Genomic DNA, 144,179 nt, shown 5'->3' with positions numbered 1-144,179 from the left:
GTCTGTACTTAACCTGAAACTGTTCTTAACCTGAAGCACCACTTTAGCTAATGGGGCCTCCTGCTGCTGCTGCACCGCCGGAACCCGATTTCTGTTCTCATCCTGAAGCAAAGTTCTTAACCTGAAGCACTATTTCTGAGTTAGCCGAGTCTGTAACCTGAAGCGTCTGTAACCTGAAGCGCATGTAACCTGAGGTACCACTGTATATATAATTGTATATATATAATTGTATAGAAATTTTGTGTGTGTGTGTGTGTGTGTGTGTGTGTGTGTGTGTATAAAATTGTGTAGAAACTTATTCATGTATGCAACTACAGTGGCAAGAATGTTACTTGCCCAAAAATGAAAATAAGAAGATGTCTGAGATGTTTTTGGTTGGGATGTGAGTGGGGAGAGGAAAAGTATTTGGTTCAGTTCACATTCCAAGGTGAACCTACCTAACAGACCGTTTCTGAAACAACACAATCTGAAGCACAGCCGTCCTTCAATGTTTGCTCTTCCCTGGATTTGCAGTGCAGTTCTCAACCCAAGTAACGGGTGCAACAATGCATCTACTGGGGTAAATTGTGCCTAAAAAGGCATATATTCATGACAATAACATACAAAAACGTGCTGTGTTAGGGGGGATTGCGTGCAAACAGGAGATTATTGGGGGAAATTCGCCTAAAAATGCTGATTAATTTTCATGAGGACCTTTTTAAAAAAAAAGCAGACTGATGTGGAAATGTGGAGAATCGCAGATCGCAGACATCCTGCCTCCGGCCCAGCCCTTGCAGACAGAGGTTATTATGTGCAAGCAATAAATAAATCTGTATTTAGGCAAGGAGCCTAAATACATGCCTTGCGGCAAAGTATTTCAGAGGAGGCCTGTGACATACCCTCCAACATTTCTCTGATGAAAATAGGGGCATCCTATTTAATAATAATAATAATAATAATAATGGTAATAATAATGGTAATAATAATGGTAATAACAATAATATTTATACCCCGCCCATCTGACTGGGTTGCCCCAGCCACTCTGGGCAGCTTCCAATATATATAAAACATAATACAGGGCGGCCATATGTCCAGAATTTCCTGGACATAGCCGGTATTTGTCCGTCGAAAATAGTGTCTGGGCGGAATTTTCAAAAATCCAGGCGTAAGGCAGCCCATATCGGAAGTGTTGATTTTTTTGGTGAATTTCCCAGAAAAATAGCTTTAAAAAAACTCAACAAGTTTGCGCGCACACACACAAACCCGTAAAAAAAATATATATTTGGTGTCCGGCTTTTCACTTTTTGAAGCATGGCAACCCATTACAAAACATTAAGCATTAAAAAACTTCCCTAAACTGGGCTGCCTTCAAATATCTTCTCAAGGTTGTATAGTTACTTATCCCCTTGGCTTGGGAGTCGGATATTTCCACACCCCCGATATTTCTCTGATGAAAATAGGGACATCCTAAGGAAAAAACGGACACGGGTGGCGCTGTGGGTTAAACCACAGAGCCTAGGGCTTGCCGATCAGAATGTCGGCGGTTCGAATCCCCACAACGAGGTGAGCTCCCATTGCTCGGTCCCTGCTCCTGCCAACCTAGCAGTTCGAAAGCACGTCAAAGTGCAAGTAGATAAATAGGTACCACTCTGGCGGGAAGGTAAACGGCGTTTCTGTGCGCTGCTCTGGTTCGCCAGAAGTGGCTTAGTCGTGCTGGCCACATGACCCAGAAGCTATACGCCGGCTCCCTCGGCCAATAAAGCGAGATGAGCACCACAATTCCAGAGTTGGCCACGACTGGACCTAATGGTCAGAGGTCCCTTTACCTTTAAGGAAAAAACAGGACATTCCAAGAACAAATCAGAATACTGTTGTGGACAGAAGAATGCAATGGAATTTGCAGCCCCCCACTCTGCAATGTTTTGTTGTGAGTCTCACTTGTAAGAATGCAAGAGCAGCCCCGACGGATCAGGCCAACGACCCATCTAGTCCAGCATCTGTTCTCACAGTGGCCAGTTAGATGCTTATGGGATGCCTGAAAGCAGGACCTGGCTGCTACAGCAACTCTTCCCACGTTGCTGGGAATTGCGAGGCATACTGCCTCCGACAGTGCACAGCTACGTTATCCCGTTTCTGTGGGGCAAGTGCGGGAGTGGGCTGTTGCCTCCACGCTCTGCTTGCCAGTTTCCCAGGAGCATCTGGCTTTCCACTGTGGGAAACAGGATGCGGGACTTAATGGCAACTTGGCGTGATCCAGCCAGGCTCGTCGAATATTCAAAATTCCTAATGCAAGCTGAGTTGCATGAGAAAGCGAGCTCACCACAGCCTCAAGAGCCCCTCAAGAGTCAGCACGTGAATCAATCTTTTCACATCGAGAGAGTGTGGGTGTGAGGATGCATCGGTTTAACACATTTATATCCTGTCGTTCTCCCGTCACAAGTGGGCTCTGCAACAAAATGTTGCAGCACGACAAAAATGAAAACAAACAAACAACAAACACAACAGCAGCAAACAAACAAACAAAACTGTAAATAAAAACAATATCAAATCCATAAAATGGGATTCTCCGAATCCCGTGACTTTCCTCCCCTGGTTCCTTAATTTTCTTTTTCAACTGCATATCATTTCTACACCAAGTTATTTTTCTCCCTCACATTTCTTGCATTATTTCTAAAATTACAAGTGTTCTTAAAATCCTGCCAGCGTATTAACCTGTTTACAATACTTTTGTAAGTACATAACAAACATTTCCCATTCTTTTAAAAACTTCTTGTCCTCTTCATTTCTGAGCTTTCCAGTTAATTTATCCATCTCAGCGTAGAGTTTGGATTTGATTTGATATCCCGCCTTTCACTCCCCTTCAGGAGTCTCAAAGCGGCTAACATTCTCCTTTCCCTTCCTCCCTCACAACAAACACTCTGTGAGGTGAGTGGGGCTGAGAGACTTCACAGAAGTGTGACTAGCGCAAGGTCACCCAGCAGCTGCATGTGGAAGAGCGGAGACGCGAACCCGGTTCCCCAGATTAGGAGTCTACCGCTCTTAACCACTACACCACACTGGCTCTCACAGCGTAGGTCCATTTAAAAATAAAAATAAAATGTTGCAGCATGAAGTGTTGCAGTTCTGCATTCTAGGCCCTGCATCTATTCCCATACCTCCATTTTAAACTTTTACTTTCTCCTCCTGCTTAAGCCCCATGAAATCCGCGCTTCCATCTCCATTCCCCCAACAAACACCTCTCGAGGCCCCAAAATATATGATCTGACTGGCATCAAGAGCATGAACAAAGTCTGCATGCAACTCTGGAAACTCAGAAGTCAAATTTTCTTTAGGTGCGGGAAATTGTCAACAGAGCAGAAGGGAAACATAAGCGCTTGCGCACTTTCCAAAGATCTCATGTTGCGCAACTTATTTTACCCGTTTTTGCCAAGGAAGAAAAAGAGACCTTTCAGAACGTCTCTCGGTCTGCCTGCTATAATTATTACTTTAATCTGGTTCAGCAAGACCAGTGAAGTTCATAGCTCCCGGGTTCGGAATACAAATCTGTCCAGCTTGAAACACCCGGTTACATCCAGTGTGAACAGAGTGCCATTTTCCTGAAACAGTTCTCCAGTGTCGTGAACTGGCTGGACACAGAGGGATGGTGGAGACACTAGCTGGGCCACCCCCCAAGGGACGAAGGCTCAGAGCCCAGGGATTGGTGGTGCGACAAGGATGAGTGGTCAGAGGGAGAAGAGGGAAGGAGCAGACTGGGAGGAAGAGGTATCAGAAGTGGCAACAAGCTTTAGTGAGCAGGAAGCAGCTGTGGCAGAGAGACCTCCAGAATCAGAGGCAGAAGTGGAAGCAGAAGAAAAAGAGGGAGGCCAAGAAACAGAGAGGAGTCAGGCTGGTGAAGAAGCCAGGGGGTCTCCCCCTTCTGCTGCGATCAGCTCCCTTTCCACCAGTCTGCCAGAACCAGAAGAGGTATGAAGAAGGAGGAGCAGTGGCAGGCGCTCTGGCAGAGTCTCAGATTGCTTGGGAAGGACCTAGGAGATGAAGAGGCTTAGGCAGCTGTGGGAAGCTGTGGACCTTCATGTCATGAAATTCTACTTAGTATTGATCCAGAGTAGATTCCAATGTATATTTAGCAGAGTAACAACTTAAACAAGTTGCAGGATTCCCATGTATTTCATCCAGCAGAACTTTACCGCTACTGAAGGCAAATGAGCATAATGGTCACAAGTCCAATACATTCAGGATTGGCACTGCCCATAAGAAATCCAGTTGCAGCAGACTTAACTTAAACTTACAATAACTTACAATAAGTATAAACCTTAACACTAAGCATATTGTGTACAGAACACCACAGCAGAAGGAAAAGAGATAGAAAGAGAACGTGAAACCCAGGCTCCTTCTGGTCCTACTTTTATAGGCAGCATGACCTTGATTAAAAGAGATAACAGAACCAGTTTAAATCAGCTGCACTTGGCTTCTCTGAAGGAATAACCAAAAAATCTTGAACCTTCTGCTTGCTTCTTTCACACAGAGAAGCTTCCAGAAACTTCCAGAACCCTCTTGAAATCAGAATAGGAAAGATCTCTACACATCAGATCAATACTTTCTGCACTAAGAAATGCAAACTGACACTTCAGTCCACACAACTGCCTCATAGGCGCAAGATCTTCCGGGAAGAGTGGCACTGCTGAGCAGCTTTGTTTTGCCTAATAAAGAGTTAACATCACTTACTCTGTGTGATTTATTGCTGGCTGGCTCCTGGCATCCAGCTCAGAACCTCAAAAAAGAATTCATGCCCTCTCCATGCTCAGCAGACACAATGCCCTTTGTAGGCGAAAGTGGGAAAACATTTGTTAATGCTACCCTCAACTCTCAGTGATCACTGTGTAGACTACAGGAGATGGCTACTTCAGCATTGTCCTCCCCCAAAAAGAAAATGCATCACCAAACAAGAGAGAGCACAGATTTGCCTGTGCTAATGGGGGGAGGGAGATGGACATTTAGAAATAACCAGTGTGATTTATGCAAAATTGCAAAACCTCTTTCAATAGTGGGGAAGACTATGGCCAGGTGACTTGCTCAGTCTGCTGACCAGGTGCAGCTTTGGTTAGGGGCCCTCTGGGCTTTTTTGGTCCTCTGGGCTTTTTTTCAGCCAGAACCCACCAGAACTCGGTTCTGGCACCTCTCAGGGGGCCCAAATTGCCATTACAGTCGTACCTTGAATCCCAAACGCCTTGCGAGTCAAACCTTTTGGCTCCCAGACGCCGCAAGCCCGGAAGTGAGTGTTCTGGTTTGCGAACAGTCTTTGGAACCAGAACATCTGATGCGGCTTACGCGGCTTCTGATTGGCTCCAGGAGCTTCCTGCAGCCAATCGGAAGCCGTGCCTTGGTTTCCGAACGTTTTGGAAGTCAAAGGGACTTCCGGAATGGATTCCTTTTGACTTCTGAGGTACCAATGTATAAGAGAACAAGGGAGGTGTCCATGGTGAATTCTAGCACCCTCTTTTTCTATAAAAACAGCACTGCGAGTCCTTTATCTTGGATCCACTAGTTGCTAGAAACAACACAATTCTTTGGTTCTTTTACCAGTGTCACACCTTGCCTGAACTCCCTGCGATATTGACCTTGGACTGTCGCCTGACTTTGACTGTGGACCACATTTCAACAAGCATATTGTCAAGGCAGGGATACGGGTGACGCTGTGGGTTAAACCACAGAGCCTAGGGCTTGCCGATCAGAAGGTCAGCAGTTTGAATCCCCGTGACGGGGTGAACTCTCGTTGCTCGGTCCCTGCTCCTGCCAACCTAGCAGTTCGAAAGCACTCAAAGTGCAAGTAGATAAATAGGTACCGCTCCGGCGGGAAGGTAAACAGCGTTTCCGTGCGCTGCTCTGGTTCACCAGAAGCGGCTTAGTCATACTGGCCACATGACTCGGAAGCTGTACGCCGGTTCCCTCGGCCAATAAAGCGAGATGAGCACCGCAACCCCAGAGTCAGCCACGACTGGACCTAATGGTCAGGGGTCCCTTTACCTTTACCTTTACCTTTACCTTTATTGTCAAGGCAGCTACGGCAACAGCTCACCTCTCCAAAACAGTATAGGAGAATGTGATGCTAATGGCCAATACCAATATGAAGGTCAACCAGGTTTGCGTGCTGAGCATGCTACTTTATGGTAGTGAGACGCAGGCAACTTACACCCCCAGGAGCAATGCCCCCAGCAGCATGACCAGTGGCTGAGGATCATGGGAATCGGAGTCCAACAACATCTTGGAGGGCCACAGATAAGTCACATCAGAAGAGGAAACAGCAGAGTTCGTGGAAGGGTCATCTTTGAAATAATTGATTTTGATTTCCCAAAAAATCTGAAGAAAGACGTTTAACTCGCAGCCCGGGAGGCGAGGCGGCGATTGCATGGCAGAAAAAGGATATGACAGCCACAAAAGACAAAGGCAAAAGCCACATCCAGAATGAGAGATAGAGAAAGAGAGAGGGTGAGACGCAGTCGAAGAAAACGGTGTGTGCCAGATTATGTTTTGCTAAATGGCAACCCTGATGGAGAAGAGGGAAAGATTCAGAAGTCAGCACACTGCTGGAAGGAACAGCCCCGTAAGTGTGCTTAATTAGGGAAAGATCTCTCCATGGCACCTGCGTCAGAGAGACGGTTGTATCCGAAGCGACAGAATCAGGCTAGCTAGGAGGAAATAAAAAGGGCGTCAATCACGGCATGTCAGTTTGGGGCACAATTCTGAAGTGGTTGAGGGCTTTTTTGCTAACAGGGTGCAAATCACCATTAAGGTTTTTCTTAAAGTTTCTTCATGGTACAATATAGGAAACTGATGTAAGTAAAAAAAAACCAAAAAACAGCTTCAAAAAGTAAAAAATAATAATAACAGAGTAAGGAGTCCTCTCTTAATGGCAGCTCTCGCCACCCACAGAAGGTTGTATCCCCTCACAGGTCTTATCTGGGATGTTTCCTTTCTCCTCTCAGTCTCTCACCATGGGGGACCAGCATTTTCCTGCCTCCCACCAAGGCCCCTCCATCAATCACTTACCACCTCTATGAGTGTACAATCCCTAGACCCTAATACAGTGGTACCTGAGGTTAAGAACTTAATTCATTCCGGAGGTCCGTTCTTAACCTGAAACTGTTCTTACCCTGAAGCACCACTTTAGCTAATGGGGCCTCCTGCAGCCGCCGCACCGCCAGCGTGCAATTTCTGTTCCCATCCTGAAGCAAAGTTCTTAACCCGAGGTAATATTTCTGGGTTAGCGGAGTCTGTAACCTGAAACGTATGTGACCTGAAGCATATGTAACCCGAGGTACCACTGTAAAGGCCCTGAGCAGAGGTCACCAAAGAAAGAAAAGAAGAAGAGGGAAAAGAAAGAAGAAAAAGAAAGAAGCAAGAAATCAGAGAAACGAAAAGAAAAATAAAATTCAAAGCACAATTCAAAGTGTTGGTGCTGATCTTTAAAGCCCTAAACAGCCCAGTATACCTGAAGGAGCATCTCCACCCCCATCATTCAGCCCGGACACTGAGGTCCAGCTCTGAGGGCCTCCTGGCAGTTCCAGGCAGAGGGCCTTCTCGGTAGTGGCGCCTGCCCTGTGGAACGCCCTCTCATCAGATGTCAAGGAAATGAACAACGATCTGACTCTTAGAAGACATCTGACGTTTTATTTATTTAGGGAAGTTTTTAATGTTTGAAGTTTTATTCTGTTTAATATTCTGTTGGGAGCCACCCAGTGTGGCTGGGGGAACCCAGTCAGATGGGCGGGGTTTAAATAAATTATTATTATTATTATTATTATTATTATTATTATTATTATTAACGATAAAGAAAAAAGCGAAATCTGGGAGTTATAGCTCTGGTAGAGGAACTGGGGATCTCCTAATAACTCTTGGGCCCTTTAACCAACTACAGCTTTGGGTCTTTTCAAGTGCATTGCCACATTTCCAAAAATGAAAATCCAGACAAAGTTGTTGGGGGGGGGGGTTGCAGGGGGAGGAGTTGTTGAGCTGGAGAGGCCCGGCCAGATGGGCAGTGTATAAGTAATAAATTATTATTTTATTATTTTTATTTTTTTATTATTATTATTTTATTATTATTATTTTTGGTTTTTTGCAGGGAGGGTTGATGAGATTTTTTGTTTTGCAGGGGGGAAACATCTCCCAGGGGGAAAAAACATGTTTTGGGGCTTTGGGGGATTTATAATGCATTTTCAAAAAGAAAAAATCACACTACTTGCCATGCGTTCAGGTTTTTCTGGACATTTTGCCGAATCAGCAAAAACCCGCCCAGATGCCATTTTGCAGCCCAGATGTGTCTGGCAAGACCCAGATGTATAGCAGCCCTAGGTATGAGCCCACTTTAAATGTCCAGTGCAGATGAGTCTGTGGGCTGCAGGTTCCCAACTTCATCTTAAACCACCCCTGAGAGATGGAAAATGAAACCAGCCACACTCCCCCCTTCTCCCTTCCTCCCGCCTGCCACAAGAAGTCCGGAAACAAACACCTCGAAGTCCAAAATGCACATGGCACAACACAGTTTGAGGCCAAACATGCCTGTTCTGAGTCTGTCCAAAGTTTTCCCTGGCTGAGTAACAGAGAAGCCGTGTAATGGCTGATGGGTCTTGAGTTTGAGCCTTCTTGGCAAGTGTCAAAACACACACGCCCCTTTGCTATATATTTTGGCTCTCCCCCTGCCCGGGACGTAAATGGCTGCGTTCAGATTCAAGTCCACACCCTGGCTGCTGGAACATCTTAAAAAGCATTCAGTTTGCCTTCCTTATTGGAAAAACAAAGTTAGCAAGGTGCTGCAGACTCTTCATTGAAAGAGTCTTTTCTGTGCCTTTTCCAGCTTTTGTTGATGGATTGACCAAAACTGTACCAGTATTCCCCATAAGGCTGCACCATAGCTTGTCTCTCCGGCTAAGAGGGAGCCCTGAAGAGACTGGAGGTGCAGAGGTACTTTGTTTACGTTGCTCAGGCTCCCTGCTTAACAACTGACGCATGCAATAGCGCATTAGCCACCACTTTTCTACACAGCCAGCCCCAGAGCTTCAACTCTAGTTGAGAAGAGAGTTGCATGGAAAGAGATCAGGAGAGAGAGCTGGAGAGCTGGGGACGGGTGTTTAGAGGCTTTCTACAGAGTGCTTCCCACTCACACAATTTTCACTTATGGTCATGGGGTCCCGAAACATAACCCCTGTGTAAGTTGGGGGGATGCCTATAATTTGCAGCCAGCTCCTGCCAGGATGATGCCTGCAAGCTGCATGCATAGTCTTTAATATAAGGAATAATAATAAAGAATAATAATTTATTACTTATACCCTGCCCATTTGGCCGGGCCTCCTCAGCCACTCTGGGCGGCTCCCAACAGAATATTAAAAACACGATAAAACATTAAACATTAAAAACTTCCCAATACAGGGCTGCCTTCAGATGTCTTCCAAAAGTCAAAACAAAAAAAATTCCTTCCAGTAGCACCTTAAAGACCAACTAAGTTAGTTCTTGGTATGAGCTTTCGTGTGCATGCACACTTCTTCAGATGTGTGTATCTGAAGAAGTGTGCATGCACACGAAAGCTCATACCAAGAACTAACTTAGTTGGTCTTTAAGGTGCTACTGGAAGGAATTTTTTTTGTTTTGACTATGGCAGACCAACACGGCTACCCATCTGTTCCAAAAGTCAGTTAGTTGTTTATTTCCTTGACATCTGATGGGAGGGCGTGCCACAGGGTGGGCGCCACCACCAAGAAGGCCCTCTGCCTGGTTCCCTGCAACATCACTTATCACAGTGAGGGAACCGCCAGGAGGCCCTCGGAGCTGGACCTCAGTGTCTGGGCTGAACGATGGGAGTGGAGATGCTCCTCCAGGTATACTGGGCCAAGGCTGTTTAGGGCTTTAAATGTCAGCACCAACACTTTGAATTGTGTTCGGAAAGCTACTGGGAGCCAATGTAGGTCTTTCAAGACTGGTGTTATGTGGTCTCCCTGCCTCTGGGACTGGCAGTCCTAATCACTTAGCTATTTGCCCATCCCTAAGTGGGAATATGTGCCGCCACCCGTAGAGTCTTTTATTCCTCCCATCTATACACAAAGACTAAAAGGAAAAAACAACAGCGCCTGGGCCCACCGCTATAGTTGTTTACCAAGTAAACGATCCCGCTATGTCCTGACATCTCCCCTCGATGGAGCAGCCAGAAAGCATCAGGGGGGAGCGAGGTTTGGAGGAGAGAAAGAGAGAGAGCCCATCAGCAATTCAAATCGAGCCTCGCAATTAAAAGTCCTGGTACTGGCTGGAGCCTGCAAGCAGCTGCCCAAAAGGACAAGGCCTCCAGCCTTAAAACAGGAAAGCCTTTCACTCACCGCCAGTGTGGGACGGCTTAAAATAATACTGCCACACAGCATCTCGATGGCATGCAGCCCTGCTCAGTCACACACACCGAGCAAAGGGGGGAGGCACTGGAAAAGACAGCCGAAGAGATGAGGAAAGCTGGGATCTTTCTTTTTTCCTTTTTCTTTTTCCCCTACTGGGCTTTGTTTATTTAAACAGTTTTTATATGCGGAGTCAAAGCTCGGGAGCTTTCCCAGAGCCTGAGTGCGCATGGCGGAAGGGCGGAGGTTTCATCAAAGCTGCAGAAGGAGGGAGGCTTGTTTTCAAAAGATGACAACATCCCCACCAGTCTTCCGAAGGCAAAAACAGAGACACGCTCAGAACGCCCTGATCCTCATACTGAGCGTCGCTGCTCAAGCCTCACCCTTCGCTGTCATACATTGCTGAGGGCTCTAGCCTGCATTTGTTTAGGGTTCCTTAAGCTATGGCTCCTCCTCTTAAATACAAAAAAGGATGAGGATGCTATTCCTCAGAGTTCTAAATAAAGGGTAAAATAAATAAACAAAAAGGGGCGTGGGTGGCGCTGTGGTCTAAAACACATAGCCTAGGGCTTGTCGATCAGAAGGTCGGCGGTTCGAATCCCCGCAACGGTGTGAGCTCCTGTTGCTCTGTCCCTGCTCCTGCCAACCTAGCAGTTCGAAAGCACGTCAAAGTGCAAGTAGATAAATAGGTACCACTCTGGCGGGAAGGTAAATGGCGTTTCCATGCACTGCTCTGGTTTGCCAGAAGCGGCTTAGTCATGCTGGCCACGTGACCTGGAAGCTGTCTGCAGACAAACACCGGCTCCCTGGGCCTATAGAGCAAGATTCCTTTCCTTTCATACCATGCCTATCAGATACAAAGGTTGCCTTAACTTTTAGCATATGTGCAGCACTTGGAAAAATTTAGGGGCTATGTGTTAAGCACTTAGGAGTGCCTATCGCCAGCTACCACTGTCCCTGGATCAAGTCAGCATGGGCACTGTTTTCCATGCTGATGTAACTTCCCATCTTGACTACTGCAATGAGTTCTGCATGGGGCTGCCCTTGAAAGCAGTCCTGGAACTGCAGGTAAGGCAAAATGCTGCCACCAGAGTATTGGCTGGCATCTTGGTGTGGTGTTACAAAGCACTTATTTTACAGTGTCAGAACTGGCTACCTGCATGCTCCTGGGCCCAGTTCAGGGTATTGATGCCCTGAACAATTTAGGACCCAGATACCTGTGGGTGGGCCTTTCCCCGTATCAGCCAATCCAGGCTTTTAGATCTGCAGAGGGAGTCCTTATTTTTGACCCACTGCTTTGTTTAGCGTATTTTTCGCTCTATAGGACGCACTTCCCCCCTCCAAAAATTAAGGGGAATCCAGGCTTCAGGGATGGCCGCCTGAAGCCTTTGGAGCGCAGCAGGAACTCACGCTGCGCTCCGAAGGCTTCAGGTTCCTTTTGCTGAAGCCGGGAGAGCAAGACTCTCTTGGCTTCAGCAGAGGGGGAGAGCTGTGCAGCGTCCCTTCAGCGAAGCGGGAGGAGAAATGGAAGGGGCTCCATTTCTCCTGCCGCTTCACTGAAGGGGCGCTGAGCAGAGAGGGGGAGAATTTTTTTTTCTTGTTCTCCCTCTCTAAAACAAGGTGCGTCCTATGGTCGGGTGCGTCCTATAGAGCAAAAAATACGGTACTTGCTCAAGTTGTCCCTGAGCAGTTTGAGCATTCCTTCCAGATCTGTTTGCACAAAGCTTACATGGAGGTTCGATTATATCCGGTCTCTACTGAGCATTCGATCTCATTTTCTTCTGGGGCGTTTGTAAGACAATGAGCATGGCTCCTGATTTTGACTGCGAGGTGTTTATAAAACTTCCCACTTGTCATTTGTTCACCCAGCATTACTCAATGCATTTTCCCGTTGCTTTCCAAACTGAATATTTTCTTAAGAAGTGGATGTGTTGGGAGAGATCTCTGCTTTGCTCTTGAATTCCTTCCGCCAGATAGTGACAGTTTGGAGACAACTCAAACATTGCTTCCTGGGTGGGAGGACACAGGATTCCCGATACTCTGGAGATGCTCACAGATGCTTACATTACTGATGAGCTTCCGTCGCTTAATTAAAGCACATCTGTTCTCTCAGGCTTTTGGAGGGCTTAGCTTTCCGAGGGTGGCTTGTGTGATTTATTGGTGCTGCCGATTTGTGTCTCAGCTGCCATTTTGTTTTAAACGCTGTGTTTTATTTCCGGGATGGAGACACAGCCCTCTGGTTCTCTATCTGCAGTGAACGGCAGCCTACAAAATTTATAACTGCAAGGACATTATAAAAAGGAAGGACATTAAAGTCCGCAGGACGCACAGCCCCTCCAAGTGTCCCTATTTTCCAGGGACAGTCCCAGATTTACAGAAGACATCCCAGTTTCTCATTTGATCCTGGAATGTCCCGCTTTTCCTTAGGACATCCGTATTTTCATCAGAGAAATGTTGGAGGGTAGGGAGTTATGCGACCCCTGAGCCAAGGCGATAAGTAACTACACAACCTTTAGAAGACAACTGAAGGCAGCCCTTTATTGGGAAGTTTTATAATGTTAAATGTTTTAATATATGTTGGAAGCTGCCCAGAGTGGCTGGGGCAACCCAGTCAGATGGATGGGGAATTATTATTATTATTATTATTATTATTATTATTATTATTATTATTATTGAACAGGGTGTCCCTCGAAGCTACCAACAAGAGTTTGACCAAACTGCGGGAGGCAATGGAAGACAGGAGTGCCTGGCATGCTCTGCTCCATGGGGTCACGAAGAGTCGGACACGACTAAACGACTAAACAAATGTTAATCAGAGAAATGTTAGAGGGTATGCATTTACTCTAAGGTAATTGTGTAGTGAAGGCTATAGCAGGACTCTGTACCGAACTTAAAAATGGAAAGCGTAATGCAGATGGTCAACAAAAAAGGTTTAAAGACTCTCTCAAGGCAAATCTAAAAAAAGTAGTATAAACACTGACAACTGGGAAACTCTGGTCTGCAAGCGCTTCAATCGGAGAACAGCCTTTAACAAAGGTGTCGTGGGCTTTGAAGACGCTCCAACTCAGGACAAAAGGGAGAAACGTGCTACGAGGAAGGTACGTTTGGCAAATCCACACCGTGATCAACTCCTGTCCGGAAACCTATGTCCCCACTGTGGAAGGACGTGTGGATCTAGAATTGGCCTCCACAGTCACTTATGGACTCACTGCTAAGACTGTGTTCATTGAAGACAATCTTACTTGACTACTAAAGGTAAAGGTAAAGGTACCCCTGCCCGTACGGGCCAGTCTTGACAGACTCTGGGGTTGTGCGCCCATCTCACTCAAGAGGCCGGGGGCCAGCGCTGTCCGGAGACACTTCCGGGTCACGTGGCCAGCGTGACAAAGCTGCATCTGGCGAGCCAGCGCAGCACACGGAAACGCCGTTTACCTTCCCACCAGTAAGCGGTCCCTATTTATCTACTTGCACCCGGGGGTGCTTTCGAACTGCTAGGTTGGCAGGCGCTGGGACCGAGCAGCGGGAGCGCACCCCGCCGCGGGGATTCGAACCGCCGACCTTTCGATCGGCAAGCCCTAGGCGCTGAGGCTTTTACCCACAGTGCCACCCGCGTCCCTCCTTGACTACTAGTGATCGCCAAAGAGGAATAGCAGGAATGGGCCTAAAGTCCATCTGTGGCCCTCCATATATTTCTATCTGGCCCTCAAGACTCCCCCCAGCCACATCCCTCTTTGCACCCTTCTTGGGTGCTTCTGCCCAGTCAGGATGTGTCCCCAAACTCTGATAATGTGGGATGCTGTGCAGAAACTCACCAAGCATCCAAAGGCAAAATTTTCACTTGATTTCCCTCCCGTTGGTATGTGGCCCCTGCAAGGCTGCCCAGATGGTTGTGTGGACCTCAGACTGAAAAAGGTTTGCCTCCCTCAGAGTAGAGGCTTAATCCATTTGGACTGTTGAATCCATTTGACAGTTTGGGAGGAATACTTCTATACCTGCTTACTTGGGAGTACAACAGCAGGCACCGGGGCTTACTTCTGAGTAGACATACCTAGGGTTGTACTGTGCCTCTTTCTGAAGGCATTTTGAAGTAATAATATTAATTCTCACCCAGGTTATATTCCAACCAGCCCCGAGCCGTTGTAATAGGGCGGGTAGACACTCTCAGAGGCACTACATTTCATTCTCAAATTTTCTGCTTGGAAAAACTGGAATATAATTGCCTGCCTTACCAGTAGAACTGAGTGAGGATTAGCACTCAGTGCTTTAATAACTGCTGATGAAAAGAGGACGTATTATAGTCACCGTCTTCAGAGGCATCATCTCCACCTGTCATCACAAACTTGCCTAAAGCGTGAGCAAGATTAAAATTAAGAGTCGCAGCTGATTCAGTGAATCTGTCCATTTTCATGCCTCACTTTTCCTGTCTTAAATTCAGTTTCTGCATCAGGTTTTTTTAAAGCCCACATGAACATTTCTCTGAATTTTAGGGTGCATTTTCCCTAATATATCCAGTTTTTTCTGCAAGCAACTCCTCTCTCTCTCTCTCTCTCTCTCTCTCTCTCTGCTTTTACATTTCTATCCCACCTTTCCAAGGAGCTCAGGGTGGCATCCATGGTTTTCCTCCTCACCATTTTTATATGCACAACAACCTTGTGAGGTAAGCTTAGGCTGGGAGTCTGTGACTGACCCAAGGTCACCAAGCCACTTTTATGGCTGAGTGGAGATTCGAACCCTGGTCTCCCACGCCCTAGTCCAGCACTTTAAATGCTGCACCACACATAATGCATATCTGTACATTATTTGCACTAGTATGTGCATTTGTGTGTACACTTTCTCCCAAACAGGGGTGGCAACTGAAATAAAGGATTGTGGGGGTCCAGGTAAGCCCCACCCTCCTTAATCGATCACATGATGCAGTGCACACACATCCATTGAATGGCAACACCCATCAACTTTGGGGTGGGGCCTCAAATACTTTATTGTGGGGGACAAAGCCAGAGTTCTCTGATAGGGCTGAGCAATATCTGGTTTTCAACATCACAGTAAATCACCAGCTAAACATTGTGATATACTGTTATATCAAAATGTCTGAAATCAGGATGGAGCTCTGTAGAGGCACAGGCTGGATTCAAGGTTTTTCCCACGTTGCGATTTTATGCATAGAACCAGTGTCGGATTTACGTATAAGCTAAACAAGCTATAGCTTAGAGCCTCACTCTCTTGGGGGGGCCCCAAAAATTTAAAGGGGGAAAAACTGGATGTACATTTCCAAAATATAGGATAAAAAACAAATAAAATAAAACCTACATACAGCAACAGTGTTTTGTGTTGTGTAGGCTCCTATTTGTTATGTGCAAATGGCTTTAGATACCTATTAGGTCCATAAATTACTATACAGTGGTACCTCGGGTAACAAACGCTTCAGGTTACAGACTCCGCTAACCCAGAAATAGTACCTCGGGTTAAGAACTTTGCTTCAGGATGAGAACAGAAATCGTGCTCCGGCGGCACAGCAGCAGCAGGAGGCCCCATTAGCTAAAGTGGTGCTTCAGGTTAAGAACAGTTTCAGGTTAAGAACGGACCTCCAGAACAAATTAAGTACTTAACCCGAGGTACCACTGTATAGCATATATTCAACACAAAAAACAGCAACAATTTGTTGTTGACAAAGTACAGCCGGACCTATAAAGAGCCCCATTACGCACCTTCAGTACCTTAGGGCCTCATGAAACCTAAATCCGGCCCTGCATAGAATACACACACACCCATGATTCGCGATACAGCGCCGGGTCGATAATTATGACACCAATATCCCGATATGGATTTCAAACCGGTTTGGGGTGATATATTGCGCAGCCCTGGGATGCAGGTGGAGCTGTGGGTAAAAGCCTCAGCGCCTAGGGCTTGCCGATCGTCAGGTCGGCAGTTCGAATCCCCGCGGCGGGGTGCGCTCCCGTTGCTCGGTCCCTGCTCCTGCCCACCTAGCAGTTTGAAAGCACCCTCGGGTGCAAGTAGATAAATAGGGACCGCTTACTGGCGGGAAGGTAAACGGCATTTCCGTGTGCTGTGCTGGCTCGCCAGATGCAGCTTTGTCATGCTGGCCACGTGACCCGGAAATGTCTGCGGACAGCGCTGGCCCCCGGCCTCTTGAGTGAGATGGGCGCACAACCCTAGAGTCTGTCAAGACTGGCCCGTACGGGCAGGGGTACCTTTACCTTTACCTTTACCTTTATTGCGCAGCCCTATTCCCTGGAGAGAAGGATTGCTAAACCACTGTGAGGATTGGAGAAAACAGTTTCCCTTGGAGTTCAGCAGCACGAAACAGAACTCGCCCGCCATTCTCTTGAAACAGAAACTCCTTATGGTTCCTACATGCTTAGCTTTGGAGCATGCAGAATTCCTCCTCTGTGTCCTTCTGCAGAGTGACCTTAGGAGCCAATCCTCAGTGGATGATTCACCTCCTTTCATGCTTATTGGCTCCAATCAGGGCAAAGGGGAGGGAGAGACTTTTCAGTGGCTAAAGTGCTCCCCTTTTGTGCTGACTTCTGGTTCTAGGGTGCTGGACACAGGACCCCTGCTACAGAAATAGTAAGAGGTCTTCAGGCCACTAGAACCCCAAAGCACTACACCTTTGATTCCCAGGCCTGACCTAAAGGTAAAGGGACCCCTGACTGTTATTTGGCAGAAACAGTAGCTCTGGTTAATGCTGCTGGCATCAAATCAATATTTAGTGTGGTGGTATCTACGCTTTGTAGGGGGACACGGGTGGCGCTGTGGGTAAAAGCCTCAGCGCCTAGGACTTGCCGATCGAAAGGTCGGCGGTTCGAATCCCCGCGGCGGGGTGCGCTCCCGCTGCTCGGTCCCAGCGCCTGCCAACCTAGCAGTTCGAAAGCACCCCTGGGTGCAAGTAGATAAATAGGGACCGCTTTCTAGCGGGAAGGTAAACGGCGTTCCGTGTGCTGCGCTGGCTCGCCAGAGCAGCTTCGTCACGCTGGCCACGTGACTCGGAAGTGTCTCCGGACAGCGCTGGCCCCCGGCCTCTTGAGTGATATGGGTGCACAACCCCAGAGTCTGTCAAGACTGGCCCGTAGGGGCAGGGGTACTTTTACCTTTTTATCTACACTTTGTAACTCCCTGCCAATTTCTCTATTCAATCAGTTTGAATACCGCTTTATATTTATATTGACATCAGGCTTTTGAGGCACCTGCTTAAAACATTTCTGTTCACACAAGCTTCTCCAAACACATGGTTGTTGACACATTTCAATCCATTATTGTTAGATTTTTTTAAATGTTTTTAATGTTTTTAATTGTTTTACTGATCATTTTAATATTTCTTGTAATATTGTAGCAAAACCTCCAAGTGAAATATAGGTACAGGTAAAGGGACCCCTGACCATTAGGTCCAGTCGCGGACGACTCTGGGGTTGCGGCGCTCATCTTGCTGTACTGGCCGAGGGAGCTGGCGTACAGCTTCTGGGTCATGTGGCCAGCATGACTAAGCCGCTTCTGGCAAAGCAGAGCAGCGGACAGAAACGCCATTTACCTTCCCGCTGGAGCGGTACCTATTTATCAACTTGCACTTTGACATGCTTTTGAACTGCTAGGTTGGTAGGAGCAGGGACCGAGCAACGGGAGCTCACACCGTCGCAGGGATTCGAACCGCCAACCTTCTGATCAGCAAGCCCTAGGCTCTGTGGTTTAGACCACAGCGCCACCCGCCCTTAGGCCTGACCTATTATATGTTATTGTGTGAAACCAAACCTTCGCCTCTGGGAAAACTAACCAGTGGAAGAGAAACCAGGAGGACCTCTCTGAACCAAGATTTCGCTGGAATTGTATTTCCACTCCTTTGCCTTAAATTTCTCTTCTCTTGCTTGTTCAGTTCACGCCTTACCTGTTCTACCAGACCTAGAAACTCAGAACAATACTCTTTCAGGCTACAATCACACCCTTCACTTTGTTACTCCCACAAAGTTTCAGGTCACCTCCACACCCAAAATCCATCCCCAAAACAAAGTTTCCTTCAAGTTGGGCAAACAGAGTTTCATCTGCTCTAAGGCACCATCTAACCCTTATATAGTTCACTCCACTCAACAACCATATATCATTGATTCATTTGGTTTATCCGTCTGCAGTCAGGTTCTCACCCTGGCCAATCAAATCCTTCAGCTTCCAGCTACCCTCTAAGACAGGGATGGGGAAACTGTTCTGGCATCTCATGACTGACAGGTCAAAACCCAGGCAGGCAGCTGTCAGGCGCTTGGGAATCGCAGCACAAGAAGCATTTCCTCCCCCCACCCCATTGCCCATCACAAAAGGATATTCCAAACATTGATCAAGCATATCCCCCTGGTTATCAGCTGGCCTTTAGCAAAGACAGAGCCTTTAGTGTGGCAGGCCCTGCCCCGTGGAACTCCTTGCCACTAGAAATTTGTCAGGAGTCCTCCCCGTTTTCTCTGAGCTATCTTCTAAGGATTGTTCTGCGACAAGAACTTTTGTAATAGTGCACCAAACACTGTTGCAGACCTTACTCTCATGTACTTTGACTGCATAGTTCTGTATCCACTACATGCTTTCTATAACTCAATAAAAAAATCATTTACAGTGGTACCTCGGGTTAAGTACTTAATTCGTTCCGGAGGTCCGTTCTTAACCTGAAACTGTTCTTAACCTGAAGCACCACTTTAGCTAATGGAGCCTCCTGCTGCTGCCGCGCCGTTGGGAGTACGATTTCTGTTCTCATCCTGAAGCAAAGTTCTTAACCTGAAGCACTATTTCTGGGTTAGCGGCGTCTGTAACCTGAAGCGTATGTAACCTGAGGTACCACTGTACCAAGCAAAAATTGTCCTGCCCACACAGGCCTTTGGATTGTGAATTTTTATCAACTGGTTTTTACTGCTGTTATTGTTGTCGTGTTCTGTTTTTCAGTTACACACACACACACGAAAAATGTCGTTTATCAATACAGTCAAATCTTGCTTCTCGAACACCTTGGCACGCGTACATTTCGGCTCGACATTTCGCCGCAAACCCGGAAGTGAGTGTTCCAGTTTGCGAACGTTTTTTGGACACTGAATGTCCAACACGGCTTCCGGTTGACTGCAGGAAGCTCCTGCAGCCAATTGGAAGCCGCGCCTTGGTTTTTGAATGGTTTCGTGAGTCGAACGGACTCCCAGAACGGATTAAGTTCGAGAACCAAGGTACCACTGTATTTAAATAAATAAAAAGATTTCAAACTCGTTTATTTATTTATTATATTTCTACACTGCCCTTCATCCAAGAATCACAGGGCCATTCACAGTATAATAACACAGAAATACATACCACAGTAACAAACAGAAAGAACACCTCTCCCCACCAACAGTATAAAAGGCCACAGATTGTTTAATTAGCCCAAGGCCTGGTTGTAGAGGAATATTTTTGCCTGACACCTAAAGATATGTAGTGAAGGTGCCAGGTGAGCCTCCCTGGGGAGAGCATTCCACAAACAGGGAGCCACCACAGAAAAGGCCCCGCTCTCGTGCTGCCACACTCCAGACTTCTCACAGAGGAGGCACGGGCCCTGAAGAAGGGCCTCAGTTGATGATTGCAGGGCCTGGGTTGGTTTATATGGGGAGAGGCTGCCCTTGAGGTATTGCGGCTCTGAGCTGCTTCATATTTCAAGCCTGAGGGCAGGCAATGGTCATTATTCCTGGTATTTGCAACTGGTGTCTTTTCTTAGCTGCAGGAGCAGGCTAAGTGCTTTAGAGACATTAAAATGTGCCCCAGTTCTATGCAGAGCACAACCCTGAGATCAGCAAAGATAAAATCTATCCTCAGACCCTGAAAATAGCAGAGCCGTCGCAGAGACTATGGTTGGGAAGTTATCAGGAAGCAAGTTAGAGAACCTGATCAGAGGCTTTCAGCTCTCGACGTGTTGAATCTTGCTCTCGCGCCATTAAGATGACAAGCCATGTGAATCGCATTAGGACATCTTTGACAGTTGAGGGACATTTGCAAAAACCACCCTTCCAAGAAGAATGTGCAACAGTAAACAGGCAGCGCTTTTTTCCCCTTTCTTTTTCTCTCCCTCCCTTTGCTTCGAGGCTAAACATAGTGCTGACATTTTAAAAAAAGCAAGGAACACACAGACCACATTACTGACCACAGGGGAATTACTCTGTGTACTGAGGAACTCCCTGTCAACATGAACACACACACACACACACATGCACATATGCTGATGGGTTTTGAATTGTAGATGTTGGGAGGGACCCCATGGGTCATCTAGTCCAACCCCCCGCAATGCAGATAAACATAAGTTTCTATTTGTTCTTTTACAAATTTATAATCCGCACTTAGTACAACGTATAACTATAAAGCCAACAAAAGATTCCCCAAACCTCACCCAGCTGTCAAGTGACTGAGGTCACTGATGTTTTCAACTGACAGGTGGGAGGACAGGGTTCAATCCTGCACCTGCTGTGCGATCTTGATCCCAGCGAAGAACAGGATCCTGAAGCCAAGGCAGCAAGGTTTAATCGCCACTCATCATCTGAGAAGGGATTAAAGCCCTGTGCAAAAGCACCCTTTGAAGCCACTCTCGTGAGAGAGCTACTTCGAAAAAGCTTCAGCAAAGGGTTTCAGACAGCGCCTCTGCTCCCATTTGCTCAAACAGGACTGCGGAAACTGTCTTAAAGCTGATTGCCAAACCGCTCTCAGAAACAACCTTTCCCCACCCCACCCGCTTTAAAAATTGGGAGGGGGGGAGTCTCAAGATTTAGAGAAGTCTCATTTTACAGATATGTATTTGGTATTGTAATAAATTTATACTTGTAAAATCAAATAAAAATGCTTTTTTGAAAAAAGGAATAAATGTATAAACGGACAAAAAAACTTGCTGGAGCAAAGTTTACAGGAGGGAGGGTGCTGCTCCAGAGAGCATTTTACCTGGACCCACCCCCTTTGAAAGGATGTTTACAAAAGGCTACTTGAAAGTGACCTTTCAGGTCCCTGCTCCTGCCAACCTAGCAGTTCAAAAGCATGTCAAAGTGCAAGTAGATAAATAGGTACCGCTCCAGCGGGAAGGTAAACGGTGTTTCCGTGCGCTGCTCTGGTTCACCAGAAGCGGCTTAGTCATGCTGGCCACATGACCCGGAAGCTGTACACCGGCTCCCTCGGCCAATAAAGCGAGATGAGCGCTGCAACCCCAGAGTCGGTCACAACTGGACCTAATGGTCAGGGATCCCTTTACCTTTACCTTTACTTGAAAGTGACACCAATCACAGCTTCAAAGAGATGAATCACTTGACATCACTATGACATCAAGTGACTGACAATTGAGCAGCCCCGCCCACTTGCCCATTTTGGCCCAATAGGGGTGGGGAAGATAAAGATCTCACCCTCCAGCCTGGAAACAATCCCCACCTCTTAATGTAGACCATACTTTGCTGAATGGACCAATGGTCTGACTCAAAATAAGGCAGAATTCTACATTCCCCCCAAATGTATGCATCTGAGATTGCTGGAGTGGACAGAACGAGGAGAGGCAAATAATGGAAAATCCAATTAGGGTAAGAAGTACTTAGAGTTTATATTCTGCAAACGGTTGGGTCCCATGTCAACAACACAGGGCATGGACGGAAAGCTTCTTCCCCCTCCCTGTGGGCCGTTTTATCCATTTGTCGGATTAATAATTCAAGGGAGAAGAGCCCAGCAGTGGCTCCACGATGCTGTTGGCAAAGGCTTTGATGAGCAGGCCTCCAGCCGCTGGGACATGCATTTCCTGACCTCCTTTTTGCCACCGGCTCAAAGGCAGCAGAGGACAGATATTGTTGATGTGCATTTTCCACTGGGGGGGGGGGAAGCCTTCCCATGTGCCTTGAACAGGCCATCTGGCCAACGACAGGGGCTTCTGCCGCAGAGCCGCTTGGACAGATGTGCAGAAGGAGGTGAAGGTGGCCGAGGTTGAAAACCTTCTGACCTACACCTGACCCAGCCTGGCTAATATCCCAACTGTTGTCTTGTTCTGAGAGGCAGGCTGCATTTGGGCACAAGGAAGCCAAACAAGCAGTTTTCCAAGAGAGAAGAAAGATGCATTATTTTTTTTCATAGAATCATAGAATAGAATCATAGAGTTGGAATAGACCACAAGGGCCATCGAGTCCAACCCCCTGCCAAGCAGGAAACACCACCAGAGCACTCCTGACAGATGGTTGTCAAGCCTCTGCTTAAAGACCTCCAAAGAAGGAGACTCCACCACACTCCTTGGCAGCAAATTCCACTGTCGAACAGCTCTTACTGTCAGGAAGTTCTTCCTAATATTTAGGTGGAATCTTCTTTCTTGTAGTTTGGATCCATTGCTCCGTGTCCGCTTCTCTGGAGCAGCAGAAAACAACCTTTCTCCCTCCTCTATGTGACATCCTTTTATATACTTGAACATGGCTATCATATCACCCCTTAACCTCCTCTTCTCCTCTTTTCTTTTTCATGTTCCTCTCTGACCTAGAAGCAGATGAAGAAGCAGCAGCAGTAGCTTTGAGCTTTGGGAAGGGCCGATAGCCAAATCGTCTGACCGAGTAGAAGGCAGATTCTTGTGACAGGCTTTCCCCCAGAGCTTTGCAGAGCTAACAGATGACTTCTCTGTGGCCAGAGTCCAAAGACCTACTTTGTACAAATATTCAGGAGTTTTCACAGGCCTGAGCCAAGCAGGGGCTGGAGAGGGCATATGCCCCAAGTAGGTTATGGGGGCAGCAAAACAGCATGTAATATCAAAAGCTGCTAGGAGACCAGACACCTCAAAGTGTCCCTATTTTCCAGGGACAGCCCCAGATTTCTGATTTAATCCCAGAATGTCCCGCTGTTGCTTAGGTCATGCATATTTTCGTCAGAGAAATGTTGGAGGGTATGGAGTTATGTGAGACACACCTCCAAGCCAAGGAGATGAGTAACTATGCAACCTTTAGAAGACATCTGAAGGCAATCCTGTATAGGGAAGTTTATAATGTTTAATGTTTTATTGAAGACAGGCGTGCCTGGTGTGCTCTGGTCCATGGGGTCACGAAGAGTCGGAGACGACTAAACGACTAAACAACAAACAACAATGTTTTATTATGTTTTTATATATGTTGGAAGTTGCCCAGAGTGGCTGGGGCTACTCAGTCAGATGGGTGGGGTATACATGGAATAAGAAGAAGAAGAAGAAGAAGAAGAAGAAGAAGAAGAAGAAGAAGAAGAAGAAGAAGAAGAAGAAGAAGAAGAAGACATCCCTATTTCTATTCAGTGCTGGATTTACGTATAAGCTAAACAAGCTATAGCTTAGGGCCCCGCTCTCTTGGGGCCCCCCCCAAAAAATTAAAGGGAAAAAACTGGTTGTACATTTCTAAAATATAAGATAAAAAACGTTGTAATGCTATAAAGGAATATGAAAAAATGGATTATTAATAGGTAAAAATTTAATGCGATAACATTTTAAGATTATAGATTAAGTTAAATAAAGAGGGAAAGGATTTGCTGAACTAATAAAATGAACTGGAATACAAAAAGGGAGGTGTGAGGAGGTCCGGGAAATAAGTAAAAGAAAGTTAAGTAATGGAAAGAATGGATTGTTTTTAAACATTTTTATTTTGTATTTTTCTTTTTTCTGTTTTCATTTTGTATTAATTGGAAAATTTTAATAAATATATTTTTTAAAAAATAAGATAAAAAACGAATAAAAGAAATCCTACATACAGCAACAGTGTTTTGTGTTGTGTAGGCTCCTATGATGTAAGTAATCATGAAAAATAAATACAGTAAATGGACAAAAGTATAAAGATTCACAAAATGTTTAGGGGTATGCGTATCCCTGCGTACCCCCAGAAAAAAGCACTGGATAGATAGATAGATAAGACTATATATATATATATATATATATATATATATATATATATATGCGATGGGAAAATATGGAATGGCACACTGACGCAACATCATCCAAGCTCCCCACAAACAATTCAGAATGGATGCTCCTTAAACAGTCAACATTGTCTAATCTCGTTGCAAACAAATCAGAATAAATGCCCAAGGCACAGGTTATCTGGAAGCACCAGTGAAATCAGACGACTTTAACTTCCAGCCTCTACCTCTTCAACCAGCTGCTTCCAACCCTCTAGTCAGCTTCTCCTCTGCTTGCTGCAAAGGCAGCAGAAAAAAATTGTCCATCTGAGACCTTGTGAAGCCACTGGCTTTCAGTGCACACAGTATCCTCCAAGGTAGTCCAATGGCCTGGCTTAGTATAAGGCAAATTTTTGAGGTTCCTAAATATTGCCACTAATAATAAATCAAGTTCCTTTGTCTAGTATAAGGGGGCGGGGCAGTTTTCAGTCTCCTTGCATTTAAAGGTTTGTTCCAAGCTGACTTCTGACACCTAAACACAACCGTAATCTTTGCCCACTGAAAAGGGAGCAATGTATTTATCACATTACTCTGGGGAATCCTGAGGTAAACAGCTGGAAGCACAGCACATCTGTTGTGGCTTTCTGTCTCTCACATCTGCTGCTTCTAAGCCAGTCACTTGAAGAATGCAGAGTCCAGAGAGAAAAGAAATCCTAATAAATACTTGCCTCTGAGGGGAAGGAATTCACCACTTGGGGCTCCACAGAGAAGACCCTCTTCCCTGGAATACTCTCACCTGCTGTCCAACTTCTGAGGACAACCAAGTGGGTCTCCCCTCTGCTGATGTTTACACCCAAGAGGATCTGTAGGGAAGCAGGGGATGTTGCAAATATTTGAGGCTTAAGTCATTTAAGGCTTTAAACACTAGTGCAGGGGTCTGCAACCCACGGCTCCAGAGCCGCATGTGGCTCTTTTACACCTTTGCCACGGCTGCGGGGCGGATACTAGCGAGGGGAGGAGGCGCATTGTGCGCCCCGACACTCCCCACTGTGGCGGGCGCTGTACTGGCTGTGACGTCGCATGGGGGCGGTGCGGGCATTAGTCACACACCGTCCCGACGTCACCTTCCCGCCCGCCCACTACATTGTAAGGGGCATGTACACTGGTCACTGCATTGAAAGGGGGCATGTATGCTGGTCACTGTTTTGAAGGGGAGTGAAGAACACACACACACAAAAAGGTAACTTGTTAATTTAACGTTTATTTCTATGAGGAGGAGTAATTCTGAGGGGTCAAACAAAGAAATAATAAAAAGTGACAAAAAAGTTATTTTTATAATGATGAGTTTTGCGGCTCCCAGTTTTTTCTCTCTCCCGGTAACGGGTCCAAGTGGCTCTTTTTGTCTTAAAGGTTGCAGACCCCTGCACTAGTGTGAGTACCTTTAAAAGGTAAAGGGACCCCTGACCATTAGGTCCAGTCATGGACGACTCTGGGGTTGCGGCGCTCATCTCGCTTTATCGGCCGAGGGAGCCGGAGTTTGTCCACAGACAGCTTCTGGGGTCGTGCGGCCAGCATGACCAAGCCGCTTCTGGCGAACCAGAGCAGCACACGGAAATGCCGTTTACCTTCCTGCCAGAGCGGTACCTATTTATCTACTTACGTTTCGTGCTTTCGAACTGCTAGGTTGGCAGGAGCAGGGACTGAGCAACGAAAGCTCACCCCGTCATGGGGATTCGAACCGCCAACCTTCTGATCGGCAAGCCCTATGCTCTGTGGTTTAACCCACAGCGTCATCCGCGTCCCTTGTGAGTTCCTTTAGGGCTGCCATATTTTGAAAAGTAAAAACCAGGACACCCCAAAAGTTACAGATGGGTAGCCGTGTTGGTCTGCCATAGTCAAAACAAAAAAAATTCCTTCCAGTAGCACCTTAAAGACCAACTAAGTTAGTTCTTGGTATGAGCTTTCGTGTGCATGCACACTTCTTCAGATACACTGAAACAGAAGTTGCCAGATCCTTCTATATAGTGAGAAGGTGGGGAGGGGTATTACTCAGAGGAGGGTGGGGATGGGTGATTGGCAGATAGCTGTGATGAGCCTGTTGACGACTATTAACGACTGCAGTAGGTCTTACAGGAAAAAGCAAGGGGTGAGAAGGTGAAAAATGGCTTTGTCATGTATAGTGAGATAAGAATCCAATGTCTTTATTCAGGCCTGGTGTCTCCATGGTTTTAAGTTTGGTAATGATTTGCAATTCAGCAGCTTCTCTTTCCAGTCTATTTCTGAAATTCCTTTGTAGTAAAACAGCTACTTTGAGATCTTGTATAGAATGTCCTGGGAGATTGAAGTGTTCTCCTACTGGTTTCTCTGTCTTGTGATTCTTGATGTCAGATTTATGTCCGTTTATTCTTTGGCGTAAGGTTTGGCCTGTTTGTCCAATATAGAGAGCTGAAGGACACTGTTGGCATTTGATGGCATACACAATGTTAGACGATGAGCAATTAAATAGTCCAGAGATGGTGTGTGTGATGTTGTTGGGGCCAGTAATGGTGTTGTCCGGGTGTATGTGGCAGCAAAGTTGGCATCTGGGTTTATTGCAGGCTCTGGTGCCAGTGTCCGTGTTAAGTCTGGTTGTAGTATTATTGTGGGTTAGGAGTTGTTTAAGATTGGGTGGCTGTCCCGGACAACACCATTACTGGCCCCAACAACATCATACACACCATCTCTGGACTATTTAATTGCTCATCGTCTAACATTGTGTATGCCATCAAATGCCAACAGTGTCCTTCAGCTCTCTATATTGGACAAACAGGCCAAACCTTACGCCAAAGAATAAACGGACATAAATCTGACATCAAGAATCACAAGACAGAGAAACCAGTAGGAGAACACTTCAATCTCCCAGGACATTCTATACAAGATCTCAAAGTAGCTGTTTTACTACAAAGGAATTTCAGAAATAGACTGGAAAGAGAAGCTGCTGAATTGCAAATCATTACCAAACTTAAAACCATGGAGACACCAGGCCTGAATAAAGACATTGGATTCTTATCTCACTATACATGACAAAGCCATTTTTCACCTTCTCACCCCTTGCTTTTTCCTGTAAGACCTACTGCAGTCGTTAATAGTCGTCAACAGGCTCATCACAGCTATCTGCCAATCACCCATCCCCACCCTCCTCTGAGTAATACCCCTCCCCACCTTCTCACTATATAGAAGGATCTGGCAACTTCTGTTTCAGTGTATCTGAAGAAGTGTGCATGCACACGAAAGCTCATACCAAGAACTAACTTAGTTGGTCTTTAAGGTGCTACTGGAAGGAATTTTTTTTGTTTTGACCCCAAAAGTTGTGAGCTTTCCCCCCCCCCCCAAAGACCCCAATGTTGTTGAGCCTTTCACAACACAACCAGCCTTTGAAATCCACGCTCCTCTTAATTTTTCAAATAATGTGTACTCTAAGTAATGCATACAAAAATACATATATTGAAGGAAAGTGCTTTGCGAAAATGTGTATATTGGGCAAAAATTGCACCAAACGTGTTTATATATCAGCAGAAATTAACAGAAATATATTAGCACTAAAGTGCTGGTGAATTTTCACAATAACTTTCTCTTTAGAAAAAAAAAGAAAAATGCAAACTCAGAGGTGCCTTAAAATGTTCTCCCACCTAATCCTAAATCAAATCCCACTGGGAGTAAAACTAGGACAGCAATAATGTTTAATGACCTTAAAAAAAATAAAAAAGGTGGTACTTCACTACTCATTCATCATTTTTATAAGTTTTCTCCATAAGTCTAATTGTTCAAAAGTGTTAATTTAATTTAGCAAGAGATAAAGTATTTCAATGCTCCGGCCATGATCCACTGATGATATCATTAAATAAAATAAAAAGCAGAATATAACTACGCTAATATTTACATTAACAGTCCTACAATCCATAAAAACCCAAGGATCGACCCCTGCATTTCTTTAGCCTATAATACCGTTCTTGAGATAAGCCATCTCACAGACGGTTCCCCAGATGGTCTGTGCAAAAGGCAATCCTTTGATGGCATGAGTCATCGTTACAAAGAGTGGGTAGATCTTGCAAAAAGGGGTGGAAAAGAAGCCTCTCCAAATATAGAGACAGCCCTGTGTCTAATCAGGAGGCGCAGGAAAGTGGGACACACCGATAGTCAGAAGTTCAAGGCTAATTGGGAAAACAAGATCTACTGCATATTTCAGATGCCCACAAAAGACAACAAAGCTTGTACGGCAGAGTTTGTGGAAGCAGACATCGCCTCCCCACCTTCTCCTGACAACTCCGAAATCTAAATACATGTTACTCTCCTTGACATTATTTTCAAAGTCATTTTTTATACAGTCATACCTCATGTTACGTCCGCTTCATGTTATGTTCTTTCAGGATACGTCCCGCGGCGACCCGGAAGTACCGGAAAGGGTTACTTCTGGGTTTTGCCGCTCGCGCATGTGCAGACACGCAAAATGACATCACGCACATGCGCAGAAGTGGCGAATCGCAACCCACGTGTGCGCCGACGTGTCGCTGCAGGTTGCGCTCTTTTCATGTTGCGAACGAGCCTTCGGAACAGATCCCGTTCGCAACCAGAGGTACCACTGTAGTGTCACATGCTTCTCCGCCGAAACACAACGGACTAGCTGCCCGTTCAAAAAGGAGTGGTGCCCTCTCTGGGCATACCAAGGCCTCATCTGCACTATACATTTAAAGCAGTATCATACCACTCTAAGTAGCCCACCCAAGGAATCCTGGGAAGTGTAGTTTCTTAAGGGCACTGAGAGGTGTTAAGAGACCCCAATGACCCTTCAGAGAGCGAAAATTCTCAGAGCGGTTTCACAGACAATCCCTCTTCCCAGAGAAATCTGGGTATTATGGCTCTGTGAGGGGAAGAGGGGGTCTCCTAATGACTCTCAGCACCTGTAACAGTTACCAGGATTCTCCGGGGGAAGTCAAGTGGCGGGGTGGTATGGATGAGGCCTTTCTCCAATGCTGTTGATGGGACAGCGTCTTCTGTGGCACTTGAGGGCAAGTCAGCCCATGGAGGGCAGGGCAGGTGGGACACACAGCTTGGTACGTCCAACACATTGCCAAATCTATCTAGATTTATGTCTGTAAGATCAGTGGTGCTTCTTTCAAAGAAAAGGCTTTTAATACTGCAGTGCAGTATCTGAATTTTAATAGACCAGTGGTTTAAAAAAAATATTTTATATGGTTTTAATTCTCTTCTATTTCAACAGTGGCATTTTCAGCTATTGTCTTCTATGTGTTTCCAGCATTCTGTGTTTTAGCCAGGTTGTCTTAACTTTGGTAAGCCACCTTGAGTTCCAGACTGGGGAAAAGGCAAAATATTATTGATAATAATAATAGGATGGTTGTTATTCCAGCCCTTTCAATATCCAGGCACCATGCAGATTAGATAGACAGATGATGATAGATAGATATAGTTAGTTAGTTAGTTAGATAGATAGATAGATAGATAGATAGATAGATAGATAGATAGATAGATATAGATAGATAGATGATAGATAGATAGATAGATGATAGATAGATAGATAGATAGATAGATAGATAGATAGATAGATAGATAGATAGATGATAGATAGATAGATAGATAGATAGATAGATAGATAGATAGATGATAGATAGATAGATGATAGATAGATAGATAGATAGATAGATAGATAGATAGATAGATGATAGATAGATAGATAGATAGATAGATAGATAGATAGATAGATGATAGATAGATAGATAGATAGATAGATAGATAGATAGATAGATAGATGATAGATAGATAGATGATAGATAGATAGATGATAGATGGTATAGATTTGCCTTTAAATGCAAACTGAATCTAATTTCTTCCTCATCCCAGAGGCACCAACTTGCTCCCAAGACTGAGGCTATGAATACAATCCAGTTTGGGCAAAATGAGCATTATTATTATTATTTATTATTATTGTGTGGGTCTGCCCTCCATTTACAGTCCTATTGCACTGCGTGTCCTAAGTCCTCTCTGTCTATTTTCTTCGCACACCTCTGCCACTCTCTTCTGGTACTAATTGGTCATCCTTTTCCTAAATTATAAACCTGCAATGCTTTGGGTCCCATACCTTTACTTCTTGCAATGACTCCTTTAGCTACTGTTTTTTCCAGGCTACAGGAAGGGGCATAACATGACTCTAATTGATGGGGACCACAGAGTGGCCTTATGGGTTTCAATAAGGCCTCTCCCTGAACACTGGCGGAGGAAGGGGGTGCGGTGGGGGCGGACCGCCCCAGGTGCCATCAATGGGGGGGGGGTGACAAAAAGCAACTCAACGCTGCCTGTGGAACCAAGCATGGTTGAGTCCCATCACGATGCGTCCCCTTCCCAGCGATCAGCCAGGCTCTCCCTGCCCATCCCGTCCATATCCCACCCTTGGGGTGGGGACCCTGCCTTGCCTCATGAGCAGCAGCACAGCTTTGAGTGCGGCTGCACACACACACACACACACACACACACACAGGGGGGTGACATTCGGCGCACCGCCCGCCTGCCTGCGACTCCCAAGTCTACCCCGAGCCGTCGGGGAAAGGCAAGGAGCTGTGCTGCTTTGCCAGTGGCCTTCCCCCTTCTTTTGACAGCTTGGGGGAGGGTTGGGAGTCGCGGGCAGGCAGCGCACCATTGCCCAGTGCGCTCCCAGGCTGCTGGAGGAGGGCAGGGCACAGCTCTCTTTGACAGGGGGGTGGAGAGAGGAAGGGGGAATTTCAATGTGGGGTGGAGGTGACAAGGAAATTCTGCCCCGGGTACCACCTGCTATGCCACTGCCCCTGACTTTTGCCTATGCAATGTGAGCATGGCACATAAATCTGCCCAGCAATTCTGCACAATCTCAGGGTGTGTTCCTATTGCCACTTACTCTGCTTCCAGTCCGACTGGAAAACTGAACGCAGAGGAAGCCCTAATTTGAACATACTCTTTAACAGTCACCGCACATGCGCAGATGAGCACACATGCGCAGGTGACAGCTCAGTGAATAGGAGCTGGGAAACCCAGTATGCATGACATTTCAGGGCACCCCTGCCCTCTCTCAGATATGAACAACACCATGCAAATTTAGCTTGAAAAGCATCAGGGGAGAAATGACCTCGCAGCATTTCGAGCTGCTAATATTAACGTGCCATCATGCTCCCTAATTGCCACACAGACAGGTAGTCACACTTATTATTGTGCACTGTTTCTTCCTTGAAGTGCATCTTGAAAGAGTACAGATGCCGGGTGTTGCCTAGCTACAAGACTGGATGCAGATGCAGAAAAATGCCTTCTGTCTCCAGCAACGCTGCTAAACCTATTCTTATCCCACCAAGGCTTCGTGTTTCCCTGTGACTTACTAGCTCAACCCCATTGTCCGTGCCTAGTTGACAGAGGGCCAGTTCTCAAGTTACACCTGTGTAAGCAGAATTAGTGGTGACCTTTCTTTTCCCCCCGAAGGCACACAGGACGGAGGCACACAGGACGGCAGTTCTGAAAAATGCAAGGTCTCCATATTGGTCTGAAAAACAACAGATCTCCCAGCAAAACATTCTGGGGTAATATTGGCATTTGATGTGCTGACCTTTATGGCAGAGTCAGGGAACCTTTCTTCTGTGTAGGACCATTGAGCCAATGGTGCGCAGACATCACAAGATTGCACAGATCTCTGCGAGCCACACAGTCTCTGTGGGTTTCATGAAACTAGGGTTCTTGTGCAGCCTGTGGGTTGCAGGTTCCTTACCCCATTGGTCAAATCCAACATGGCAGACATATTGAGGGTGTGCCTAACTGAACATTAGTTGCAAACATAGGTTTCATTTTTTCCCCAGACATTTGAGGAGGGGGGATTTAGAGCAGCAGAGGTCCCAACCCTTTCCCATCCACTGTTAACTCTAAGTTGCCCCATCTCAAGAAGTCTCCTTCGCAAAGTTCCTGAAGTGCATTTAGCAAGATACATATGCTTTTGGAAGAAGAAGAAGAAGAGTTTGGATTTGATATCCCTCCTTTCACTCCCTTTAAGGAGTCTCAAAGCGGCTAACGTTCTCCTTTCCCTTCCTCCCCCACCACGAACACTCTGTGAGGTGAGTGAGGCTGAGAGACTTCAGAGAAGTGTGACTAGCCCAAGGTCACCCAGCAGCTGCATGTGGAGGAGCGGAGACGCGAACCCGGTTCCCCAGATTACGAGTCCACCGCTCTTAACCACTACACCACACTGACTCTCCACTACACCACACTGGAATTCTAATGGAGGGCAGGAGAGAGATTTATGTAGAAGAAGCAGTACCGATAGCATCATCAATTGGTTCGTCTGACTCAGAATTGTTTATTCCATGGGTGGCCAACATTATCCCCTTGAGATGTTGATAGACTACAGCTCCCATCAACCTCACCCAACATGCCAATGGTGAGGGGCGAAGGAAACTGTAGTCCAGCAACACCTGGAGGACCACAGGTTCCCCATTCCTGCTCTAAAGCAACCTTCTCCATCCTAGTGTCCTCCATTGACCATGGAGTCCAATGACATCTGAAGGATATCATGTTTGCTACTCCTGGTATGTAGGATAGCTATCTATCTTGGTTGTGCCTAAAATGAAGAAGGCAGTTACTTTGGGAGAATGTGTGCCTTTAATTGACTTATTTATCCCAGCACATAATTTGAGAATTACTGCGCCAAGAACATGGCAGCAGCCCAGCTGGATCAGACAGAAAAGGCCCATCTTGTCCAGCATCCCAATTTCCACTATGGCCAGGCAGTCACTCCTGGGAATATAGGGTGTTGCTATAAAAGGTAAAGGTAAAGGACCCCTGGACAGTTAAGTCCAGTCAAAGGCAACTAGGGGCTTGCGGCACTCACTTTGCTTCAGGCCTAGGTAGCGGGCGTTTGTCTGCAGACAGCTTTCCAGGCCATGTGGCCAGCAGGACTAAACCACTTCTGGAGCAACGAGACACCGTGACATAAACCAGAGCGCACGGAAACACTGTTTTACCTTCCTGCCACAGTGGTACCTATTTATCTACTTGCACTTTTTGGCGTGCTTTCAAACTGCTAGATTGGCAGGAGCTGGGACGGAGCAACGGGAGCTCACCCCATCGCGGGGATTCGAACCGCCAACCTTCCAATTGGCAAGCCCAAGAGGCTCAGTCGTTTAGACCACAGCACCACCCACGTCCCTGGTGTTGCTATATGCCAGGTCAAACTAGTGGGCCACCTATCTCAGTATTGTCTACAACCTTTTTTATTCTTTCATAAGGGCCACACAAGCTTATAGCAGGTCAGACTATTCATCCACCTAACCCAGTATTATCTACCCTAGTGACAGTCAACGTGTTGTCCTGAAGATGCTTTGGACTATAACTCCCATCATCCCTGATCATTGGCCATACTGGCTAGTGCTGGTGGGAACTGTAGTCCAACATCTGGAGAGCACTATGCTGCCTACCCCGGTCTACCCTGGCTGGCAGTGGCTCTCCGATTCCCCCAGTGGTGCCAGGGATTGGACCCAGCCATAGGAAGCTGCCTTCATACCAAATCAGACATTTGGTCCACGTACTGCAAAAAGATCAAACCTATCCATTCTGAAGGAAATCAGCCCTGAGTGCTCACTGGAAGGACAGATCCTGAAGCTGAGACTCCAATACTTTGGCCACCTCATGAGAAGAGAAGACTCCCTGGAAAAGACCCTGATGTTGGGAAAGATGGAGGGCATAAGGAGAAGGGGACAACAGAGGACGAGATGGTTGGACAGTGTTCTCGAAGCTACCAGCGTGAGTTTGACCAAACTGCGGGAGGCAGTGGAAGACAGGAATGCCTGGCGTGCTCTGGTCCAGGGGGTCACAGAGAGTCGGACATGACTAAATGACTAAACAACAACAACAACAAGCTCAGCATTCTTCACCAGGCATGGACAACCTGTTCCCCCGCCCAGATATGGTTATACTCCAGCTTCCATGACCCTTGGCCATTGGCCATGCTGCGTGAAACTGATGGGAGTTGGAGTCCAGAAAGACCAGAAATTCCAGATCTTGATCTTGAACATGCTGAAAGAACCTCAGGCCTCTCTATCCGGTCCCTCAGGCCTCTCCCCTGGCCATCTTCCTTGGGCTGTGCCCTCCACAACAGCTGGTTCTGGTGCCTGCAAGCCATGCCTTCAGTGAGGATCTTCCTTTGCAGCTTGAGTCCAAGCCAAGCCGCAAAGGAAGAAATGAAAAAAGGGGAGAATGCGCGTTCCGGATTCTTTCCTTTGAAGTCAGGTCCCCGAAGACCAGGGTCACAGCTCCTCTGGTTGGTTCCAAAACCAACTGCTCTAAAGCAGAGTCATTTAGCATCTCTTAGAAAGTTTGCCTCTTGACTGAAACAAGCGATTGCCCCAGTCTAGGAGAAGGGAATTGAAGCCACCCCTTTCTCTGCCTCCTGGATTTCATCCTCCTTCTCTCAAGAAAGTGCAATAGCTCAGTGGCTGAGCACACAGAACGTCAAGGATTCAATGAGCATCAGCAAACCCACCACTTCAAGTCTGCACTTATCTGCCGTCAGAAATGATTAATAACCAGGAGAGTTGAAGCATCACCCCATTCACTCCCTAGGCCAATTGTGACGGTAATTGCAGAATAAACTATCTTCTCTCTCTCTCTCTCTCTCTCTCTCTCTCTCTCTCTCTCTCTCTGTGTGTGTGTGTGTGTGTGTGACACACACAATCCAGTTTATAATACCAAATACCGGAACAAGCTTTTCTTTTCTTGCAATTCCTTTAACCGCTGGATTTTCTGTCCCACCAAACCTTGAACACCAAGCCAAGAGACATTAATTCAACTCTTCCTGTATCTCCATTGAGAATGATTCATGATACTGGAAAGCCAAGCCAATCTCAGTTCACTCCCTGGGCTGATGCTGAAGCTTAATCACCAGGAACAAAAAAATCTTTCTCATTAAATACACACAGAGACACACTCCCAGGCTTCGGTTCATCCTGGAACGCCGAATAACAAACCCACATTTTAAAAGGCATGCAGATAGATCAGCCACACACACACAAACACCATTTTCTGCTAGATGCTAGAAATACAAAGGCGCAAAAGAAGTCACAGATAAACAAGTCTTCCTTGATGTGTTCTAGTTACATCACCCCTTCCAAGCTCACGCAAACAGGCAGAGAGATGTTCCAAATCTCCAGAGAGATGTGTGGCGAAAGGATGCTGAAGAGGCGTGGACCACAGCAAGGAAGGGAAGTATCAAAAAGGAAAGCAACAACAGCATGCTTTTAATGTCAAAAGAAGGACCCCAGAGAAACGCGGGCTTACTGTGCCATCTCCACCTGCCTGGCCTGTGGTCCTAAGCCTAGATGCATTCCAGTTCCATCATCCCTGGCCAATTGGCATGATGGTGGATGCAGCTCAGAAACATGCTGGAGAGGTCACAGATTTCCCAATCGTGCCCTAAAGCACCACGAGGGCGACCAAGTCGGGTTGTCTGACCATCCACTGGGTGTGGAGCCTTGCTTCAAAACACATGCACCCACCACGCCATCGCCAGCATCACACCGAGAGTGGATGCCACCAGAATCCATCATGGGGTTTTTCTTCCAGCCATTAAAGAGGAAACAGAGCTCCTTTTTCTCCTCCCTGCCTTCCCCGGTGTCAGCTACCGACACAGGCAGACTGGTAGCAAAATGCAAACACATACAATGAACCTTCCACAAGTCCCTCAAGATTAGGGGCTGACAAAGAGGATGAAGGGGGTGGGGGTGGGGTGGAGAATCGGTCCTTCCTTAAAGCAGCAAAGAAAAGGGATGCGCCTCTTTTTTCGGGGGAGGCGCCCTGATTTGAAAGCATCCTTTGGGAATAAAAAGAGCCACAACCGAGAAAATAAAATAATAATAATCAAAAAACCAGCCTCACCTGTTTTTCTTCTGCAAAGGGACACGTTGGGAAGCGGCAAGAGATGTCCAGGAGGGGAGAGGAGAGGAGGGGAATAAAACAGGAAGCATTAGCAACGTCCAGCATCAGTCCCAGTAATAATAATAATAATAATAATAATAATAATAATAATAATATAGATGCATGAATGCAAACGCACCCATTAGGAGCCTTACCTGGGTTGACCAGCTTGCTTTTGTATCGTATGGCCGTGCTCATCTTTCTTTCCTAAGGGATCAGAGGGGATTGCACCAGATGTAGCTTCCTCCGGAGAGGCGAGCCACCCTCTTTTCCGATCTGCTGCTCTCCCTCCGGTCCTCCCTCCTGACTACAAAAAGGTCTCCCTCTCTCTCTCTCTGCACGCGCCTGTCAGCCAGAATCTGCTGCTGCCGCTGCTGCTGCATTAGAGAGGCTGGCCGAGGGAGAAAAACTAAAAAAAGGAAGGCGGGGCAGGATGCGGCCCAGCCCTGCCCACAGCCCTCAGCCAATCAGAGTCTCGCCCCGAGCCACCCTATCTGCATCCTCCGCCTCCTTTTCCAGCCTGCAAGCGAGCGGCCAGGGCTGGCCGTGTCTAGAGCATCCTCCGTTCTCCCTTTTGTTATTAGTATTACTCTTTCGCAGACATCAGATGGAAAAGGAGAGGGGGGGTAAGCGAGGAGCATGCCTCTGGACCTCCCTTCCAAGTTGGAAGCCCTCAAGCAGCTCGCAAGGAAACAGGGTCTTCTGCATGTGTCTAGGTGCTGGATGGCGATAGATGATAAAGTGTATGTCTGTGTTATATGTGTTCTTATGACACATGCATGCATGCCAGTGTGGAGTAGTGGTTAAAGGGCCAGGACATTGGGACACGGGTGGCACTGTGGGTTAAACCACAGAGCCTAGGGCTTGCCGATCAGAAGGTCGGTGGTTCGAATCCCCGCAACAGGGTGAGCTCCCGTTGCTTGGTCCCAGCTCCTGCCAACCTAGCAGTTTGAAACCACGTCAAAGTGCAAGTAGATAAATAGGTACCACTCCGGCGGGAAGTAAACGGTGTTTCCGTGCGCTGCTCTGGTTTGCCAGAAGCGGCTTAGTCATGCTGGCCACATGACCCGGAAGCTGTACGTCGGCTCCCTCGGCCAATAAAGCGAGATGAGCACCGCAACCCCAGAGTTGTCTGCGACTGGACCTAATAGTCAGGGGTCCCTTTACCTTTATCTAGGACATTGGGAGGCCGGGGGTTCAAATCCCCAGTCAGCCACGAAGCCCACTGGGTGACTTTTACGTCAGTTACCCTCGCTCGGCCCAAACTGCCTCACAGGGTTGTTGCGAGGGTAGAATGAGGAGCGAGAGAAGTGTCCATACCACCTTGGGCTCCCTGGAGTGGGGAGGCAGGATATAAATGTAAGAATAAACAAATAAACTGCTTTTTGGTAAACCGCTCTGAGGTAGTTTCTACGATTGAGCGGTATATGGATTTTATTAAGTAAAAAATAAAAAAGCAGTGTAAGCCTGTGCACGATTTTTAAAGCATCGCAAGTCTGTTCTGAATGTTTGAGCGATGATGTGTCAGTCACTAAAACCATCTATTTACTACAGTGACAGACAAAGCAGACATTATGGTCTTAAAGGCAGAAGCCAAGGCTTTAATATCTCTGTTTTGTTAGTCATTGTAATTCTCTCTCTCTCTAACTCTCTCCCCCTCCCCCTGTGTCTGTGTGTGTGTGTGTGTGTGTGTGTGTGTGCGCGCGCAAGCAAGCAAGCAAGCAAGCAAGCACTCAAGATACACACAAATGTATGGAAGTTTATTTTGAGGGGGGAAATATTGATATTAGAATATAAGAGGATCAGTAAACGAGTAAAGAAACTTACTGATTGCAACAGCCTTATGCAGCAGGGTTGCCTGGGAGTAAGTTTCTCTGAATTCAATGAGGCTTACTTCAAAGTAGACATAAAAATGCTCGCAGTGTTTGCATATTAATATGATTATTAAAGTTAATTCATCAATTGCCTTTTAAACCACTGTCTCAAGGTGATTTGCATCTCTCTCCTTTCTTTGGCGATCCCTCGTAGCCGAGTAAGATTATCATGAACACGGTCTTAGCAATGAGTCCGTAAGTGACTGTGGAGGCCAATTTTGGATCCACACATCCTTCCACAATGGGGACATAGGTTTTCCAGGTGGGAGTTTATCACGGTAAGGGTTTGCCAAGAGTACCTTCCTCTTAGCACATTTCTCCCTTTCGTGCTGAATTCGAGAATCTTCAAAGCCCATGACACCTTTGGTAAGGGCTGTTCTCCAATTGGAGCGCTCGCAGGCCTGTGTTTCCCAGTTGTCGGCCTCTATACTACATTTTCAAAGACTTGCCTTGAGAGAGTCTTTAGACCTCTTTTGTTGACCACCAGCATTACGCTTTCCATTTTTAAGTTTGGAATAGAGTAGTTGCTTTGGAAGACGATAATCAGGCATCCGCACAACATGACCAGTCCAACGAAGTTGATGCTGAAGAATCGTTGCTTCGACACTGGTGCTAAAAGGCTCTCCTAGTCACTGAAGGCACCTGTTCCTCCAGTGACAGAGTTGCATCTAAGAGCATCTCCAAACTACACACCTGGCAGAGTGTGACCCCATCCAAGGTAGGTCACTTACCTTTCCCTGACCAGTACTTGGACAGCAGCACTAAAACAGCCCTAGAAGACCAATGTGTGTAACCTGGATGAGTTATAGGTGACATTTTCAAAGTCATAGAGTAGACCCATTGAAATTAATCCTACTCTGAGTAGGACTAGCATTGGGTACAACCCAGAGGTGCCTGAACTTGTTTGGAAGTGGATCAGAGCCTATATGGGCCTCCACATTGGAAATAAATCTTTTCCCCCCTGGAAATAAACTATTTTCCCCAGTCAAACCCTCCATCAAATTAGCAAGGGTTGGTTTCTCCACCTTGGGCAATCTTGCAAATGGGCTATTGGGTTTCAACTGCTTGCATAGGGAAGGGAGATTCTGGCAAAAGAAAAGTGTATTTGGAAAGGGACTTGACTGGCAAGCTTGCTCCTAGGACAAGTCTTGAAGGTATAATATTCCCACACACACCCCACTCCGGTGTAACAAGAGTGGAGGCTGGGAATCCAGCATCCCTGTACAACTGTGCTCTCCTGGACGCATGGCACGCCAAGTCTATTTTTAAGGCTGGCGGCTTAATCATTTCTAAAACTCAAGCTTGGAAAGGAATTTGCCGCCTCCTCCTCAAACCTGTATTTGCCGAGTGTCGGCAATGTTGACTGGAGCCGTACAGAACAGCGGGTCTTTTGTACAATTCACCTTGTGGGGGGCAGGGGGGGTGTTTGACAGCCCACAGCACGGGTTGGGTCGAAGTTTACATCAGCGATCTGTTAGTAGATCATCTGGGCGACCTGCAGGAGATCACCAAGGGTTGCTGCTTCAGCAATAGCAACAAATCCACTCTCCTGCACCTAAATTAGATTTATGAAATGAAGAAGGCTTGCGGGTAACCAGGAGAGGATATGTGTGTCCACGTTTTTAAGGACTGTGAGCTCAGCTCTGGTACTGAAAATGAGATTACTAGGCTCAAGATGTGCTCAGAAGCACCCTGTTCTTTAATTGTAACCACTGGGGGCCAGAGCTCATTGGGAATGGTAGGGCAGAGGTCCGGGTGCCTGTTAGTGGGTGGAGCCAAGGAAATGGGGGGTGGAGCCAACTAATTCTGGTTTTGTCCCTATCCTCTCTGCTGAGTTCCACAAAGGCAAACCCGAGAGGATACCCTATTGCAGGGGTAGGCAACCTAGGCCCAAGGGCTGGATCCGGCCCAATCGCCTTCTCAATCCGGCCCGTAGACAGTCCAGGAATCAGCGTGTTTTTACATGAGCAGAATGTGTGCTTTTATTTCAAATGCATCTCTGGGTTATTTGTGGGGCATAGGAATTCGTTCATTTCCCCCCCAAAAAATATAGTCCGGCCCACCACATGGTCTGAGGGAGGGACGGTGGACCGGCCCACGGCTGAAAAAGGTTGCTGACCCCTGCCCTAATGGATCGACCTCCACTGATTCTAGCCGACTTCCTTTTGCAGCCCTCTCTGATTGGTAGGTCTTGGAGCTGTAGTAAAAAGAAAAAGGAAAAAGAAAAGTAGATCTACGAAACCTGTGGTGTGCACATCCCTGGCCTGCAGGACTCAGCCAGCCAGTTCTGCGTTTTAAAACTGGATAGTGCTGTTTTCTGTTTGTAAAAACAAGGGTAGGCCTGGGATAGCTCAGTCAGTAAAGCATGAGACTCTAAATCTCAGGGTCGTGCGTTCAAGCCCCACGTTGGGCAAAAGATTCCTGCGTTGGAACAGGTTTGGCTAAATGACCCTAATAGTCCCTTCCAACTATATGATTCTATCAGGCACTCAGAACACTTTCCAAGTCACATGTAGGTGCCATGACCCTCAAACCAGGACTAATCACAGTTTCAGGGGAGGGTGGGAAATGAGCTGGTCACATCATGGAGAATCCTGTCAGCCTGTTTTGAATCTAAGGCTGCTGCAGTTCTGCACATGCTTGCCAAGGAGGAAGCCCTACTGAAGAGGAAGAAGAGGAAGAGGAAGAGTCCCAACTCAAGAGCCGAGCACTTTGCTTTGCATGCAGAAGGTCCCAGTTCAATCTCCAGGAAGGACTGGGAAGGAGCCCTGTCCAAAACCCTAACAATAATTGAGCTTCTTGGGTCGCAGATCGGCGGCAGGGCATCTGATTTTCACAACAGAATCATCACAGAATTGTAGAGTTGGAAGGGACCCTGCGGGTCATCTAGTCCAACCCCCTGCAATGCAGGAATCTTTCGCCCAACATGGGGCTTGAACCCATGACCCTGAGATTAAGAGTCTTGTGCTCTACTGACTGGGCTATTTTCATGCAGAAGGTCCTCAGCATCTCCAGGTAGGGTAGGGAGAGAGACACCCGTCTGAAACCCTGGAGAGTCCGTCAGTGTAGACAATATTGAACTGGATGGACTGACTCTGAATCAGACAGCATCGCAGGGACCTAAATGCCTAAATGATTTATTATAATTATGCGTTTTCTGAGTTCTGACCCAGAAGACCTTTTTGAAAGGGCTGGGGTGGCGCTGTGGGTTAAACCACAAAGCCTAGGACTTGCCGATCAGAAGGTCGGTGGTTCGAATCCCCACAATGGGGTGAGCGCCCATTGCTCGGTCCCTGCTCCTGCCAACCTAGCAGTTCGAAAGCACATAAAAGTGCAAGTAGATAAATAGGTACCGCTCCAGCGGGAAGGTAAATGGCATTTCCGTGCGCTGCTCTGGTTCGCCAGAAGCGGCTTAGTCATGCTGGCCACATGACCCAGAAGCTGTATGCTGGCTCCCTCGGCCAGTAAAGCGAGATGAGTGCTGCAACCCCAGCCACGACTGGACCTAATGGTCAGGTGTCCCTTTACCTTAGGCTGAATAATCAACTGTTACTTAAAAGAAATAAAAAAGAGGGTTTGGGGGTGTTAGGGGAGGGTAGTACCTCTGGTGGGTGACATGTCCGGCTCCTTCTAGGGTACTTTGTCCACCTTTGGTCTCCACCCTGCACTCAGATCTCACCTGTGGTTCCTACAAGCTGTAAACAAGTGACAGTGGCCACACCCTGGGAATGGCTTTGACTGGCCGGCTAAATCAGGTGAGGGTAACCCTCAGTGAGTTAGGGATTTCCCCAGCATGCAAAGACAGGCTCCAGTACGTTTCCGAGCACAATTCAAAGTGTTGGTGCTGACCTTTAAAGCCCTAAATGGCCTCGGCCCAGTATACCTGAAGGAGCGTCTCCACCCCCATCATTCTGCCCGGACACTGAGGTCCAGCGCCGAGGGCCTTCTGGCGGTTCCCTCATTGCGAGGTTACAGGGAACCAGGCAGAGGGCCTTCTCGGTAGTGGCGCCCGCCCTGTGGAATGCCCTCCCACCAGATGTCAAAGAGAACAACTACTACCAGACTTTTAGAAGACATCTGAAGGCAGCCCTGTTCAGGGAAGTTTTTAATGTGTGACATTTTAATGTATTTTTAATCTTTGTTGGAAGCCGCCCAGAGATGGGCGGGGTACAAATAATAGATTAATAATAATAATAATAATAATAATTATTATTATTATTATTATTATTATTATTATTATATATAATATACTTATATTCATGCAGGAAACTGGTGTGTTTGAGTGGTTGCTTTCAGAATCAAATACCTCCTTTTTGAAGTGATGCAGCGATTACTGCAGGCCTTCTTCCATCACCTCTTCCGCATAAAATGCTTCCCTCACGACGACGCAAAGAAGAAAAGCTCAGAAAGTTGGCCGCTGGCCTGTCGCAACAAATGCATGTAACCAAAGCTGCTTGGAAACCTCTCGAGTTCTCGGTTCAACTCAATCAATGGGGGTGGGGTGGGAAAGAAGAAATGGAGTCCATATCGGCATGATTTTTTAAAGGCTAGACAACCGCAAAGCCGTTTGAGTCTCTGCTGTGCAACAAAAGGCAACCTCACCGAGTCAGATCCATACATTGTTTGACAGCCTGCCAACAGAAATTTCAGTCGGATACAGACTAAATGGATAATTCAAAGCTTGTTCAGGAGACCGTGTCGTGGTGGGTTTCCTCCTAGCAAAACACCACAGAAGAAGAGGCCTGCTGGCTGGATCCAACCAAGGGTTCCTCTAGTACAGGAATGGCCAAACTTAGCCCTCCAGCTGTTTTGGGACTACAACTCCCATCATCCCTAGCTAACATGGCCAGTGGTCAGGGATGATGGGAACTGTAGCCCCAAAACAGCTGGAGGGCCAAGTTTGGACATGCCTGTTCTAGTACAGGACAGGTAAAGGTAAAGGTAATGGGACCCCTGACCGTTAACCGTAAAGGTAAAGGTAATGGGACCCCTGACCGTTGGACATGCCTGCTCTAGTACGGGACAGGTAAAGGGACCCCTGATTGTTAAGTCCAGTCGCAGACAACTCTGGGTTTGCGGCGCTCATCTTGCTTTACTGGCCGAGGAATCCAACGTTTGTCCGCAGTGTTTTTCTGGGTCATGTGGCCAGCATGACTAAGCCGCTTCTGGCGAACCAGAGCAGAACACTGAAACACTGTTTACCTTCCTGCTGGAGCAGTACCTATTTGCACTTTGACATGCTTTTGAACTGCTAGGTTGGCAGGAGCAGGGACCGAGCAACGGGAGCTCACCCCGTTGCGGGGATTCGAACAATTGACCTTCTGATTGGCAAGCCCTAGGCTCTGTGGTTTAGACTACAGCGCCACCCGCTCTAGTACGGGACAGAGGGAGGGGTAACTTGCAGCTCTTGACTTAATCTCAGAAGACGTCTGCAAGAGATCATTTCAGAGCTATCCTTCCCTCTCTTGGCAGCCTGCTAGATGGGGAGTGGGAGGGCTAAAAAGAGAGGGGAAAAGGGATTGTCCCACCCACTTTTTGCTCTAGTCCCACCCACTTTGGCTTTGGTCCTGCCCACTGCTGGTTTTAGTCCCGCCCACCACTAGCATGTGTCTCCAGAGAGAAAGGCTCCTCCTCCACCACCAGATGCTGGTGAAGCAGATGCTCCCAGGATGTTTGGGGGGGAAGTCATGTGTCATGGACTGGCTGGATGCAGAGGAGTGGTGGACGTGGGAGGCACCAGCTGGGGAGCCCCCAAGGGAAGTCAGCTCAGAGTCGGGGGGGGGGGGTTGGATGGCGGTGAGTGGTCAGAGGGAACAGACTGGGAATAAGAGGTTTCAGAAGCTGAAGAGGCAACAGGGTTTAATGGGCAGGAAGAGGCTGGGGCAGAGAGCAGGCCAGAATCAGAGGATGGTCAAGAGGCAGAGTGGAGGCAGGCTGCTGAAGAAGACAGGGAATCTGCCCCTCCTGCTGTGACCAGCTCCCCTCTCCACTGGTCTCCCAGAACATGCAGAGAGATGAAGAGGGCAAAGCAACGAGAGACAAGACGAAGGAGCTTCAGATTGCTGGGGAAGGACCTGGGGATGGAGCCTTAGAGAGCAGTGGGAAGGCAGGGACCTTCAGTCCTCGCAACTGCTTCACTGGGGCAAGACCAGGCTTCCTCAAACTCGGCCCTCCAGATGTTTTTGGCCTACAACTCCCATGATCCCTAGCTAGCAGGACCAGTGGTCAGAGATGATGGGAATTGTAGTCTCAAAACACCTGGAGGGCTGAGGTTGAGGAAGCCTGGGCAAGACCTACTGGGAAGAGTTGCTGTGATCACTAGGTCTGTTTGGGTTTCTTTGAATAAAGAATTCACTGACACTCCTGACATGCTTTTTTTAAAGTGCTATGATACTGCTCTGAATGCAGAGTGTGGATGTGGGCCTTCGGATAGAGGCTGCAAAGCCTGTGAGTCAGACCTGGGCTACTAAGCCATTTGCAATGGCTCAACAGTTCCTGGCCCATTTCACCACCAACGGCACAACGGGGGAAAAAATCTCATCCCCTCCTCTCTTCCCTGCCAACACCACCAGCACCAAGCAGAATCAGAGCACTCAGGAAACAAGTCTATGGGAAGCTTAGAAGAGTTTACATTACTGTGAAGAGAATGACAGCTCATTTCCTCATCAGTGATAGTCCACGGTTTTAATCTACATATCTTTCTTGCCTTTATGGACCCTTCGATTCAGACCCTGGCTGAAGTTCTTCCCTTATAAGGCTGCAGGCACACCATACATTTAAAGCACATCCCTCCTCCCCGAAGAATTGCGGGAGCTATAGTTTACCCCTCACAGAGGCTACAATTCCCAACCCCCTTTGAATGTATGGTGCATATGCAACCTAAGAAATTGATTCCCCACTGACATTCCCTGAGGTTTTACGGAACTATTTGTATGCTCAGTGTTTAGGTAATCAAGGGCAGGGACTTGTTTATTTTCCCATTGGCAATCCATGCCGAAGATCACCCCCAAACTACCACATCAGTTTCAATTTCTGGATGGAGCCAACACCCTGCAAGGGTTTCCCCCATGAAAACACAGTGAGACAACTGTATTCCTTATGCACATTTATTTGGGAGAAAGCTCTGGTGAATACAGACTTGCTCCAGAACACGGGATTGGGCTGCAGCAAAACTACAGAAGGGTGCTGTCAGGGGCTCAGGAGCAGAGGCACAGGAAAGGGAGGAGATAGAGACCGAGGGGGAGGAATCCGAGGGAGAGGTTAGCGATGACAGCCGTCCGAGGTCTCTGAGTCTCTCCAGCGAATCGGAGGATTCACAGGAAGGGGCTCCCAGGGTCAGAGCAAGGGGGTTGCCAAGGGGAACACCCCAGGAAGGAGGGGCCAGAGGGGACTCAGAGAGCAGCAGTTGGAAATCGGGACTAGCTTCCCCACCAAAGAGGGGGGAGGAGTCCCAGGTATCAGCATCAGGCAGCTCTCCGTCAGCAGAAGGACATGAGTCAGGATTGGCCACGCCTGCATCAGAGAGCGAAGAAACGGTCGAAAGGAAGGTCAAAGACAGGGCGCGCGCGCCAAGTTCAAACGTACAAGAGGGTGGCGCAGTGAGCAGCCCGGATAGGGAGCCAGGTCCTAAAGCCCGCCGAAGGGAGGGGGAAGAGTCAGAGGGGTCCGCGTCCGAAGCGTCCAGGAAGGAAGGGACCCCGGGGGGTAGTAGGACCCAGAGGCGGAAGGAGAGACGGAAGAGGTGGAGTAAGGTCAAAGTCTTAAGCTGGTGTACAGGGGGCGGAGATTCAGACGGAGCTTCGCCGGTCTAGTGTCTAGACGTAGAGACGCACGCTAGGGTTTGAAAATGGATACTGTACTTAAATAAAGACTTTTGTACATTACCGCTGGCTAGCGTTGGTCCTCTGTGAGCTGGGACCTGGAGGCAGTCTCTGACAGGTGCCATCACTTCCAAAATGAGCAGGGGAGAGCAATTGCCTTGCATATCCCATTTCCAGGAGTGGCTGGTGCCCATTTGGACTGGTGGGAAGCAAGGCCAGGGAGCCCAATGGTAGGTGGAGCAAGAGGCAGAGCCAACTAATTCTGGTTTTGCCTGCATATTGCTCCTCACTGGTGAGTTCTACAACGCTGAGACTTGAGAGGAGGAAGCAGACAGTTCCCTCCCCTCTGGGCAGGTTGTAAGGAAGATGGCAAGACAGATGGGGGCTGGCTGAGGTTGGTGGGGCAGAGCCCAATTTGACTCAAGGACCAGCCCCAGCTTGGCCAATTGTAGGGGGAGATGACGCTGGACTAGATTAAGGTTACCAGATTTTTTTCAATGAACCTGGGGACACTTTAAATACATACATACTACACGTTCGGGACGTTGATGCTGCAGCGATGGAGGTGGCAGAGGGGCGGCCACCCCCTTGACCTCAACCACCACGTTTCCCCTTCCTCCGAGGCTCATATCTCCTTTTTCCATGAGCCCCTGAGTTATTGGTTCTTTGGTGGTGGTGATGGGGAAGCAGTGTGTCAGGCATGGAAGGCGGAGGAGGGCCGAGAGCGGTGGCAGCGAGGCTCGGACAGCGCGATGTCTCTCTTTCCATCAGAGCAGCCCCAATCCCATTCCTACCTGCGTGCATGCAGGAGGGGGCAGGGATCCCTCAGCTGGGAAGGGAGGCTTCCCATTGCCTAACTGAGAGATCCCTGCCCCCCCTCTGCTTGCACGCAAGCTCTGATAGGCAGCGTGAAGCCTTCCTTCACAGCTGAGAGATCCCTGCCCCACTCCTGCTTGCACGCAAGTAGGAGTTGGGAGGCTGCTCCGATAGGCAGCATGAAGCCTCCCTTCACAGCTTAGTTGCTGGGGTCAGGGAAGGTGGAGGCATCCCGGAAGCTGCATCTTAGAGCCCCTTCATATGGGGACTTCCAAGCAGCTCCTGAAACCAGCCCGAGCCAACTGCTCCAGGCTACTGAGACTGCCGCTGCTGTGTTTCCTGGGGACATTAGATGAAATCTGGGGACATTCCGGGGATGGAATTTGTCTGGGAACTTATTTGCAAATCTGGGGACTGTCCCCGGGAAACGGGGACATCTGGTAACCCTAGACTAGGTTGATACTTAGCCTGATCCAGCCAAGTTCTTATACCAATCAGTCCCAGTGACTTTCAAGTCAGAATTAGGTCGCTGCAAAGCTGCACAGCAGTCTCTTCCTTGCAAGTATCTAAGAATGATAATAGGATTTAAGGTGGGTTTGCTTTTACACATTTGTGTTTTATTTTGATCAAGGTTCACCAACGTTTTTGCTAACCGGTGAAAGAGTTGTGGATGCCATACACACAACTGTGCATACTTGGGGGATGCGGGTGGCGCTGTGGTCTAAACCACTGAGCCTTTTGGGCTTGCTGATTGGAAGGTCGGCAGTTTGAATCCACATGATGGAGTGAGCTTCCATTGCTCTGTCCCAGCTCCTGCCAACCTAGCAGTTCAAAAGCACGCCAGTGCAAGTAGATAAATGGGTACCGCTGTGGTGGGAAGGTAAACGGCATTTCCGTGTGCTCTGGTTTCCATCACGGTGTCCCGTTGTGCCAGAAGCAGTTTAGTCCTGCTGGCCACATGACCTGGAAAGCTGTCTGTGGACAAACGCCAGCTCCTTCACCCTGAAAGCGAGATGAGCGCCGCAACCCCATAGTCGCCTTTGACTGAACTTAACCATCCAGGGGTCCCTTAAAAAGGTAAAGGCAAAGGACCCCTGACAGTTAAGTCCAGTTGTAAACGACTCTGAGGTTGCGGCGCTCATCTCGTTTTACAGGCTGAGGGAGCCGATGTTTGTCCAGAGACAGTTTTTCCAGGTCATGTGGCCGGCATGACTAAGCTGCTTCTGGGGCATCGGAACACCAAAACCAGAGCAGCGCACAGAAACACTGTTTTACCTTCCCGCCTGAGCGGTACCTATTTATCTACTTGCACTGGCGTGCTTTCAAACTGCTAGGTTGGCAGAAGGGACAGAACAATGGGAGTTCACCCCGTTGCAGAGATTCAAACCGCCGACCTTCCGATTGGCAAGCCCAAGGGGCTCAGTGGTTTAGACCAGTGTTCCCCAACCTTGGGCCTCCAGCTGTTTTTGGACTACAATTCCCAGAATGGAGACTGAAACTGACAGATTACGCGGAATTGGACAAATTAACTGGGAAAATCAGATACACCAAAGACCAAAAGTTCATCGAAGACTGGGGAAAGTTTGTAGATTATCTGAAAAACGTATGTGGTGTGAACACAATGCTAGTGGGATTTCAAGAGGCACTATAAAAATAGAGAAGTATTGTTAATATGAAATAGTGGGAGAAGGGAAGTATAATGGCAATACGAAAGAAGGGAATGTGTAATAAAGTTATAAATACGGATGATTCTCAGAGACGCTGAAGGAAGTTCAAAAAAGAGACAATTTGTTGTATTTTGGATAAAAATGTATATGTATAACTGTATGGAAAATCAATAAAAATTTATTTAAAAATAAAAGTTTTTGGACTACAATTCCCATCATCCTTGACCACTGGTCTTGCTAGCGAGGGATGATGGGAGTTGTAGTCCAAAAACAGCTGGAGGCCCAAGGTTGGGGAACACTGGTTTAGACCACAGCACCACCAGCGTCCCTAGAGGTCCCTTACCTTTACCTTTTATACTTGAACACCCCACACTCATGCCTAACCAGTTGCTGGAAACTGCAGGAGAGGAGAGTACAGTACTCTTGTGTTTGGGCCCTGCTTGCAGGTTCCCCACAGGCATCTGATTGGCCGCTGTAAGAACAGCATCCTGGCCTAGATGGGCCATTCTCCAGCAGGCTCTTCTTACGTTTTTACTAGCATTGTGTTTCCATTTCCCACCCCCGCCCCACCAACCGAATTTTGGGGGAGCAGGGTCAGCGACTTTCCTGGAGACTGCAGCTGGAGAGGGAAGAGGGGTAGGTATCCTGTGGTCCTCCAGATGTGGCTGAACTTCAACACCCATCTGCCCCAGCCAGCGTGGACAATGGTCAGGGGTGATGGGAGTTGTAGTCCAACCACAACTGGAGGGCCACAGATCCCCCATCCCCAGGTCTTTACAGATTCTGCCGACGTATTTTGTTTAGTGAACCAAAATAGAAGGATTTTAAAAAACCACACGCTTTACCTCCCCTCGTGTCTGTTCAATTTATTACAAAACTGCAAAGGGACGTTTAGTGTCATGATACAATATAAAATAATTGTGAAAATACCATTGTTCTTTCAACCGAGGAAAAACAAAACCTGTTCCGATAGAAAAGGTTGCTAATTAGTACCTGAAAAGTTCAAGGCGGATCTTCTAGGAGGCCTCTGAGAATATTTGGCATGTTAAGACATTTGCATGATTTTAAGGCATCGCGGGTAAAAGGATGGCTCATCCTCCCCCATCACTTTAGTGTTCTGTACCGTTTATTTGTATTTTTATAAGAATAATAATAAAAAAACCAGGAAGCACCAAGGGAAATTCTACCCCAGAGAGCCAAAGCACAGGTGACGACACAGCCTTCACTGACCTAGCGCCTTCCAGATGTTTTGCACCACAATTCCCACTAGCCCATTGGCTCGGGCTGGTGGAAACCGTACGCCAACACATCTGGAGGGTGTTAGGTTGGCAAAGACTAGCTTACAGAGACAGACTTTTTTTTTAGCGAGAGAAGAATGTTGGTCCCATATGCACTTAAAGTAGCATCATTCCATTTTAAGTAGTCATGAGTTCCCCCAAAGAATCCTGGGAACTGCGGTTTGTTAAGGGGACCGAGAGTTATTAGGAGACTCCTATTCTCAGTACCCTTAACAAACTACACGTCCCAGCATTCTTTGGGGGAAGTCGTGACGGTTTAAAAGTGGGGTGGTACTGCTTTAAACATACAGTGCGGACGGGGCTGTTGTAAACTAGCAACAAGTTACACAATGGTTACACAAAGCCTAAACAAAATGTAGTTAGGAGACTGAAGACATTTATGGTAAACAGGTCACCACGTCTTTTAGTAAGAAAGTTGCCACACACACACAAAAAGGTATCATGTTAGCCTAGCTAAACAAAACGAAACATGGTTCGTCAATCTACTCTCAAAGCCTACTGCATATAAGATGGCATATTTGCTTTTGAATTAAAAAAAAAGGAGAGAGGGAAAGATAAGGAAAAGTAAGTCCCACATTATAAGCACGAGCATATTATTACCAACAGGGTGATATAAGCAACATGATTAAGGAGAGGTATATATATATATATATATATATATACGGGGAGAAGAAGAGAAGCTGCTTTCCAATATGATCTTCAAGACCGCCAGCTGCTCCTCGTAGCATCCAGCCCTGCGTCCAGGCATGATCCATTGGCGTTTCACTAGTGTCACCGTTTAGTTTCAGATAAAGCACTGACCCATTTTAAGAGTGTTGAGTAGCCACTGTAAGAAAAAGAAGAAAAGGCCATAGACTTCCTTCCACAGGTAAGATCACCCTGTGTAAATGAACACAGCACAGATCCATTCTATTGAAAGAAACAGAAAACTTTCCCATGGACACAATTCCCTGGTATTGGCTTTCGTGGGCTGGGTGGCTGCTCTCAATGCAGGACATGCCCTCCCCGCTGAAATACTAGAGCATGCTGCCAGTTCCAGAAGACTCACCTGTTTACTCAAGCATTTAACTGAACGGAACCTGCAATTTTACGGTTTTGACGGTTTAAACATTTTATTTTATTTTTACTCTTTGTTTTATTGTAATTTTAATTAAGGATAGGTTAAAGCCCCGATGGATTTGTAATTGCATATTTTAATTATAAGGTAAAGGTAAAGGTACCCCTGCCCATACGGGCCAGTCTTGACAGACTCTAGGGTTGTGCGCCCATCTCACTCAAGAGGCCGGGGGCCAGCGCTGTCCGCAGACACTTCCGGGTCACGTGGCCAGCATGACAAAGCTGCATCTGGTGAGCCAGCGCAGCACACGGAAACGCCGTTTACCTTCCCGCTGGTAAGCGGTCCCTATTTATCTACTTGCACCCGGGGGTGCTTTCGAACTGCTAGGTTGGCAGGCGCTGGGACCAAGCAGCGGGAGCGCACCCCGCTGCGGGGATTCGAACCGCCGACCTTTCGATCGGCAAGCCCTAGGCGCTGAGGCTTTTACCCACAGCGCCACCCGCGTCCCCTTATTTTAATTATGTGTTGACTTAATTATGTATTGATTTGATTGCGCATTGATTTCATAGTTGCAAACTACTTAGCAGCCATTCTGGCATCTAAATTAAATAATAATAGCAGTTACTAAACATCCGGGCAGTTCAAACATACAAAGTTTTGCACATGCTGTCTGCCTCCAAATCATGCGAATGATACCAGTGTGTGTGTGTGGTTTTTTTGTGTGTGGGTGTGCGTAAACTGCCTTGAGTCCCAGTCTGGGAAAAAGGCAGGATATAAAGATTATCCGTTATTGTTATTATATTGTCAGTTTAGCCCTTTCAATAGTTAGGCACCACACACATTTTTATCTTTATTTTAAGAAGGGGAGGAACCTGGAAAAAAAACCCTATCCTGCCAATTTCCTGGAAGCAGACTAAAATTAAGGGAATGCTACCTAAATTTGCTCCAGGGCAGATTACATTTTATTAGACACAATCCAGCACCAGCAGCAGCAGCATCTTGTTTTTCCAGTTTCTTTGAGAAAGTGCCAGCTGTGCTGGGTTAGGCACTGTGTCCTAATTGAAAAACAGGGCAAGAGCAAAATGGGAAAGGAGGAATCTGAATCCAGAGATCTTTGGCAAGGGAATTAGGCCAGGGAGGGTCTGAAGAACCGTAAAAAGAGAGAGGGCAGGGCTGCAGACCCACCCTCCCCTCGCCCCGGGACTATCTCAGGTTTCCACTTTGAATTCCCAAATTTGAAGAAGTCAGCCTTTTTATCCTTCTACTTGGGGAGATATATTTTTTAAAAAAGCAGGCTGGCCATATTCTGCTAAATTACTCACCAAGGCATAGTGCAGTTAGAGAACTTTAAGCCAGGGGAGGGGAATGTCAGGCCCAGGGCCCAAATGCAGCCATCCAGGCTTCTCTATGTCAGCCGTAGAGTTTTAACCAAGCCATACCCTGTTCTCCCCAGACCCTCAATGGCCCTGCTGCACACACCCTGGGGTGATGAGCGTTTTAGTCTGCAACATCTGGAGGGAACGCTCCTACCCCTGACCTAAACCACCGCTGTTGCTGTTTGCGAAGGACCTTTGCAACAGCACACTGTGGGCTCAGCAGCTGCAACCAGCTCTAAATTCTGATCGCTGTAAATGTTGCAGTCCTGCCTTGACACTGTTGGTTTCCCCAGAAGAGTCGTATTTTTAAATCAGACGTTACACACTGACAGATAAGTGCTGGAACGGCAAAGTTAACAGGTTGACACCTTAACACGCCTTTATTTATTGCCGAGGCCATGAAAGGACAGGAAGCAGCAGTCAGGCTCTGCCCCACCATGCCTGAATCCAGCCCCAGTTTAGACTCTAGACTCCTCCCAGCTACCAATTGCCATGGCAGAGGTAATCAGAGGGAGAAGCTGTAGCAGCCCCTCCATGGTGCTTACTTCCAGATCCCATGACCTGCTGAATTACTGCCTGCCATAATTCAGGGGAGGGATTTGGGGAAACAAAGTTAGGCTAATGACCATCCCTGGGGAAAGTTAATAAAAAGCTGATAAAACTAGTCAAAACTAATAAAAACTAATAATTCCATATTTTGATGTTAGAACAAAGTTTGTGAGGCATCGCAGCATGCAAAAGAGAGTGCTGGAGGTGGGTAGTCTAAAAGCTAGGCCAGCGTTTCCCAAACTTGGGTCTCCAGCTGTTTTTGGACTACAACTCCCATCATCCCTAGCTAGCAAGACCAGTGGCCAGGGATGATGGGAACTGTAGTGCAAAAACAGCTGGAGACCCAAGTTTGGGGGGAAATTCAACTAGGCACTTCAGTTCAGGAACAACTTGAACCCGCAGTTAGGTCCTGCTTAAGTTAGGGGCTTCCTGTAGGAATCTGGCTGGCCACTGTGAGAACAGAGTGCTGGACTAGGATGGGCCTTTGGCCTAATCCAGCAGGATTCTTCTGTTCTCATCTACTGAACTGCAGCCACATGCCTTGCAATTACTCCAAACAGGTTTCACTTTCAGATGAGTGCCAGGGCACTCACTGGTCTGAAAGCCCTGGCTTTCTCCTTTCCTAACAGGTTAATAGCTATCCCATCTGACATCTCCACTAAAGCGAAATAAATCTGCTTTCTTCAACCTAGTGCAACTATAATTCCCATCACGTCCAGCCAGCAGGGCTGTGCCGACTAAGCCTGGCAGGAGGTGCATTCCAAAATACCTGGAGGGCACCAGGATGGGGAAGTCTGCTTGCCCTGCTTCGATCCAAATCCGTTAAGCTGTTTTATAACGTGACTGAATTGCAGAATTCTGGCAGGAGGCCACTTCATACCCTTGTCTATTTGTGCAGCTGTGCTGGGAACATAGTTGAGCAGTCCAGGTAAGAGCAGAGGAAGATGCTAAAATATTTGGGACATTCGCCTCAGAGGCAGGATCGACAGAAAACCAGGGGCTTACATCACCAGGAGAACAGCAGGTGCAAGGGTTTGTCACGAATCTCTCAAGACCTAGCACAAGAGGCCAAAACAAAACCCTTGGTCCACTGCAAACTGAGTATTATGAATGTAAATGTCATAAGAAGCCCTTGGGATAGGAAAGCATACTTGCAGGAAGCGGTGTAGATCAAGCTAAATTGGCTGCCTGTCCATTGATGAGTGAGGGTTAAATCCTGCTCTGTTCAGCACTCTTTCAGGCTAACTTCCTACCGATTCAGGAAGCTGTTTGCTACCACAATCCCCTGCTAAAACTGGTTCCACCATCGCCCCCCATTATTTTAGTAGACCAGTCCATGCAAACCTGCATGGGATCCCCCGCTAAAACGATGGAAAGCTCCCTTTTAGCACCGGATTCCAAAGCCCACCCAGCCGTGAATCACGAAAAGGAAGGTATCAGAATCTCTTGCTAGAACAGAGGGTTTTTTTTCACCTGCTAAAATGAGGGGAGAACCTTTCCCTTTCCGCAGAACCATGCAAGGTGCTTTGAAGCCCTGACTTTGGGATTTGCCATTATGATGCCATTATGGCACCATGTGATTGACAGGTGGGGAAACCCCGCCCACCTTCCAAATTTGGCCGGTGAGTCCAATTCCAATTAGGCTCTGGCCCATGGAGTCAAAAAGCTTCCCCGCTCCTGGCCTAACCTCTCTCACAAGGTTGTTGTTCCAGCTGTTGAACCCCACTCCCTTGCCTCAGAGGACATCAGTCAAAGCTGTTGCCTGGTAGGGAGAAGCAGAAGGGGAACATAAGGGATGAACACAGATGAGGATAGCAAATGAATAAATCCTGGCGCCATGTTGTTTCTGTCCCCAATACCAGAATGGGGCTCTTTTTATTGTGATAATCGTTCATAAGCTACTTTGATCACCACTCAGGGTTATAAAGGAGGATATATTAATCTAGATGAATGAATGAATGAAATATTTTGTAAGGATAAAGTGAAGAGCGGAGTGGGGGGACTACAATCATGTACATCACCTTGAGATCCTTGGCGGAAAGGTGGGGTAGAAAAGAAATTGATGGGTTAATGAATAAATAAAATGATAAGATTGCTAATTCCCCCAGCCTCCTGTTTGTTTACCAACACAATTCTCCACGTGGGTTGCAAGTGTGGTGCCATCAAGAGAAAATGTGAAATCTGGAAACATTCCCTTTGTACTGAACACATCAGTGATGATGATTGATGTACTTCAATCAGTCACCAACATTCCAGGTATTTTCACTTCCTTGCATTTACAAAATAAAAAAAGGGAATTTGCAGGGTGAAGCTTACAGAAGTCAAAAGGATACACCACAACTCCATCTGGAAAAGATCACTGACAAAAATTGTGAAATGACACTAACACCAAAAGGATTAGAGGAGACAAAGAAGCCACGTGGAGCCAGACTTTCACAATTATTTAAAAACTGGTCACATGAGGAGAAATAAAACATGGATCACTAGTCATAGGATATTACTTGTTTTGGCTCTGCTTTTTCTTTTTTTAAAGCACTCCTACTTGAACGGTTTGTGTTCTCTCTTACCTCAAGGATTAAAAGCTTAATACAAAACCCAAATCCTCTTTTAGCACAATATTAGTTATTGTACTTTTAAAATCATACAGCACCTTCCTCCCCCCCCCCCCTAGCAATGCAAGGATGTTAAGAACACTAGCACATGGGCCCCAAATCTGGAGCATTGTTTCAGCTTCCTGAAGTATCAGAATGCAACCCTCCAGTCTTTAAATGGAAAGAAGCAGGTTTCTAGTCCTCATGGTTAGGAAACAGTGATAAAACTGGTGAAAGGACAAAAACCCAATAAATAAAAGGGATTTCAGGGCTCTGGGAGGGAAACCTTTTACGCCCTAGATGATTCCCTGCCTTTTTCTACACGGATGCTAACTGGCTCCTATGACTCCTACTGCTATCCCCACCATCAAGGTGGCATTGAAAGAAATGGAACATAAAGAACAGAGATGGGGGAGGTTATCCTCCCCATTTCCTTTATTTCTCCCTTTCATACCGCACCACTTGCCCTCCGGATGAGCAACCAGCGAAACACTACTCATGAGCTCCACTGGAAACTCCATCCCAACAGCTCGATATTTCATGCTTCCCAAGATACTGTTCAACAGCGTTACTTGTTGCCAGCGCCTGTGGGCTAAAGGGATACAGCACAATCTTCCCCAGAATCTATTCCCTGGGTTCTTCGTTATCTTCTGAGCTCGGACAGGTGGCTACTGGCAAGAGGGCCTTCTCCCCAAACAAACCGCAAGTGGTTTGTTGTTTGTTAGAAATAAACCATGAGCCACGAGTCGGGCCAACGAGAAGAGCCTCATGGTTTGTTGCTCCCAGTGAGAGGTGGGTATGAGCAAATTGTGGGATTTTGAGCAGCGTGCACTGCTTGTTCGTATTAAAATATAGTTAGGTTATAGAATAAGGAATGTGTAGAGTTGGAAGGGACCCGAGGGTCATCTAGACCAGTGTTTCCCAACCTTGTGCCTCCAGCTGTTTTTGGACTACAATTCCCATCATCCCTTGCCACTGGTCTTGCTAGTCAGGGATGATGGGAGTTGTAGTTCAAAAACAGCTGGAGGCACAAGGTTGGGAAACACTGATCTAGACCAACCCCCTGCAATGCAGGAATATGCAGCTGTTCTATAAGGGGATCCAACATGCAGCCTTGGCATTTATCAGCACCATGCTCTAACTAACTGAGCTATCTAAGACTTGAGATTTATATCAGGGGAAACCCACTCAGCCATAAAACTCAAAGGACCAGAGCACACCAGGCACCTCTGTCCTCCACTACCTCCCGCGGTTTGGTCAAACTCATGCTAGTAACCTCGAAAACACTATCCAACCATCTCGTCCTCTGTCGCCCCCTTCTCCTTGTGCCCTCCATCTTTCCCAGCATCAGTGTCTTCTCCAGGGAGTCTTCTCTTCTCATGAGGTGGCCAAAGTACTGGAGCCTCAGCTTCACGATCTGTCCTTCCAGTGAGCACTCAGGGCTGATTTCCTTAAGAATGGATGCGTTTGATCTTCTTGCAGTCCATGGGACTCTCAAGAGTCTTCTCCAGCACCATAATTCAAAAGCATCAATTCTTCGGCGATCAGCCTTCTTTATGGTCCAGCTCTCACTTCCATACATCACTACTGGGGGAAAAACTCAAAGGGTAGCCTTGGTCAAGTTGACACACTCCCTCCCTCTCTCCCTCTCTCTGCCAAGCCTACCTCACAGGCTGTTGAGAATATGAGAGTGCAACATACCGAGCCTCATGCTCCATGGAAGAAAGACAGGATGCACACAAGATTAATGAGTTAAGGAGAAAAAAGGGTTGCTCCAACCTCACCGGAGCACGCAATGACCTCATGTTAAGGAAGATCATTACCATGTGAGCGTAATCCACAGATCCAAGCAACCACAAAACACCCAGAAAAATCCTCCCTCTTTAAAAGCCACAAATCTCTAGGTCTTCACAAAGCATAAAAAGAACCGGAATTTTTCATTATTTCAGCATTACCCTTCAAAAAGACGGAGGAAGCTTCAAGCAGCAAGTGAACCTCATCGGAGCAAATCCCAACACATTTTCTGCAGACGCAACAGAGCAGACGGGCCGGCGTGACTCACGGCGAGGCAGGGGAGCCAGAGCGTTGGGGCAGCTCACCCAGCCTTGGTTAGCAAAACACCCCGGAGGCTACAAGGTGGTTGCTCCAAAAAGGCTAGAATTCTGCCTAAGCTTCACATTCCAGGCATCAGGAGCTACAGACACAAATACATCCTTCCTCCCCCACTAACCCCCCGAGATGACTTTTCTCATCACATCAGTTTGGCATCGGACCATGATTAAAGTCTGGTTGCTAGGGCAACGCCACACATATTTTTCTTTTAGAACCCCACGTATCCATTATTGTAGGGAGTGGGCTGTTTTTTCAGTTCTTTGCAATGTGCCTGTCAGGAGCATGACTAATGGTTTTAAAAGCAAGATAAACCGCATGTTGTGATAATACGGTCAAGTTAGGCAAAAGTAGCTCAAGACTCCCCCACCCCCTAAAAAAAAAAAAAGCCAAACACAATAAACTCTTCCATCGTTATGCAGGAACATTACAAGATAGGTGGGACGAGTTAATTGTTGCAGTCTTTTCCAGAGTTTAAATTCTTGACTCTGGCCCAAAGACACCCCAGTTGCTATGTTAAATCAGCCTTCCTCAACCTGATGTCTCGGACAACAACTTCCATCATCCTTGACTACTGGAAATACTGGCTGAGGCTGATGGGACTTGGAGTCCAACAACGTTATGAGGGCAGCAATTTAAGGCAGGCTGCCCTAAATGAACTGAGCAGAATATGAAGGCGACCCAACCTTGCAAGTTTTTAGTTTAGTGATGGGAGATTATTCTTTGCCAAAAAAAATTGGAGGGGGAAGCAGATTTATGTTGCTAATTCTCATTTCCAGAAAGAAAAACAGAAAGCCATCTCTATCACCTTACCGCAGCTATTTCGGCAACACAGGCAGATGGAGATGCCATGAGTTATAATAATAATATAAAGCACTGGTCTAATTTTGAAAACTCAAAAAAGAAAAAGAAAAAAGGCTTGGGATTGTTTTATTGGAGCCTGCTGCCAAAAAAAAGGGAAGCCTGCAGAGTTGGGAAAGAGATGGAAATCCATCAGCCGACAGCGTGATTCTCTGCTGTGCTGTGCAGACAGGACTACGCTTTCTGGGCTGGAGGTTGGGCTCCCAGATCCCAGATCCAGGGAGCCAGGAGACATTCCCAATCTTGCTTGCACTGGTGCTGATGTGCTCATCCACACCCACTCCCAGTGCTCCTATCAGCTCAAAAGAAGTCTGTCTAAACGGCAAATGGTAACAGACTAGAACGAGGGAACAAGAAGAGTAAAAGCACATCTCAGGCAGTCTGAAAACAACATTCCGGCAGGAGTGGGGAATCTTTTCCATCCCAGGGATGGAAAGCCTGGCTTTAGATGACAAAGACATCCACAGAAGGGCCTCTGCATCCTCACATACAGACAGGCACATTTGAGTGATGCTTCAGTTCTACTGACCCTAAGCAGGGAAGGGCTTTTCCAAGTCAAAACCAGCACTCTGAATTGAACCCAAAAAAAGACAGAGCCAGTGCAATAGGCATTAGTACCAGCTGCTGAGAAAGACTCCCTGCCCCAAACCCTCGCTACCAATAAGAGTTGACAGCACTGAGCTAGGTGGGCCAATGGAATGACTTGGTGTAAGGCAGCTATCTATCTTCCTGCTTGCCATCTGTGTTAAACAATTCAGTAGCCTGTAGGCTGTATTGGGCCTGTAATGCTAAGCACCCCCTAGAACAGGGATGGGGAACAGATATTGCTGAACTCCAACTCCCATCAGCCTCAGTCTGTAGGTGCCGGCTCCCTGGGGTCCTGAGCACCCACAAAATTCCCCATGAAGTGCCCGGGCTCCCACAAATTTTGGCGTCAGGGCCATGCATGCTGAATGGCACCCACGGCCCAGGGCACCCAAAGTCGTGGGGCGAAGCTGGCACTCCTGCCTCAGCCAGGGTGGTCAATGGTCAAGGATGATTGGAGCTGTAGTCCAACAGCATCTGGAGAGCCAGAGGTTTCCCATCCCTGCTCTAGAAGAACACAAGCTAAGGTGTGGCCATGGATAACCCTTATCCAGGCTTCCTGCTACAAATTCTGAAGGGTGAATGGTTTCACACATTCAGCTGTGTGTGTGTGTGTGTGTGTGTGTGTGTGTGTTTGTGGATCCTCTCACAGTCACACAATTTTGTAAACATTTCAGTAAGGTTTTGAACAGACATCTCAAAAGTGCACTAGCAATAATTAGAAGTGGGCTTCTAAACACAGGCGGGTGGGGGGCAAGGCTTTCTGAATACTTTCTTCCATTGAATAGTTTCCAAAGGAGTAGCTGTCTTAATCTGCCCCATAAAAAAAAAAAACACAGGAAGAAGTCTTGTGGCACCTTATTATGATGGCATAAGCTTTTGTGGACTAGAATCCACTTTATCAAGAAGTGGACCACATCTGGTGCAGTAGCATCTCGCCCACAAACGCTTCTGCAAGCGTAAATTTGTTAGTCTTTTTTAAGCTCCTCTGATTTTTTTTTCTTCCAGTAAAAACACTCCTAAGAATTCTGAAATAGCTTGCAACTTAAAAACAGGTTCTTAACAATGCTACAGGTTTTGTGGTCTTTTGAATACACACGAAACCCCTGTTGTCTTTTTCAACCTTCAGTGTATACTAGTCAGAAAGAAGCAAGTCAACTTTGAAAACAGGCTTCCTTTTGCTGGAAAATAGGCCACATAAGGAGGTGGACAAGGCTTGGACTGGATGCTTGAATCGCTTTTTCAGAATGCCAAATGCTGTGGCGTTTAGACCTCTGATAGCATCAGTGTTGTCTTAAACAGAATTCCAGCTGGTCCTTAACTACTTCCTGGCTGCCACTGTAAGCAGATGGGTTTGATTTTACAAGGTAGTGGGGCTTTGGTTTTTTTGTTTTTAAAGAGTCTTCTTTTATATTCAAAAGCAAGTTTGTGCTCCCCATTGTAGTAGAAAAGGGCTTTTCATATTTTAAAGGCAAAAGCAAATGCAGTCTGCAAATAGCTCTGAGACTGGAAGGATTCATGAAGGTCCATTCAAGACCAGGTAGACAGATGCTTCCAATCCTCATAGGTTCATTCATGAAGCCCAGCACCACCTCCCTTGCCTTCACTTGTTCCATGAATCCTATTTCTCTCCCTGCAACCCCCCTCAGTTACCATGATTATCTTGGAGTTTGGGGAAATCGTGCAGGTGCCATTTTGGTAAAGGACGTTATTACCATTGCTGCTAAAAGCCTAACTTTGTTCCTGTCCAGTAACTTGAACGAAAAAAACCCTAAGTGTTCTTAAACCGCATCATCTGTTTAGCTTCTTGGTGAAATGACAGGACAGGCTTCCTGAATTGTGGAAAGTGGTTTGTAGCTAGCTAAGATGTCTACAACAACGTAGAAGGGCTGTGTGCGTGTGCTTTTAATGCAAACAGGAAAAGCAAAGGTTCAAGTAGAGGCAACAAAAAACTCCTTATTTAAGGGCTGGAATGTTGGCAGCTTGTCACGCGGTCATAAGGTAGAATATAAACCATTTTTACTCAGGCTTTACATTCCAGAGGACCAGCAAACCAAAGCTGGGTGTCTTAAAACTTGAGCATTCAGCAACAGTAGCAACAAACTTTGTGCGCTCCCCCCCCCCCCCAATGTTTTTGATTTCCATAGTTTAGGGGGAAAACATGAGAAGTGTACCAACCTTTCTGAAGCCAGAAGAGGCCTCCAGGCAGGGCTCATTCCTGCCAAGCTTTGCAACGTAGCCCAATGGCCCCTCAAGGACCAAAGGAACCATATACACAAATCCATTTATTACAGAAAGCTGGAATTTAATCTGATCGTACTGCTTTGCATTTTCTCGTCGACACAAAACTGCCAGCCTAGTCCTCTGCGTGCTTACGGCTGTTGCTCTTTTATTTTCCAAGGTGCTGTACCCCGCCATCCCCACCCCCACTGTTTTTTTGTTGCTGCTGCTGCTGAAAATTGACCTGCATGCACTTTTAGAGCTAAGGCCTCCAAAATGTGAAGTGACACCTACCGTCAGCGGCCTGGTGAACAGTCTCACTCGTCGCCAGGCTTCAGCCTCATCTGAGCTTGCATGTGAGCAATCATCTCCTGCATGCGACGCAACTGTATGGAAGAAGGAAAGGAAAGAGAATTCTAAATGCCCAGCACAATTTAAACAAGTTCCTAGCACAGTTAAAACAAATGCCATGAAAACCTATCTTGCAGGGTTTGATTTGGCCACGGTGTTTGGTTTACCTCTGCTTTGTCAACTAAGGCCATGGTTTTCAACTAGCTTGGGGTGGAGGTAACCTGTAGCCCTCCAAATGTTGTTGGGACACCAGTTCCCCAAGCCCACCAACCACACCCCAGCAGTGCCAGTACAGAATCTGGAGGGGCCGCAGGCTCATCACCTCTGAACTGGTGGGGTAGCCAACTGGTGAGTTGCCGCCTGACCTAAGGCATGTCATAACAGAAGCCCTAAGGCAGAGAGGTAGCAGTTGCCTTGCCTTATCCTGCTGCAGCCGCTTCTTGCATTTTATCGTGATGGCTCTTAAAAATTACTAACACTTAAGCGAGCTGTAATTCCTTGTTTTACTATTTTCATAAGCTACCTTGACTGTAATTCATCAGAGATCAGGGATATAAAGACATTAAAAATACAAATAGTCAGTAGGGAAAGGAATTCATGGGAGAAAAGGCAGAGACGATTATAGGAACAGAAAATAGAGAAGGCACCCTGCACATCAAATCAACAGGACTGTCAGCCGTGTTACATATATAATATTAAATCGAGGCTATCAGGAGCATCGAGGCTATCCTCAGAAAGCTGCCACAGCTTCATCAGGGCATAAAACTAACATGAATAGTTAAGTAAGTAGCACATGAGAATCTTAATCTCACATTGGGTGAAAGATTCCTGCATTGCAATGCTTGTTTAACCTGGAGGTAGGCTGTCTGAATAGTGCATTGCTTTGTAACGATTTGTTGGGTCTCTGGACCGTAATAAAGATTGATTGATTGATTGATTGATTGATTCCTGCATTGCAGGGGGCTGGGCTAGAGGACCCTCATGTTCCCTTCCAACTCTACAATTCAATGATTCTATGTTCTCTAAGACACTTTTTTAACAACAACCACCACAACAACCCTTTTCAGGCAGCTGGGTTTAGCTGCCATTCAAGTTTCCCCAAAGGCTCCAAAACCACTGGGTCATTGTGGGAAATGAAAATGGCAGTTAAGTCTCAGTCACCTAGCACTGCTCACCACTACCAGATACATTTTTTCCAGGGTGCTCGGGCAGAGGAAGGCACTTTGGCCAAAGCCTCCTCAAACCTGGAACTGGCCCTAGCGAAAGCCCCGCCTCCTTTCTCCAAGGGCATCAAGGCCAGTGGATGTGGTCTTTGCCCACCTCCCATACTGGCAGGAGCTGGTGGGAGTTGTAGTTCAGAACACTGAGAAGGCACCAGGCTGGTGGATAAGACTGCTGCATGTATTTATACACAAAACTTAATTTGCTGAACTAACAAATTGAACTGGAATACAAAAAGGGAGGTGTGAGGAGGTTCGAGAAATAAGCAAATGAAAGAAAGTGATGGAAAGATGGAATTGTTTTTTATCTATTTTTACTTTGTATTTTTCTTTTTTCACTTTGTAAAATTCTAATAAATATCTTTTTTTTAAAAAAGACTTAATTTCAGTGACCCCTAACAAGGTTGCATTGAATGCACCCTCTTGGGGGTGGGGGGACACATTCCCTTTGGGAATGAGCAATCGTTTTCAACACTCTAAACTGACAGTATCATTAAAACCCATCTGCTCAGCGGTGCCGGCAGGAGCTTTTCAAGGCAGACTGCTCATCCTACGTTCCATGTAAAGAACTGAAATGATCTGGCCTCGTGACATTTACCTTTACGAGGAGGAAACAAAGAGCCTCTCATAAATATTCAGGGCAGAAAACGAGCTCCCTTTCCCCTCTCTCCCTGCGAGTGTGTGTGTGTGTGTGTTTGTGCATGCGCTCATGCTGGCTGGCTGGCTGGCAGAAAGTAAAAGCAGCAAGCTCAACCATCCATAGGAAAGGATGTCTGCTTCAACTGATTTGAAAAACAGGCCGAGGAAAGAGCACGTGAGCAGCCGGAATTCAGAGCCTATGTCAAAGCCCTGCTCAGGGCATCTCCACCAAATGAGACAGAGGCAGGTGATTGGTGGTGGACTGATGGCTCTGCTGATGGGGTCCAAAGGAAAGGAAAGCAATATATTCGGCACCAGCTTGGCTGCAGGAGTAGCTGGGAGGAGGCGTACAAGGTATTATCCAAGAGTCTTAGGGACTCTACTCTGGATTTGTGGATTTGGGTTTAATCCTTCACCTTTTCTCCCCCCCAAAGATATCCCATCATCCCTGAGCTCTGGCCTTGCTAGCTAGAGGTGATGGGAGTTGTAGTTCAACAACATCTGGGGACCCACAGCTTGAGAAAGGCTGTCCTAGATGAGCTACCTTCCCAGGTTGATGAGTCTCATCTGCCCCTCACTTTACAGCACATGCAGAAACAGCTTTCTTGACCCTTGGACCCACAATCTGCCAGGGCCTGTCTTCGCTTGCAGGGGAAGCCCCTAACTCACTGAGGGTTTGAGACCCATCAACTACCCTCACCCGGTTTAGCTGGCTAGTTGAAGCCATTCCTGGGGTGTAGCCACTGTCACATGCTGACAGCTTCTAGAAGCCACAGGTGAGAACTGAGTGCAAGGCACCTCCATCGTTGTGCCCGGACACTGAGGTCCAGATGGGCGGGGTATAAATAACAAATTATTATTATTATTATTATTATTATTATTAGGCAGACAAACTAACCCAGGAGCGCCCCCCACCAGGGGTACCACCCCTCCCCTAACACCCCAATAATGGGACTATATGGTGTATACAGTGGTACCTCGGGTTAAGTACTTAATTCGTTCCAGAGGTCCGTTCTTAACCTGAAACTGTTCTTAACCTGAAGCAGCACTTTAGCTAATGGGGCCTCCTGCTGCCGCCGCGCCGCCGGAGCACGATTTCTGTTCTCATCCTGAAGCAACGTTCTTAACCTGAAGCACTATTTCTGGGTTAGCAGAGTCTGTAACCTGAAGCGTATGTAACCCGAGGTACCACTGTATTATAAAACATTCAAATAAACTGCATGCATTTCTAGTCATATAAATCATGGGTACAAGCGGCTATTTATTTGATGGAGGGCATGTTTTGACTAGTTGTCCAGCACAACTGAGCCACAGAGATTCCTCCAGTAGATCATACAAGGCCCTACTATGGACAAAAGGAAAGGAAAAAATAGGAGACAACCAGGACCGCTGCAGAGCCTGTCAGCCGTTTAGCCAACTAAAACTGAGAGAGACAGAAATAGCCACCTCTTAACTAATAAAACCCAGCAGAGGATTGTAGGGTGAAGGACCAAGAGAAGTTTCAGGGCCATGGAGAAGCAAATAACAGGAAGACGTTCCCACGATGCTAAATGCACTCTTTGGTATTCAAGGTATTTTTAACTAGCCACTAATCTCGCTGCGCACAGGCCAAAAAACCCACACACAATCAGAAGCCAGTTTTAATGCTTATTTTTTTCAAGTCTCCCGCGGGAAACTTTTTTTTTCCATGTGTGTGACAAGCTGCTGCGCCCCAGCTATTTATGGACAACAGTTTTCTCCCCTCTCTTTGTATTTAGAACAAGTTGGACAATAAAGGATGCAAAATTATTTTTCCCCTCCCCCCAAAAAATGAACAAGAATTTAGAAAACCTGAAAATAAGCCTTCTGGGGGGAAAGGCAAGGGGAATCTAAGAACTTTGAACAGACAACTCAGAAAAGTCCCTAGCTACATGAGAACCAATGCAGAGATTGGAAGTTTTTGTCCTGCACCATCAGGTATTAAGGACAGCAGGTCACCAAAATACTCACTGAAGCCAGTGTACTCATGCCCTATTCTGGGCTTCCCAGAGACAACTCGATGGCCACTGTGGAACAAGGGTGGCTAACCCCACCCTCCAAAAGGGCTTGGAACTGGACACCGAGGTCCAGCTCTGAGGGCCTTCTGGAGGTTCCCTCACTGCGAGATGCAACGTTACAGGGAACCAGGCAGAGGGCCTTCTTGGTGGTGGCGCCCGCCCTGTGGAACATCCTCCCATCAGGTGTCAAGGAAATAAGCAACTATCTGACTTTTAGAAGAAATCTGAAGGCAGTCCTGTTTAGGGAAGTTTTTAATATTTGATGTTTTATTCTGTTTTTAATCTGTTTGGAACCGCCCCGAGTGGCTGGGGAAACACAGCCGGATGGGCAGGGTATAAATATTTTTTATTATTATTATTATTACTGCTGCAACAGCAGCTGCAACAGCAAGAAATATTTTTATTTTGTGAAATAAGCACAGTGCTCGTGTGGGCACCTGTCTATTCAGCCCAGTTCTGTAACAGGGACAGAAATTTTCCCCACCCTGATAATCTACATGGATCGGCTAAGGAGGAAGCGTGTGGATGGGCATAGGGAGCTCACACCCAATTTGGGCCATACCCAACACTGGCAAGTGGCCCCTGGAGGGCTTGGCCAAGGATGAATGTGGCCCTCGGGCCAAAAAAATGTTAGCCACCCCTGCACTATAAGGCAGACAAATGAGAAGGCAAAGGTGGAGGACTTGCTGTGGTCCATCCTTTCATGCTGGCAGCTTTTAAGCAGTTCTGGATTTTGCTAATGATAAGCCTTGTCCGTGCATTCTTTGAACACTTGCAAACACAGCCTGTGTCCGGGAGCAGATGTCCAGGCGCCACCCTCCCCCCTACTATGGATGTTGGAGAATTCTGATGAAAACAGAAACAGGAGAGGAAATTACCAGCGGGTTGCTTATTTGTCCCGTCTGGAACAGTAATAATCTACCCAGCAAACGCAATTGGTATTTGCTGTTGCGTTTGCTTCAGTCCACAAACAGTACATAAATAATTGCATAAATCACTTACATAATTTCACCATGGAAGATGATTAACATCGGTTTTGGTGGAAGATGAATTGCAGCAGAATGGAAACAGCGCTGCATGTGATGGCTACAAGGCAGAAATGAAAATGGTGCCTTCCTACATCCCTGTCCCCTCTGCCCCAAGAAGACACCTTCAGACTGGGAAATAACTTTAGAGTGCAGCAGGCACAACAACCAAGGTGTGTCCGTTCCTCCTACACACTTTATGCCCACACCCTATCTTTTGAACTCATGGAAAGGGCTACAGTCTGCCACAACTGGGGAGTCCCATAGCTTCTAATCACCAGGTTCTGGTTGGCATGCATTTCTCAGAATTAGCAAGGTTATCTTCCTGAGCCTACATCCTAAGCAGCAGAATCAAATCAACATCTCTCATTCATGCAAACGAGAGAAGAGAGTTTCATTGCACCTCAAAGATTAACAGATCAACTGTGGCATGAATGCTTTGTGCAACTGTAAATGTAATAATCAACTGCATTTCAAAAAGCAAGCCCCCTAAACTTGTTAAAACCAGCAGAGTCATAAATGTACCTTGGAGATCTTGTTGTAACAGACTAACACAGTCAACTCCTCTGTTATTCATCTTCTATCAGGGCTAATTTCTCCAAGGGTGAATAATTTCACTTCACATTGAACTTTTATATTTGTGCCCCTGCTCTGCTTACTGCTTCGTGTTAAATATTATCTTCTGGCTTTCCCAAATTCCTACATTATCTACTTATTTATCAGCCCTTGGGGAGTTGACAGCAGCCAAGTCTGTACCACATTACGCCCCCTTGTGGCTTCCTTAAGTACAGGCTTGCGTTTATTTTGGTTTAATAATCTGCAATATAAAAAAAGCAACATTTCTAGAAATAGGATATATAGTGAGGCCGAAGAGGGAAAATGGAAGTTGACGTGCACACAGTACAGCCATGCGTGTTAAATTACAGAATATGTTTACTGCTAACTAAGCACTGTTTCTTTATGAGCTGCTCTGCATTGGTTTAGAATGTCGGTTATTTTCCAAAACGAAGACCGCTTTAAGAAGCTAATGCAGCACAGAGCAAGAGAAAATGATTTAAGCTAGATGTATAAATGTTGAACAAGAGACATAAGGTCAGTCTTCAGATCAGAGTGCTATAGGATGATACCTTCCAGCAGTGGCCTTTGAGACTTCCTGTTCTAGTTCAGTGGTAGCCAACATGGGTCCTCCAGATGTTCTTATACCACAACTCAATTCCTGGCCATTTGACATGCTGAGGAGGATTGATGCAAATTACCCAAGAACATCCAGAGAACACCACGCTGGCTACACCTCTGTCCTAGTTCAACCTTCTCCAGACGTTCTTGGACTACAATTTCCATCATCACCCCTGACCACTGGCCTTACCAGCTGCAGCTGATGGGAGCTGGAGTGCAAACACCTCAAAGGCACGAGCTTGGGGAAAGCTTACCTAACAAGTGTATGATCTAACAGGTGAACATGCCAACGTGTGTGGTGCCATGGTGGGCGCACACAAACACACACCAAAAAAATGTGGGTAGGACTTCACCTAGAAGAGTCTCTGGTAATGTGGATGAAGAGACCATTTGCAGCACATCTGTAATGGGCCTAAAAGCAGGGGAAGAGAAGCACTGATGTGGAGAGTCTCCCTACAAAAGGTACAGATCCGAACAGCGGTAAAGTGGAAGCTTAGAGAAGCCATAGGAATGGCACAAGCATTTTCAACACTCTTAATGTTCAATCAGACATAAACAAACAACCCTATTAATTTTTTGTTGGGGGCGGGGGAATAGACTAATTGTTTGTAACACACAAGGAGGCTAATTGTTTGTAACACAAGGACAGTAGACTGATTGTAAGACACAAGGAGAGTAGACATAGAATCCTATGGCACAGTGAAGACTAACAGGTCTACAGTGACAGAAGCTTTTGTGGACTGGCATCCACACTGATGGAGGCGTGGATCAAAAACAAACATTGGTGACATCTCATGGTTAGCAGTGGAGGCTGATCCATAGGGTGACTGCACCACTAACCTTAGTCTGCCCTCAGTATGCCAACACCTGCTTCCTCCTCCTCCTCAGTCTCAGCCCTTGTAGAACTCAGCATTGAGGTAGATGACAAGAAAACCAGAATGAGTTGGCTCTGCTTGTCATTGACTCTAGCTACACCCATTCATGCTCTGGTTCCTCCTACTGTTGGCCACCCTGCCAGTCCCAAATAGGCATCAGCCACCACTGGTAGCCACTGAGGAGCCATCTTAACTCTGAGAACTGGCTTGGATAAAGCCAATCTTTGGTTTAGCTAAACCTAGCAGTGAGGAGGTCCAGGGGGGAACTCCTGTCCCGGAGGCCACACACTTGTGTGCACTTGCTAAACCATGATTTGGCCTACTGTGTCATGCAAAGTAGCTCAGTATGTATATATAGAATAAGATTGTAAACAGGCCATGAAATGCAAAAGACACAGCTTGTCGTATTTCTAGAATCATAGAATCATAGAGTTGGAATAGACCACAAGGGCCATCGAGTCCAACCCCCTGCCAAGCAGGAAACACCATCAGAGCACTCCTGACATATGGTTGTCAAGCCTCTGCTTAAAGACCTCCAAAGAAGGAGACTCCACCACACTCCTTGGCAGCAAATTCCACTGTTGAACAGCTCTTACTGTCAGGAAGTTCTTCCTAATGTTTAGGTGGAATCTTCTTTCTTGTAGTTTGGATCCATTGCTCCGTGTCCGCTTCTCTGGAGCAGCAGAAAACAACCTTTCTCCCTCCTCTATGTGACATCCTTTTATATATTCTATTTGAAGCTCAAATATCCTTCTTAAAGTGACCAGAGGAGGAGAGCAGAAATGTGCTTTGATGGCACCTTGAGATCCGCAGAAGGGTAGTCACACTACCAAGTCTCTCTATGAATATCCTTCTTTGCAGACACAACTAGTTTTGTATCTGGAGAAAAGGCATAAAAAAGGCAGTTCCGAAAACAAAAGCCAGCTGCCGGTGGGAGGGCAAAACATAAATCTACACATGTCCAAAATGATCTTGCAACACGGTCAAAGAAAGCAGGCAAGAGATTAATGGCTCCAACCAGCCAAGCACAGTGTCCTTTGATAAAATCCATAATGATTATTTAGCAGAAGTGATGTCTTGATAATGGTGGACCTGGCACCTGCCCAAGACTTCATCCCCCACCCCGAGGTTATGTAAACCTTGCAAATCTGTAAATAGAACTTCAAGCATCATTACTGCTCAGAATGTAAAAACAGAAAGGGAAATTGATGTTTGTGTTCTCAGCAAAGGCCAAAGAATGTAAGCCCATTTCCTCTGGTTTGCCCCCTAACCCCCCAGTCCTCCCCCAACTCGACTCCTCAGCAGACTGCTTTGGAGATAAAGAGATTTCGTGCCACCTTATCTACACAAGACTAAGCAAAGCCTCTTCGGTCCTTAACAGAAATGACAGGCAACAGGAATTCAACAAACATTTGTTTTCTTGCAATATCTGTCCAATCCTTCCCAACTTTAAAACGGCAGCTGTTTAGGACAGGCCTATCTCACAAGGAGCTCACCCTCCAAATACAGCCAAAAGCCTTCAACGTATATTTGTATATAAATTCAAAACTAAGGCACAGAGGAGGTCACTTAATCCCTTCCGAAAAGAAACATTAAAATGCACTGGCCTCATTTCTGCAACGGAATCCTGGCTTAATAAGGCAGGATATACAGGAGTAGCATGCACCCATATGCCACTCCATTGCCGTCACTCTGCTTGAGCAGCAAACACACCACAAAGCAGCAGCTGACCATGGTTTCCCATTACGCACAGATTGGAAACCATGGTTAATGGCTTCCCAACAATTCCAGAATTCGAGAGGCTTACTTGCACTGATATTTCTGGGTACCCAGATGAGTGCCTACCTGCCAGTTTAGGATAACTGTTCATGAAGTGGACTTGCGTGACAAGACTTGGTCTGCTTCAATCCAGTGTTTGCAACCAAGTTTAAGAACAGAAGTAGTGTTAGCCACCAACCAGGCAAATTAACCAAATAGGGAACTAGACAAATCCAATGGAGAAGAAGGCTATCAAGAGCTACTAGTCATTATAGCTATGTTCTACCTCCAATGTCGGAAGCAAATAGCCTCTAAATATTGCTGGGAATCTCAAGTGGGGAGAGCAATGTCGAGCTTGGGTCCTTAGGCATCTGATTGGCCACTGGGTGTTCAGGATGCTGGACCCAATCCAGTCATTATGTTCTTCAGCTTCCAAAAGCTTTTGCCACAATAAATTTGCTAGTCCCTTAAAGGTACGGCAAGATTTTTTGCGTGCTTTGATACTTCACTGCTTGCATAGTGCACAGCACTATGCAAAAACAGGTCACCTCATGTCACAATTGACAGGCAAGCAGACCTGCTTACCTATCAAACTTGTTCGGCGGGAGGTGTGAGCAATACAGATCCAGGGTGCTGCCCAGATCCAATTCCCCAGTCCCGATTTGTCCACACACAATTATACATGACATTCCAACCATAAGGTCTAGAAGTCTGCTTGCTTTCAGTTTTAGTTTTCATAATGAGACTTTCGGCAAAGTGGGTGTTGTGCCTATTAACACAAGAATGGGAGGCCTGTAACCCTCCAGATCTTGCTAGACCAGCACTCCCATCATCCCTGACCATTGGCCATGCTAGATGGAGTTGATGAAGAGATGGGAGCCCAGCAACATTAGGAGGGCCACAGATTCCACACCCATGTAGGGAATCTGCTCGCTGTCTGCACTAGTGGGCAGCTGTAGAAACAGGATAAGGGAGCCGACCATCTCACCAAACGTCCTCCCATTCTGCATTTGCACATTAAATGTGCATTCTTAATACGCTCATCATATTTCATTGTACATGTTATATTTATACAACAAAGAGGCTTGGAAATACATTTGGGAGAGTTCAAGAGGGGAAAAGGACGGGTGGTTTGCTTCTCTGTTGTTTTGCTGACAGTTGCCAAATACCCTGGAACAGGGAAACTCAGCAGGAAAGAGGAGAGTCAACATCAATATTATCACAGCATCTTGCTTGGTAGGTTAAGCTAACAGCTGCTACATTCAGCCAAGTTAAAGACTCAGACTCCACTCAGAAGTCAAACTCTTGGCAAAGACGTCCACCCAAGGAAAAAGCTTCTAGCCTCCTCCACATTACAGAAGCAGCCCTGACGCCCCTATGTGTGGACAGCCAAAGTGGTGTAATGGTGAGTGTTGGACTGGAACCGAAGATACTCAGGTTCAGCACCTCTGCCGGCCGTGAAGTTCACTAGGTCACCTTGGGCCAAGCTTGGACTAATCTACCCCACAGGGCTGCTGTGCAGACAGAGGGGGAGGGAAGGAAGAACCATCTGCATCACCCCGAGCAACTATGAGGAATGGTGGGGTTAAATCTGATACAAACAAACATTACATTGTTCAGGGGAAGCTAGCAGGCTCAAAAGAAAATAAGAGCCAACACTCTTCCAGTTTACAAAGGCTTCCTCCTACAAGACCTCCTGCCATTAGTGGCCCTTGATAAGATCCTGCTCCATAAACTACGCAAGAAGCCAAGCTTCCAAGAAATTTGGAGTGCAGTTTTGGAACTAATACCTACACAACCAGAAGCAGTGGGAGGGACAATGCAGGGAGGGAAATGTATCCAATGTAATAATGGTTGTTAATCTGGGACCCCCAAAATGGCACAAACCCTTATCTGAGCATGCACGGCTGACACGCCAAACAATGAACAACCAAAATGGAAAAACTGTGATTAAAAAGGGAGGGGAACAAAGGGCTGAGGGAGGTAGAGGAACTGGGAGGGGGACAGGTAATAAGGGACTGCAATATTTTATTGTAACAATGTGAAAATCCTAATCAACTACAGTGGTACCTCGGGTTAAGTACTTAATTCATTCCAGAGGTCCGTTCTTAACCTGAAACTGTTCTTAACCTGCAGCACTTTAGCTAATGGGGCCTCCCGCTGCTGCCGCCGCACCACCAGAGCACGATTTCTGTTCTCATCCTGAAGCAAAGTTCTTAACCCGAGGTACTATTTCTGGGTTAGCGGAGTCTGTAACCTGAAGCGTATGTAACCTGAAGTATATGTAACCCGAGGTATCACCGTATAGATAAAACAAAGGCTTCCCCACTGATTAACTGGAGGCCAACTTCACCCAAACATAGCTATTAGCAAATTTGTCTTAGGCCTCGTTCTCAAACCTGAATCTAGGTTTAACCACTTCACCCTGATAAAATGTTCCTGCATCTTGTTGGGGGTCAGGGGTGGGGAGAAAGGGGAGGATTCCTACAGGGGGAAAATCAGCATGTCAAAAATTAATCTGGACTGCAAGCCTTTTTCTCTGCTGACACGCTAGCTTCCGATGTGGAAGGATTTACTTATTTGAAGTAAGGCGGGGAACAGATAGATGGCTGTGACAAGTTGAAGCAGCCAGCAGTGGGCGCCAGATGCTTAGCTATCAAACAGAAGTGGAATAATATACAGTGGGCCACACTTTTGGAGCGGGCAAGGATATGGGATACCGTGCACAGTTCTGGTGGCTGCACCACGAAAAGTGCACCATAGAGCTGGAAAAGGTGCTGCAAAGGACAACCGAAACGATTGAGAGGCTGCAGCTCCCTTATGAAAAAAGAGGTGCAACGTTTGCAGCTTTTCATATTAGAAAAAAAGCTGAATAAGGTGCAGGGAGGCGGAGGTGACACAGGTGTGTTAAAATAGGAGTGGTGTGAAGAAAGCAGGTAGGTCCTCACTCACAATACAGCAGTACCTCTGGATGCAAACAGGATCCGTTCCGGAGCCCCGTTCGCATCCTGAATCGAACATAAGACGCGATTGCGCGTATGCGCGGGTTGCTGCTTCCGCGCATGCGCATGAGGCCATTTTGAGCGTCTGCGCATGCGCAAGCGGCGAAACCCGGAAGTAACGCATTCCGTTACTTCTGGGTCGCCGCGGAGCGCAACCCGAAAATATTTAAGCTGAAGCGTATTCATCCCGAGGTATGATTGTACTAAAATTAGGGGATGATCCAATAAAGCATAAGAGAGGGCATTTCAGGACAGGCAACAGGAAGAACGTCTTCATAGAGCGCATAGTTGTAACTGTGGGGTTCACTTCCACAAGGTGTGCCGATGGCCACAAACCTGGATGGCTTTAAAAGGGCAGGAGACAAATTCATTCATTTGTATGTGCTTGTGTGTGTCTTTTTATATAATGCTGTTTTACTGGTTTCAGGTGGTGCTTTGGTTTTTTTGTGATATATAGTTTCTTTTTTTAGACTGTACGCCTCTTAGAGTTATTCAAAGTATTAAAAGGTAAAGGGATCCCTGACCGTTAGGTCCAGTCATGTCCGACTCTGGGGTTGCGGCCCTCATCTCGCTTTATTGGCCGAGGGAGCCGGCGTACAGCTTCCGGGTCATGTGGCCAGCATGACTAAGCCGCTTCTGGTGAACCAGAGCAGCGCACGGAAACGCCGTTTACCTTCCCGCCAAAGTGGTACCTATTTATCTACTTGCACTTTGACGTGCTTTCGAACTGCTAGGTTGGCAGGAGCAGGGACCGAGCAATGGGAGCTCACCCCATTGTGGGGATTCGAACCGCTGGCCTTCTGATCGGCAAGCCCTAGGCTCTGTGGTTTAACCCACAGCTCCACCCGCGTCCCTACATTCAAAGTATTAAATGTATACAAATGCTTTTAAGTAAATAATGTGCCTCTGAATACCAGTTGAAAGAGAACTATGGTGCTCAAGTTCTGTTTCTGGACTTCCCGGAAGCATCTGGTTGGCCACTATGACAACAGGATGCTAGACCAAGATGGGCCTTTGGTCCGATCCAACAGGGCTCTTCTGACGCCAGAAATAAGGGTTGTATTCAAATGGTTTTATTTTTATTTTTGTTTGAGCTCGTTCAGAATGTCATTAACTCAGCCGAGCGCCTCGCTGCTAATGAGATGTTAACTTAGTTTTGCCCGCAAGCTTACCTCAGCCTCCTTCTGCTGAAGGATCCTATCTTTGTCCACAACTTCTTCTTCAACAGGCCTGTCAGGTACAAGAAACGCACATTAGCATCACAAGTGCTAAAGGACAAGGGTTCAGATCTTGAGCAGAAACATAATGCAGCCAACGAGACAAATTGGTTTTATTAAAAATAATTTGTTCAGCTGGGGGGAAAAACCTAGCTCCTTTAATGAGACGGATTTTTTTAAATAAAAAAAATACATGTTTTCAATGCAAGTTCTTGCAAATATGCAGATGGCAAAAACCTTCTTAGAAGAGGCATTTCCTCCTTTACAGGTGGGAACATCTCTTCTGGGATTAAGCCCTGCATTATCTAAAAACAGGGATGTTGTTAGACTATAACTTTCAACATCCCAGAGCACTAGCGGTGCTGGTTGAGGCTGATGCAAGTTGGGAGTCTGGCAACATCTGATCTAAAAAGCAAAGAAATATGCTTTTTTTTGCTTCAGGGCAACTGTTTTATTCATTTACCGACTGCTGTAGATGTAGCCACTTAGAATTCAGCCAATGATTTGACCCGAGTTTCCATACTGTAACCCTTCTCCAAAAATGCAAAGGAGGAATTGCCTTTCTGCAGTTTTCTCAAGCCCAAGCAGCCTTGCAGCTATCGCCTTCTCATTCTTCACTCTTGTTTTGTATAAGGAATTTCCTGGATTTTTACACCCTAATTCTGTCCTACACTTCAGTGGAGCCATTTCCTCTGCCTACCCCCCTACCCACACCCTATGGCACCAAGTTATAAAACAAAGAACCAGCCCAGACACACACAGTCATTTCCTTAACTAGAAATATTTCTGCACTCTCGCGCCGAGAGATATCAAAGAGAAACAAGTTTTTTTTTTTGTCAGGAAAGGCACAACACGAACAGAAAAGATTCACACACTAAAAACAGAATGGTCAAGGGCACAATATTCACACAGAGGGACTGAAGTGAGTTTAGAGTGGCATCAGGAAGAGGAATAAAGACATTTTTTAGCCAAGATAATTTGCCTGGCTATATAAAATTAACAGAGAGAGAAGAAAGCTGGGACATTCTCAATCCAGAATCGTTGGACTACAGTGGTACCTCTGGTTACATACTTAATTTGTTCCGGAGGTCTGTTCTTAACCTGAAACTGTTCTTAACCTGAAGCACCACTTTAGCTAATGGGGCCTCCTGCTGCTGCTGCGCCGCCAGAGCACGCTTTCTGTTCTCATCCTGAAGCAAAGTTCTTAACCCAAGGTACTATTTCTGGGTTAGCAGAGTCTGTAACCTGAAGCATATGTAACCTGAAGCATATGTAACCCGGGGTACCACTGTACATTTCTGAAGGTTGAAGAGTCAAGCCTCACAGGGGTTGGTTCACACACGCATGGACACCACTTGACTGATTCCTCGGCACTCAACAAGCCACAGCTGAATTAGTGAGCTATAACAGCATTGAACACACTGCATTTGAGAGGGCATTTAAAAGTTCTGCCCATATGGTGTTTGATTTGGTTTGGGGATGGTTCATTCAGGCACACAGATCTCAACTTGACATCAATAGATGAACATGTGTGAAAACAGCCCTTTGCCTTTCCAGTGCAGTCTGCAAATGGGGACTCTGAACGCGGTCCACTGTGACTATCTGCACATACTGTTTTAAAATATACAAGATATGTGCAAGACGTACAGGAATTGCTGTGAGATCTACGCATGAGACAGGGAAGGAGCCACAGCACTGCATGCAGAAGGCTCAGTCCCTAAAATATTTAGTTTAAAACACCAGAAGCAGACTTATGCCAGGTCAGATTAATTGTCACCTATTGTCTACAATGGCAACAGTCAGTGGCGTAGCGTGGGTTGTCAGCACCCGGGGCAAGGCAAGTAATTTGCGCCCCCTAACCCGTGGATTTGCGCCCCCTAACCCGTGGATTTGCGCCCCCTAACCTGTGGATTTGCCCTAACCCCAGATGTTGCACCCGGTGCGGCCGGCCCCCCCTGCACCCCCCACGCTACGCCACTGGCAACAGTTCTCTAGGGACTTGGGCTTTCCCATATCCAGCTCCCCGATCCATTTTAACTGGAGATTCCAGTGGCTGATCCTAGGACTCTCTGTATGAAAAGCATGTGCTGTACTACAGGGCTACAGTATGTCACAATCCTAGATTATGGATCTCAGGGAGCAACACTGGGAGAAGATTTTGGTCTGGAGAGCTGCCGCCGGACAGAACAGGCATAATACGGGTAGATGAACAAACAGTCTGATGTAGTATAAGGCAGATTTCAATGTTTGTATGCATATTCCTCATATTTATCTAAACGGCCCAAGTCAGATGGGCAACACAAGAATAAAGGGTTGCATCTGACAAGGTCGACCCATTTGCACGTACCTAAAGACACCTCCAGAGGATCAGGGGAATCCCCAGGACAGATCTGGGGGGTGCATGGGAGTGGACTCTCCATTGAGCAAGCGGCAGTTCTTGCGGAAACAAGACAAGTTTGGATACAACCCAAAGATTACATCAATTACTGAATGAATACTGGGTGGGGGAGAGAGATGTGATATTTCACAAAGCCCTTAGCTGGTATACTTTCTGGAGCTTGCACACACACACACACACACACACACACACACACACCATCCTAGCTGGATCAGTGGTTTCTTCCCGTTAATTAACACAGAGGAAGCAATTTAAAACAGAAGCCCCTTCGCCTTGGTTTCCGTGTGTGTTTTCAGGCTAGGAAAAGGAAGGGAGAGGTTACGAGAATGAGATCAGCAGATACAGGAGTTGGGGAGGGGGTTGTTTCTGAAGCTACTTTTAAGAGCAAGGCTGGGCAGAGTCATAAGGGAGAAAGCACAACTCAAGAGAGAGACTCACTTGCCAGTGCGTTTTAGCCTCTCTGACCGGAAGTTTTCGTAGTGCAAATCTTGAGTCACTTCTTGAAGATCCTGCATGTGGGTCCTGAAACGAGAAACGCAGCTTTTAACTTCCTTTGCCAGGAGCTCCCGAGTCAAATTTTATTAAGTTAGGTTCATCTCTTAACTGGATAAAAAGCAGCATCACAGCCTTTACAGACATGATTCATGCCAATGCTTTTTTTCATGCCATGAATGAATGGTTTTCTCCATTTTTACTAACCCATAGTAACTGAAATACTATATTTTCTGTCTTTTCAATGACAAGATCCATAAGCTTAACTTAAATTTTAACCGATTCCAAACTTCAAGTAAAAACAGACAGTATTCTGTTCCTACAACCCACATCCTCAACAATTCTCTACTGCAGTGCTACATATTGGTAAGCTTCGCACAGGTCCACCCGCTTTAGAAAAATATCTATTGGGATGTTTTCTTAAATGTGGTGCTAAGAGGAACTTCCTAGCCTGGAAAGTGTTATATGTGAAGGAAGATGGGAGTGTGGGGAACCAGTAGCATGTAAAGTGGATGTACTCTTCCATCAAGTCAGCCTTTTCACTTGACCTACAGACACAATAAAATATAGAATCTGAACCTCCACCTTACTTGCAGAAATAGTCTTCAGTATCACTATGGCTTCAAAGGTGAAAGTCACATGTGACATGGAAACAATCCAGCAGGGGGAAATCTTTGACTGGAACTTTACCAAGCCAAGGATGTCTAATGGAATCAAATGCCGCAGAATTGCTGTAACCCACAAAGCCTGATTAATGGAATTACCCTAGGAGGAATAACTCAGACATTATTAAGAGTCACACAGCTAAGTAGCACTTTTTGGATTATCAGCCCTAACATATTCCTGGAATTTTACTATATTTAGTTTCTCAGCACTTGCTGCAAGGAATGCTCCGCTTGACTTGTTTCAAATCTTTTTTGCATTGTTAGAGGAGATAACATGCCTTAGTCCAGGGGCGTGTGCATGTACACAGAGAGAAAAATCTGTACATTGACAATGAAGCTATAACATATCTTGTGGCTATGATTCAGAACAGATACACATTGCAGAAGAAAACTAAAATCAACTTCAATCTCTTGCAAAAGCAAATATTGAAATAACTCAGATTCCAAGAACCCCCCTTGCCAATCAGAGCTGCAATATGATCAAGATGAATTCTGAAACATCCTGACATTTCCAATTTAAATTCCTTTAGGGATTTCTGCTTCCAAATACGGTACATTCCAATTAAAGCAAGCCAGATTTTAAGCAAGCCACCTATTTCCTAGCAACATATTTTTATTGATTATTTAGCCAAGAAACAAAAGACAAAAGCAGTTTCAGTATAAAGAAAGAAGCAGAGCTCTCACATGAACCATGCAGCTAAGCAGGCGAACATGTTTTTGTGGACAGTATGGACAAGAGGCGTCTCTCTCTGACAAACACGTTTTGTTAGAGATGCCTGTAGTTTAAGACTAAATAAGGGACTCTACTTACACCAGCATGGTGCGTAACTTCAGGAAATCATTGTGCTCCGGATTCTCGACTTCCACCACTCCCCAGGGATACAGGCGACCTCTGATCTTTTTCCCTTTCACTTCAATAAGTTGGTTGGACCCAATCACAGCAAAAGGAATGCTAGCCTAGATGAGTCAATAAATTCCATTTTATAAGATCATCAATGAATAATGCCGATGGTACGAGTCAACTTGCCACTTAATATACCCTGACTGTTCTAAAGTTTTGGCACAGCATTCCGCAGAAATCTCCACTTTCATTTATGTTGAAGTGCAAACTTTTAACTCATGGGTAGTTAAAAAAAATATATCATTGGTATATTACCATTTTTTGCAGAGGTTAAGGTAATTTCTGCTACAGCCTCAGAAACTGGAGTTGTGAGATGTTGGCAAGGGTATTATTTCAACTGCAAAAATGGGAAGCAAATATGCCTTCCTGTATGCAATAATTGTAGCAAAACTAACACCTACATGAGCAATACATTTAAATTAGACAAATGCCTAATTTAGCACCTGTTGATGTTGAACCCACCTTCAGAACTCGAGTCTGCTCTTTGAATTCCTCGTCCTCATCGGAATCTGCATCAGGTAACTGGTAAATCCTTATGCCATGTTCAGAAATCTCATCTAAAACCTATGGGTGCAGGCAAGCAAGAGACAAAAACACAGGGGCGATTTTTAGTTACATTCTACATTAAAGGTAAAGGTACCCCTGCCCGTACCGGCCAGTCTTGCCAGACTCTAGGGTTGTGCGCTCATCTCACTCTATAGGCCGGGGGCCAGCGCTGTCCGCAGACACTTCCGGGTCACGTGGCCAGCGTGACAAGCTGCATCTGGCGAGCCAGCGCAGCACACGGTACGCCGTTTATCTTCCCGCTGGTAAGCGGTCCCTATTTATCTACTTGCACCCGGAGGTGCTTTCGAACTGCTAGGTGGGCAGGCGCTGGGACCGAACGACGGGAGCGCACCCCGCCGCGGGGATTCGAACCGCCGACCATGCAATCGGCAAGTCCTAGGCTCTGAGGTTTTACCCACAGCGCCACCCGCGTCCCACCACATTCTACATTAGGTGTACATATATGAATTCTGAGAGCCTGCGGTGGTGCAGTGTGTTGAGACTTGGATCTGGGAGACCAGGGTTCAAATCCTCGCCCAGGTATGAATCTCCCTGGGTTACCTTGGGCCAGTCACTCACTCTCAGTCTAACCTATCTCAAGGTGTTGTTTTTGGGATTACCGTATTTTTTGCTCTATAAGACGCACTTCTTTCTTCCTAAAAAGTAAGGGGAAATGTCTGTTCGTCTTATGCGAGTGAATGTGTGGTCCTTGGAGCCGAATTGCCCAGGGGCAAAAAGCAGATCATGCTTTTTTTTTTTTTTAAGCGGGAAGTGGGTGTTGAAACGAAGCCGTTGATCATTTGCCAATCGGGGAGAGAGATATGAGACGCTAGAGATAAAGGAGGCTGCCTGGGAGGGGAGAGGTAAAGACAGCAAACTTGCAAAGGGGGGAAACAAGAAAACTAAAGCAAAATCAGGCGCCCACTGTTGCGTGGGGCCTCAATGGCGCAAAAACGCGGTTACAAAGCACGGATCCACATGGATCCTCAGGATTTTTGCATTGGGTTACCCCAAATTCACCATCAGATCACATGTCTGTGGCCACAGCATGAACCACAAAAATCATACATCCACTGTTCCGTTCAGAATATTTTTTTTCTTGTTTTCCTCCTCTAAAAACTAGGTTCGTCTTATGGCCAGGTGCGTCTTATGGAGCGAAAAATACAGTAAATTAGAAGAGGGGAAACCGTGTACACCACCTTGAGCTCCTCGGAGAGAAAGGTGTGACATAAATGAAATGATTACCATTAATAATAAATTGTATTCTTATGTTGTTGCCACTCAAACCCCAGAGCTTGCATTATTTCAGCTATTAAGGGATTTGTTCCTAAAGCACTGACCTATTCTTCCATTTTTCTTACACTCCTTCGTGGTGATTAAATTAAATTGATTGCTTCCACTAGCAAATGCCACTAGATTGCAATATGAAGTTGCTGTTTAAACACTATCCCTAGACAGAAAAATAGTTAAGAGTTATTGATTCTTTAGCTTGTTATTGGGGAACGGGGAGTGTTTGGTAAAAGAAAAAGAAAAAATGATTTTGCAACAGGGAATGAATCGGTTTAGCGCTGCAAAATTCAGCTGTTATTTGGGAGGGGAAGCAATCATGACGCACTTTGAAGCTTAACAAAATTATGAATTGGCGTTTCCTCCCGCACAGAACCCAAAAGACTAAGATAATTTTCAATTGTGTAAAATCCAGCAAACCTCCCAAAGGCATGATTTTGAAGCAACTGGGCTTCTGGAGAGAAAATCCCAAGACCTCCAGAGAAAATCCTGACTTGTGAAAGGCAAGTAGTTCTTGTTCAGACAACACTAAAAGGTAAAGGTAAAGATACCCCTGACCGCTATATCCAGTCACAGATAACTCTGGGGTTGCGTACTCATCTCACTCTGTAGGCACAGGGAGCCAGCATTTGTCCACAGACAGATTCCGGGTCATGTGGCCAACATAACTAAGCCGCTTCTGGCAAACCAGAGCAGCGCACGGAAACGCTGTTTACCTTCTTGCCAGAGCGGTACCTATTTATCTACTTGCACTTGACGTGCTTTCAAAATGCTAGGTGGGCAGGAGCTGGGACCGAACAACGGGAGTTCACCCTGTCACAGAGATTCGAACTGCCGACCTTCCGATCAGCAAGCCCTAGGCTCTGTGGTTTAGACCACAGCGCCACCCACATCCCTCAGAAAAACTACCTTGAATTAATAAGCCATTTACTAAGCTGAGAACAAGCAGCCTTTCCACATGCTCCCTTCTCCATACCAGCATGGTGTTGTTTCTATTGTGGTTTGTGCAAACCACAGTTTCCAGAATCTCTGGTTTAATTTTGTCTTACTAACTGGGATCAGATACTAGATATATATCCCTGGTTAGTAATCAGAGATTAAGCCACAGTTTCCTGGTTCGAATGGGAAACTGTGGTTTAAATGTACCACGACAGAAGCATCAACGCCAGTGCACAGGTAAAGAGATGAAGCAGGGGTGATGGGCCGAATATGGTACACCTGATGCTCTGAACCAGCAAATTCAGCCAGAATGGGATATTAAGAACGGAATGGGTCAGTGGTCAATCCAAGCACTAAAAAAGTTCCCCAAGAAAGACTTCACAGAAAGGGAAAGCAATGGAGGTGCTCTACGGCCTTCCGCACCGTCAATCATTAAATGAGATAAACAGCCAACAACATCCAGGCCCAGTCCACCCAAAAACCCAACACACTGGAGAAGGAAACTGTATTCTCTATGCAAATCTCGGTACTTCCTTAAGGAGGCATGCCTGACACAGCTTGGTTTTAAAGGCACAGCATCTCTAGCATTTGCTACACAACAGAAAGTCAGTCCCAATGCAGAGGAGCAGGGTGGCATTGCAGCTCGCCTTTCACCAGAGGCACGGAACAAGAAAGCCCATTTCTCTGGGCAGAGATCTTAGCGATAAAAGAGGAACAATGGCGGGAAAAACCCAACAAGGGTGCTGGAATAATATATCACAGCTGTTCAGCCAAGTGCTTTCCTGAAAGGGGAAGGGGGGGAGCAAATCTCAAGGAAAAACAAACTGCTTTTCATATTCCCAACAATGAAGCAACATTTTGCTGCTTCGGACATCGGTTTTATTGGCCCCAGGAGGTTCTGTGGTTCCTAAAGATTAGCATTCCCCAGGGAAATGTGTTAAGAAGTCAAAATCCAAGGTTCCCCCCCCCCCCAAATCCCCATTCTCATGTAATCATTCTTTTGAGCAGGTTTCCTCTTGCGGCTTTGCAGCGCACAGCTTGTGAAACTGCCCTCCAATTCTTCTCACTCAAAAGAAGGGTGTTTTTATATTAAAAATGAAAAACGAAGTTTGAAGAATTCCACAGAGTCAAAACAGGAATTACACCAAGCTGGGTTTCCTTGACAGAAGCCCCACAACTAAGCTTTCTGTTTATTCAAAAAAAAAACCTCTCCACAATTCAGGACAAAAAACAAAGCCCAAAAAAACCCTCGCATTACCTTAGATTGATTGCCAAATGGCAGAGACATCTAAAAAAAAGCCTAGCAAAGGCTTCAAAGCTCCATCAGGAGAGGCTGCCTTGATTACAGATTTTGAATACAGAGATGTTTTTTGAGTTAGAAAAATATACAGTAGCTAAGCTTTCAAAGCTCTGGATCAACATTAAAAGCATTCAATCCTGGTTAAGCTGCTGGTAACAATGGCTGACCCAAGCGGACCAAAGGGCTAAGATGTTTATATTTATTTGTCCTTTAAGTGCTCCTTATTAGGCAATGGTTTTGTTGCAGCTGGTGTTCATTTAAAGCAGCGGCGAGGAACCTCAGGCTGGGGCAGGGGACAATGCAGCTCTTGAACTCTCCACCAGCCCTGCTTCACACCCCAAGTGTTTTAGCGTGGCTGGAACGCATTCTTGAACTCTGATCATTCCTCTTGCTTGTCTGGAGGACAGAGGGGGACGTATGCGAGTGTGTGTAGAAACCAACCTACAAAGGTAAAATCTGCATTCATTGCTCCACCCACGTCTGCCTCTGGTCCTGCCTGCCCACCCACCCCCACATGTCCCCCCCCCCCCCACTGGCTGCCCAGAAAGGCATGCTGGCTGAATAAGGTTCTCCATCTCTGATTTAAAGCGAAACAAATAGCGAACGTTTACAAGTGTGCATTGTTAAATCTAGACTAAGAGGAATAGTTTCAGCACGTTTGCATTATCAGACAGCAGCCTGGAAAGAGCTCTAGCACATTATACTTTTTGCAACTAATTGCTTAATTAACTAATAAGGAACAGGCAGTTCCATCTTTATTGAATCAGTATAAAACTATATAAATACCAGTGTACCTTTGAAAGGCAGTTCCATCAATCAAAATGCTACTTTTTGAATGAAATGACTTGCATAAAATGAGTTTGATTCCAACCCCCCATGATTGTGAAGATCAACAGTCCTTTTCTCCCTTTTAATGCAAGAGAATTTAATTGAAGGGTGGTGTGTAAATACTCATGATAAGGAAAACAAACAGCCTGCTTTGGTTGTGTTTATTCCTTCCTCCTCGCCCCCTGATTTATTCATTACCTTTCTGAAAAATCAAGAGCAATTAAAAATAACGCTCAATCCTGCCCATTTGACAGACTAAAACGTGCTGTCTGATTAGCAGGAGAACAGATTGAACAAAAATAGTTTTTTAAAAATACAAAACACAAAAGATGCTGGTTTCAAGGGCCATGTTAGAAGAGGCACACCCCCTTCTGCACCAGAAATTAAAGAGAAAGTCTAAAATGATGCCCATTATAACCAACTTGTGTCATCTGAAAACACAGAGAAAGTATACTCCCCCCCTCCTTCTTCAGAACAGGTGTTTGTCAGCTGCCTCCCTCCTTATGCCAGCCACTCTGTAAATTTAATTGATGGGCAGCATGAATGAAATTCATTATGGAATAAAGGTGGGCTGCATTACATTCTTAATATAATGCAAAAAGCCTTCTACTCAGCATTTGCTCAGGGATTGCACAAAACAAAAAAAATCAGTGAACTATCTTGATTCAAAATGGTGTCCAATCATTTTTTTTTTTTTAAGTGATATCAGGAACCATAATTTGGTTATGGGATCTCAAGAGGTGTCCAAATGCATAGCAAACAGATACACAACTTTCTAAGGCATATAGCAGACACAAACTCATTGGAAATGGGATGTGGCATTTCGTTTTAAAAGCTTATACATACCCTTCTTTTCAGTCTCTCTCTCTCCTTCAGTGTCAAAGTGTCTGCCTTGGCAATCACAGGGACAATGTTGACTTTCCCATGAAGTGCTTTCATGAATTCTACATCCAAGGGCTTCAGCCTGTGTATCAATTATTGGGGGGGGGAGGGGGAGGAAACCTCAATAATTATTAATGGAGTCCTGAGTGAAGATCTCCTTGGCAGCATCTTATGGATCATCTGTTATGTATCTAAAGTCAAAAAGATCCCAATAAGCAGCAGGCCCTTTGCAAATGCAGCCCTGGAACTCCAGAACACCGTTTCACGGGTGGTTCATTTATCTCCCTCTTTAATTCCACAAACAGAATTAGTCCTCTGCTCTTGTGGTTAGTCCTGCTGCTGATATTGTTTTGATGACCACTGGGGGGTTTTCTGGAGAGGCTCACCAAACGTTGCTGGACCACAACTTCCATCGCCCCTGACCTGCTTTTATACTCAGTAGCTTCTTAAGCTAATGTTTTCGATATCATTGAGTAATTTTTAAAATGAACATTTCTCCCACTGAACTGCAATTCCCCCAAATTTAGATCTTGGTCTCTAACACAATCTGCCATCAATTCAATACAGTTGTACCTTGGTTGCCAAACCCCTTGGAACTCATACGTTTCGACTCCCGAACGATTGGAAACCAGAAGTGAGTGTTCCAGGTTTCGAATTATTTTCGGAAGTCGACCATCCGGCGTGGCTTCCATGGCTTCTGATTGGCTGCAGGACGCTCCTGCAGCCAATCGGAAGCCGTGTCTTTGTCTCTGAACAGTTCCGGAAGTCGAACGGACACCCGAAACACATTCTATTTGAGAATCAAGGTACGACTGTATAGCCAAGCTGGCTGGGACTGATGGGAGTTGGTGTCTAGAAACTCTTAGAGGGCCATAGGTTCCCCCCATCATTGTTTTAGAATGTTCAATATTTTCAATATTGTTATTTCAGTTGAGGGTAGGAGGGTGTACACCATTTTTAGAGTTTAAGCTGAAGTATAACTCTTGTAAGTTAAAGAAAGTTCTACTTTTGCTGGCAACAAACAGAACTTCCAAGACCCAGGTGAAAAGCAAAACTACTTACTTCAAATGTGGGTGGCTGACATGCTTAATTAAACTTTCCATTTACACATATGAAAAGACATAGTTATTACAACTTTTAAGTTTCTAGATAGTCATCCATTTTTAATATGTGCCCCTGACAAGTTTTAATAGCAAATCCTCTCTGAAATGGAGGTCATTAATCCCAAAGATGATTTTAATTGAGTTGGCCGACTGACAACAAAGAAACTTGCTCTGCTCGTAAGGTGGTTAAATCTCTTTGCTGGAATTTCCCCAGCCCCTGCTTAACGGTGAAAAAAAGTTCAGCCTAGAATGCAAATCTTTTCTTACCCATGTCCAAAGGGGGATATGAAGTAAAAGCAGCAATGAACTCTGTTGTCTACAATATGGCGCCTGTTGAGGCCGCTCTCGTCATGAAGGTACCTTTCAAACTGATTGTCAATGTAGTGGATGATGGTCTTGAAACTGCAGTGAGAGAAAAGGGAAAAGGAGGAACTTGTGATGAGACAGGTTTGCATCCAGGCACATTTCCACTTCTTACTGCTTCTTCTCTAGAGCCCCTAACCTTCAAGGCATTCAGAGCATGCTTCCTCACACTCTGTGCCTCCCATTTTTAATTCACAACCGCTAGTGGTGACTGGTGCCCACTGGGAGTGGGGGGGCAGGAAGCCCAACAATAAGTTGAGCGTGAGCCAATGGGATGTGGAACCCATTCAACCTAGTTTTGTCCCCCTTCTCCTTCCAGCGATTCCCCTCACAGACTACACTTCCCAGAGTGGTTTAACAAGCAGAGTGCCTAGGACTTGCCGATCAGAAGGTCGGCAGTTCGAATCCCCGTGACGGGGTGAGCTCCCGTTTTTCGGTCCCTGCTCCTGGCAACCTAGCAATTCGAAAGCACGTCAAAGTGCAAGTAGATAAATAGGTACCGCTCCGGCGTGGAGGTAAACGGCGTTTCCGTGCGCTGCTCTGGTTCGCCAGAAGCAGCTTAGTCATGCTGGCCACATGACCCAGAAGATATATGCGGCTCCCTCGGCCAATAAAGCAAGATGAGCGCCGCAACCCCAGAGTCGGCCACGACTGGACCTAATGGTCAGGGGTCCCTTTACCTTTACCTCCCTCCCAGGGAACCCTGGAAACTGTAGCTCTGTGTGGGGAATAGGGGTCTGTTAACAACTCTCAGCCCCTTTAAACTACAGTTCCCAGGATTCTAGGGAGAAGCCATGACTGTTTAAAGTGGTATGATGAAGCTTTATATGTATTGTGTAGATGGGGCATAGTTCTGCCTTTGTTCCTATTTTCCTCTTTGTTGAATTCTACAAAGGCAATACTGACACTAAGGAGGAGGGGGGAGGTTGCTGACAGCCAGTGCCACCCTCTAGACTGGTTTAAAGTACTGTAATGAGGTAAGCAAGTGAGGGCTGACTCAAGGCAGACTGATCTTGGTGGGGCTGCCGCGTTATGGACCAACATAAAGCATTGTTTACAGCGCAATACGCAGCATGACTTGGACACGCGACAGTCAAATGCCAGCAGAATTATGTACAAGTGAAAAAAGGAAGCCACCCACCCAAAGCAGGAACACTTTCAAATGGCTGACTAATTCTGAGTCACCTCTTTCGCAGCCCTTTCCCTTCCCTCCTTTCTCATGCTTTCCTTTAGGACTAGAGTTATTAGGGTTGCAAACCTCATGAAGCATCATACCTGATGTTTCTCTCCCTGCCAACTCTCAAACCCACCCCAATGTTGGTTCCGAACCTCAGGGTTTTCCGCCTGAAGTTTTTACAACCCAAAACATAACCAAGTTGAAAGCTGAGAAGGGCAGTGTTCACAATATAGTGCAAATACATGTTTGTGTATGTTTGTTTGTTACTTGCATTTTTATCCCACCTATTTCTCCAAGAGACATCACCTTGCCAACAAAGGTCCGCATAGTTAAAGCTATGGTTTTCCCAGTAGTGATGTATGGAAGTGAAAGCTGGACCATAAAGAAGGCTGGACGTCAAAGAATTGATGCTTTTGAATTATGGTGCTGGAGGAGACTCTTGAGAGTCCAATGGACTGCAAGATCAAACCTATCCATTCTTAAGGAAATTAGCCCTGAGCGCTCTCTGGAAGGACAGATCCTGACAGTGAGGCTCCAATACTTTGGCCACCTCATGAGAAGACTCCCTGGAAAAGACCCTGATGCTGGGAAAGATTGAGGGCACAAGGAGAAGGGGAAGACAGAAGACGAGATGGTTGGATAGTGTTCTCGAAGCTACCAACATGAGTTTGACCAAACTGCGGCAGGCAGTGGAAGACAGGAGTGCCTGGCGTGCTCTGGTCCAGGGGGTCACAAAGAGTCGGACACAACTAAACGACTAAACAACAACAACATTTCTCCAAGAAACTCAAGGTGGTATACATGATTCTCCCCTTCATTTAATCCCCAATACAACCCTCTGGGGTAGGTGAGGTTGAGAGGCAGTGAATGGCCCAAGGTCACCCAGTGAGCTTCACAGCCGAGTGGGGATCTGAACCCTGGGTCTCTAGGTCATAGCCTGACACTCTAAGCACTACACCACACTGGCTCTCTGAATGGGTGCCAAGAATTGCTTGAAGTGTAGGACTGTTAAGGGAAGCGGGGGACTCCTGAAGGGCAAAATGCCGGGGAAGGAAGAGTTAGGATTTAAAATGCAGGTGGTGGGTTTGGGATCAGGGTAGAGCAGGCTTCCTCTACCTCGGCCCTATAATTCCCATCATCCCTGACCACAGGTCCTGCTGGCTAGGGATCATGGGAGTTGTAGGCCAAAAACATCTGAAGGGCTGAGGTTGAGGAAGCCTGGGGTAGAGGGTGGATATGGTTCTTAGGTAATGGGCAGAGAGGACCTTTTCAGTGGTGGCATCCCAGTTGCAGAATGCCCTTCTCAGAGAGACTTGCCTGGTATCTACATTATGGCCTCTTTGGCACCAGATGAAGACCTTATTAATTTTCCAAGGTGTTTCAAATTCTTAAGAACATCTGGTGCTTTTTAATACTGTTTTATATGACTGACTGGTGGTGTTATATCTACTTTTATTGTGATTAACTTTTATTGTGATTAACTGCATATTTTTACACCATTTTAGAAAACATTGTTCACTGCCCAGAACATATCAGTTATTAAAGGTATTCAAATGATGTATTATTTTATTTTACTGTATTATATTATTTTACTGTTGTTAGCCATCTGAGCCCGGCTTTGGCTGGGGGAGGGCGGGTTATAAATAAAATTTTATTATTTTTATTATTATTATTATGTAAATAAATGGAAGTTTCCTATTTGGGGAGTTTCTGTGTAAATAGTTCTTTTGAAAGTTCTACTACAAGCAATACTGCACTCACCTACAAACTGAGATTATTTGTCTTCAGTTCCCTTATGACTAAGGCAGTGTTTCCCAACCGGTGTTCCGCGGCACACTAGTGTGCCACGATACGTTGCCTGGTGTGCCGCGGGAAAAATTGGCGGGGGGGGGGAATAAAGGGGAAAAAAATTATTCCCCCACCGCCCGAGCTTCCCCCTCCCCCAGAACGGGACCCAGAGCCATGCCGAAGCTGCGCGCAGCTTTGGCATCGCTCTGGGAGCTTGCGGGGCTGGGGGAGGAGGAAGCCCTCCGCCAGCCTCCAAACCATGTCGGGAGACAGCGGGATGGCGCGCTGCGCCTCTCCCGCTGTCCCCCGAGTTTGCAGGGCTGGCGATGGGGAGGAGCAGGCTTCTCCCCCCGCCAGCCTTCCAGCCAAGTCGGGGGGCAGCGGCAAGGGCGCGCTGCGCCTCTCCCGCTGTCCCCCGAGTTTGCGGGGCTGGCGACGGGGAGGAGCAGGCTTCTCCCCCCGCCAGCCTTCCAGCCAAGTCGGGGGGCAGCGGGAAGGGCGCGCTGGGTTTCTCCGCTGTCCCGGACGGCTTTCAAAAGCCTGCCTTCAAAAGCCGTCCGGGACAGCGGAGAAACGCGCTGCCTTTCTCCGCTCTCCCGGGAAGGCAGGCAGGGGGGAGCAAAGACTTTCGCCCCCGCCCACCTTCAGAAGAGGTCCAGGACCTCTTCTGAAGGCGGGCGGGGGACAAAAATCTTTGTCCCCCCTGCCTGCCTTCCCAGGGGCTTTTAAATCGCCCCGGACAGCGGAGAAGTCCTCCGCTGTCCCAGGCGATTTTAAAATGCCGCCCGCTAGAGGTCCAGGACCTCTTCTGAAGGCCGGCGGGGGGCAAAAGTCTTTGCTCCCCCCTGCCTGCCTTCCCGGGAGAGCGGAGAAAGGCAGCGCGTTTCTCCGCTGTCCCCGACGGCTTTTGAAGGCAGGCGGGGGGGAGCAAAGACTTTCACCCCTGCCTGCCTTGCCGGGAGAGCGGAGAAACGCACTGCCTTTCTCCGCTCTCCCAGGAAGGCAGGCAGGGGGGTGCAAAGACTTTTGACCCCCGCCGGCCTTCAGAAGAGGTCCAGGACCTCTCCTGAAGGCGGGCGGGGGGCGAAAATCTTTGTCCCCCCTGCCTGCCTTCCCAGGGGCTAGCATTTTAAGATTGCCCCGGACAGCGGAGAAGTCCTCCGCTGTCCCGGGGTTTTTTAAAATGCTGGGGGTGGGAAGAAAAGCCCTTGTCCCCCCCCCCCCAGCCTTCAGAAGAGGTCGGGGGACAGACTGTCCCCGGACCTGGTCTGAAGGCGGTTTCCATAGGAACGCATTAATTGATTTTCAATGCATTCCTATGGGAAACTGTGCATCACAAGACGAAAAACTCGCAAGACGAAGAGACTTGCGGAACGAATTAATTTCGTCTTGCGAGGCACCACTGTATCCGGAGAGGCGGCCTTCAGGCGAGTTTTAATTTTAATTTTCCTTCTCCCACTTAATGCCCCACGCTCGCCCGAGCAGCTTGCAGTCCTCGGTAACCACGGCGACCCGAGGGAGGGGAGGGAACAGGGAAGTCGAGGGCGGCGGCGAGCCGCGATGACGTCAGTGGGCCGCGCCGCCTCGCCCTGGCACGGTGTGAGAGCCCCGGCTAGTGGCGCGAGCTTCAGAATAAGTGGGATCCACGTGCACGAGACCGAGATTGCGGGTAAGGAGCTCAGCCCTGGGCAGGAGGAAGCGGGGCCGCGCGTGCGGGCCACATCCCCACAGAGAGCGAGCCTCCCCCGGCCCACCACTCCGGGCAGGTCCACTCGCATGAGGGGGCGGCGATGGCGACGGCCGGCAGCTTGCCTGCAATGCCATCCCTCGAGCAGGCGAGGAGCCCGGAGGCTACCAGATGCGAGTCCTCTTTCCCACCCTGCTCGGGAGTCCAGAGCACTTGGTCGCATTCAGGATCTAGAGTGGGGAAGCGGGGCTTGTGTCTGGGCTGGACACATTGGGCTGCCTGTGCCGCTCGACCTGCGGGGAGAAATCAGGGTGGGAGTCACGACCGTGAGGCAGGGCTGCCAAGTGTGGCAGAAGAGGACACGGCCGTCGCACCTGTCCTTAGGTAGGAGCTTCTTCCGTGTCGACCTGCTGCCCTAAAGTCTTGGCTTTTTTCTTGGCTTTTTGGCGGTTGGCACAGAAGGAAGGCAAGGGGGAGGGGGGGAAATTGAAACTTACACTTTTGTGCGTCCCTCCCGGCGTGACGCTGCGCGCTGACGTCACGGGGCTGTAATGGTGGTGTGCCTCGAGATTTTTTTCATGAAACAAGTGTGCCTTTGCCCAAAAAAGGTTGGGAAACACTGGACTAAGGGACGCGGGTCGCGCTGTGGGTAAAAGCCTCAGTGCCTAGGGCTTGCCGATCGAAAGGTCGGCGGTTCGAATCCCCGCGGCGGGGTGCGCTCCCGTTGTTCGGTCCCAGCACCTGCCAACCTAGCAGTTCGAAAGCACTCCCGGGTGCAAGTAGATAAATAGGGACCGCTTACTAGCGGGAAGGTAAACAGCGTTTCCGTGTGCGGCTCTGGCTCGCCAGAGCAGCGATGTCACGCTGGCCACGTGACCCGGAAGTGTCTTCGGACAGCGCTGGCCCCCGGCCTCTTGAGTGAGATGGGCGCACAACCCTAGAGTCTGTCAAGACTGGCCCGTACGGGCAGGGGTACCTTTACCTTTACTTCCCTTATGACTAAAAACTGTTCAATTAGCAAATCCTGTTCTGCCTCCCACAGAAGTCACATCCAGGCACCCACCCCCAAAGCAAAGGGTTCATGGTGAGACGGCGATAGTACACACGTATACCAAGCTTCCTCCATTTTTCTACCTCCACAAGAATTACAAAAAAGTTTGGCAATGCAAGGGAAGTGGGGCTGATGAAATATGATCAGGAGGGAAAACCTCAGCGTGTTGTGCCAGAAAAACTCTACTTAGCGCTTCTCTGTCACTGTAATTTGCTTACGTGCTGCTTTCAAGTCCTCACTGCTGTTCCGTTTTTCTGTAAGTGTAAGTCAGCAGTGAATTGTACATTCTATCTTCCGGGAAGCACCTGCTTTCCACCACGACAGTATCATTAGTTAAACAACTCCATATCCTGTACTATGCATTACAACAGCAAACAAAGCAATCTTTTTTTTTTTCATAGGGAAAAAAATGGTTTTTGAGAAAATGGTTTTTGAAATAAACCGAATGTTGCCAAAACACATGCCCTCCTTCCACCTAACAAGGCAGCAGCCCAGAAAGACTGGTCTTGTTGTAGCGGAACAAAAGGTTCAGAACAGAGGAAATATCACCTGACACCTTTTATTTAACACAGAGCCACATGACAGGTTTAATATAGCCACTAGAGTCCTAGAACGGCAAAGGCATTTTAAAAAAGTATGTATCACTTTTCTTACATACTCATAGCACGTCACACTATATTATTCCTGCTATCTTTAATGACAAACCCATAAAATAAGCCGGTATTATACTGTATGACAGATGAGCTGGGCAAATGAGGCCTGAGACTAAGGAAACAATGTTTGATCACAGCTTCCTGGTGAGTATATAGCTGGAATGTCCCCCAATTTCATCGTTCTGCTACGCTAACTCTCAGTTGGGACATAACAATGATGCTGTAGGCAGAATATCAGCCTTCCATTGGATCCTGCCTAAGGAATTATTCCCAGGAAAATAGTCAAGATAGACTAGCAGATGAGGGTTCAAGTGGGAAGACAAAACAAGAAGTGGCACAGAAGACTGGTCTTCAACAGTGGGTCACACCCTGAGCTCGGGTAAGTTGTGCCAGGAGGCCAACATTTTCAGGGACATGCTGTGTAAATATGTGATATATTGCTTTCTTAAAAGTATAAATACTTTGAGAAGATAGTTTTTACAAACCCTAGAACATTCTTATTGACTCTGGAAAGAAAGGGAATTGAAGCCTCCAACGTGGGGAAGTGGGAGAAATAATAGTTTCTACATAGCCCTTGTAATCCTATTCTGCAAATTTAATCCTCTGTTGCAAATTCAACAACAATAATGCAATGATGGACCATCTTGCTGCCTGCCGCTTGCTCGGCCTCCCTGCCGGAAAAAGTGGGTGGGGATTCAAACTCGCAGGATTCGCAAGAAACATTTCCGAAGAATAAACACGGCATCAGAACACAATCAACAGGAAGTCCTACTTGCAACACAATAGCCAAGCTAAAGGGGCTTGGAGATCCCACAGAAGGAAATTCCAAGTCAACCATTACAGAAAATGTTAAAAGCGATCCTGCGCAGAAAGACTAAGAAAATCACTCCAGGAAAGTATAATTATTTACCAATACTGTGCAGGCCAAAGCAGTAGGATACGTAGCATCTGCTTGAACTATTGTTTTTCAACACAACAATCAGGAAAGTCGGTTGCTCCCAGTTTACAGCATTCATTGGAGTGAACCTCTACAGAGGCATTGAACTAGGGCTGCTATGTGTACGGAAAATCCCGGACATCGCCAGAATTTCGCTTCCAAAAATGGCGTCTGGGCAAAATATGTGATTTACGTTTAAAATGTCTGGGAACACCTGGACATATGGCAACCTATGTCTCCAGCCAGTCATCCACCATGAGCACGCAGGATGGATCCACACCAAAGCGCTCCACAACGCACTCGAACATATACATGTTTGGCTTCCCAATTACCATTGCTTTGCGCTCAGATGCTGTTTCAACTGCAGCAGTGAGACTCCCTGTCCCTGGAGTGCACTGCTCGCTGCGGGAGAAGCGGTGCTCCAGCTTGGGCACCGAGCAGTGGCTGTTGTTGGAGACGAAGAGGGTGGCCTTCTCATTGTGGCTGAGGCGCTCGATTGCCTCCCCCAGAAAATAGGTCAACTGTTTTGTCTGGGTTTTCACTTTCTGAAATATGGCAATGCTACATTGAACTCCCTATGCCAGTGGTTTTCAACCAATGCCTTGAATGATGGTCAGGGGTGCAACACTGGCCTCCATCCCTCTTTCCTTCCTTCCCTCCCTCCCTCTGATGCCCTCTCATGTCTCTGCCTCTCAAAGGCTTGCACAGCTGTCTGTTGCAGCCCTGGCTACAAACTCCGGAAGCAAATGGTGCCTCTGGGGCTGGCCAGGGAGTGCTGGTTGCCAGGAGCTGAGGCAGCCCTTGCTGTTGGGAATGGACAGACAAGTCATAGGCCCTTGTGAGGAGGTACCTCTCTTGGGGGCAGGGGGGCAGCTCAGAGACCATGGGTGGCAGGAACACTCCGCAAGGGAGCGTGTTCGAAAAAGCATGAGCGGGGGCCAGCTCTGCAGGCAAGGGGTGAAATAACTGGGCTCCTGAGCCCCACAAGGGTGCCACAGAAAGTATGTAATTGGTCAAGGCAGCCATGGACTCAAAAAGGTTGAAAACCTCTGCCCTATGCAACACCTGATGTGGGACGGGGCGGGGGGGTGTTCAATCAAGCTTTCTTCAGGGTTCGGGGAGTTTGGGAACTGACTGGTGCACCCAACCCAAGCAGGATTGAACTTCCTACACATCATCTGATGCATGGGGAGGCTCAATCCTGCTTTTTGAAGCTGCGTCACTGCTGCCTAATCCCCAGCACCGACAGGAAGACATGAGAGTTAAAACAGTTTAAAGCATCACCAAAGCTGTATACAACAGAATGGAAGCCTGGGACAGATGTGAAGATTCAGCATCACAACCTGAGGATATAACATACCAGTCTTGGCTATTAATGGCATCTCCATATCCTGGAGTGTCGACTACCGTGAGACGGAGTTTCACCCCTCGCTCCTCTATTTCTACGGTGGAAGCTTCAATCTGGACCGTTCTCTCTATTTTCTCTAGAAGAGAAATGTCATATAATGTTAAAAGTTTCCTGGCCAACAAAGCAGTAAAATGTTATTCAAACTACTGAGGGAGGGAGGGAATATATAATAGAAATTAGGCTGAAAATGACATCCCACACAAAAGAAATGCTTCCTATGGCCAGTCTGAATCCCCAAGGATTCCTGTGTATCCAATGAATGTGCCTAGCCTTTACTGAGAATTCCTCAGTGGTTGCCCTCAAGAACTTGAAAGTAGCACAAGGATTTTGACGATTCTGTTGTAGCCATGGAGACCACCCTGTTCCATGTCTCACGACCACCTGATGGTGCAGAGGGTGAGAATGAAGAACAAGGCCTTCTCCCTGACAGCTCCCTGGCTATGGAAACCCTCGCCCCATGAAACCCAGGTGATCCCCTTCCTTTTCACAGTCAGGAATGAGGCTAAGGCAATACTATACAGAAGTGTGTTTCATCAGGCTCCTCTTTAATCTGTTTCAGTTTCAGTTTGGCTGCTGTGTTTTTAGGGCACAAAGCACTCTTAAGGCCACTTTGACAGTCACGGAGAATCCTGGGAACTGTAGTGCCCACCTCACAGAGGTACAGTTCCTTGCACTCTTAACAAACTACAGTTCCCAATAGTCTCTAGGACTGTCAAAGCGGTCTAAGAGTGCTTTAAATACGTGGTGTGGATATGATAGTATTACTGCTGTTTGCAATTTGGCAATCCTACAAGCCTATTTGGGAGTTCAACCCAGCTCTATAATCATGTAGTGCAGGAAAGTGGGGAAACCCAACAGGCTCATTGAGAACGCATGTCCGTATAGGGCAACCTGCTTTAAGTACTCAGGTTGCCTCCCTATGACTTAGAACTCTGGGCAGTCAGGGTTCTAAATCACAGGGGTAACCTAAGGGCAGGTCTCCCTCTATAGAGGAACCCCCCCCCCATGCATGGATGACTGCCTGGGGGTGGGGCTGGTAGGACTCAGGATGGGGTTAGGGCCAGGAAGGATAGTCATGATGTCCCACTTCCACACAATAGCACTCACATAGAGTGAACACCCAAATAGAGTAATTGTGTTATGGTTAATGGTTGCTTTACTGCCACTTTTATGGTTTTCTGGTGGCTGTTAGTTGTCCTGTGGTGTCTCAGTTGGGGTGAAACAGTTCAGAAAGCAAGAATGAAGCTGCCTCGGGCATGCAGAACACAGTGAGTGGCCTTTGAGGATCCTGTCAACTGGCTAGTTTATGGCACTTCATTCCAAAAAGCATGAAGCTTTTTTCCTTCTTTTTCTTTTAAGTCATTCCCTAAAGGATAGATAGGCAGAACACTGTGGGAAATTAGAAGACAACCAGGATAGACAATATAACGATTTCAGCGACAAGTGAGAAGTACTTTGAAGTCAAACAACAGAAGCAGTGATGCGAAAAAGAACATGGGACAAAAGGCAGAAAGAAGACAAGTTGAATGGGATATGGAACAATTTGCAACATGCTCCTTATATAATGATGTACAAAAGGTGCACGCCAGGATATATATTTATTAGGACTGCAATATTAATTGAGCCAATCAGTCCATGAAAAATCTTGGACTCAGTAAATCGAGTTTTGCATCCATGTCAATCCTCCAAACCCACCTGTTGCACTTATAATCTCTCACTGTCTTTTCCTCTGTCTTAGGAGGAGGCAGACATCCCTTGTCTTTCTACAAGCTCCAGCAGATGACAAGGGAACTCTGCTTCATGCTAAGCTGGGGAGATGAAAAACAGTAACGTCCACCTCAATAGTGGGCTAATACTTCAGCATGTCTATACTATTCAATCAAGCATTTCTGCACCCTGGCGCACTTTGAGGATGAACTGGATGTATGAGCACATGTGTTAGGCTGAATCATTTGCAACGGCAGGTTGCGAACTCCATTCAGAGGCATAATAGTCCTTCTAATGGCAAACCCAGGTGGCAAGTGCCAACAAAAATATGAGAGGAACCATGTATATTGCCATCCCACCAGCTTTTGAAGATGTACCTGAACCTTCTGTTTTAATTTCTTCACTGTTTTATTCTCTATTTTAAGTAACAATGTTTGTATAACTGGTTTTTCTAATTCATAAACCCCTTACAATCTTATTTTGGCATGAAGTAGTATAAATAATAGCCAAAAACAGACCACTGAGAAACAAAAGAGAGGTACATGCAGAAATATGAAAATGTAAGAAGGCCACACACACAAAAACCACCCACAATTGTTTACAGTTAAGAGTGAACATGTGCTATAACCTCAATATCTGCTTTTTAGGTTCTACATGCGTTATAAGCCACTTGGAGACCTTTGCACAACAAGCAGCTAATAATAATGTTGAATAGCAGCTGGGGAGAGCAGAATCTTCTGCTTGAGCCTCAGACCCAATGTGGCCCTCCAACCCTCTCTACCCAGGCCTTGAAACTCTCCCAAGGCTGCCCTCCTTCCCTAGGCCACTCCACACACCCTTTCTGCCTAGCTGGCATGCATCTTGGTGAAGGTGCTTCTCACCTGCCCAGGTGGAAGTAGGCTGCATATGGGAGTGTAGAAGCCTTTGACTTTTGAGAGGCTGCAATGTAGCCTACTGTGCGGAAGTTAGTGTCACAGTTATGCCTCACCCACTTTTGCCTCTGGCCTGGCCCATTACCGGAATGCAGCCTGTGGAAGGGGCTCCAACCCTGGTTTATAGTATCAGGGGAGGGAAGCAGGAGAGAAGTGGCTTCCCAGCTAGAATGAACCCCAAACAGACACACTCCTACTAGGAAGTGCAGTTAATCTTCCATCAGAGGTCTTCCGTTTAATACACCTCAATCACTTAATTAATCGATTAAATCTACAGTTTGTTGTTGGTTGTTTTTTTTTAATGAAGCTACAGCTCTGATCTTTATGAAAAGAAGTCTATCATCATCAGTACATAGGAACAGCCTTGTGCAAGTGAAATATCAGAGGAAGCAAAGCATGTGAAATCAGAAAGCGAGCGTTACGAACAAACCGATTTACCTGCAGCTCCAGGAATGTAACGTTCAGGATAGAGATCAGTCAGAAATAAACTGTTGATTAAAGTGGATTTTCCCAAGCCAGATTCACCTGTAAATGAGATGGATGTTTAATTCCTGGAATAATTCCGCCCCCCACTTTCATGCAAGCCACAGGTTTATCTCTTACGGCCAGTATCCACCCTGGTTTTATAAGATAACGACATCAAAGGCTTTCCTAAGCTTAGCTAAAGTAAACAGGAAAAACAAGCCTGAGTAAAGTGAGCTGTGCGAATTCTAAATTTAATCCACCTATTTTCATAACGCAACCCTTAAGGCCAAATTAAGTGCTCTAATCAAATACCTACAAGACAAGCATCTTTCCAGCACTTTCTCTACAGTTCCTGTTTTTATTTGATTCATGTTTATCTCTCGATATCAAGTAAGTTCATGCATCACCACCACCCCACACTCGAAAAAGCAAAAGTTGGGGTGAATGGCTATGGAGGAAATTTGGTCTCCTAAAATCACACAGCATTAGTCCATTTATTTCTGAGGTGGTAGCCATCAAAGATGGCTCAAGGTATTTGGGTTGGCTTGAATGAAGGGCAAGGTGCCCCACTCCCCTTTGCACATTCAGAAGCTAGCTGAATGTGGAGCGAGTCTTACTTCAATGCTGGTGGCAAGACAGCATCCTCCATTGCACATGAATGGGGGCCAGCTAGCAGAAGGGGTACTAGACAGGCCACACACAACTGTGTCCACAGCTCACTGCCACCATTGCCCCACAGACATAGGTAAAGGTAAAGGTACCCCTGCCCGTACGGGCCAGTCTTGCCAGACTCTAGGGTTGTGCGCTCCTCTCACTCTAGAGGCCGGGAGCCAGCGCTGTCCGCAGACACTTCCGGGTCACGTGGCCAGCGTGACAAGCTGCATCTGGCGAGCCAGCGCAGCACACGGAACGCCGTTTACCTTCCCGCTGGTAAGCGGTCCCTATTTATCTACTTGCACCCGGGGGTGCTTTCGAACTGCTAGGTGGGCAGGCGCTGGGACCGAACGACGGGAGCGCACCCCGCCGCGGGGATTCGAACCGCCGACCATACGATCGGTAAGTCCTAGGTGCTGGGTTTTACCCACAGCGCCACCCGCGTCCTGCTCCACAGACATAGAAGGGGACATTTTGGCAAGCCTACCTCCACCCTGGAAAAAAAAACCTGGAGCCATTTCCCTCTGCCTTCTGTGTGACCCTGGCAGCTCTTTCGACATAAGAAGGTTCTGACTAGGGATGGAAGAATCTGCCAGTTTTGCTCCTCTCAGTTTCCTATCTTAAATTCAGTTCCCCACATTTCTGCAGCAATTCATGGTTTTCGTTTATTTTTTTAAAAAATCCTCACAAAAATTCTTCAACATTTCAGTGCAAACTTCTCCACACCTTATTGTGTACATTTTTGACTTAATGTACACATTTTTGCAATCAGCTTCTCTTAACATAATGCACTTCTGTATGTTATTTTCCCTAATGTATTCCTCTTTATGCACGCTTTTACCTAATATATCCATTTTTGGAAGCGTTGTTTGGTCAGAAAACCACATCACAAAATTTGGACTAATTGTGAATTTCAAACCATGACTGCGTTTCAGTTCTCATATTCTTTCAGAAAGTGCAAATTTGATAGATTTGGCTTTAATTTTTATTTTATTTAAATGCAAACCAAATCAATTTCTCCCCCATTCCACAACTGTGTCTCGAAAGAATTTTGACCGTTCTTGTAAGTTTCCCAAGTGCCCTCATAGACCACTTAGAGGAAGTGAGTCAGAGGGAGTTTTGGTGGTGTTAAAACCTAACCGCAGTCAATGTTGGTACAAATGACTTTCCAATAATAGTCTACGTTCAGTGTCTTCATGACATAATCTCTAACCGCGAGAAAATGTTCTCTCACTAGCAGCTTCCCTAAACAGACCAAAGTGGACAGCACTTGTGAAATAATACACGTATGTACCAACATTTATCGGACTAGTTGAGACGTAAGTCACCAAACCGCATCTAGGAGATTGGGTGCAACTCGCAAACTCGGTCACTTTCATCTCCCTCCCTCCCTCAGGCCCCAATTTCCCCCAACTTCTCTTTTTGGATCCAACTAGGGTACATTTGTATCTGCCCACAACTAGACATGGTCCACTTAAATGCAACCAAAGTTAGGAACAGAAGCAGCGATGGCCACCGGTTTCGATGGCATTAAAAGAGGATTTGACAAAATTCATGTAGGATGAGGCTATCAATGGCTACACCTACAAAAAGGAAAGCAGGGGGAGGAAGTTACAGATAGGTAGCCGTGTTGGTCTGCCATAGTCAAAACAAAAAAAATTCCTTCCAGTAGCACCTTAAAGACCAACTAAGTTAGTTCTTGGTATGAGCTTTCGTGTGCATGCACACTTCTTAGTTGGTCTTTAAGGTGCTACTGGAAGGGGGAGGAAGGAAGAGCTCACAAGCTTGAGGGTCCTTTCAAACTTTCAACTATGGTTTGGGTAGCTGCTGGAAGATTACATCTGCATTGGGCCTCATTTCCAAGCTGCCATTCATGGTGCCTCCCAACTGCCTGCATTTTGCAGAAGCAATTCCAACACAAACCAGATGTTTAGGTTTGCGTAAGTGAAGTGGAATAAAGCATTCTGTCATGATACACACGCATACACACAAACCCTGGACTTTCTGCAATTTGGAAATTGATGGGGAAATGCACTGAAAAGCGTGGGATGGAGGAACGACTAACTGGAAGACGTGAAAACACTCTGCAAGCATACTGTATAAAAACGAATGCAAAATGAATTATCATTGTTGTATAACGGGGTGGGGAGCCTCCAGCCCAAGGGCAAATGCAGCCCTCAAGGCCTCTCCATCTGACCCTCATGACTCTCTCCAGGCTACATCCTCTCTTGCCAGGTCACTTCCCTCACTGACCCTCATCACACCCCAACTGTTCTTCCTAGGCTGGAATGTCTACTTGAACTAGAGGAAAACTCAGTCGGTAGAACATGAGACTCTTAATCTCAGGGTCGTGGGTTCAAGCTCCGCCTTGCGCAAAAGATTTCTGCATTGCAAGGTGTTGGACTAGATGACCCTTGTAATCCCTTCCTACTCTTACGATCTTATGATCTAAGAACTCCGGTAATGCCTCCTGCTTGCCTGGTTGGAGGATGGAGAGGGATGTGTGAGTGTATGTAAAAACTAACCTGCTGTACAAAGGTAAAATCTGCATTCAAATACAGATTGGTTTCAAATCATAAAATTATTATTATTATTTAGAAGGCATCTGAAGCCAGCCCTGTACATGGAAGTTTTTTTAATGTTTAATGTTTTATTATGTTTTTATATGTGTTGGAAGCTGGGGCAATCCAGTCAGATGGGTGGGGTACTAATAATACTAATACAAATACAGTGGTGCCTCGGGTTAAGTACAGTGGTGCCTCACAAGACGAAATTAATCCGTTCCGCGAGTCTCTTCGTCTTGCGGTTTTTTCGTCTTGCGAAGCACGGCTATTAGCGGCTTAGCGGCTTAGCAGCTATTAACGGCTTAGCGGCTTTAAGAAAAAGGAAACAAACTCGCAAGAACTCGCAAGACGTTTCGTCTTGCGAAGCAAGCCCATAGGGAAATTTGTCTTGCGGAACGACTCAAAAAACGGAAAACCCTTTCGTCTAGCGAGTTTTTTGTCTTGCGAGGCATTCGTCTTGCGGGGCACCACTGTACTTAATTCGTTCCGGAGGTCCGTTCTTAACCTGAAAACTGTTCTTAACCTGAATCACCACTTTAGCTAATGGGGCCTCCTGCTGCCGCCGTGCCGCCGGAGCACGATTTCTGTTCTTATCCTGAAGCAAAGTTCTTAACCCGAGGTACTATTTCTGGGTTAGCGGCGTCTGTAGCCTGAAGCGTATGTAACCCGAGGTACCACTGTACTACTAATCATATTCATTGCTCCACCCACTATTGCACCTTACATCATAGGCCCTCAGAAAGTTGCCCAGAAGAGAACTGCCCTTTGGGCTGAAAAGGGTTCCCTTCCCCTGTCATATAACCTTCCTGCAAGCAAATCCCTTATTTGCAAATGGTAGAGGTTGAAACTGGGGTCTTCTCCATGCAAAGCAGACGCCCTGCCACTGAGCTATTTCCCTTCCTTCACCAGCAACGGCAGGAAGGCTGTGCCTCTTTAGTGAGATACTAACTTCAGTGCTCTTTACCTCGTCTCTTTCCCCACTCCCCAAGAACAGGGACAGACAATTCACAGGAAGAAATCCAGACTGAACTAGCTTCCCTGTGTCAGTTTCAACAATAGATTTCCACACAAAAAGGAGGAAGAACTGATGGAGACACACACAAAATAAAGATATATATTTAACAGCCTAAAATAGTCTAATAATGAAGTGCTTATAAAAAAAGAAGGGGGGGAGCACCTACCAACCACCATGAGGGTGAACTCAAAACCTTTCTTGACAGACTTCCTGTGGACTTGGTTGGGGAGATTGGCAAAGCCTACATATCCTGCCGAGTCAGAAAACTGAGGAGACGGAGAAAAACAACGAAAGTTGTGAACTGGACATGGAAGTCGGTTGTAACAAAAGCACAGGGGTTTTATGACGAAAGCACACAAAATGAACCAAGAAAGAATCAACACAAATTGGCAGGACCACAGAGTTAGATGTTTTGACAGAAGTGGAACAGCAAGAACAATAACTCATGTTTCCTCTTTTCCTGGGTCTCATGTAAATGTTGCATGGGAGGAAATGTTCATGTCATCCCCAAATTTGGAGAACGTGCCCTCTACACACGGAGTGCAGACATCCTGCCCTCACGCACTTAGCCACACTTCCTCTTTCGCCACTTCTCGTGTGTGTCGGAAGTGGCACAAAGTTCTCTTAATAACCAAATTACTGCTTAATAACCCAACTCATGTTTGAGAATTGTGTGGTTTATACCCAACTGCTGACTATGCAGCAAAGGATGGCTGCTGGAAGGCTAACCTTCTGCTCAAATCAATGTCATATAGGACTGTACAGCAGGAGTGGGTAACCCTTTCTGGCTAGTGGGCCAGATCACTATATCTCCAGCCCAGGCAGGCCAAATTTGACAGCTGACCACCTGGCAATCACACAATGTCACAGTAATGTCAGGTGGTGCTGCGCTTTAAAGCCTTGGTTGTCGGGGCTTCAAAGAGCATCCCAGGGGCTGTTTTGAAAGTCCTTAACATGCAGCCCCACGCTCACAAGTCAGAACACACATACAAGCAATGTTGCTAGCACAGCGTTCTGGTAAGGTCTGCCACAAACCCATTCTACTTACCTTCACTTTCTCACCAGATTGAGACATGTTCTCACACTCCAAATTTCAGAGCCTGGATGGGGATGGGAGGAAGAGCATAGGAATAAAGTCTGTGTTAAATGGGAAAGCCAAGAATTCATCTCATCATTTTTACTGCTATGGCACAGGAAACCAAACAGATGCAGTCCCTCACCCACCTCTGACTATGGAAATACGTGTTAGGAGAAAGGACTGTTCTGTCCATTATTTGGTATCATTTATTTTATTATCTGTAGAGTGATGGCAACAGGTTGGTTTAAAGTTTTTTGAGTCCCATCGATAAGTTAATTGAGCCAGCTACCAGTGGCTGACTTGCAGCTGTTTTATGGAGAGTTGGATTTTATTGCTAGACAGTTGCGGGGTTGGTTTTAGTGCCGATTTGTCATTATGTGTTTTGTTTTTAATGTTGCTTATTCTGTTGTACGTCTCCTAGAGTGTATTTTATTCGGTGACTCACAAATAATAAATACTGTAAATAAATTTACTATAACCAAGATGGAAGCAGCAAACAAAGAAAACATCATTTTGCAAATGAGACAAGAGCGTGGCTCTTCAAGCAGTAGCTTCTGACTTTCAGCTAAGTTGCAATCTGATCAAAAGGGAAAAGAGAAAGGAGAATTTGAACACATACTATGGCTCTCACCACCAAGCTGGTGCCCTCCAAATGTTATGCACTACAACACCCATCAGTACAAGCCAGCAAAAGTAAGTCTGTAGATCACTTGCTTCTTGTGTTGTAACTGGCACCAAGAGATACATTAACTATCTTTACAGAATTATATCAACTTGCATTGTTGCTTTTTGAGCCCTCCAAGTTGGGATAACCAGCCTCATATAACCAACATGCTTAAGTCTAATTCATGCGTAAAGGGTTTAAGACCATAGAGTAAGCTGTCCTGCCAGGCTTAGCTCACCGTGGGAGGGACTAGGTAAGCAAGCCTTTGTTCCCCTTCCAGTCTACCTAAGAAGCTCAACATGTGAGCTTCTTGCTCTCATAAGCCACTCTTGAGTTCTTATACCAATAATTTAGGAATTTTCACCACTGTAACTAAGCCAGGACTAGCAGGTTCTTATGTTTCTTGATTCCCAATAGACTTGTCGTGCAGTTGGGTATAAAAAAAAAATGAAACCAACTGCTCCTTTATTCAGAACTTATACAGAAACAAAGGAGGAGAGACTCAAGAAATTTAATCACTGGCCTTCTTGACAAACACATTTCGTGGCCTGAAAAGAAGGAAGTGACCTACAGACAGACACCTGTGACTTCTGGATGCAGATGCTTTCCTGTTGCTTACTAATGTTCAGTGTTGCTGGCAGGATGCAACACCAAGTTATAATAGAATGCAAGAGGACTGCTAAATGCTAGCACTAGAAAAAATGATTAGAAAATTAGTTGGAGGGAGGGGGATCTTCAGCTTTTCCCCATTGCTCCCCAGATAGATCAACCATTCACAGTGCTAGTTCACAGCGCTTGCCTGTTTGTTAAAGTTCCCCACAGCGCTTTTAGTATATTATTATTACCCACGATTCCCCAGCAGGTCCCATGGCAGGTCACAACAATCTGAAACTCAGTATTAAAAATTTTAAACAAGTTACAGCCACAGGAATAGGATGGGTCCTGAAAACACACAACTCAGGTGTCTGGAAACCAAGACTGATGAGGAACAGTTGAGAGAGTTGGGTATGTTTAGCCTGGAAAAGAGGAGGCTGAGAGGAGATAGGATAGCCATCTTCAAATATCTAAAGGGCTGTCACATGAAGGATGGAGCAAGCTGGTTTTCTGCTGCTCCAGTGACTAGGACCTGAACTAATGGATTCAATTTACAAGAAAGGAGATTCCGACTAAACATCAGGAAAGAGCTGTTCAACAGTGGAACCGAATACCTTGGAAGGTGGTGAACTCTCCCTCACTAGAGGCTTTTGAGCACATGGTCATCTGTCATGGATGCTTTAGTTTGACTAGATGCCCCTTGCGATCCCTTCCAACTCTACAATACTATGATTCTATGAAAGGCCAGGGTAAATATGTGCATCTTCAGTAGAGATTATCTGCACACAAAGGAAAAGGAAAAGCCAGATATGACAAACACTGGCTATGAAAGCAAAGCCCCAAACTCTGCAATCAGTCTTAAGTGGTGTTGACTGGTGCCCATTGGGACTGGTACAGCAAAATGCAGGAAGCCAAAACAGCAGGTGGAGCCAGAACCAACAAGAGGGAGAGCCAATTAATTATCATTTTGGCCCCACCATCCTCCTTGCTGAATTCTAGAAGGCCAAAACTAAGACTAAGGAGGAGGCAGCTTACAGCCAGTACCACCCCTAGGATTGGTTGTAAGTAGGAAGGTGGGGAGCTGGAGACTGGCTAAGGGCAGATTGAGCGTGATAGGGCAGTGCCCCTTCATCCTAACGGACCAGCTCCAGCTGCTCTAAACAGTGCAAGAGGTGCTGCAGAGATGTGCATCACACCCAAATGCACATTTACTCAGAAGTTAATTCTCACTGCCTTTGTTCAGTGGCACTTAGCCTTCATTAAGCATGCATAGAACTGCCACCATCATTAGGTTAGATCAGAAATAAGAAACCTGGTGGCAGAACTGGAATGCAGCTCCTATCATCCCTGACTACTGGCTGCACTGGCTGGGGGTGATGGGAGCTGGGAGTTCAATGGCAGATGTTGGCTGGCCCTGCTTTAGATGATATGTGTGTGTACTGCAGCCGGCATCTGTTGGAAGAAGCATTTTCTCTTGGACAACAGGGACAACAGAGATGAGAGTAGATGGGATCACGTTTGCCATCTGATGTTTTGATAAAAACAGTATTTAAAATTTTAAAAAAAATCAGCTGCCTAATTACCAGTCATTAAAAAATAATAATCACCAAACATGTTTTTAAACAATAGTCTCAACGCAACTCCATTACATGTTTTGTTAAGGACCTCCCCATCCCCAAAAAAGCAATGCAGCTGTACAAACAGAGCTTTCAGTAGTGTTTGGACTAATGCCCGGGCATCTTTCCTAGAGGTCAGCTGATAGCCGAAGCTGATTTGACCAACATCCAATAAACTTGTAGCATTCTCAGTCTTCTTTGTAAGCAAAATATCCAAAACCCATCCTCATATCTTTGTAGGTATGTCTGCAGCCAACCTATGCTATGAGCACCCCAGCTGTAGCCTTAAATAAGCTTCATACAGGAGGCCAAAAAAAAAATATTAATCCTAAGAGACTAAATGGGGGGGGGGGTGTTCCCCCGCTGGGTGGTGCCTTCTACCTACATAGTAAGAACAGACCTCTTAGTCTCTCCTCTGTCAGTCCGCTTGGTTTCCATATTCATGGAGGAACAAGCTCCACTGACAGCATGGAAACAAAATGGGCTTGTACAGGAAGGAAGAAGCAATCCATCCTGCAGGGATGTGGGGAGCAGAGCCCTCTTCTGACAAACACTCCCACTCCCTAACTACTTTGCTATTAGTTAAAACTACACATGGCAGTGTGGAAACAAACACAGTCTCGCTTAAGGAACATCTCAACTAAGCAAAGGCAGACCTGAGTCACAAAACTGATCAGCAATTGATACAGAAGCAAATTTCCATACTCAAGGTACCACTGTACTTGACCACATGTGGTTTAACAATTTCTAGAGACACACAAAGTACTGGGCATATTTTGATGTTGTATAACTTGGTACACCACCATTCCTCAAAGTTGATTTCAGAAGGACACATACTGTACCAATAACATTTCCGATCTCACGGGAGTGCAGGCTTTTGAAAATTACACTCAAAGAGTACAGAGATCCACGTCAGTTGGACATGACAATCAAACACTAGCGTCCAAAGTATGCTGTCATCCCAAAAGTCCATTACGAGATGAGGCCCCCTCTGGAAGAGGCAGGAAGGAACCCAGGTCATTTCCTTTGTAACTTTGGGATGCAAAAAGTAAACTTAGTAGCTGGCATCTGAGGACTTCACTCTCCAGTCACAACAAAATGAAAACATTATATAAAGTTTTCAGGTTTGCAGTACGCCCCAAAATTAGCCAATGATTTATCATCATGGTTATAAGAGGATGTGTGTATATAAAAATAATTCATTATTTATATCCTGCTGCTCTTGGTATCCAGAGTGATTTTCTATTTTTTTTCATAGTAAGTTGATTTTGTAATGGGAATTAAAACTTCTTAAAGACTAGAATACTTATTGTGCCATCACAGTTTAGGGCCCTTAAAAATGAATCCATTAAATAATAGGGTAACATTCCCAAGTTTGCAGAAATGCCTATCATTGTGAGAGTAGCCATCGTGTGATGGTGTCTCTTTTAGCTTTTATAATTCTGAAGTGATTACAAACCAGCTCAGACATCCATCCCTTATTCTTTCAAATCCTGCATGTCTGGCATGTGGAGCAGTGATTATGTCTGTAGATGGTTTTAACTGAGTAAGCAGCCTGGTGCATTTTTAATACCAAAACCAAAGACATTTTACAGCCTTCCAAGGGAAGAATAGTTGGATGAAAGCCACAAAAGAGCTTTTCCATTTCTCCATTTAAGTTTTTTTTTTTTAAAAAGGGAAGGGATATATGCAAGAATGAACAAAAAAACACCCAACTCTTGAGCAGTGTGTTGAAGATCAAGTTTTGCTGCCAGGATCTATACCCAATAGCTTAGACCAGACGCTCTGGGTGGGGATGGAAGCAGGAAGTACTGGATCCATGTGGCATTCCTAAAATGCTTTCAGAATTGCAAAGCCAAGCACAAATCTGCAGCTTATGAGCACAGAGAAAGAAACAGGGGTTAAGATGGAGAAATCCTAAGTATTTAGCTGTCTAACTAGACATCAAAAGCCATTCAGTGATAAATGGATGTGCACGTCTGACACCTAGCTCACTCAGAGATGCAATTATGTTTTCTAGTTTTAGGGAAACTATATATATATATATATATATATATATATATATATATATATATATTGCTTGCGTGTCATACTTACAGCTTCTCCCGTGTGCGGCTTCGTTGCAATTTTGTGGCAGCCTGCACAAATGTCCTTAACCCTCACCATTGCTGTTATTCCTCACTTCCCAATACAACAGCGCAAGCATGCGTGGCTTTAAAAACCCACACAAAGGATTAGAAAGACAGCTCTATGAATGGCTGCCTAATAGGGCAGGACATAATCAGAAGCCACTTTCCTTCTTGCCAAAGCAGCAAGCAATGAATGGATTTCCCATCTGCAACCTGCAACACCTATGCTTTTAAGTATTTTAGCATTGGAAAATGCTCCCCACGCCAACAGAAAATTAAATTAAATTTCGATGCAGCTAAATGCAGCTTGCCTTACTTTTTTAACATTTCCAAACACACAGGACAGGTCTTCCTTTCCTCAAGCTGCCAGTTCCAGCTGGGGATTTACACTGCAAAAAAAATATATGCCCAGGCAGCTCTCAGAGCCAGCACTGCACATATTTCCCAGTTTCCACTTCAGAAGTGAGTTAACAGGGTATTCCTAAGAAGAGGGAGAAGATACTAGGGGTGCTAATTCTTTAGATTAAAACAAGCATTTAGCATTCCAATGAACTACTGCTTGATGCAAACAAGGGGGCGGGGGGGGGGGAGTAGCTCCAGGTTCCCATTATTACTTTAAAAGCTGTATAATAGGTCAAAATTAACCACATTCCCCATCATCCCTGCTTGGAACCACAATGCCTGCTTATTTTTATTTTTGCACCCAGCAGACACAGGAGCCCTCCCAGGGACAGGGTCGGCTTTCAAATATGTGTGATAAGCAAAAATGCACAATGTGTAACTTTACACAGAGAGAGATATGAACTATCATCTATTGTGGAATTTTGCTTGACAGCAGCTTAGGGCTCCATCAGGAAATCCCGAGAGCAGATTTTAAATGTATGCAACAGGCAACATATCACCAGGTGATGCTTTCCACCACTAACTATCCCACCCATCCTGCATATCTGTTCCAGCAGAAAACCATTTGTTGATTTTTACTATTTTTTGACTGATACAGGAGCCCTGCCAGAAAAAACACAGGAAGCTGCCTTATATCAGGTCAAACACTTTGTCCACCAAGCCCAAAAGCTGCAGCACTGTGTCTCAAAAAGTAGTTCAGAGTTCAAGGTTCTTGTGTTAATTTGCAAGGGCCTTAACGACTTTAGTACAGGATAGCTTAAGGGCCACCTGACTCCTTATATTGCTGCCCCATCACTGAGGTCTTCAGGGGAGTCAGTTAGTGGCCCCACATGGCTTGGATGTGCAGCTCATACTTAGGGTTCCTTGAGCCTTTGGCAAGGAACTGTATGAAATAAATAATTTTGCCGTATGCCTTTTGTTGCGGTGCAAAAAAGGAAGGGAAGCTTCTTCCATGTTTGATCTTGCCATGACAGCAGCATAGCGCCATCACACTCATATACGTCATACATTCCATAGACTGACAGGAGATTTTTGTGCCCCCAGTGGGGGCCGTTTTCACCAACTTCTGACTGTTGGCCCAATTCTGTAGAACTCCCTCCCAGCTTAGACCAGACAAGCCTCCTCCCTGTTGAACTTCCAGCACTTAGTGAAATCTGTTTTTACTTATTTCAGCAAGCATTTCAAGTACGTTCTCTGGTTTTATGGTTAAAAAGGTAAAGGTACCCCTGCCCATACGGGCCAGTCTTGACAGACTCTAGGGTTGTGCGCCCATCTCACTCAAGAGGCCGGGGGCCAGCGCTGTCTGCAGACACTTCCGGGTCACGTGGCCAGCGTGACAAGCTGCATCTGGCGAGCCAGCACAGCACACGGAACGCCGTTTACCTTCCCGCTAGTAAGCGGTCCCTATTTATCTACTTGCACCCGGGAGTGCTTTCGAACTGCTAGGTTGGCAGGCGCTGGGACCGAACAACAGGAGTGCACCCCGCCGCGGGGATTCGAACCGCCGACCTTTCGATCGGCAAGCCCTAGGCGCTGAGGCTTTTACCCACAGCGCCACCCGCATCCCCTGGTTTTATGGTTAGTTTTAACCAATTTTATCTTTTTTTCTATCTTTTTATCCTTACTTTACATCACTTAAGAGACTATGGTGCTAAGAAGTATATACATAGTTAAAAAACTGAAATGTTTATTATGGTCAATCCCCATTAAATTAAGTACAAAATACAAAGCAATACAAAAACACAACAGAACTAATTGTTTGTTTTTCAACGTGACAAAATCTTCCCCAAAAGAATAAGCACCCCATATCCTTGGGAGGGGGGAGCATTATCAGGGAGAATGAATCAGACTAGGATCTTCTGCATGCAAAGTCTATGCTCTACCCACAAAACAACAGGCCCTTCTACCTCACCCCGCCAAGAGAGACTGCCACTACTCATTCCTGGGAACAAAAGCATTCAGGTTGTGTTTAATAACATTGACCTGGGGGGCTTCTGCATGCAAAACAGCAGTCATTTTCTTGGTTTTACAGTTTTATCTCTTGGCAAACCACTTTGAGGTCCCCTTCCAACCTAGCAGTGTATAAATTTTATGAAGATAAAAATAAAGCAAATAAAATGAATGAAGCATGAACCAAGTCACAGCCCACCCACCCCCTGCCAAAAAACAACAACCCCACAACCAACCAGTTCCCCCTCATTCAAGTAGGGGTGTCTTCCAAGGCGGGGGGGGGGGGGGGCGGGACACAGTAAATTAAGCTGCCTGTCTTCTAGCTCAGTTAGTCAAATATGAGACTCTTAGCTGTCAGTTTGAGACCCATGTTGGGCAAAAGATTCCTCAGGGTCCCTTCCAGATTTACAATTCTATGATTTTTATACATGCCAACTGGAATAAAATATTTGGGGGGGCCCAGGTAAGCCCTGCCCTGCCTAAGTGATCACATGACACAGCACCCAACCACCATTTGAATGGCAATGCCCATCAACTGGGGGGGGGCAGCCCCCTCAAATATTTTACTGGGGGGTGGATGGGCCCAAAGGGGTTGGCTCCTATGAACTGAGTTAACAGTTTGCCCTTTCCCCCCAAAACAGCCGCTCCTTGTTCCAGCTGGGGAGCTGAAGGAAGCATTCAAAGGAGGGAGGGAGGGAGGGAAGTTAAGTTAGCCTGCGTCAGGGTGGATTTGATTTAAATCAAATCAATTTAAATCACGATTTAAATCACTAGTCAGTAAGACTTGATTTAAATCATTTTTTTTACAGAGAGACATTCTTGCATATTAACAACTAGATGAAGGTTTCATTTTTAGAACAATAAATTTTTAGAGTAGTTTTTACAGTTATAGCAAAATTTTCTGATTTGGTTATACTATTAGACATACGTAGACAGACAATTATGAAATTATTGTGAGGTTTAATAAGTTAACTGTTTATATTTGGACAGCTTTTCTGCTGTACTTTATTGGAATGAGAAAAATAACAATTTAAACAATTTATTTAACTAAAACAGTAACATTATAGCATATGTATCCATGTTTGTTAACTGATGTGGTTAAACGACTAAAAAAAAAACTTTTGAGTTTTAGCGCACATGAAAAACTTAAAACGAATCCTTATTTCCTGATGAATAGCCTTTGGAGTATAATGTAACTTAAACAGAAAACCATCTTTAGAAAGATTTTTCCTCCTTTTAAAAAATCCGATTTAATTTTTTTTAAAAAAAACGATTTTAATTTTTTTAAAATCCGATTTTTTAATTTAAAAAAAAAATCATTGATCCACCCTGGCCTGCATGCAAAGTGCTCTTGCAGTGGCCCACAGCACTTTCTCTGCTCGCCCCCACCGCACCCCCATAACTGGGCACCCTTTCATTCCCGGATGGATGCCAACCACAGCAGCCCTTCCTCCTCAGCGCGTGCACCAGGGATGCCAACTTAAAACAAAATATTAGGGGGTCACTTGGAGAACCCACAGAGACGCCATTTGAATGGCAGCGCTCATTCACTGGGGGGGGGGGGAGGGCCCTCAAATATTTAATTGGGGGGGGGGCAGGAAAAGGGACCTCGGCCCTTAGGAAAAGGGGGGCACCTCCTGCAACGCCCCAGTGGAGGAAACTGAGGGGCGCTGACCCCTCTCGCCCCCCCCCACTCCAGGGGGGGCTGTCACGTCAGTCAGCCGGTCTTCCTTCCCTCAGCCCCCTTCCCTAGACTGGGCTGTGGGGAAGGAGGGAGGGAGGCCTCCGACTCGGGAAGCCGGAGGAGCAGCCCCTTACCTCGTCCAAAAAAATCTCCTCAGGCACCGCAGTCGGCAGCCAGGCCCGGAGGAAGAGACGGCGCTGGGGGATGGGAGGAGGCGGGGGACTTCCTCGTCCTGAAGCTCCGCCCGCATCCCACAAGCCTCGGCGGCCCGCTCTAGCCCTTACGCTCTCTGTGTCCGCCTGGCTGCCGTCGCCCGCTTTTGAAATCGAAGGGGGAAGAGAGGGAGGGAGCCGTCGAGGAGAAAGTCCTAGAGTGTCTTTCTCTTTTTTGTTACCTTCCCCCCCACCCTTAGATAATAATAATAATAATAATTTATTATTTATACCCCGCCCATCTAGCTGGGCCTCCCCAGCCACTCTGGGCGGCTTCCATAAAAACCAAAAATACAGTGAAGTGATTCTTTTCTTGCCCTTGACAGGGATGGGGGGAGCATAGCTGTCAACTTTTCCCGTTTCTTGCGAGGAGTCCTATTCGGAATAAGGGAATTTGCCTTAAAAAACGGAAAACGTTGACAGCTATGATGGGGAGGGAGGAGGCATCTCCTCTTCGCTCTTCCACGTCCTCGTTTCAAATCCAGGAAATATGTGTGTGTGTGTGTATATATATATATACACAACAACTGCAACAATATATTATGTGTTTCCTTTCTCTCTCTCTCTCTCTCTCTCTATATATATATATATATATATAACATAATATATTGTTGCAACTATTATATTTTATTTTTAAAATAAATTTCACTGGCTTTTGTGTGACAAGCATAAAGCATAACATCTTTAATCTCTCTCTCTACCCCCCACTCCTCATTAGGTATCAGGTTATATATACATTAAGGTAACTTGGTTTTTTCTTTTGTTTTATGCTTTAATCAATCCGTACAGATTCTCCAAACATCAAGCATGTGAAGTCCTGGGGACAGCAGCACAGAAATCATCTTATCTGTCACAGACGGCAATAATAATAATAATGTGTGCAGTTCAGACCATGCTGTTTGCACTGAAGACCATTATCTTTAAGACCATAATCATTTGCGTATTGAATAAATGGCCACATTGCAAAAGAAAATAAATAAATAGCAACAATATATAATGTTATATATACAGGGGTACCTTGGTTCTTGAACTTAATCCGTTCCAGAAGTCCGTTCCAAAACCGAGGCGTGCTTTCCCATAGAAAGTAACTCAAAATAGATTAATCCGTTCCGGACTTTTAAAAACAACCCGAAAAACAGCAATTTAACATGACTTTTACTATCTAACAAGACCATTGTTCCATAACATGAAAGCAATAAACAATGTACTGCAGTCACACAGTCAATCAGTAGCTGAACCGGGTTCCACACAGTCACACACAATAGGAGCCACAAAAATGCAAAATTAATAGCAAAAACAGACAGACCTCAGCTTAACACTCAAAACCGAAGTGTAGCACTCAAATCGAAAGTGTAACACTCAAAACAGAGCACGTTTGGCTTCCGAAAAAAAGTTCTCAAACACTTCCAGGTTTGCAGTGTTTGGGTTCCAAGTTGTTTGAGTACCAAGGCATTTGAGAACCAAGGTACCACTGTATATATAACACAACACACACCCACAGACTCTGTTGTGCTCCTTCTGGGGTAGTTTGTCCACCTCTGGCCTTCTCCTGCAAAGCCCCCTCTAAAATGAATGATACCTCTGCAATCAATAGAGACTCTACAGGACAGTTTCCAAGAGGATTGGGCCCATAACTTTCACTTTTTTATATAATAATATTTTATTAAGTTTTTAACAATAAAGAAATACCAAAACAACAAACAATAAAAACACAAGAAAAATATAAAACACAACAATACAAAATTAAAAAATACAAAAATACTAACATTTAACCTAACAAAGAAAAAAGAAAAAGAAACCAGAAAAAACTAATAAGCGCGCACAAAAAGGAAAAACACAAATCCCTCTTTTTTCATTTCTCATCTTTGATTAACTTATTTTCCTGACTTCCTCACGACTCCCTTTTTTGTATCCCTTTTTGAAAATTGGTTCAGCAAATTCATATTCTACTACTTTATCCTTAGTTGCTTTTAACTTTCACATTTTTATACAGTGCCTTGGGAAATGTTGGCAGGACCAAAAAAAAAAAGTGGGGGCTTATGGCTGTACAGATAAGTTCTAACCTTTGAAAACATGACTGCAGGGACAATTGTCCCCTGATCTCCCCAACAGTAGCCTATTACAACAATAATGTTTAGATAAGTGAAGGTCATGGACTCGCTAAACTAATCTAGTGCATGTATTCAATTTTTAACTGTTTCCAGCTTGATCAGAAATGTAGACAGAATCTTCTTTGTCGAGGTGTTTTGGGGATCTCCTTCTTGTTAAAATTCTCTGGGACCATCTGCACTATGCATTTAAAGCAGTATCATACCACTGGAAACAGTTGTGTCTTCCCAGAGAGAATCCTGGGAAGTGTAGTCATGGGGAAGAGGGATTAAGTCAGACCCTCCAAGTGTCCTTATTTTCCAAGGACGTCCCTGATTTAGAGAAGCCGTCCTGGTTTCTGATTTGATCTCAGAGTGTCCCATTTTTCCTTGGGATGTCCCTATTTTCAGTGGAGAAATGTTGGAGGCTATGGAGTTATCCAGCCCCCAAGCCGTCTGAAGGCAATCCTGTATAGGGAAGTTTTATCATTGTTTTATTATGTTTTTATATATGTTGGAAGCAGTCCACAGTGGCTGGGGCAACCCAGTAAGACGATATAAACCATATAAGGGATATAAACCATATAACACAGGTCTTGAAAGATCTACATTGGCTCCCAGTACGTTTCCGAGCACAATTCAAAGTGTTGGTGCTGACCTTTAAAGCCCTAAAGGCCTCGGTCCAGTATACCTGAAGGAGCGTCTCCACCTTCATCGTTCTGCCCCGGACACTGAGGTCCAGCGCTGAGGGCCTTCTGGCAGTTCCCTCGCTGCAAGAAGCCAAGTTACAGGGAACCAGGGAGAGGGCCTTCTCGGTAGTGGCACCCACCCTGTCAAATGCCCTCCCACCAGATGTCAAAGAGAAAAATAACTACCAAAATTTTAGAAGACATCTGAAGGCAGCCCTGTTTAGGGAAGCTTTTAATGTTTAATAGGTTACCGGTATTGTATTTTAGTGTTTTGTTGGAAGCTGCCCAGAGTGGCATAAATTAGTAGTAGTAGTAGCAGCAGCAGTAAAATTATCATTATGGAATGGGATGTCTCTATTCTCATTGGAGAAATGTTGGAGGGTATGTTAACTGTTAAGACACTCTGAGAATTGTAGTGCAGGTGGAGAGCAAGAAACTCCCTCAGCCCTAGAGCAAGCACATGGGGCAGCTATTCTACATGCTACTGAGCTTTATGCCAGGGCTCCCATCAGAGCAGTTCGACTCTGTCCTGGGGGGCCACCCCCTGGTCTTGGAGTCTAAGCTGTCTGGCTCCATGGAGTTCCTGGGGAAGTGTGATGCCCTGGAGAGGAAGACATTAAGAACATCGGCTGTGTGTTCAACATGGAGGTGGAGGTGGTGTCGCTGACAGACCATGAGACCTACAGCCCACAGCGCCAGCTGGTCCAGAAGAAGATAGAGGTACCATACTTAACAGTAAGGTCTGGGTTAGTGTGCACCATTCCCCTGCTCCTGGCCATCCCTGGAGATGCTTAGTGTAAAGTCCCCTGCAGGACACTCCTACATTGGACCTTTTTAAGCAAAGGTTGGGTGGCCATTTTTCAGGTATGCTTTAGTGATGAAGCAATGATTCTTCAACATCAGCTTAGTTGGACTGAACATGTTGTGCGGATGCCTGGTTATCTTCTTCCAAAGCAACTACAGTGGTACCTTGGGTTACAGACGCTTCAGGTTACAGACTCCGCTAACCCAGAAATAGTACCTTGGGTTAAGAACTTTGCTTCAGGATAAGAACAGAAATCACACAGCTGCGGCGCGGCAGCAACGGGAGGCCCCATTAGCTAAAGTGGTGCTTCAGGTTAAGAACAGTTTCAGGTTAAGAACAGACCTCCGGAACGAATTAAATTCTTAACCAGAGGTACCACTGTACTCTATTCTGAACTTAAAAATGGAAAGCATAATGCTGGTGGTCAACAAAAGAGGTTTAAAGACTGTCTCAAGGCAAATTTTAAAAAATGTAGTATAAACACCAACAATTGGGAAACCCTTGCCTGCGAGAACTCCAACTGAAGAACAGCCTTTACCAAAGGTGTCATGGGACACTCGAACTCAGGACACAAGGGAGAAACATGCTAAGAGGAAGGCACGCTTGGCAAATCCACATCGTGGTCAACTCCCACCTGGAAACCAATGTCCCCACTGTGGAAGGATGTGTGGATCCAGAATTGGCCTCCACAGTCACTTACGGACTCACTGTTAAGACCGTGTTCATGGAAGACAATCTTACTCGGCTACAAAGGATCGCCAAAGAAGAATTATGATTCCTGCATTGCAGGGGGTTGGACTAGATGACACTTGGGGTCCCTTCCACCTCTACATTTCTCCGATTCTCTTTCTTACTGTGCATGTTGGAAGGGAGGCAGGACAACTACGTGACAAATGTCACTTCTAGTTTAGCCCTAACAGCTCATTTATTTCGAAAGAGCAGAAACTTCCCTAGTTATAAACAAACTCACCCGGAGACACAGATTTTTTTAGTAGCACGTCAAACTTGCACAAAGAATGGTTGTTGCTTTTCATAGACGAAAATCACCTTTCCAGGATGCTAATTAAAAAACATCTCAAGAAAATGGCACTAATGAGGCAGAGAGAGAGAAAAAAAATCTCTGGATACCCATAACCTTGAGTTCATAAATAGCTTAATCGCCTCTGCCAAGAACAGGCCTGCTCTGCAGTGTAATCAAAATAATTAAGGAAAATTAGGGTGGCTTCACCTTTGCACATGGATTCCTTTGCTGGAAGCAATGTTTTTCTCTTCCTTATATAACAACAGTGGAAAGATAACACAGTTCACTCCTAAAAAAAAAAGATGATGCAGATACATCAGAGTGTGAGAGACAATGTGGGATTTTCAAGTTTGTTTGTTTTTAAATGTAGTTTGCTTATACTGACACACAGTTGCAGAACTCATATTGACCTTGCAGTTGCAAAAATCCGATTGTACTGTCACCAGATTGTTGATGTGCCTAAAACTAGAATTGGGGACCTGAAATCCAAGATATTAGCCACAGCAGTGTTCTTCAGTGTTGGTTCTCCAGATTTTGGACTACATATTTCATCATCCAGCTTAGTCAATGTGCAGGAATGATGGGAGTTGTAGTCCATCAACATCTGGGGAGCCAAGGTTGAAGAACCCTAGTCCAGTGTCTTAAGATATGATGAAATTATTATGGTTGTACACCATCCCAGTGGCCATGTGTCCAACTTTATATAGGAAAGTCCTATGTTTAAAGGGTCATCTGGTTCAAGTCCAGTTTAAATATAACGAAGACAAAGAAGGATGAGACTTAAAGTTGCCCATCAGCAATCTGAACAAGCTCACAAATCACTTGGTCAGTCTTCCCTACTTTAGTCGTATGTATTGCATTGTATTTATATTACAGGGACTGTTCCTAAATTTGCATTTGGAGATATAAGTTAGCATATGCAAATTGTATGCAAATCAGTGCCCTCTTTGTGATGCAGAGGTGCACAAGTGGCCATTGTTGTAAACCTGGGATGGGGAACCAATGGCCATTCAGACATTGTTGGACAATACCTCCCATAAACCTTACCAAGCTGCCAGAATCTCCATTGCCCCAAAATGGAAAACTTTACAGGACTTGTGGCTCTCAGTTCAGTACAAAAGATGTGGTGTTTAGCATTAGTTTAAAAAATAAATCAAAAATTGTTGTTGTTGTTTAGTCATGTCCGACTCTTCGTGACCCCATGGACCAGAGCACGCCAGGCACTCCTGTCTTCCACTGCCTCCCGCAGTTTGGTCAAACTCATGCTGGTAGCTTCGAGAACACTGTCCAACCATCTCGTCCTCTGTCGTCCCCTTCTCCTTGTGCCCTCCATCTTTCCCAACATCAGGGTCTTTTCTAGCGAGTCTTCTCTTCTCATGAGGTGGCCAAAGTATTGGAGTCTCAGCTTCAGGATCTGTGCTTCCAGTGAGCACTCAGGGCTGATTTCCTTCAGAATTGATAGGTTTGATCTTCTTGCAGTCTATGGGACTCTCAAGAGTCTCCTCCAGCACCATAATTCAAAAGCATCAATTCTTTGGCCATCAGCCTTCTTTATGGTCCAGCTCTCATGTTGCCAAAGGTTCAGAGGACCCTGAAAAATATGTGTTTAGTGGGACCTTATCTCATATACAATAAATACATACAAGACTCCACAATACAATGTGAAACTTGGCTTTCCAAATGGTCTTAAATACTATTAACTACCTAATAATAATAATAATAATAATAATAATAATAATAATAATAATTTATTATCTGGGCAGCTTACAGTAGAATATGGAAACATAATAAAATATCAAATGTTAAAACACTGCTCTTTTGTAGTTGTATTTCTATTATTCTTATTGTGTTTTATGTGTTGGATTTATTTCAATCAATATCTATTTTTAAGTGCAAAATTGAGGAACTTGAGCAGCTCTTGATGCTATTACATTTCTTCAGAATCACATTATCCATTCATGTGAACCTGAAAGAAGAAGTGAAAGTAAGGGAAGAGGAATGCTGACAAAGAGTCTGGCAGAAAAAAAAGAAACTCCTGAAACAATGCTGTCTGGGGAAAAAATGAAGAAAGGTTAGGAGCCCTGGTTTTCAAAACTTCTCCAACTTAGACAGATTGCTGGCCTCTGGCAGTGGAGACAAAACATAGCCATTGTGGCTAGTAGCTCTTGATAGATTTATCGTCCATTACAGTAATCCAATACCCCCCCCCCAAAAAAAAAACCCCCGCATTTTAAAAGGGCATATGATGTAAATCAGGTCAGCCAAAGGCCTGGTTAAAAAGGAACATTTTTGCCCGGTGCCTATAGGTATATAATGAAGGTACTAGGCAAACTTCCCTGGGGAGAGCATTCCACAGATGGGGAGCCACTGAAGAAAAGGCCCTTTCTCGTGTTGCCACCCTCCGGACCTCTTAAGGAGGAGGCACACAACGAAGGGCCTCAGAAGATCATCTCAGGGTCTGGGTAGGTTCATAAGGAAGGAGGTGGTCTTTGAGGTATTGTGGTCCTGAGCCATTTAAGGTTTTATAGATCAAAACCAGTACTTTGAATTGGGCCCGGAAACTAATTGCTAGCCAGTGCAGTCGGACCAAGATCGGTGTAATATTGTGATGGCCTGGGATTCCGAGTCTGAGAGCGATCCGGAGGAATCCCAGCCGGCACAGGAGTCCCCGCCTCCAGGGCCGGCTGAACTGGGGCAAGGCCTAGATGCTGAGGAAACTCAAGAGCAGGCACCAGGTGAAACCATTCTGGCCCCAGAGGTGCTGGAAGACTCAGTGGCTACAGGTGAGCCTCCCCCGGGGCCCAGTAACCCTTCGGCCTCTCCTGATCTGCAGAGGCTTAGGGCAGAGAGGCGAAGGGAACTGGTGTCTCCCAGGAGGAGTGCTCGCCTTAAGGCCAAGAGAGGCGGGGCTTCTGGGGGCCGGGACCGCCCCCGGCCTTAGAAGAAGATAAAGGTCAGGCAGCCCGGTCCCAGGTTGCGGGAGCAACGTCGTTGTGGAGTACCTGCTTTACCCAGTCCTTGATCTGCACTCCCAGTGTGCCTGTTCCTCGCCCGGCTTCCTGTTTCTGACTCTCCGGTGTTCCTGTTCCTCGCCTGGAACCCTGCTTCTGCCCTACCAGTGTTCCTGTTCCTCGCCTGGACTCCTGCTTCTGCCCTACCAGTGTTCCTGTTCCTCGCCTGGCTTCCTGCTTCTGCCCTACCATCGTTCCTGTTACCCCGCCCGGCTCCCTGTCTCGGACCTCGCGTCTCATCTAGTGATCGTCTACCCTGCTAGAGACTCTGGACTGATCTTGGGCTACGGTAATAGTACCTTATCCCCCCTGGGACCAGCACAAATATACTCAAACCATCTTGCTCCGGTGAGCAACCTGGCCACTGAATTCTGCACCAGCTGAAGTTTCCAAACCATATCCAGAGGCAGCCCTACATATAATGCATTGCAGTAATCTAACCTTGAGGTTACCAAAGTGTTATGTACTGAGTTGAATAGGATCCAAAATGCAGCAGTCCGATTGGTCTTAGAACAATTGGATCCAGAATGCAGCAGTCTGATTGGTCCACAGGAGCCACCCAATCCAGCTCCAGGTGGAGGTGAATCCACAACCTGATTGGCCTACAGGAGAATCCCGGAATTAGCCAATCACGTGGGGCCCATTGAGTAAATAATGTCTATAAAGCATACATTCTGGGAGAACTTCCATTCCTCCTCACCACTATGAGCTGAATAAAGAGCATGAAATCCACTCTTGACTCCGAGTATATTTCACAGAGCACAGGCAACAGTAGTTAGGCTATCCCTATCTCGATAGGGGCATAGCTAGGCAACCAGCCGAAGGTGATGGAAGGCACTCCGGGCCAATGAGACCACCTGAGCCTCAAGCAACAGCAAAGGATCCACCCCCAAGCTATGAACCTGCTCCTTCAGAGGAAGTATAACCCCATCAAGAGCAGGCCACCTCGAAGCCATCCGATCTAGGGAACCAGTGCCTCAGTCTGGACTGAGTTTCAGTTTGTTGGCTCTCATCCAGTCCATTATCAAGGCAAGACACCGGTCCAGCACTTCCACTGTCTCACCTGCAGGTGTAAAGGAAAAGTAGAGCCGATTGTCATCAGCATACTGCTGACAACGTTCTCCAAACCTCCAGATAACTCCATTCAGCGGTTTCATGTAGTTGTTAAACAACATAGGGGATAGGATTGAGAATTTGTGGTATTAAAAGTCAGGAGATTTCAGCAGAAAATGATGAGATATGCACTAACTGTGAACGAAACATTGTGGCCACTCCAAATATTTTGCAGGAACAAGCAGTACTGAGAGCAGGATAATGAGCACAAATCATGGAGAGGGGTTGTAGGTTTGGGATTTTGTTGTTATCATGGATTTTGTGCTTTTATATTGCACTTTTATGTTGTGAGATCTGCGGATGAAGGGCAGTGTCCTTTTTCCTCCAGTTTTCAAAGTTTTATTATTATTATTTTCCAGAGTTTCAATACATACATACATATTTTCCTTCATTTACCATATTCCCTTTAGATTTCCCACCCCACCCCACCCCGGCTTCCAATTTTTCCTTTTTATGCTGCATATCCTCAAACAAAAAATTACCACCCGTTATTATTCTATTCATTATTCCGGTTTGTAATTACTTAAGCTTATATATCAATTCCTACTTGTAGATTTATTTGGTTGTTTTACCTCTTTAGGATAGTGTACGAATTTAATAAATACTACTACTACACTACTCATAATGAAGCCACAATCAAAAGGACATCTGGAGGGGCCTTTAAGCATGTGACATACCCATTTGTGCTGCGAAGACAATGAGAACGCTGGCTTACTTTATAATTGCCCTAAAGATTAAAGAACTAATGTATGTGATGCTGTGAAGACAAGGAAAATGCTGGCTTGCTTTATAGTGATCCTAAAAATTACAGACCTAGGGTGAATATACACACAGGGGTGGGGGGACTATAAATAAGTCAGAAATTAGATCATTATAATTAAAGAAAAAAACCCTATGTAAAATCCCATAGAAAAGTTTTTTGCTCTACACCGCCATCTGGTGTTGCATGTTTATAATGCATTCAAACTGTGTTTTTTTGACTAATGTAGCTGAGTCCCTAATGGATGTGAAACACTTTGAACTCTTAAAACAGGTATGGGAGGACTGTATTATTGTTGTTGTTGTTGTTGTTGTTGTTGTTGTTTGGGACGCGGGTGGCGCTGTGGGTAAAACCTCAGTGCCTAGGACTTGTTGATCACATGGTCGGCGGTTCGAATCCCCGCGGCGGGGTGCGCTCCCGTTGTTTGGTCCCAGCGCCTGCCAACCTAGCAGTTCGAAAGCACCTCCGGGTGCAAGTAGATAAATAGGGACCGCTTACCAGCGGGAAGGTAAACGGCGTTCCGTGTGCTGCGCTGGCTTGCCAGATGCAGCTTGTCATGCTGGCCACGTGACCCGGAAGTGTCTGCGAACAGCGCTGGCTCCCGGCCTCTAGAGTGAGATGAGCGCACAACCCTAGAGTCTGGCAAGACTGGCCCGTACGGGCAGGGTTACCTTTACCTTTACCTATTATTATTATTATTATTATTATTATTATTATTATTATTGCTCATTGAGTTTATATACCACACTATACCCGAAGGTCTCAGGGCGGTTCACAGAAAAGATCACAACATATATAATCAAAATAAAAACAACAACCCAATAACACCCTCCCCCGAGAAAAGATCCACATTTTAAAAGGGTATAGGATGTCAAACAGATAAACCATAGGCCCGGTTAAAAAGGAAAATTTTTGCCTGGCGCCTAAAGGTATGTAATGAACTTCCCTGTGGAATACTCTCCCCAGGCAGGGAGCCACTGCAGAGTAGGCCCTGTTCTCGTGTTGCCGCCCTCGGCACCTCTTGCGGAGAAGGCACAAAGGAGGACGGCCTCAGAAGGTGATCTCAGACTGTAACCCTCCAGGCAGCAGGAGAATCACCCCTGAATTCATTGGTTCATCCTTCATGCATGTTGCTTTTCTTCAGATCCCTGTGTTTTTCCTCCATCTCTTTCCTTCAGCCTTCCTGGCTGCGGTACCCTGGCACCACATTTTCCTTGCGCTGCTCTCTGAAGTTTCGTTCCCAGCCAACTTGACGCGCCGAACATACATTCTGCCACTGGAAGCTTTGTTCTCCGAGCTGCGGGAACACCGGTGACATCACACACTTGTGCCTGCCGGAGACTTTCCTGCTGCTAGCCCAGAGCAGAACATCCCTCCCTAGTCCCGAAAATACTAAGCTCAGGTGGAGAGTGCCAGCTGGACCGGAGCCCAAAACAGATGTGACGGGAAACAAAGAGGGCAGGATCAGAATGCATGGGGGAGAATCCCAGGTTGGTAGAAGTAGTTTTTAACAATCCTTCGTGTGCCCCCCCCCCAAATTTTTTTTCTTAGAACGGAGCGTTCTTAGTGTGACCACAAAACTTTTACTGTCATTGGAAAACAAGAGAAGGAATGGAACGGAATGTCCTAGAGGAGGGCACGACTGGCAGACCAGCTGAAATCCTGAAGAGGTGGGCTGCAGCATTTTGTTGTAGGTCCCACCTATAGGTGATTTTAAGAAGTCTGGGTTTGGAAAGTGGCTGCAGACATTTAAAGCAACAACAACAACAACAACAATAATAATAATTTATTATTTATACCCCGCCCATCTGGCTGGGCTTCCCCAGTATTAAAATACTGTAATACACCAAACATTAAAAGCTTCCCTAAACAGGGCTGCCTTTAGATGTCCTCTAAAAGTCTGGTAGTTATTTTTCTCTTTGACATCTGGTGGAGGGCGTTCCACAGGGCGGGTGCCACTACCGAGAAGGCCCTCTGCCTGGTTCCCTGTAACATGGTTTCTTGCAGTGAGGGAATGGCCAGAAGGCCCTCGGCGCTGGACCTCAGTGTCCGGGTAGAACAATGGGGGTTGAGACGCTCCTTCAGATATATTGGACTGGGGCCATTTAGGGCTTTAATGGTCAGCGCCAACACTTTGAATTGTGCTCGGAAACGTACTGGGAGGCAATGTAGGTCTTTCAAGACCGGTGTTATATGGTCTTGGCGGCCGCTCCCAGTCACCAGTCTAGCTACCGCATTCTGGATTAGTTGTAGTTTGCGGGTCACCTTCAAAGGTAGCCCCATGTAGAGCGCATTGCAGTAGTCCAAGCGGGAGATAACCAGGGCATGCACCACTCTGGCGAGACAGTCCGCAGGCAGATAGGTTCTCAGCCTACATACCAGATGGAGCTGGTAAACAGCTGCCCTGGACACAGATTTGATCTGTGCCCCCATGGACAGCTGTGAGTCCAAAATGACTCCCAGGCTGCGCACCTGGTCCTTCAGGGGCACAGTTACCCCATACAGGATCAGGGAGTCCTCCACACCCACCCGCCTTCTGTCCCCCAAAAACAGTACTTCTGTCTTGTCAGGATTCAACCTCAATCTGTTAGCCGCCATCCATCCTCCAACTGCCTTCAGACACTCACACAGGACCTTCACCGCCTTCACTGGTTCTGATTTAAAAGAGAGGTAGAAGCAAAGGAAGCTTATGGAATATGCAGAACTGGCAAACCTAACAGAAAAATTACATGAAAAGGACAATGAAGACTTGAAAAGAGAATGGGAACCATTTACAACATATATGAAGAGGCAACATAAATAAATGGACTTATTGGCAGGGTTTGAGTAAACAATCACAACTGTATACAACAAAAAATAAGACTATATGTATTGAGAAAATTTTGGGGAAACAATACGCAGGGTGAACAATATGGAAATAAAACAAAACGGGAGTATGGGGGAAGTCCAGGGGAGGAGGGTCGAAATATGAAAAATTGTTAAAGATATATTGTTAGAAGAAGTATACATGGAAAAATCAATAAAAAATATTTAAAAAAAAAATTCCTGTGTATTGCAGTTTGTCCCATGCAGAGCTATAATTCCCAGCACCCATAGCAAACTACAGTTCCCAGTATTATTGAGTGTTATGGAATACATATTGCTTTATATTTATGTTTTATACATAGGCAGTGTGGGTTTCACCATGCTTATTGGTGCAATATATATATATATATATATATATATATATATATATATATATATATATATAAAATTCCTAGAGGCCAAGATCCAAGTTTGGGGCAAGTACTCTTTGGTGAGAGAACCCCACCAGAGATTTAAAATCACAAAATATGCAGCAAAGTAAAGCATGGAATTATAGATTCTTAGGACTTTGAAATATGCCTTTCCAAGTGTGTTCCAAAACTTGCCTGCTTCTCCAGCATAGGGCAAAACCATACATCAGCTAAGTTACAATTTGGTTTACTTACAAACTCTTCAAAAGTCTGGTCCATGGGCTTTTCCATACATCAGTCAGAAAAGTTGCACAGGCAGTAAAACTTGGCTAAGTTTCAATGTGGGAAAAGTTCCTAGGTTCCTAGGTACAGGAACTCAAAAGATGTTTGTGAAGGCCATGTCGCTGAGGTAGAGCAACTACCTCAAACCTCCTCACACACTGAATTCTCATGGGAGACTGGGAACAAAGACTTGATTACCTATTTTTAGAATGAATGATTTTAGAGTGTTGTTTATGCTGTACTTTTGTACTGTTTTATTGTTGTTAGCCGCCCTGAGCCCGGCTAAGGCTGGGGAGGGCGGGATATAAATAAAAATTATTATTATTATTATTATTATTATTATTATTATTATTATTATTATTTCCTCCCAAAGTAAGGGAAGTTACGGCAGGACAGATTGCAAGCCACCCCAATCTCCACAGCAGGGTTTCTGTTTTGGAGCCAAGACTGTTGCACCTATGGAAGAAGCAAGAGACCCTATTGGATTGTAACGCTGGGAACCTCTCCAGTCTCCATCATAGGCTAAGGTTGTGTATGTTTGTAAATAAACCATATATCATAAGGACACCACAGTCTCTGCAGTGCCTGGAAGTCTATCACTTGGTTTTGGAACACATTTTTTAAAAGAAAAGCCTGATTAGCTTTTCAGACACCTTTTAATTGAATCACTTTCTAAACTTTCTAAAGAAATGCCTGAAGTAACTGATATTATAATTTGAAGGCTTATTTTCATATTTTGCTCCAAGAAGACCCATTTATCCTAAATAGAACCCAATAAGGCAGACATGTATATACAAAATATCTATTTTATGTGATCCCATTGAGATCCCAAGATGAAATTTTGCAGGTAGCTCTTAGAAATAATAATCAATACAATTTTTTTGAAATTTTAAATAATTTTTTTTTTAAGTAAATTTTGTAACTTTAATTTACAATTTAAAGTAAGTCCCCATCATGTGACATATCATATTAAAGCCCATGAATTTCTAAAGAGACTGGTGCTTTTAGTTTTGATGTGTCTCAATTCTGGGCTGAGCTTTTAAGGGTTTTGTGTAGGCCAAAATTGTTGATTTTTTGAAATTTCAAACCCTCATAACTCACAAATGGAAGGAGATAAACAAAATTAAAATTTTAGATTTAAACTTAGTTTTTATCATTCAACAAGTGTCAAATATATTAAGAAAATTAAATGACAAGAGGTTTTTTAAAAAGTTGGATCAATTGATATGGAATATCCCAGCAGTGAAATATTCCCGCGGTTTCAGACACTTACCCAGGATTTGTGTTTCCTTTGGAAATGAGGCACTGCAGAGACCGTGGTGTCTTTATGATATATGGTTTATTTACATACATACACAACCTTGGCCTACGATGGAGACTGGAGAGGTTCCCAGCGTTACAATCCAAGAGGATATTTTGCTTTGTTCCATAGCCTTGGCTCCAAAATAGAAACCAGTCATGCACTCTGTCTCCTTTTACAGCTTGTCACAGATTTTGCTAATTAAAGGACCACTGGACGGTTAAGTCCAGTCAAACGTGACTATGGGGTTGCGGTGCTCATCTCACTTTCAGGCCGAGGGAGCTGGCGTTTGTCCACAGACAGCTTTCCGGGTTGTGTGGCCAGCAGGACTAAACCACTTCTGGCGCAGCACAAGTAGTGTTTGCTAACACACCACTGCCAACTGCCATCCTATAAACTCTCACCTTTTGTTTCCTGCTAACTACCTCTCTAGAGGAAGGAGGGACTTGCACCTCTCTCCTGCTTTGTTAATTGCCCATCTCCCTGCTCCTTTACAGTGGTACCTCGGGGTACATACACTTCAGGTTACATACGCTTCAGGTTACAGACTCCGCTAACCCAGAAATATTACCTCGGGTTAAGAACTTTGCTTCAGGATGAGAACAGAAATCATGCTCCGGCAGTGCGGTGGCAGCGGGAGGCCCCATTAGTTAAAGTGGTGCTTCAGGTTAAGAACAGTTTCAGGTTAAGAACGGACCTCCAGAACGAATTAAGTACTTAACCCGAGGTACCACTGTATTTGCATAACAACTCTGCCATTCTCAAACCCAAATATTGATCAATTCTTCTCATGGACCCAGGAATGTACGGTGTCTCACACCCCACCAAATCATAACAGCATTAGCCCCTTCTTTAGTGGTGTCCAAACTGTTTTCAAAGAGGGCCAAATTTGATGAAGTGAAGGGCCAACCAGAGGGCCAACCAAAATGGCTAACCTTTTTTTAGGATTGAAGCTGTTGAGCGCTTTTTTAGGATTGATGTTGTTTTTAGGATTTTACCCCAGAAAGTAAACTGCCACAGGGGCCAGATTAAACCAACCAGCGGGCCGGATTAGCCCCCGAAACAGACTTTGGACATGCCTAAGCATGTTCATTATATGAGGCTGGTTATCCTGCATAAAGTTCAAGGGCTTGAAGGAAGAACAAATCCCGCATGTTCTGTTTGCACCTAGGATGACACTTCATAGGAACCAGTGTGGTGTAGTGGTTAAGAGCGGTGGACTCGTAATCTGGGGAACCGGGTTTGCGTCTCCGCTCCTCCACATGCAGCTGCTGGGTGACCTTGGGCTAGTCACACTTCTGTGAAGTCTCTCAGCCCCACTCACCTCACAGAGTGTTTGTTGTGGGGGAGGAAGGGAAAGGAGAATGTTAGCCGCTTTGAGACTCCTTTGGGTAGTGATAAAGCGGGATATCAAATCCAAACTCCTCTTCTTCTTCTTCTTCTTCTTCTTCTTCTTCTTCTTCTTCTTCTTCTTCTTCATGCTTTGGGTGCTGGGGTGGGGGAAACAAGCCTACATCTCTGACTAGCTGCTAAAATGTTTCCTCTGGAATTGTTTTCTGCCTGCTCAGAGCATCAGACCAGTTTCCTCTTTGTGTGGCTAATGATCAGTAGACCAGGCCATGAGACACTTTCACCACAAGCAAGTCAGGGGTTCCGACCAAAACAAGGAACCCAAAGCATTTGCAATTCAGTGACGTAATCTCCAGCTGTCTTTTTTTTTAAGACAGCCACTGACGTTTTATTTACAGTACTTGTTTCATTCCATTTCTTACCCCATCCTTTACTATAGGATTCCAGAGAAAGTTACAATGAAAACATCTACAATTATAATGCAAATTAAACAGATACAGCCATAAAACAAAATTATAGAAACAGGGGAAAAAACCTATTCCATGTGTAAAAAAGCAATACAAAGACTTAACAAAAAATATCTATTAGATAAACATAATTTAAAATAGGTCCAGTGTTTTTTGGGTAAAGATCCTCACTTAAAAGGCTTGTTGAAAAAGGAAGGTCTTCGGTATAAATATAACAAAATTATTTTTTGCCCTTTTTTAAAGTTCTTATTTATACTTTTCAAGTTTATACATTTCATTAGTTTTACAATCAACTTAACATTTCAAAGTTAGACTTCCTTCCGCTTCTTTCTGCGGTTCCTTAAATTTATTTTTTAATATCTTCTGCATATCCAAATTCATTTAATTTGCTCATTTAATTATCTACTTTAAATATATACTCTTATGGAACTGCAGGTTCTTACCTTGCTACTGTTTTTATCTGTTTGCAATTTATCTGTAAATATTCAATAAGCCATTTCTGTTCTTTTATTAAAAGTTTGTTATCTTGATTTCTTATTTTTCCGGTAAGTTTCGCCATTTCTGCATATTCCATAAGTTTTTGTATCCATTCTTCCTTTGCTGGGACTTCTTGTTCTTTCCACTTTGGGGCAAGTAACACTCTTGGCGCTGTAGTCACATACATGAATAAGTTTCGATACAATTTAGGTAGCTGCCAAAACAACTTTGTGTCCGGATTCTCACTTTTTGAAATATGGCAAGCCTACTGCATACATACTAACCTGCTTGTAGCACAAAAATGTAGCTTTTCTCCAACTGGAATCTTTTCTGCTCATCTTCAACACACTGCTTTCAATCTAGATTGATTCTAGATCCTGCCATCCAGAAGGGTGGGTGTGGTTATTTGAGATGTATTTGAAAACCCTCGGAAGAAGTACCAACATTGAAAGATTGGCAACGTAATTTTTTTGAAATGATTGAATTAGCAAAAATGACGGCAACAATTAGAATGCAATCTAATCAAAATCTCAAACAGGAGTGGAAATGTGTAGAAGAATACATGACCAAAACATGCTCCAACAATAATTTATTGATATGTATAGACTGATTTCACAAAGTTAAGTTAAGCTAAGCAGATATATAAGGCTGAATGTTTAATTATTAAGATACAAAAATACAATCTCAATAATAAAGTTATAAAATAATAACAAGGAAGTCACGCACGGGTGGAGGGAAGACACAGGGCAAGAAATCAGAAATGTATAAATGTTGGTACATAATGAAATGTGAAAATGTGAATTTACAAATATAATGTATATGTATCAGTATGTAAAGATTTCATATATGTATTGCAACATTAATAATAAATATTTTTTTAAAAAAAATTAATGAAAACCCTCCCTTGGAGGAGGTGATCCACACATTTTTCTCCCTGCACATAGGTAGGCAAACTAAGGCCCACAGGCCGGATCAGGCCTAATTGCCTTCTGGATCCGGCCCGCAGATGGTCTGGGAATCGCCATGTGGATCGCCAGCATGCACGTTCTTTCCCTCTTCCTCCCTCTCCCTCCCACGGCGGTGGCAGCGGCGCCTCCTCCCTCCCTCCTCCTGGCTTCTCCTTGCCCTGCCTAGAGGAGGAAGGGGGCTGGGTTTTGTTGGTGCCAGCAGCAGCAGCAGTGCTCGAGCAGCCGCCATTTTAAGCAGCCCCTCTCCAGAGCCCTTTCGCGTGCTGCTCATTGTTCCCCCGCCGCCGCTGCCGCCAACACCTGCCGCTCACAAGACACAGGTAAGCAGCCACCGGGGCTCGTGGTGCTCTTGCATCATTTCTCCCCCCAAAAATATAGTCTGGCCCCCCACAAGGTCTGAGGGACAGTGGACCGGCCCCCTGCTGAAAAAGTTTGCTGACCCCTGGTCCAGATGAATGAAAAAGGGTGTGGTGATTGCAGTTGTGGGGAACACCCACCCATAATGTCATTGGGCAGCTGTGGGTCCACAAAGACACCATTGCCAGGACTGCCGACATCTGTATTCAAAGGGATGTGCTGTGGGAGCAAGGCAGAGCCAACCTGCAGCAAGCTTTTCTTTTTGGAACGAAACCAAATTCACAAGAATCCATGAAGGTGATAGACTATATGGAATTGGCAGAAATGACTGGCAGAATCCGAGACCAGGGAGAAGAGTCGGTGGAAGAAGATTAGAAGAAATTTAAAGACTACTTGCAGAAATACTGTAAAATTAATGAATGTTAAAATGATGTTGGATTGAAAATAAGTGGTATTGGTTACAAGATTAATAAGAATATGCAAATACGGATTGATAATGGATGAAAATATACAGTTATAATAGGCTAAGATATAGAGTAAGGATAAATGAAAGAGGGTAAGGATTTGTTGAAATGTTTTTGTAAATGGGAATACAAAAAGGGGAGGTGTGAGGAGGTCAAGGAAATAAGCAAACGAGCCAAAAGATATTGAAAAATTGATTTATTTTAAATTTTTTTTCTTTTAGGTATCTGTGTTTTTTCTTTTTTTCATTGCATTTTGTATCTTTTTTTCTTCCTTTTTCCTATGCGTGCTTTTTAGTTTGTTAGTTTTTGTTTTAATTTTATATATTCTGTAAACCTATGTCTTTTGTAAAACCTTAATAAATATTTCTTTTTTAAAAAAAAAACAAATTCACAAGAATCCTTTTTCAGGGACACACACAGAAACACCAATGCGTCTAATTTTTGTGTGTGTGTTATGCAGGGGGAAAGTAAGTACTCAGTCTCCACTGCTCCTGGAATAAAATGTCATGCGCACACAGGCGAAGAAATAAATATTCTAAAAAGGAAATGAATGGTTAAAGAGGGTGCACATGTAACCACAGAAGCGTCTTTTGTGGCAATCAGGAAATGACTAGTGTATTGCCCTCTAGCATGACATGTCAGGACTGACAGCAAGGAAGCAGAATGTGTGGAAAGAGCATCCGATGGTTGGGTCTGCGTCCCCATGAGTCATGCGTGGATTTAGTTGTTTTTTTTTAATAATAATTTTTATTAGTTTCCAGTTACAATCTTGTCACCTGTGGATTTAAACATGGCAAAGAAATACAAAAAAAATGACTTACATGTGGGCAAAATAACTTAGGAACATAGGGGTGATAATAAAACTAACTTAGGAACATAGGGATTTCCCTTCTACAGAGTCTGCCCATTGGGTCCACTTAGAATACAGGGACGTGGGTGGTGCTGTGGTCTAAACCACTGAGCCTTTTGGGCTTGCCGATCTGAAGGTCGGTGGTTTGAATCCACGTGACAGGGTGAGTCCCCGTTGCTCTGTCCCAGCTCCTGCCAACCTAGCAGCTCGAAAGCACACCAGTGCAAGTAGATAAATAGGTACCACTCTGGCGGGAAGGTAAATGGAGTTTCCATGCACTTTGGCTTCTGTCACAGTGTCCCGTTGCACCATAAGCAGTTTAGTCCTGCTGGCCACATGACCCAGAAAGCTGTCTGTGGACAAATGCCAACTCCCTCGACCTGAAACGATATGAGCACTGCAACTCAATAGTCGCCTTTGACTGGACTTAACCGCCCAGTGGTCCTTGACTTTCTTTTTCACCACTTAGACTGGCTCAGTATATCCTACACTGACTGGCAGCAGCTCTCTAGGGCTTCAGGCAGCAGTCTCACCCATCCACACCTGGAGATACTGGGGCAAGCAACGCAGATGCTCCACCACCTGAGCTACCAGGCTTTGCTGAGTTAATTAATACCTGTAGAGCAAGGATGGACAAGCTGGTGCTCTCGACAAGTTGCTGGAGTCATTTCCCTCTTCCCACCAATGAAACCACTGCGGTTACATGTACAGACACTTTGAGTACCGTATTTTTCGCCCTATAGGACGCACTTTTTCCCCTCCAAAAATGAAGGGGAAATGTGTGTACGTCCTATGGGGCGAATGCAGGCTTTCGCTGAAGCCTGGAGAGCGAGAGGGGTCGGTGCACACCGACCCCTCTCACTCTCCAGGCTTCAGGAGAGCCGCAGCGCCAGCCCCACAAGGTCGGGGGACAGAGGGAGGCGGAACGCCGCCATCCCGCTGTCTCCCGATGTGGGAGGCGCAGCGCGTCTTCCCGCTGTCCCCGGACCTGGTCTGCAGGCGGGCCGCGGGGAGAAGAGCGCTTCTCCCCGCTGCCTGCCCCACAAGCGCCTGGGGGGAAATAATTTTTTTTTCTTTATTTCCCCCCAAAAAAACTTGGTGCGTCCTATGGGCCGTGAGTGGCAAATCAAGCACATTGCAAATGTTTTGCTGGGAAATTCAAGAGCACATTGCTTCTGGTCCAAGTATTAATTGGGGCACTTTTCCCCATGCTTGCTTATTTATTGATTTATTGCTTTGTTTTATTGAGATTATTATTGCTGTAAAAGTAAATGAAAACAACAGAAAAAAAGAAAAAGAGGCTACGTTAATTAAAAAATAAAAGCAGAGAAAACAGCAATCACAAAATAACCAACAAATATAATTAAGATTACAAAACTGTATACAGAATATATGTTGATGGAGAAACTATTTGTTTCCCTCAAGCCAGGATAAATCAAGGTTCCTGGCTTCTACTGACATGTAAATGTGGCCAGTTACTATTTTGCCTGAGTTTGTTGTTTTCCTCTTCCCTCCTTGTCCCTTTTGTCTTGTGTGTCATGCCTTATAGGTTGTAAGCCCAATGGCAGGGATTGTCGTGTTTTTACATTACATTACATTACATTACATTACATTACATTACATTACATTACATTACATTACATTACATTACATATAAGCCACTGTGGAATTCTTTTTGTTTGAAGAGTGGGGTAAAATGATTGTTGTTGTTTCAAATGAAGTTAATATGGAGGGCAGAGTTACTCTGCCGAGATCATTTTACTATCGCTCTTTTTCATACCGAGAAGGGGTGGATCGGACCACTTAAGGATAACGCAAACCTCCTCGTCATCTTAGAAAAATGAGGTCCACAGAAATTAATTGGCTTTATTGTTCTCTTCACAGAGAGCAAACCAACAGCCACAATTGCATCGCCTGGTTTCAGGAAGCCTCTGGCAGCAACCGGACACCAACCTCTGCCTTGAGACTCACTAGAGAGTCAGATAATTAGTGCCAAGTGTATACTGTAATTCCTCCAACACAGAGTGAAAATGCAGGTGTTTTAAGGCATACGGGGCGTGTGTTTTGATGTCATAACGGGGGGGGGGAGGGAATACTTCTGATAATTAATTACGCATAGGAAAGTTGAATAGGGAAGGGTGGAACATTTGTCGTATGGCCACATGGATCAGAGGGCTGGCTGAACGTCAAATGGAGACATCCCTGGGCAACTGCCAGGGCCCCAATTCCTGGGCGGGTCTGTTACTGACAGTGCCAGATTTACATATAAGCTAAACAAGCTATAGCTTAGGGCCCCATTTTCTTGAGGGCCCCCCAAAAAATTAAAGGCAAAAAAACCTGGATATACGTTTCCAAAATATAAGATAAAAAACAAATAAAATAAAACCTACATACAGCAACAGTGTTTTGTGTTTTGTAGGCTCCTATGATGTAAGTAGGGACACGGTTGGCGCTGTGGGTTAACCACAGAGCCTAGGACTTGCCGATCAGAAGGTCGGCGGTTCGAATCCCCACGACGGGGTGAGCTCCCTTCGCTCGGTCCTTGCTCCTGCCAACCTAGCAGTTCAAAAGCACGTCAAAGTGCAAGTAGATAAATAGGTACCGCTCCAGAGGGAAGGTAAACGGCATTTCCGTGCGCTGCTCTGGTTCTCCAGAAGCGGCTTAGTCATGCTGGCCACATGACCCGGAAGCTGTACGCCGGCTCCCTCGGCCAATAAAGCGAAATGAGCGCCGCAACCCCAGAGTCGGTCACGACTGGACCTAATGGTCGGGGTCCCTTTACCTTTACCTTATGATGTAAGTAATGGGCCCCGCCTGCTAGCCTGTTCCCTAAAATATCACTGGTTTCTTCATTTCTATATACAGTGGGGTACCTTGGTTCTCATATATTCAACACAAAAAAACAGCGACAATTTGTCCTTGGCAAATAAAGGGCCCCTTTACCTTCAGTAGCTTAGGGCCTCATCAAACCTAAATCCGGCCCTGGTTGCTGACCCCTGCCCTGGACTCCTCCTCAGTTTTTTTTACCATACTCCTTGCTCAGTGTGATTATTTATTTCTTAAGAGCTGCCTCCAACTAAATTCCATTCAGCGTAAACCCCTTGAAAGGAATGTCTCTTAAGTTAGCTGTGCCCTCAGTTTCAGTGGGTCTGTTCTGAGTGGGGCTAACAATGGAGACCTCTCCCAAATTTATACGCCACCCTTCTTCCCAAAGGCACCCAGGACAGCAAACACCAGGCTATAAAAACAATGCAATTAAAAATAAAATAAACATTTGAAACATTTACAAACCATTAAAAACAAAAGACTTATCTGAAGCATCTACAGTGGTACCTCGGGTTACAAATGCTTCAGGTTACATACAATTCAGGTTACAGACTCCGCTAACCCAGAAATAGTGCTTCCGGTTAAGAACTTTGCTTCAGGATGAGAACAGAAATTGTGCTTAGGCGGCGCGGCAGCAGCAGGAGGCCCCATTAGCTAAAGTGGTGCTTCAGGTTGAGAACAGTTTCAGGTTAAGAACAGACCTCCGGAACGAATTAAGTACTTAACCTGAGGTACCACTGTACATAGCATTAAAAATAAAATAAGAGACATATTTACAAACCATTAAAAATATTTTAAAACTATCACATATGCACGCACCTGATAACTTCACTACTGACAGACCCTTTTGCCAGAGTGAACAGGAATTTTAAGTTCCTCTTGAGCATTAATAATGAGGGAGAAAGACGCATCTCACCAAGGAGTGCATGCCACAAAGGGTTAAATAATAATAATAATAATAATAATAATAATAATAATAATAATAATAATTATTATATATATTTATATCCTGCCTTTGTCCTAACCCAGGGAGAAATACATTGGGCAATCAATATAGGTTATAATATTGATATGGCAGCGTGGGAAAGATCTTGGAAAGGAGATGTAAAATTTACAGCATGCTATGCATTAAAAGAAAACTGCATGAAGATGATGTATAGATGGTATTTGGTGACTAGCAAGCTGGAAAAAAAATGTATGTCTAAATCCAATATATGCTGGAAGTGTAAAAAGAAAGAGGGTACTTTTTTCACATGTGGTGGTCCTGCAAAGCTGCAAAAGCTTTCTGGGAAATGATTTATAATGAATTGGGGGTGGGATTAAAATAACTTTTGTTTGAAAACCAGAAGCTTTCCTGGAGAAGAGGTGCCGAAAGATCAGGGGGAAAAACCCATTTATGTATGCTACCATGACTGCCCGGATGATATACCGGTACGCAAAAAACTGGAAAGAGGAACCGACACCAAAAAGAGACGAGTGGCAACTAAAATGGATGGAATACGCACAGATGGCGGATCTTACCAGAAGGTTAAGAGATCAGGATGATAAACACTTTGTAGCAGAATGGGGGAAATTTATTGAATACATATGAAAACAAACTGTAAACAATTAGAAACATTAGCAGGATTGATATAAACACAAGCAGTAAGGATGCTAAGGGAATTAAAAAGGATAAATGGGTAAAAAGCATAAATAAAGATTTGCAGTAAGAATTTGATAGAAAAATAAGAAACCGCAGAAGAGGGAGGGAAGCCGCAGAAAACATTATTGGATTTGTGTGCGATTTATATTTATTGTTGAATATTGTAAAATGGAAAGAGATATTTAGAAAAACCACAAAGTGACTTACTTCTCAGTAGATGTGTACAGAGAATTCTAATATCACCACGTGATTCTGCTTGATGAGTTGCAGTGGGATTAAATCGGTTTAGGGCTGAGTAACAAAACTTCACTTGGGCTGTATATTTTTCATCTTCCAAAGTGATACATCTCGAAAGATCTAAGAGTTTGTACTAACAAGCAACGGGAGGGAGATGCTTACTAAATGCAATATTTGCCTTTCATGATCCCCCGCCTTCCTTGATAGTCAATGGGGATTAGGTGTTCTTAAAACAATTTTGCCTTCTGTTCCTCTGCTGCAGTAACTCTTAAGTGCCATCTGGCAAAAGATAAAGGCTAACAAAAGAGTAACATTTGGTTGAACAACCATAATTAGTTGTTGTTGTTTAGTCATTTAGTCGTGTCCGACTCTTCGTGACCCCCTGGACCAGAGCACGCCAGGCACCTCTGTCCTCCACTACCTCCTGCAGTTTGGTCAAACTCATGCTGGTAGCTTCGAGAACACTCTCCAACCATCTCGTCCTCTGTTGTCCCCTTCTCCTTGTGCCCTCAATCTTTCCCAACATCAGGGTCTTTTCCAAGGAGTCTTCTCTTCTCATGACGTGGCCAAAGTATTGGAACCTCAGCTTCATGATCTGTCCTTCCAGTGAGCACTCGGGGCTGATTTCCTTAAGAATGGATAGGTTTGATCTTCTTGCAGTCCATGGGACTCTCAAGAGTCTCCTCCAGCACCATAATTCAAAAGCATCAATTCTTCGGTGATCAGCCTTCTTTATGGTCCAGCTCTCACTTCCATACATCACTACTGGGAAAACCATAGCTTTAACTATGCGGACCTTTGTTGGCAAGGTGATGTCTCTGCTTTTTAAGATGCTGTCTAGGTTTGCCATCGCTTTTCTCCCAAGAAGCAGGCGTCTCTTAATTTCGTGGCTGCTGTCACCATCTGCAGTGATCATGGAGCCCAAGAAAGTAAAATCTTTCACTGCCTCCATTTCTTCCCCTTCTATTTGCCAGGAGGCGATGGGTCCAGTGGCCATGATCTTCTTCTTCTTTTTTTTATGTTGAGCTTCAGACCATATTTTGCGCTCTCCTCTTTCACCCTCATTAAAAGGTTCCAATAATTAGTACTTATTTACTAACTAGGGATGGACAGATCTGTCAATTTCAGTTTCTATGCATTTCTCATTTTTCCAATCCTAAATTTTGTTCTCCACATTCCCACAGTTTTTGTTGTTTCATGGGTGCAGGTGGCACTGAGGTCTAAACCACAGAGCCTCTTGAGCTTGCCGATCGGAAGGTCAGCGGTTCGAATCCCAACCCTAAATTTTGTTCTACACACTTCAACATCAGTTTTTTGTTATAGTGCTATTGTTTGTAATCTGTTTTGAATGGAAAGCAGTCTCGAAATACAGTGGATGCTCGGGTTGTAAACGTGATCCGTGTGGGAGGCATGTTCGCAACCCACAGCGCAGTGTCTGCGCACGTGTGGGTCGCGATTCAGTGCTTCTGCACATGTGCAAAGTGCAATTTAGCTCTTCCCTCATTATTAATGCTCAAGAGGAACTTAAAATTCCTGATCACTCTGGCAAAAGGGTCTGTCAATAGTGAAGTTAACAGTGCATATGTGATAGTTTTAAAATATTTTTAATGGTTTGTAAATATGTCTCTTATTTTATTTTTAATGCTGTGTACAGTGGTACCTCGGGTTAAGTACTTAATTCGTTCTGGAGGTCTGTACTTAACCTGAAACTCTTCTTAACCTGAAGCACCACTTTAGCTAATGGGGCCTCCTGCTGCTGCTGCTGCTGCCGCGCCACCAGAGCACAATTTATGCTCTCATCCTGAAGCAAAGTTCTTAACCTGAAGTGCTATTTCTGGGTTAGCGGAGTCTGTAACCTGAAGCATATGTAACCTGAGGTACCACTGTAAATTAAACCAAATGTTTAAAAAAGCAAGTTCTTTCCCAGAGGGAAAGATTTCTCCCCACTGGTGCAAGCAGGTAGTTTTGGACTCTAATCTTCGTGAGAACAGAAGAAGCTGCCTTATACGGAGTCAGACCATTGGTGCATTTCCAATACTGACTGGCAGGGTTTCAAAAGGGAGCTTCTCTATCTTCCTGCCTGGCGCACGTCTCACACGGGCCGCAAGCGACCTCCCTGGCACAGACGGAGCCTTGCCCCTTCTTTTTCTCCTTCCTTTCTAAACCCTGGGAAGTACCTTTGCCCCATGGCACCCTTTCCCCACCGCAGTCACAAGAGGATGAGGAGCGGGCGGCGAGCGGCTTCCGTTCCCTCCCGCCCCGTCGAAGCGTGAGTCACCCGCACGCGTCTTTGTGTTGCCCTGTTTCAACCGCTGCCTCGCAGCCGCCTCATTGGCTGCGAGGGGCCGCTGCCCTCTCCCGATTGGCTACGGCGCGCCTGGGCGGGGGAGGCCCTCCGGCGGGGGCAGCCTGCCCGGGCATCGCGGCCGCCTCTATAAAGAGGCACATCGGGGCGGCTTCTGCATGAGACTCAGGCGACAGAGCGGGCTTGCAGGAGCACCGGGAGACGCAAAGAGAAGCGAGGCTGAAAGAGGCGATCCGGGCGGATAGGAGATCCAGAGGTCAGATCCCACCCCGTCTTTGGAGAAGCGCCGTCGAGGCCAGACGCCGGGATGGCGTCCGCCGCGCTGCAGATCCTGGGCTTGTCGCTGTCGCTGCTGGGCTGGCTGGGGGCCATCGTGGTGGCCGGATTGCCCATGTGGCAGGTCTCTGCCTTCATCGAGAACAACATCGTGGTGGCGCAGAGCACCTGGGAGGGCCTGTGGATGAACTGCGTGGTGCAGAGCACGGGCCAGATGCAGTGCAAGGTGCACGACTCCATCCTGGCGCTCAGCCCGGAGACGCAGGCCGGCCGGGCGCTGATGGTCATCGGGGCGCTGCTGGGGCTGGTGGCGCTGCTGGTGACGGTGGTGGGCGCGCAGTGCACCAACTGCGTGCGCCCCGGCAAAGCCAAGGACCTGATCGCGGCGGTGGGCGGCGGCCTCTTCGTGGCCTGCGGCCTGCTGGTGCTCATTCCGCCCTGCTGGTACGCCAACATCGTCATCGGCAACTTCTACGACCCCTCGGTGCCGTCGTCGCGCAAGCGGGAGATGGGCGCGGCGCTGTACCTCGGCTGGGCCGCCGCCGCCCTCTTGATGGTGGGCGGCTCGCTCATCTGCTGCTCCTGCGCCCGCAAGGGAGACCCCTCGGCTTTCCCCGTCAAGTACTCGGCTCCCAGGAGGCCCGCCACCAACGCCGCCACTTCCAACGGGGAGTACGACAAGAAGAACTACGTCTGAAGGCGACCCCGGCAGGGGAACTTCGACGGCGGCCGTCGGAGCCAGCGCAGCGGGGACTTCGCGGGGAGGAGCAGCGGCAGCGTTGGCGCGTCTCTTGGCCTCGCCGTCGAGCTTCCGAGGGGCGATCGCTTTGGCAGAAGACCAGCGCTCCCTCCCTCCCCTCTCCCTTTTAAACTGCTTTTGTCACTTCTTCCCAAGAAAACTCTCTTTTGCGAAGAAAAGGAATCGCGCCCAGGAACTCTCCGTTGCATTTTGGACTCCTCTGGGTTTGGGGGGGGGAGGTTTTTTGGACCCCCAAATTGTACCGATTTCGTGGCGTCGCTTCTGAACTGGAAGCTGCGGGTGGGAACACACACACACACACACACACACACACACACACACACACACGGTCTGCTTCTTTTAAATTATATGTAAATGGGAGAATTTGCACTCTAAATCAAGCCGGGCAAAAAAAGAAAAGAAAAGAAAAAGAGCAGGTGTTTGGTTAGTTTTGGGAAAGCCATCCTGATTGTAAATATTCCGTGTGGGGAGGGGGGGTTTGCCTTGTTTTGTACTGTTTCAAATGATCCAAAGGGATTCGCTGGGTATTAAACGCTGAGCAAGCGTTGCTTAAGATGTAAAGCTGGTTGCAATCGGCACACTTCATGTGGTTGAGAAGGCAGGAGTATTCGATCGTTTTAGAATTGGTTTTTTTAATGGCTCCTCGAATTTGCATCTTTGGAGTAAAACTGGAGTATGGCTGTGATCCCAAGTGGTCTCAGTTCGGCCAGATGTGAAGTCAGTGGGATTGTGCAAAGGCTGGCTTGAGGGTCAGAGCTTCCCTGTGTTCAAAGGGCAGGGCACCAATAGGGTAAGATTTCCTCCCTACACACTTGCCTTAAAAGTGTTGGGTTTTGTTTTTGAAAAAACTTTTCAGTGTATGTTGTTAACTATTAAGCTGTGCGATAAGGAGGAGAATTTCACACTTGGATTTATTTTTCATTAATGACCGTGTCAGTATTTTTTGCCTCTAAATAAAAATCCATCCCGGTTCCAAAAGACTGGTCAAGTAATCAGTTTCTCAAGGTTTCAGTTCCCAGTTTTTCTTTTTTCGTTTACATTGCACTCTTAATTTACAGAATTGCTTTTGCATAAGCTTCGATCATTTCAGTGGGGTTGACACAGGAGTCAAGACTGGTACTGGATTCTACCGTTTTGTAACCTAAACTTAATCCTCTGTTGTTCTGAGCAGTATTTTCGAATCCAAGATCGTCGACTGTTTTATATATTGTGTATATTTATATAAATATTACAACTGCATGGTGGTTTTTTGGTCATTTTTAAGGAGGGAAACCGTATCTGCTCACGTTTACCAAGTGTCCCTGAAGCTGAATTGGGTTCCTTTTGTCTTTCTTGCTGCCTGGTCTGCTTCCTTTAGTTCTGTAGGAACAACCCAGATGGGGTAAAGGCACTTTCAGACTGTGGCTATTTTGGGGTGGGATCCAGTCATGCCCAGGCAGATTCAGGTCATGCAATGATAATCAAATGGGAGGTTTCCTTGTGCAACAAACCTGCTTCCTTAGAGGATCAGGCCAATGACCCATGTAGTCTAGCCTTCTGTCCTCACAGCGGCCAACCAGTGCCCCAATGGAAAACTTGCAAGCTAGACGAAAGCCCAAAAAGCGCAGGAAACTGATAGGAAAATGTACTGGAAACTCTGGGATGGTACTTTCCCATTGACGCAAAGTCCTCTACCCTCCTTGCAAACAAATGGGGATGAATGCTCAAGTAAAAGAGGTTGCCTGTCAATGTCCTAACAGGTTTAAGACATAATTTTGAGAGTAAGCTAGCAGGAGAGAGACCAACGCTTTTCCTCTGCACCCTTTGTGTGCGTTTGTGGCTGCTGTCTGACTCTTTTGAAACTTAGCCCAGCCTTCCTCAGCCTCAAGTTGTTTTTCATTCTGGGTGCTGAGTATTTGTTTAGTTTCAAATCCCTGCTTGGCGGTGCAAGGAGATTAGTTCAAATCCGGCAGGGGTGGGGGCGGGTGGGCTGCTCCGATTTTAATAGCCGCCAACCGACCTCTGTGGCTCTGATTCTTCGGGGCATGAAACTGGCATCTCTTTTGTTGTTCACATGCCTTTCTCTGTGTGCCGGGGCACAATTCCTCCAGGAAAAGGTGGGTTTTCTTTCCTATGATTCAAATGCCAGAAGGGAAGCTATTGTTAAAACTCCAGGTTTGAATGCATGTTACAAGAAAAGAAGTTGCGTAGAACGGAGCAAATGTTTCCGCTGAGTAAAATTGCTACAGCTCTCTGCTGCAACAGCTACAAACCTATAAAAAAAATAGATGTGGCAGCAGGTTGTGACTTCAGGACAGTCTTATCCCTTAATACGGGATGCGGGTGGCGCTGTGGGTTAAACCACAGAGCCTAAGACTTGCCGATCAGAAGGTCGGTGGTTCGAATCCCCGCGACGGGGTGAGCTCCCGTTGCTCGGTCCCAGCTCCTGCCAACCTAGCAGTTTGAAACCACATCAAAGTGCAAGTAGATAAATAGGTACCACTCTGGTGGGAAGGTAAACGGCGTTTCCGTGTGCTGCTCTGGTTCGCCAGAAGCAGCTTAGTCATGCTGGCCACATGACCCGGAAGCTGTACGCCGGCTCCCTCGGCCAATAAAGCGAGATGAGCGCCACAACCCCAGAGTCAGCCACGACTGGATCTAATGGTCAGGGGTCCCTTTACCTTTATCCATTAATACAGTCTTTGCCAACCTGGTACAGTCACCACTTGCTTGCTGAACGCCTTGGAACTCATATGTTTCAGCTCCGGAACGATCGAAAACCGGAAGTGAGTGTTGTGGTTTTCGAACTATTTTCAGAAGCCAAACATCCAGCGCAGCTTCCTCGGCTTCTGATTGGCTGCAGGACGCTCCTGCAGCCAATCAGAAGCCACGTCTTGGTTTTCAAATGGTTCTGGGAGTCAAACGGACTCCTGGAACGCATTCTGTTCGAGAACCAAGGTACAACTGTACCCTCCAGCTGTTTTGGACTACAACTCCCATCAGGCTGTGTTGGATAGGGTTGATGAACACTGTAGCCCTGCAAAAGACAGATGGAACCAAAGGTTGCCTTAGGCCAGGGGTCTGCAACCCGCGGCTCCGGAGCCGCATGTGGCTCTTTTACACCTTTGCCGCGGCTCCGGGGTGGATACTAGCGAGGGGAGGAGGCGCATTGTGCGCCCCGACACTCCCCACTGTGGCGGGCGCTGTACTGGCTGTGGCGTCGCATGGGGGCAGTGCGTGCATTAGTCACACACCGTCCCGACGTCACCTTCCCACCCGCTGTCAGATCGGAGGGCAGCGGCGCGCATGCTTTAAATGTCGCAATGGTTTTGCGGCTCCCAGGTGTTGTTTTCCTTCGGAAATGGGTCCAAGTGGCTCTTTTTGTCTTAAAGGTTGCAGACCCCTGCCTTAGGCTGAAAAGGATGGTGCCAGAAGTAGAAAAGATACAGAAAAGAGTGACCAGTATGACGAAAGTGTTGGAGTACCTGTCCGATAAAGAAAGACTCAAGCATTTGGGGGTTTTCATTTTAGGGGAGAGAACACTGGTGGGGATGATAGGATTTTAAAGGTAAAGGGGCCCCTGACCATTAGGTCCAGCCGTGGCCGACTCTGGGGTTGGGGTGCTCATCTTGCTTTATTGGCCGAGGGAGCCGGCGTACAGCTTCCAGGCCACGTGGCCAGCATGACTAAGCCGCTTCTGGCGAACCAGAGCAGCACACGGAAACACTGTTTACCTTCCCGCCAGAGTGGTACCTAGTTATCTACTTGCACTTTGACGTGCTTTCGAACTGCTAGGTTGGTAGGAGCAGGGACCGAGCAACGGGAGCTCACCCCGTCGTGGGGATTCGAACTGCTGACCTTCTGATCGGCAAGTCCTAGGCTCTGTGGTTTAACCCACAGTGCCACCTGCATCCCGATAGGATTTTAGGCATGCAGAAAAGTGGGGGAAGGACTGTAGCTCAGTGGTAGGGCATATGCCTTGCATGCAGAAGGTCCCAGGTTCAATCCCTGGCATCTCTAGGGATTGAACTCCTACAATTCTGATTCTATGAAGAGTCTGTCTGAAACCCTGGAGAGCCGCTGCCAGTCAATATAGACAATACCGGGCTGGATGGACCAATGGTCTGACTCTGTACAAGGCAGCTGCCTGTGTTTCTAAGTGGCTAGAAATTTTGGCATCTTTCTTTCCCTTCATTGTCAATGGCTGGGTTATCCAGTGAAATGGATAGGCAGTAAATTTGAGGCACTGGCTTCTTATGAGTTACTAGATTTGGATCCTCCTCTATCACCTGCCACAAGCTCAGACATCACTGTCATTTACTAGGACAGTCTTCCAGAGTGGCATCGTTTTTCATGGTGTGGGGTCCACGAAAGGTTGCTCTTGTTGGTTACACACACAGGTGTTTGCTGAGATTCTGAGCCAAGTCATACCATTATCTGTCACTCTTTTTACACTATACACATGCACACACACACACACACACACACACACACACTATTGGCAACCCAGTCCAGAAAAAGAGATTGGCATGAACAGAGGCATCTTGGAAGTGGTTTACTGAAAAGTGA

General features: G+C 46.0%; 2 protein-coding genes across 2 annotated transcripts; one reads left to right on the top strand and one right to left on the bottom strand.

Moving 5' to 3' along the window:
- Positions 1–49,204: 49,204 nt before the first annotated feature.
- On the bottom strand, positions 49,205–112,442 carry LOC114586581 (septin-2). Its single transcript, XM_077920763.1, has 13 exons — positions 112,292–112,442; positions 103,089–103,140; positions 102,207–102,306; positions 97,781–97,867; positions 94,656–94,779; positions 85,907–86,041; positions 84,501–84,618; positions 79,217–79,318; positions 78,665–78,810; positions 77,135–77,218; positions 74,254–74,311; positions 61,294–61,385; positions 49,205–50,477 (listed from the first exon to the last, which is right to left on the bottom strand). Exons 2-12 carry the CDS (start codon positions 103,113–103,115, stop codon positions 61,317–61,319), a joined length of 1,050 nt encoding a protein of 349 aa, XP_077776889.1. The 5' UTR covers positions 103,116–103,140; positions 112,292–112,442; the 3' UTR covers positions 49,205–50,477; positions 61,294–61,316.
- A 26,261-nt stretch (positions 112,443–138,703) lies between these two features.
- Positions 138,704–140,870, top strand: CLDN5 (claudin 5). Its single transcript, XM_028710443.2, has one exon. The coding sequence runs from the start codon at positions 138,903–138,905 to the stop codon at positions 139,566–139,568; it is 666 nt and encodes a 221-aa protein (XP_028566276.1). The 5' UTR covers positions 138,704–138,902; the 3' UTR covers positions 139,569–140,870.
- The last annotated feature ends 3,309 nt before the right edge of the window (positions 140,871–144,179 follow it).

Source organism: Podarcis muralis, chromosome 16 (assembly GCF_964188315.1).
Source record: "Podarcis muralis chromosome 16, rPodMur119.hap1.1, whole genome shotgun sequence".
Lineage (NCBI taxonomy): Eukaryota > Metazoa > Chordata > Lepidosauria > Squamata > Lacertidae > Podarcis > Podarcis muralis.
This window is presented reverse-complemented; position numbering and strand designations above follow the sequence as displayed.

Bases quoted from the DNA above. Each gene is read 5' to 3' on its own strand.
- LOC114586581 (XM_077920763.1), bottom strand. From the start codon at position 103,115: ATGTCTCAATCTGGTGAGAAAGTGAAG. The intron at 86,042-94,655 runs GTATGTTATATC...CTCTCACTGCAG, and splicing joins GCCATTAATAGCCAAGACTG to TTTCAAGACCATCATCCACT. The intron at 77,219-78,664 runs GTAAGTAGAGTC...TTCTCGTTTCAG, and splicing joins AAGTTACGCACCATGCTGGT to GACCCACATGCAGGATCTTC.
- CLDN5 (XM_028710443.2), top strand. From the start codon at position 138,903: ATGGCGTCCGCCGCGCTGCAGATCCTGGGCTTGTCGCTGTCGCTGCTG.